At 42.3% G+C, this 144,179-nt stretch overlaps 1 protein-coding gene across 1 annotated transcript; it reads right to left on the reverse strand.

Moving 5' to 3' along the window:
* Positions 1-18,771: 18,771 nt before the first annotated feature.
* On the reverse strand, positions 18,772-120,405 carry LOC124719750 (ankyrin-3-like). Its single transcript, XM_047244950.1, has 6 exons — positions 120,308-120,405; positions 79,682-79,851; positions 79,511-79,558; positions 42,971-43,547; positions 34,822-34,971; positions 18,772-19,207 (listed from the first exon to the last, which is right to left on the reverse strand). The coding sequence occupies exons 2-6, from the start codon at positions 79,767-79,769 to the stop codon at positions 18,772-18,774; spliced, it is 1,299 nt and encodes a 432-aa protein (XP_047100906.1). The 5' UTR covers positions 79,770-79,851; positions 120,308-120,405.
* Positions 120,406-144,179: the final 23,774 nt, after the last annotated feature.

The raw sequence follows: 144,179 nt of genomic DNA on the forward strand, positions 1-144,179 counted from the left end.
GGTTCCATCTCTTACCAATTTATGAGGTATGAATCTCTCAATTGCTGTTGCTACCATATCTTTGAATTTGAGCTACATCTCGTTTACATTTGCATAGTTCGGAAGGAATGGTGATTGTCTCTTAGGAAGGCATCTAGTAACACTTTATCCGCTTTTTTAAATAAAATTATTTTGCGTTTGTTTCTGGTTGATTTGGAAGAAACGGTATTGAGCCTAGCTACAACGACCTTGTGATCACTAATCCCTGTATCAGTCATGATGCTCTCTATTACCTCTGGATTGTTTGTGGATAAGAGGTCAAGTGTGTTTTCGCAACCATTTACAATTCGCGTGGGTTCGTGGGCTAACTACTCGAAATAATTTTCGGAGAAAGCATTTAGGACAATCTCGGAACATGTTTTCTGCCTACCACCAGTTTTGAACAAGTATTTTCACCAACATATCGAGGGAAGGTTGAAGTCCCCACCAACTATAACCGTATGAGTGCGGTATTTGTTTATTACGAGACTCAAATTTTCTCTGAACTGTTCAGAAACTATATCATCGTAGTCTGGGGGTCGGTAGAAGGAGCCAATTATTAACTTAGTTCGGCTGTTAAGTATAACCTCCACCCATACCAATTCGCACGGAGTATCTACTTCGACTTCACTGCAAGATAAACCACTACCGACAGACACAAACACTCCACCACCAATTCTGCCTAACCTATCTTTCCTGAACACAGTCTGAGACTTCGTAAAAATTTCTGCAGAACTTTTCAGACTTTAGCCAGCTTTCTGCACCTATAATGATTTCAGCTTCATGCTTTCTATTAGCCCTTGAAGCTCAGGGACTTTCCCAGCACAACTACAACAATTTACAACTACAATTCCGACTGTTCCTTGATCAAAGCACGTCCTGTATTTGCCATGCGCCCTTTGAGAATGCAGCCCACCCCGTACTTTCCCGAGGCCTTCTAACCTAAAAAACCGCCCAGTCCACGCCACACAGCCTCCGCTACCCGTGTAGCCGCCAGCTGAGTGTAGTGAACCTATTCAGTGGAACCCGAAACCCCTCCACCCTATGGCGCAAGTCAAGGAATCTGCAGCCAACACGCTCGCAAAACTGTCTGAGCCTCTGATTTAGACCCTCCACCCAGCTCTGCACCAAAGGTCCGCAGTCGGTTCTGTCAACGATGCTGCAGATGGTAAGCTCTGCCTTCATCTCGTAAGCAAGATCGGCAGCCTTCACCAAATCAGAGAGCCGCTGGAATCCAGAGAGAATTTCCTCAGATCCACAGCGACACACGTCATTAGTGCCGACATGTGCCACCACCTGCAGCTGGCTGCATCCTGCACTCTTCATGGCATGAAGGACCCTTTCCACATCAGGAATGACTCCACCCGGTATGCACACGGAGTGCACACTGGATTTCTTCCCCTCCTTAGCCGCCATATCCCTAAGGGGTCTCATTACGCGCCTAATATTGGAACTCCCAAGTACCATTAAGCCCACCCTCTGTGATTGCCCGGACCTTGAAGACTGAGAATCATCCTCTGAAACAGGGCAGGCAGATGCATCTGGCTCATCCAGAGACAGTACCTGAAACCTGTTTGTCAGACGGGGAGGCTTTCTGATCTGCCTCCGGGGACGTCTTTCGCTGCCTGCCACGCCTTGGAACGACCTCCCAATCAACCACAGGCAAGGGCTCGGCCCCACTGCGGGCAGCAACCGGGGCAACCACAGCGGCAGACCGATCTGGGGACAGACGGGACGAGGTTGACATCCCCGTGATACCCAAGTCCGGCTCCCCACCTGGTGCCCATTGGCAACAGCCTCAAGCTGCGCGACCGAAGTCAGCGCCGCTTGCAGCTGTCAGTGAAGGGATGCCAACTCAGCCGTCATCCGAACACAGCAATCACAGTCCCTGTCCATTCTAATCGATGTTGAACAACAATTACTGAAACACGAGTCTGTGCCTAGATAACGCAAGGGAAACACGTAAAGAATGTATGAACTAACCTGTATAAATGTCTAACGACTGCGCTACAATCTGCCTGAATTTACGATTACAGAACTAAAACTCAAAATTACACCTCCTACACGAAACTCACACGCAATTTAAGTAAGAATCTACGAAGTAAACACTAAAGCGCGATGCTACAACCCTCAAATACTATAATACGTTCGGAATTTATGAATTAAACAATGCAAGTACCAAAAACACTCAAAGAAATTAAGACTTAAACTATGTAACAAATAAGTAAGCTAGAAGTATACGACTTGCTGCTGGCAGCTGCTTATCCAACGGCGACGGAGAGCACACTCCCTCATATGGAACTGCATTGTAGCAACAGAAGAGAAATGTGAGTGTGGCTCATTTGAGAACTTTTCTAAGTCGCCTCAGATGTTGTGCTACTTTGAAAGACGCTTATGTCTGTACCGTAAATGCACAAAACTAAAACTGAATATCGAGCAGACGGAAAGTATATAAAGGTTATTTATTATATATTACTGACAATTTGTGAACAGTGACCAAAAGATTCACGGAAATGGATGCACCACAACACATCACAATGAGACTGCCATGCCAGAAGAAAAAAGTGAGTGACCGTTACACAACATTTTCGTGCAAACATCACTCCAGCTTCCAAAGTGTCATCTCTTCTTACTAAGTTTTCTCTTCATCCACAGGATGACCGCAGCGTTTACGAAAAGACTATGTAATATCAGTATGATCTTATTGTAAAGTTGTTTTTGTATTGCCATTTAGCCTAAATATGAGGTTTAACCCTCGAAACATGTCGCTAAATAAATAAGTAATACAATAGTTGAGCCGGCCGAAGTGGCCGTGCGGTTCTAGGCGCTGCAGTCTGGAACCGCGAGACCGCTACGGTCGCAGGTTCGAATCCTGCCTCGGGCATGGATGTGTGTGATGTCCTTAGGTTAGTTAGGTTTAACTAAAGTTCTAGGGGACTAATGACCTCAGAAGTTGAGTCCCATAGTGCTCAGAGCCATTTGAACCATTTTTTTACAATAGTTGACAATGTTTGTGACTGGAAGCGGTAATTTAAAAAAAGCTTTTACATATTTCTTGAGACAGTCACGGTCGAAAAATATTCAAGAAGGAAAGTAACTGGTGTGGCAATCTCAACATGATGCCTGAAATGGTTCAAATGGCTCTATGCACTATGGGACTTAACATGTGAGGTCATCAGTCCCCTAGACCTAGAACTACTGAAACCTAACTAAGGACATCACACACATCCATTCTCGAGGCAGGATTCTAACCTGCGACCGCAGCAGCAGTGTAGTTCCGGACTGAGGCGTCTAGAACCGCTCGGTTACAGCGGCCGGCATGATGGCTGAAATCGGACAGTTTTATGATTAGTATTCTGAAACTATCAATTCATGTAAATAACTGCTCTTGTCGTAAATCCTGTGAAGACAGCATTTCAAAGTTAAATTGTTAGAGGAAACACCACTGCGATGTATTAATCGATTCCTTTTCAAAGGGCACTAGCATGAGTTTTTGCTTGCACTCATCTTCAAATTTTGATGTAATACAGCATCATGTCAGGCATGGCATCTTTCAAAGTTGTGTTGTCCATCCCTGAGAGTGTTGCTGTCACAAAATGGCATACACCCATAGCTGAGGATCCAGTATGGCTCTTCTGAATGTTCAACAAACGATCTCAAACATCACCCAACCGACAATATCGCCGATGACACAGTGATGTGAAGAGACAAGTATTTCCATCCCCAGAGGAGATGGTCTGCTGCTTTGCCTACATCGTAATGAAAGTACAACTGATGCACTCATCGTAAAACTGAAGAAAAACGAAATAAAGTATACAATTGATATTGTCCGTCTTAATGTTCTAATAACCAATAAGAACTCATTATCACAACAATATCTCGTTATGACACCCAAAGATCTAACCTTGGTGAGATGTACCATTTCGCCCGAGGTTTTTGACTTTTGATTTTTCCTTAAAACTGGCCTAAATGGGGAGCACATTTCCAGTAAATCCAGGGAATAAGTGAAATCCAACCTTGAACCCCGCGATTGTCACTAGTAGAATATCGTAAATGTTAAAAGTATATATCCAGTCCAGTTTAAGTTTGTAGTGTCACACGTATCTTAATAATGACAAAGACATATTTTTATAGCCTTCAGCCAAATTATTCCTGACGCTGAGTGGCAGCAGGCACATTGAATTTAAGACTTCTTAAGATTTCTGGTGCCATACAGTATATTATAAATATTGTTAAATGCTTGATGCATTCCAGAGTATAGTTACTGAATTGGGGCACAGTATTAAGCACTCGCTGCCCATGGTTATCACCGACCCTGCTCAATTGTCCGGGATCACAACTACAAACGAGTATTGTACGAATACTTTGATCTAAAATCTGAATCTTGTAGGTCATGATATAAGGTTGTGTATTCGAATTAGAAGCATGAGTTACACCATTTCGACAATGTGTAATTCACAACTGTCTCGCTGATTACAACAAGAGATTAATAAATGGTCGTCATACTACATAGTGACCTAACCCAAAATTAATCTTTATTGTTCATCTGACTTGATAACTAACGCTTATCTTGAATCATTTTATGTAAATATTTGTGTGACAGTTCGTGGTGTAAACTAATAGAGCCTCTAGAATGTTCAGCCATGATGTTTCATTTATTAATAAATACTAATTACTTGAATGACAGTTACTACAGCCACCAACCAATCAATGTGAGATAGCACTGCAAGATGCTGAGCTCTGTCCCAACCACTAAATGTAATAATCCTTTACACTAAAAGAAGACCATTTATTTCAGATAAGTTACACAGTTTACCACGATACAATTTTAGATTTTTCTGTAGAATCACATGGTACAATGAAAATTTTTAACCTAAAAATTAATCAAAATACTATGTAGCAAAATGAGGAATGCATAACTTTCTGTAGAAAATAAAACCATGTGTTTTAACACAAGTATCTGAAAACCACAATATATTGCAGAGGAAACACTTATAACCCTGCTTTTACTCATTCAAAACCACCTCCAGCGTTGTGACACCTCACACAGATGTATTCAGCATTGCCAAAACATGGTCCACAAACATACTTGTCACACATTATACATAAATGCTTGCTTCTATTGTTGCCTCTGCACCCTCCAATTTGACCAGTCCTCTGAATGCTGCGATGTTGTGATGCTATATGAAGAAGAGTATTTTGTACCCTTGAGTTCTTACATGCTGAAACCAACCGTTCTGCCAATTTGTATATAAACTAACGTCTGCTTAATTTTTCTCCTGTTACTTCCTTCCAGAGTACCCAAGCAATTATAGCTGTTAAGCCCAAGGCATTGAACAAAACGTGAATGGGCCATCTGCGGCATCCATGCTTCACCGTGCAAAGCCGAGCCATTTGATCGTTTACGTCAACGCCATACTTTGTGCTACTGCAATAGGCCACTGACTCTGCTAGCTGTTTAAGATGTCGTTCATCGTTAGTTACTGTGTCATGCACTGAACTCAAAATAAGCACATCTTTGTTCTTTTTCCCCTGATAGCATGTTAGAGTCATGTCACCTGACTTACAAAGAATAGTTGTGTGCAAAGGTGCCACAGTAGATTTTGCTGGTCGAGGTAATTCCCTTCCAGATTTCTTCACTGTACCTACAATGCTTGTACTCTTACGTTTCTAAATTTCTGCACGGCATTTCGTTGCGAAAAACTTGTCACAGATTATGTTTCTTCCTGCGGAAATAGAGGGCTGCATAAGACACGTTACAACATGCCTTGCAAGGGGAACACCTGTGGGACGCTTCTCATCTTTGCCTAGGTGAGGAAACCCTTTCACCAGATACTTAGAATTCGTATCAACTGCTAGCCGAAATCATATTCCTAATGTGTCGGGTTTATTGCTCATGTATTGAATGAATGCATGGAAACAGTTGCTCATCCACAGTGATATTTTCACTTTTCACATTTATATTGGATTATAACACAAAAAGGAATTGGCAATGAAAGGATTCCACACAGGGATAGCAGATGCAAAACGATCTGTCTTTAGTCTATGTGACGTGTGCTCTTTTCGTCAAATCGCACAAATCAAAATATTTCGGTGAACTTATTTCTGATCTTTGTGTTCCGAAAAAAATGCTGGCCTCCATGTATTCGACAACAACAGCTTCAGAAAGTTTTTTTCTATATATACGCCCTGTAAATACATAACTGATATTGCGTCTTCTATTGAGTCGACGCTAATGTCTGATCATCATCATGTAGCTCTTGGCGTGCTCTGTGTTCTGTACATTTCTTTATATTTTGTAGCATTCTGTCACCAATTAGCAGTCTCCATGCACTACAATATACACTTTTCCTGACAATCTTCTTCGCATAGCCTGTAGGTCCCGGTGCTACCTTGAAGTTGTTCTACTGTGGACGTCTTCCAGGAACAGCTTTCGTATGTGTAAGAGTCCATGTTGTTCCGTCATGAGCTGTATCACTACTCCCAATGGAAGGATTTCCTTCCATCTGAATTTTTCCTTTCACTCTGCCACGGACGCGTCTAGTGCCGTTAGCTGGAGGTAAGCGCACAGTGTTAGTTAAAGTACCTAAATATACAGTATATAATAGAATAATTCTGTCACTACAAAAACGATAAATTTCAAATTGTAATACAGAAAAATAGAACCCATATATTACGCTTGCTGAAATATCAGTTGCGATAGAATATAAAATTATAGTACAATGGCTATATAAAAGTACCTGCTGTAGGTAAAGCAACACTGGTTTGCAACTGCTTGGCTTGCTCTTGTCCAGTAGTTGCAACATGGCTTATTTCATTGATGGGAGGAATATATTCCTCATCATCAACAGCGCTTGCAGCGTCGTCTTCTCGTAATTCTCCAGCCTCACAAACATCATGAGGATCTTCTCCTTCGTATTCCCATCTGACATTGAGTTCAAATATTTTAAAATTTGTTCATCAGACAAACCGTCTCTTTTAACCACCATTAAGAAACAACTGAAATGTCGGCCACAAAAACTGCGCCACTTGAGCAACAAAGCTTCGTTGCTCCTCGACAATGAATCTGCAGAACACAATAATCAAATTAGGGAGATAAAAACCAATAGTTTGGGACATGTCCGAAAGCTATTGTTTGGGACACTTTTCAGAATGGTCCCATTGGGTAAATTCTTTGCAGACGTGTACCTAAGAAATATTTATGAAAAGTCACAGAAAATGGGACCAGTAAAGAATCCATTTAGGAAAAATAAGTCTATACATGTAGAATAGCCGACAAAATGGCTGTGTTAGTAATCCTTAAAACTGTTCCAGACATATAAACAATTACTGTAGTACTATTACAGTGTCTAGATTGGGTAACTAGTGAGATGTACTAAATTGGATCCGGATCAAGAATCATCACTTTGGTAATGGAGGAAAGTTGTGATGGTCTGGGAGATGTGATGGACACTGCAGTGGGAGACCAGGGCTTGGATACAGGAAACAGGCTCGAATCGATGTAGGTTTCAGAGTTATGCAGAAATGGAGGGACCTACTGAGGGTAGAGTAGTGTGGAGGACAGCATCAGACTAGAGCTGGGACTGAAGCCCACAGCAGCATCAGGGAGTGGTCCACAGCCAGAGGCCGTCTGGTGAGGGGAGAGCAGCGGGCTGCTGCCCACCCAGTCCAGCACTGTAATGGCCTGACAGCTGGACCTGCTAGAGCGTGAAGTTTGCCTGGACTGATGTTCGCTGCCAGTGCAGCCAAAATTACTTTTGGTGTTGATGATGATGTTTGGTTTCAAGGCGCTCAAGTGCATGGTCATCAGCGCCCATGCAAAATCCCAATTTTTACACAGTACGATCTTTTTTTGGCAGTCCAATCTAGCCACTGTCATGAATGATGATTATGAAGTGATGAGGACATCACAAACACCCAGTCCCTGTGCAGAGCAAGTCCTCAACTGGGCTGGGAATCGAACCTGGGACCCCATGATCCAGAGGCAGCAATGCTAGCCACTAGACCACCAGCTGCGGACATTACTTTTGTGTCGTTGAGGAGAGTGAGGAAATATGCCTCCTACTTTAGTAGCAAGATTGAGCTTATTGTCTCTGAGAGAATTTGTTGTGCAGAACGGGCTTCAAATGTCAGAGTAAATGTCAGTACCAGCTTTGTGCTCCTAAATATCTGCGCTTCCTATTCCAAGTGTGAGCATGTAAGATATAAAAGTCTGTTTCCATTGAAGAACCAAAACTTTAGTAACGGCCAGTTTTGAGAAGCCTTATCGAAAAAAACTCTGGGAGATTCTTACCTTGAACTAACTTATTTCAATTTGCCTTAAAATCGACGTCTTCTGCCTGTTTGCCATTTTACCATACGGAAAGCTAAAAAGGCTTTCTTTCATATCTGTCACCACTATAGCCTTAATAGTTTACAAGCAGGTGAAATTAAAATACAGCGAGAAAGAACAGCAGCAGACGAGAGATCGGCAGAGCAGGGAGTCCCAGCAGCGGCTTTAGAAATGGGTGCCCATTGTTCAGTAATAACTTGGTGACAGTATTTGTTACTATATTTAAAGCTTACACATAGCTATTTTTGAAGCCTTTTACTTAAATTAGCTAGCAAATCTGGGTCGTTAGTGTCTGATAAACGTTACTCCAGTCTACCATTTACCATACATTGCTGTGCTGGGAAGCTCAACATTTTACATCAACACCGGTGAGTATTGGAACAACAGTGGTACTGGGACAAACTACCGTTATCCGAGATGGGGGCAATCACGTGATCCAAATGGTGGCGATGACGTCGTCCAAGAAGGCGGATTTTGGTGGGAGTTTGAATTTTACAAGAATGTGCCACAACCCCCTTCCCCAGAAAAATGGTGGGAAGTTCAAATTCCAACATGATAATGTGTCACATCTAGGAAAATGGCGGGAAAAATGGACTTGTCTTTATAATCTAACCAATTTCAAGTATGTGTGTTCGCCACTAGGTCTGGACTCCAACTGACTTAGTTCATATCGTCGCCACCAGAGAACACCACTGTGATGTCAGATCATGATGCAAGTAGCGTTATTCAAGATGACTGCACCCAGTGTATCCACCACTTGGCTTGGTACACAGAGGACGCTGTCTTGATGTCAGCTGATGACGCGAGTACTGTTATCCAAGATGGCGACAATTTTTTTTTTCTCCACTCAGATGACTCGAATTGATGGTGCACATTCAGTCTTTTCTGAGCTGTCGTTGTCAAACCATTGTCCTGTGTTCGATGACCGATATAATGTGAATGATAGAGCACCTTTCAATAGCTGCATTCCATGCAAACATTCAAGGGAGGCCTGTAACCTCAGTTCACTACATCACGTATGGAAGAGTATGATAATGGAGGAGTACAGGAGGAATAAGTACAAGAATTCTCTTCAACAGATTTCTGCAATGCAGAGGGATGGAGCCAGGATGCATATCGTACCCATCACATGCTCATGTGCATGCACAAACTGCCGAAATATTCATATAGGCAAGAAAAAGGTTTCAATATGCTTTCAACTACTTTTCAAGGTCATCCTACCACTCACTTCCACATCCGAAATACTGGCACATAGATCGATGTACGTAGGAAATGTGATATGAATTTTTGGTAGGTTAGCGAGTAAGACAAAATTTTTATTAACTTTTGTATATACATGTACACACAGAAAACATCTCTTTCATTATTTTTGTTAGGTGTAGCTACAATAATGTCCAATTTAATTTTTAACTTATAGCTTGAATCCACATCTGAATCATCTATTTCTTTCTCCAACCACTAACTTGACAAATACAGAGAAGATGTGTTCTCGAATTCTAATACATATCTAATTTTCTTCCTATAAAATACATGTTTTACGGATTTAACTACTAGTTCTGTTCCTTCCTGCAGTTCTTCTAGGCGAGATCATTCGAGGATTTTAATTTTCCTCGTATATCCTCCATGACGCAGCTGTTCAATCGTTCCACATCCTCTTGTGTGTATGTCGGCAACTCTTCTGCTCCACATTCTTGCGGGATTTCTGTATAGAACTATAAGTTTACTATTTTTGCAAACGAGTGGCCATTAACTGCAGTTATTCCATCAGTTTTAAACTTGGCAAATGGCTGTTCTGTTGCTTGGTGGACAACATCCAGCTCGCCACACTTAGAATATAACCACCCTTTTTAAGCAGATCCCAATGGGAATAGAGATTAATAACCACATTTTTCGTGTATCTCTTAATATAGTAAACGTTCTAGATTCCACCGATTTCGGCCAGTACTCCAACACTTCACCAGATTCTATGGCTGTTTACTACAAATGCCAATATTTTGTATTCCCTTTTGCAGTCAGATTTTTCCATACAGAATGTTTAAATCCATACATAAACCTGGCCTGCACATCGGCAATAACTTCTTCCTTTTCCAATTGCAGCTTATACTCTTGCTTTATAGCAGTTGTCTTATATTGTCTTTGTTGGAGTCAAAGTTAAGTATCTCCACGTAGTTTACAGGTAGATAATTAAAACTGTATGCAGACAGAGCATAATTTATAAGTTTTTCTCGGTCTTGAGGGTCCGGCAGACTAACTTGCACACCTGTCAATTTTCAGGTGATCTTTTTACCCCAGTAGACAAATTGTAGAACGTTGTAAAACATCACACAGCAACTGTTCTGTAAATTATTAGTTAGCTGACACCACATGGATGCAATTGGCATAGAATAAAGTGGGGCACATCATAAATACTGCTTGTTGGTGTCCAATACATTTAAACAACTTAGCACTGGGTCGAACACACGATCCATTCTGTAGTTGTATATTGTGGCCTCCAGCCTGGTAATGCCATGCTCCTTAGCCAAAGAAGACGTACAATTTTCCTGTCGTCGTGTGTCTGGACACTTTAACATCTATAAGATGGTCACTTATAACTTTTTTTACTCCTGGATTTGTGATTTGACATATAAATTTGTTATATACTTTTACCCTACAATTGGACCTCATCCACGTTGAACAGTCTCTTCCAGCTGTTATATCGTTGTCAACAATCACATTGCTGCTTCCCTGATGGTCTCCTTCCATGAAGAAGTCGTGGGTTGATATTAGGTATTCGCACATCTCCATTTCATTAAAAATTCCGACAAAGTCTAGCGTTATGTCTAAATCCAAAAGGTAATATTCTGGACAACTCCTCCATTAGAACATCCAATTTAACGTTCGCTAATTCCACTTTATATGGTATAGCCCCAAGATTTTTATATTTGTTCGAAATCGTCTCCAGTGCTTCCTTGCCGATTTTGTCAAAAATTCCTCTAGCTATCACACTGTCGCTTCCATGTAGGAGAAATGGTAGCTTCGCCTTGACACCATGTCTTGCAGTGACGAACTTGGAGAATTTACTACGTAGATAATAGTTAAATGAGCCACACATCTCCTATTTTAACATTACAGATCGTCCCCTCTCTAACTGCTCCTGACAGTCCTCTTGATCACAGATTTTAAGTACCACAATGTTATCGCAAAAGGGTTCTGTAATAGGAGTAAGCACATTTAAGTTCGTCTTGCTAAGGAGCGTACCATTTTCGGTGTAGCGTATGTTACCAATGTCAGAAACCAGATTGTCGAGGTTCCCCAGTAGTAACCATAAACTAAAGCGTTCGTCAGTTGGTCTCGTCCTCCTCCCTAATAGTTGAAGCATGTTAAGCACTTTGGAGGAATCCATGTTGACACTTTCAACTACCACAGAGGACTGATTAGATGCGGATGTCATGCATCCTTTTATACTCTACAAATCCGAGATGATTGCACTTCCAGTCATACGATTTACGGTCATACACTCTGCTTAGACTCTAGCCCAATTGCGCTATTTTGTCGCAAGGTGTCCGTAGGAGGGAAGGCGACTACTCCATGTTGGAATTTGAACTTCCCGCCATTTTTCTGGGAGAGGAGGGGGAGGTTGGCACTTTCGCGCCAAAATTCAAACTTCACGCCAAAATACGCCATCTTGGATGACGTCATCGCCACCATCTCGGATGATGTAATCGCCCCTATCTTGGATAACTGTACTTGTGAGGAAACGGTAAGTTGGAATTTGTATGATCAATGTTCTCAAGGTTTGTACAGATTGGCATGGATGAGGGCAGATGTTTGGAGATACTCAGTCGATTAGTACATTAAACCAAGATAAATCTATATTAGCAGTCCTAGTGACATTCCAACAGCACATAATATATACCAAACCTGTATTAGTGCATCTGGTCACTCCTTCAGCTTTCTTTACTCTAAACCAAATTGATCTGTTGTTCATATTTTATTGAATATAACGTGGTTTCCGATAGTCTCAAAGAGTATTATTTTACATGGCCATTGTATCGGAGCTTCATAGATATTACCTGGCAGTCACTGGCAGTCCTCTGTTTGAGAACTGAGTCTGTTGACTGTAATCTTCTACTGTCTGTTTTGGCAGAAGGTAAACAAATACCGCTTTATCTTTGCAGCCATTTTTTAAATATTATGAGCGGTTTCGGGTTTTACCCCTTGAGAGTGGAGTGGCATTCATGCACTATCTGACATGTTAAATTTTCTGACAGAATTCCCTATACCAATTCCTCATCCAGTTGTACACTTCCCGCAAGCAGTAGTTGGACAGACTGATGCCTGAGGCAATGGAGACGCTGTCGGCAGGGGCGGCTGTGTGGCCAGGGCTGCTGTGCAGCTGGTAGCAGGGCAGCACCTGCAGACGCGTTGTAGACGTAATGCCTGACAGAGGAAAATGCACTGAAGATGGGCAGAAGCAAAGTGTGGGAAAAAAAGAAAAATTTCTGTAACTTTGTGTAATGTGATAGTGCAGGTCAATATTACGTGATACATGGTAATACGTCTTGTAAGAGGAGTGTCACAGCTGTGTGTTGTATTTGTGATTATATGTCATTCTACAATTCTTTCATCTTTAAGATAAACTGCTAACTTTTCAAATGATTAGCACATAACTTCGTCTGATTATTGCTATAGATGGCACACTGCAGTTATACAGATTAATCACTGAGTTACGCACATACATGAGTCAATTAGTTCCAGCGTAAAGTCAAGTGCTGCTTCGCCAGTGTTGAACGTGAGAGTAGAGAGGGCTGTGAAGAAGACGTCTGCAAATAGCACGCTGACTGACACCTCTCTAAGACTACAACGCGACAGCAGCGGCATCTGGGCGAAGAGAACACAAGGGTAGGTCCCGACGGGACGCGGCCACAGCGTCAAGATTAGGCACTTCAAGACCACCGACTTAGGAATTGTATATACTGAAGAGATTTTTTTGTTTGCGTGTCGCCCTTTCCTTGCAATACTTCTGTGTTATTGTCAAAGTTAAGTATTGCCATTGGTTCATTTAGTAATAAAACACTTTAATACTATTTGCTTGAATTGCTGTCTAGCGATCCGAGAAGGAGGTTCCCCAGGCACAATATATTGGGCATCTAGGCATGATACAACATTGGCGATGAGTATTAAGAGGAACTCAGTCCCTGACGACCAAGGATTTCGTTTTCTATTTTACTGGCGCTTTAATTCTGCGTTGGCTTTTCTTTGCAAGGGTGTGTTTACTTGCTTTAACCCCATGGCGCATAGCGTCCACTACAGTGGACAGCTGTTAATGGTCGCTTCTCTGGCATTTTCAATCAGTCTTGAGGCTGCTAATGCACACGGTTCAGTGAAGTCGGCAGTCCCTACTGGTGTTGTGTCCTGCATGCATTTGCAACCGCATGACTGATTGAAAATTCCAGAAAATTGACCATTATAAGATGTCCACTGCAGTCAAATTCACGCACCAAAGGGTTAATAGTTTCTCTCATATTGTTTTCGCTAATCAGTGTTTCCAGGTGGGCGTTGCGGAGATTTTCTTTGCTTCTGTACTTATTTTTATTGCCTTCCTTGTCTGTTTATTGCAGTTCTCTCTTCCAAATCGAACAACCCACTTCTCCCACCCCTTGGTCCAGCGGCACAGCTGCTAGCGATATATGAAACGCAGCTGACACAGATGTTTCAGTTTGAGAGTCAGCAAATCGCAATTCTACTGAGTACAGTACAGCAGCTACTCACCGCTCAAGCCACTAATGAAACGCAAAATACCACACCTCTAACTCCGAGTGCCATACTGCCTTTTTGCCAGTTTAATTAACAACAAGACGAATGGCTAGATGGGTTGCAACAGTTTGAAGCCCACATAATTGGTCACAACATACCAGGTACTGTGGAACTTCATTATTTCTTATCAACAGTAGGAAGCGCTGTGTTTTGTCTCATTCAGAGATTATTCCCTACCGCAACTCGTGAGTGAACTTTCCTATGATAAGGTTGTAGATTCACTAATTAACTATTAAGACCAACAAGTAAATGTAGTAGCAGCTAGATATCAATTCTTTCGTTGCAAGGAACGGTCAGAACAAACTTACCGTGAGTGGGTAACAATTTGCATGGTGTGACAAGGAAATGCTAATTCAAAAGTGCTTGTGGTGCTTTATATTCAGATGTTATGTCACGTGATGCGATCGGGTACAATGTAACTGATGTCTCACTTAGAGGACAGACTTTGAAACTGTCTGATCCATCATTTCAGCAAGTAGTGCAAGTACTAGATCAGCACAATTTGGGTGCCATGTCGGCTGATAAATGTAAGCAGCCACCAATCTGTCAGGTTGACTCCCTTGCTCCCGACAGGCACATTAGGCAGCATCCACTTGCGAGCGCCACGCCATGTAAACAGTTCTCTATGCAGCCTAACCAGCTCTCTACACAGGCAACAGAGTTTAGTCATGCCCTTGGTGCTACTCACAAACGCCAAGACTGCCTGTCTAGACAAGCACAGTGTTATGCTTGGGAAAGAAAGGTCATGTACAATCCGTATGTATGCAACAGAACAAACATAAACGAAATTGTAGTCACAAGGCCCATGTAATCAATGCAGTCTAGTCAAAGCGTGCTGGAGGCATTAGCATAACTAGCAAGCGAACAGTTTCTTCAGTGCAGTTTCTTCAGTGGGCACAAAAAGTTTGTGGGAAAACTTATTGATCATTTGCACATTAGTGGAAAAAATGTGAAATTTCAGTTGTACACAAGTGTCTCAGTAACATCGCTGAATCGTAACTTTTAGGTTCCCCACGCCTTTATAAACCTAGCATGTACCTGATGGCTTATAACAGACAAGACATTCCTGTTCTCAGAAAATGTACTTTGCCTGCCACGTATCGCTCACATTCGTGAACTTTAACTTTCAGTGTGCTACAATCATGCGATTGTGAGAACTTATTTGGCCTTGATTCATTTGATCTGTTTGGCTTTCAGATTCAGTACAATGTGTTGGCAGTCAATGCATTCAATGCTAAAGACAGCGTATCTAGTTTGCCAAAAGAATTCCCTTAACTCTTTTCTGAACGGTTAGGCAAGGCTAACAGTTCTGTTCCACATATTGGTCTACTATGAATTTCTATGGTCAACGTAAATTTTACCAGGCTAGAACCGTTCCTATTGCATTACTGGACGAAATAGCCGCTGGAAATAAAGAATTGCAAGCTAGCGGAGCTATTGTTCCCATTGGTTTTTCATCCAAACTTTCAGGTCGCATTCGCCTCTGCTTCGACTTCAAGTGCACGGTCAACCCACAAACTGTGATTCATACTTACTCCTTACCTCGCTCAGAGGATCTCTTTGATAGATTAGGCGCTGGTCGCTACTCTTCAAAAATTGATTTGTGTGATGCGCGTCTTCAAATAACGCTCAATGAAGAATCTCGAAAAATGTGTATAGTGAATACTCATTTGTGCTTGTTTAAATATTTGCGTTTGCCTAATAGCAGTGCTTCCACACATGATGTTTCCCAATGTTATTAGGAACAGCTGACTGCTAAAGTGCCAAACTGTTCAAACTATTTAGACGATATTGTTGTAGCAGGTCGTACACCTGAAGAACACACCGCAAATTTGCGTGCTTTGTGTGTTACCTGATGCTGGACTAAAGTGTAGACTGAACTAGTGTGATTCTTTTTTAAACATGAGTTACAGTATGTTGGTCATGTCATAAACAGTCAAGGTTTACATCTTCTTCAGTCGCATTTGTTAGTCATACGAGACCTGCCAGTTCCTCGCAATGTCACAGAATTGCAGTCAGTTTTAGGGAAAATGAACTATTATTCTCGGTTAATACCGAATGCTGCAGAAATTGGAGCTCTATTCGGCCGCTTGCGTCGCAAGAATGTCCCCTTTGTTTGAACGGATAAGTGCCAAGTAGCTTTTCGAGAACTTTAAGATGCGTTGCTCTGTGATCGATGCTTAGTTGACTTTGATCCTGACAAATCATCTGTATTGCCAGTTGACGCTTCCTCTTATGGACTCGGTGCAGTTCTTTCACATTGATTTTGTGATAAAGACAGGCCTGTTGCATTCGCATCGAAAGTGTTTTCCAAGGCTCAGTGTAATCATTCACGATTAGAGAGAGGGGCACCGGCTATTGTGCATGGTGTCACCAAATTCCACCACTATTTGTATGGCATGAAATTCTACTTAGTAACGTATCACAAGCCTTTGCAGTCATTGTACCTACTGGCCAAAAATTGCAATGATGGGCTTTGTTGTTGTCTCAATATCAGTACGAGATTGTAAATCTTAAGACAGATCAACATGGTAATGCGGACGTACTTTCACGTCTTACGATTGACCCTGATACAGACTTCGACGCTTCTGCAGCATTTTGTTGTCACATCGATGGTCAGGATACTGATTTGCTTCAACCTTTGCCTCTGAACAACAGGAACATTGCACAGGCCACGGAAGCTGATTCAGATTTCGAGATTCTGCTAAACTACATTTTGCCTCGCTCATAGTATAGCATTAAGAACTCCGTAGCGCGCCAATACTTTGCACGTCGGCATAGCCTCGCTATAAAGCGAGGGGTAATTCTTGTTCAAAATGATAGTGGACTGACACTGGGGTATAATTGCGAAACAGCGCGTCGAGACTGTACTTGGGAGGGTATGGACAGCCAAATAGAACAGCGTCACGCATGTAGGGAAATTCGGTCCGCTCCACCATAAAAATTCTCTTCTTGGCCTAAGTCGCAATCACCATGGCAACGTGTGCACATAGATTTTGTGGGATCTTTTTGGTTGCTTGTGGTATACGCTTATAGCAACGGTTTCTCACCTCCTATCGTTCGCATCCACAAGATGGACCATCGCTGGCGGACACTGCTCCACCTGCTCCACCATCCTCGATATCCGGCGTCGAAGTATGGACGCAGACGGTGGGCGCGAGGCGAGATCGTTCGTCGACTTGGTACTTGCGTGTATCTCATTTCAGGCCCTGACGGATTGCAGTGCCGACATCAGGATCAAATTCGCCACTGTATTGTGCACAGTGATACTTGTATATCTCTTCGCCCAGATTCACAGATCCTGGGGATGGTGTGGCCACAACAGCTGTCAAAGAGTGTCGTCACGACACCACAGGACGACCCCGTGGAGACGGAGGCGTCGCCTCCTCCTCTCGTCCTACCCATGGAGCTGGAACTGCCAACGCCGCAGCAGCTTGCTGCTTCTCCATCTGGTTATGGGTCTCAGGAGTTGGATGCATGCCCTTCTGTGCGTTTTCGAGGGGACGTTTGCACCTGAGCGCAGGCCAGATGGCGGGCTACAACTGGAAGCCTGACGTCCGCTGCAACCACAGTTTCCAGTCCACCGCTCCTGCCTTTCCTCCCGTTGTCGCGCTCCTTATACGACGACGGTCCGTCGTTTTGGGGGGAGGAATGTTATGGCGTAAAGTCGAGCACCGGCACGTTGATCGGGAATGATAGAGCAGACAGGGCTGTGAAGACGACGTCACCCAATAGCACGCTGAACGACCTCTGTCTAGGACCACAACGTGACAGCTGCGGCCTTCAGGGGAAGAAAACATGAGCGCCACTCCCTACTTGTTGCGGCCACTTCTACAGCAGAGATTAGTCACATCAACACCAGTGACTTAGGAATTGTTTATACTGAAGAGATTTCTTTCTTGCATGTCGCCCTTTGTTTGCAGCACTTCTGTGTTAATGTCAGAGTTAAGTATTGTCATTGATTCATTTCGTAATAAAACTCTCTAATACGAATTGCTTGAACTGTTGTCTAGCGATCCGAGAAGGAGATTTCCTAGGCACCCCATACTCAACAACTAGACAGAATACAAAAAAATTCAGTCTGGAATCGGAACTAATGTGTTGTAAGTACTGGTAATAACACCAATTTTTACTGCAGACACAAGTTGCTGGACTGCCAGCTTATTAGGTACAGAAGTAAATTCAGTGAAAGATCTCAAATGAAGATGTATTTTAAGTACAGCAATCTGGATACAAGGAAATACATAAAAGTTTTATACAAGTTCCACATAGCACCAAACATGCACCTAAAAAGTATTTTTCAGTAAAAAAATATTGTAGAAAACTGGTGTTCGTTAGTAATCGAGTATTATTCAGTTTATTTTGAATTTTCAGTAAAAGGAGAGTCCCTCTTTGAACTTATAGTAGTCTATGAGCACTCTTGGTGTAATGGTACTTGAGTTGTTGTATGTACTATGTAAATATGGGTGCAAACCAAGGCTGCGGGATAAGCTTTTCTGTATTATTTATTTTATAAGTAACAAAGGTCACATAGAAGGCTTTTTTTATTTTACTCCAGAGTCGTTTGCACTATATTTAGCTTGATCCTAGGATGTCTATGAGCTGCTGGTGGTTGTTCCGCTTGGCTAGGTCCAGCGGCGTGTCCCATTGTCATTTCTGACTTCTCTGTCGGCCCCTACCTCCAGTAGTGCAGTCGCCGCGTCTGGGTGGCCACGCCGTGCCGCATCGTGCAGTGGCGTGTTCCCAGTGTGATCCCTGGCGTTGCGGTCGGCAGAGGATGCTGCCAGCAGCCGCACCACGGGTGCGTGGCCTTTCCATGCAGCCTGATGCAGAGGTGTGTTCTGCCAGCGGTCCCTGGCGTTGACATCTGCTCCATCCTCCAGCAGACGCCTCGCCACCTCCACGTGTCCCCTGGCTGCTGCCCAGTGCAGTGCGTTCTGCTGGTTCTCATCCTTCGCCTTCAGGTCCGCCCCCACTGTGAGCAACGTTCGCACCTTGCTCACTGACCCCTCCTTAGCTGCCGCAATCAGCATCTTGCCCTTCTCTTCTCCAGAAAGATCCCTGCAACAAAAGGAGAATACTTACAAATTTCTCCACAGACACACGCCCGAGGACGAAACACTATGGCAGAAGCAGAACTGTGATGAGTCCCTAAAAGTCAAGAGGGTTACCGCAATGCACTGCTGTCCAAAATTAAAGCTTCTAACTGCGATTTTCCGTCCTGTGTCCAATTTACGATGTAATCATGCAAACTGTCAACAGATGTCTGCACAACCGTGTTCTACACGCAAGTTAGCATTCCAGTCAACGAACAAACACGCCCACGACGAAGTCAGCGCAGCTAGCATTGGGGTAGTGTTTGCTGGGTACTCCCACATCCACAATCGCTGTAGACACAGTCACAGATGGTGCAGTATGGTACAGAGAAGACGCATACCAGGCTCTCCGCAGTGGAGGGTCATAGGAAGAATGGGAGGAGGACAGTCACAACCTGATGTGGCCCGATGGCTTAATGTGAATCGCACTGTTGTTTCTCAGATGTGGCGACTGTTCGTAGAGATGGAAACTGTATCTCGAAGTTGAGGGCAGACCACGTGTGATGCGAGAAAGGGAGGACCGTTATTTCGTTGAAAGGGCATCACGGTACTGCCTTACTACTGCATGGCAACTGGCACCTCACCTTGCAGGATGCAGTGGATGTGTTGTATCTAGGCAAACGTTATACAGAAGATCTCACCAGAGTGCCACTTATTGTCAGGGACCCGTGGTTTATGTACCTCTGACACTTCACAGAAAGAAATGTGTAGAGTGAAGTCGTCAACATCCCACCGAATGGCCGAACAGTGGGCCAATGTTATCTTCACACGTGAGTCCCAAAATGGTCTGGAGAGTGATTCTCGACGGATTTTCATATGGAGGGAACGTGGAACAGGATTTCGTGACCCAAATATCGCGCAAAAGAGACTGATATCAGGGACGTTCTTTAATGGTGTCCTCAGCGATTACGTGGACTACCTGAACACTTCTTCATGACATTGCATGGGTGAATTGGCAAGGCCTAACTCCGGTCAGGTATCGTGACGAGATCTTGGAACCTCATATGCCGTCGGTGCGAGGTGCTGTGGCCTACCACTTCGTATTGATGGACGATAAAGGTATGCTCCATAGAGATCAGCTGATTGAAGTTTTCTTGGAAGTGGAAGATATTGCACACCTGGGATGCTCAGCTCGATCTCCCAATTTGAATCCCATAGAGCATATTGCGGATACACACCTCTACCAGAAAATTTCAGTGAGTATGTTAAAACTTTAAAATACTGTGCACGGCAGAGTACATGAGAGGATGTAGAAAATCGTACATTCAAGGCTACAGCGAAGAGACAAAAGAGAAATACGAAATGTATTGTGGTCTTTATGATGCCAACCCATTTTCTCCATAAACAATGGAGGCGGGTGAACAAGTAATAACAACAATGTTTGAAAATAGAAGACAGAAGTGGTAACACACTGTAGAAAGCATTAACATGACTCACAGTAGTTGGAAAGCGTATAGAGTGCTCAAAAATTAGATGGTATACCTGCAGGTACACCAGGCTTTGCTGGTGGTACAGCAAACCAAGTAGCCTCCAAACAGCTGAAAAAAGGTAAAGCGAAACACAGACTGAAGAAAGCGCATACGAGTAGACTAAATGCTGTCCAAGAAGAAATTAATGATACACTCGATCATACATTTACAATATCAGAACTGAAAGAAGCAATCAAAAGTTTAAAGACTGGTAAGGCCGCAGGCCTAGACGATATTTAAAATGAACAGATGATATGTCTTGGTGTTCGCTCTAAATTGTGGCTGTTGGAGTTTATGAACTGCTGTTGGGCAACTGTAAGAATTCCTGAAATCTAGAGACAGGCAAAAATAACTGCAATTCTTAAGCCTGGTAAGGACCCAGAAGATCCTAAGAGTTATCGGCCAATCTCTCTGTTGTGCACAACACACAAACTGTTTGATACTAAGCAGATTCAAAGAGCTTACTGAGGGCACCCTAATAAAAGAGCAAGCAGGACTTCAGCCTGGAAAAATCTTGTACCAGTCAAGCTCTCAGCCTAACCCACTATATTGGAGATGGGTTTGAGAAAAGACTTACTACGGGGATGGTGTTTATAGATTTTATGGAAGCATATGATACCATCAACCTCAGAAATCTCACTGTAAAAGGGCAAAAAACAACAAAAAGCCCTCAATTGACTGCTGTACTCAAATCAGTTCTATTTAGCAGAAGGTATTTTGTTGAGTTCCAAGGTAACAAGAGCAGATGCAGACTACAAAAGGATGGGCTTCCCCAGGGCATTGTTCGTGCCCCCATGTTATTCAATATTTATACAAATGACCAGCCTATTAGTCCCTGGTCAAGATCTTTCATTTATGCTGATGATAGGGGAATAGCAGCTGAGGCATAAAACTACAAGAATATTGAGGAAATACTAGCTGAGAACCTGAAAAATCTCACCAACTATTACAATGAAAATCAGTTGAAACCCAATCCAAGTAGGACCCAGACTTGCCTATTCCATCTTAACAGCAGAGAGCTGAATGTTTGGTGGAATGGCACAAGATTAACACACTGCCCTCTCCCAGTGTACTTGGGAGTTACTCTTGATAGGACACTGTCATTCAAGTGGCACATTGAGAAGAGCAGGGCAGAAATCCAATCACAGAATAACTTAATTGGCAAGCTAACAACAACAAAATGTCGACCTTATCCAAAAGTTTTACAAACCACCACAATGGCACTCTGTTACTCTGCTGCTGAGTTTGCAAGCTGGACACTGTCCTGAACCAGATGTGTAGACATATTATTGGATGTCTTAAGCCAACAAGAGTAGAATACCTATACTGCTTGTCAGGAATTGCTCTGCCAAATGTCCGATGTTCAATACAGAGCAAAATTGAACGAACAAAACAGGTTCAAAATCAACGTCATCTGCTCCATGGGTACCATATGGTTTCAAAACGCCTTATGTCAAGAAGTAGTTTTCTCCACTCAACTGAACCGCTCACATGTTCACCAAAAACTTCTAGAAAAAGACTGTGGCAGGAACAACAAGAATATGTACACGATTCTGAGGAAGTGCTGCCATCAGGTGCGGAACTTGTGTGGGAGAGATGGAAAACCCTGAACAGGCTATGTTCAGGAATGGACAGATGTTACAGAAATCTGCACAAGTGGGGAATTAGTGAAAGTGCTTTGTGTCCGTGTGGGAACATCCAGATGATGAACCACCTTCTTTAATGTCCGTTAGTAAACCATCCAAGAGCGTGCATGGCCCAAGACTTGATGGCGTGCAGCAAAGTAGTGAAGGCATATGTGGACTTCTGGAAGAATGACATGTGAAACAAAGACTGTAAAACATTTTATTATACTGTATATAGTTTTCCGTGAATTTTATTTTATAAATTAGGATTGTAATATTGTAAATTTCATAGAGGACAAATTATTCTATAATGTGTGGATTATTGTAAATTGTTTGTAGTATGCATACGAAATATATATAGTAGTGAGATGGGTTGCATCACACAAGCATCCACCAACAATTCCATAAGACTTGAAAGTAGCTCTGCAGGAGGAATGGTGTTATTGCCTCCACATGAGATTGATGACATCATTCACAGTTTCCCCTGTCGATGTCAGGGTTGTATGAGCCAGAGGTGGTCACGGCCCATGCTGAGCACATTATCCAGTTGTTGGATTGTGTTGCAAATCTGTTAAGTTGGAAAAAACGAAGAACATTTTTTTCTAACTTTATGCATATTGTAGTTGTTTATGTTATTTGTTCTTAACATTGTTTCTACTTCACTATCACCTGTTTGTAGTATTTTATGGCAAAATAAACGCAACCTCGAAAAATTTCAGTTTGTTGCTTTAATTTTGGACACCAGTGTACATCGAATTTCATGCGCTTTTCATACCATTCAAATTACTAGGCACTCTGGATCTTGGCTGCGTGAACACACTAAAGACCTGACAGCAGTTACATACACTGTTGAGGTTCTTGCGGTCTTCAGTCCAGAGACTGGTTTGATGCAGCTCTCCATGCTACTCTATCCTTTGCAAGCTTCTTCATGTCCCAGTATCAACTGCAACCTACATCCTTCTGAATCTGTTTTGTGTATTCATTTCTTGGTCTCTGATTACGATTTTTAGCCTCCACACTGCCCTCCAGTACTAAATTTGTTATCCCTTGGTGCCTCAGAACATGTCCTAACAACCGATCCCAGCTTAAAGTTGTGTCACAAATTCCTCTTCTCCCCAATTCTGTTCGGTACTTTCTCATCAGTTATATTATATACCCACCTAATCCTCTGCATTCTTCTGTAGCACCACATTTAGAAAGCTTCTATTCCCTTCTGTTCACTTCCATTCATGGCTACACTGCATACAAATACTTTCAGAAACGACTTCCTGACAAATCTATACTCGCCGTTACCAGATTTCTCTTCTTCAGAAACTCTTTCCTTGCGATTGCCCGTCTACAGTTTATATCATATCAGTTTCAACCATCATTAGTAATTTTGCTTCCCATATAGCAAAACTCATTTACTACTTTAAGCGTTTCATTTTGTAATCTAATTCCCTCAGCATCACTTAATTTAACTTGACTATATTCCATTATCCTCGTTTTGCTTTCGTTGATGTTCATCTTATATCCTCTTTTCAAGACACTATCCATTCTGTTCAACTGCTCTTGTAGGTCCGTTTCCGTCCCTGACAGAATTACAATGTCATCAGCAAACGTAAATATTTTTATTTCTTTTAATTCCTACTCCAAATATTTCTTTTGTTTCCTCTACCGGTTGCTCAATATACAGACTGAATAACTTTGGGGACAAGCTACACAATAGGATCAAAACTATCTAAACACCTCTATCTAATGTGTGACTGACCAACAAATGTAATGAAAGGACGATCCGCCAGTATAAAAGGAGGCAGAGACACATGTGTTGCCAGCAGGGAACCAGAAATAGCATAATTGGTCCATCAGGGAGGTTCAGAAATTTCGAATGTGGACCTGAGTAACAAATGTACCAGTAATATTTCGACCCTTACACAGTAGCCCTTGTGAAGTGGAAATGCAATGGAACAACCATAGCAAAAGGTAGAAGAGGTGGATCCATGTACCGACCAATAGGGACCATGGAGCTTTATGGAGGGTCGTTGTAAAATATCGCATGAAGCACTGGAGCCAGCACAACGACTGTGCACAGGGAGGTAAAAAGAAGGAGGTAAAATGGTCGAGTAGCCCCCCCCCCACACACACACACAATGAGCCACACATATCTGCAGTCAGTGCTAAGCAACACTTACGTTGGTGTAAAGCGTGACGCCTCTGGACGATGGATGAGTGGAAATGAATGGTCCAGACAGATGAACCACCTGTGGCAGTCTGATGGAAGGTTATGTTTTTGGTTGATGACTGTTACCTGCCATTTTGTGTAATGCCAAAAGTGAAGGAGGGAGAAGATGGCGTTACATTATGGGGTATATCCATGGTTATGTTATTATTCCCCTATTGAGCTTAAGAGAACACTAAATTCGACAGTATATGAATCACGTTTTCCAGCTTTATGTACTGCATACAATACAGTATCATTGTTTGTATTAGCAAGACAGTGCTCCTTGTAATAAATCATTATCTGTCACGTGAGAGTTTGTGGGCAACAACATTCCATGAATGTAGTATTCTGCCATGAGTTCCAAGTTGAATCCAATGTAACTGCTTTGGGATGAGTTAGAAGCTGACTTCGATGCAGATTGAAGAGTCCAACGTTGAGGAAGGATGGGTTCTCATTTTTCCACTGAAGTTCAGACCCATTACTGAAAGTTTCCTCAGCAGAGTGAAAGCCTTCATAGATATGAAACTTTGACACATCCCTTATTGTCCGCAGCTCGTGGTCGTGCGGTAGCGTTCTCGCTTCCCACGCCTGGGTTCCCGGGTTCGATTCCCGGCGGGGTCAGGGTTTTTCTCTGCCTCGTGATGACTGGGTGTTGTGTGATGTCCTTAGGTTAGTTAGGTTTAAGTAGTTCTAAGTTCTAGCGGACTGATGACCGTAGATGTTAAGTCCCATAGTGCTCAGAGCCATTTGAACTAGCCATCCCTTATTAATGTTCACTAATGAGTGTCTAGAAACTGTCGATGTAACTGAATGTCTACTGCGAAATGGGCCATGTTATTTGCTTGTGACAGCAACACCTACATTTTGATGTTATAAACTGTGTGTAGCAGCCTCAGGAATAACATGTAAAACTTTCTTTGTGAACTAAAGACAATTAAGTACAAATAAATTCTATTAATCTGTCAAATGAAATTGTTTTAGCTAGTAGTTATCTAATCCGTTTGATGTGGCCTGCCACGAATTCCTCTCTTGCACCAACCTTCATCTCAAAATAGCAATTACACACTACATGCTCAATTATCTCCTGGATGTAGGCCAATCTTTCTCTTCAGTTTCTGCATTCCCTTCGTCTTGTCAGTCTTTCCCCATGTCACTAATTCTGCAGAGTACCCCCGCTCATTCCATATGCAACATGTCCACCTAACTTTCGACACTTTCCTCTAGCACCACATCTCAGACGGTCGTAGTCTCCTCAGTCACGGTGTTTTGCCACTGTCTACGATTCAGTATCATACAAAGTAGTTCACTAAACATAGATTCTCATAAATTTCTTCCTCAAATTATGAACTTTGTTTCATAGTAGTAGAATTATGTTGGCTAGTTGTACCAATTTTGCCTTTGCTAGTATGCTTTTTATGTCCTTTTGTTTTGTATATCATGGGTTATTTTGCTTCCAGAATTCCTTAATATCGTCTACTTCATGACCACCAATTTAAATGTAAAAATTCCAATATCTGCTACTTCTCATTAGACACTTATTTCCGTGGTTCATTCTCAATTAATATTCCTTACTCATCAGACTCTCCATTCAATTCAACAGATCCCGTAATTCTTCACTTTCTCTGAGAACAGCAGTGTCATCAACAAATTTTTTCTTTGGCATCCCTTCACTGATAATCTGAATACCACACTTGAGCCTTTATTATATTTCCATCATAGCTTCTTCGATGAATAGATTGAATAGTAGGGGAAACGACTGCACCCTGTCTTACACACTTTTAATCTGAGCACTTTGTTCTTTATTTTCTCGTATTCTTCCCTCTTGGTTCTTGTACATATTGTAACCTACCTGTCTTTCCCTGTAACTTACTTATATTTATGTAAGACTTTCGAAGATCCTGCAGAATTTTATATTGTCGAACGCTTTTTCTAGGTAAAAATACTTTTGACTGTATTTTGACTTGTCGTCAGACTTGCTTCCATTATGAAGTACAACTTTCGAACTGCCTCTCTGGCGCCTTTACCTCTCCTAAAGCCAAACTGACCGTCATCTGACATTTTCTCAATTTTCTGTTCCATTCTTATTTATATTATTCTCATCAGCAGCTCGGATGTATGAGTTCCAAAGACGATTGTGCTGTTGTTTTCACAATTATCTGCCCTTGTTACCTCTGGAAAAATGTGGATGATTTTTTTTCTGAAAGTGTGACGGTACATTGCCAGTCTCATTGATTCTACACTCTAACTTGGATAGTCGTTGGGTGCCACTTTCCCTTATGAACTCAGTAGACATGATTAAATTTTATGTATACTTTTAGCTTTATTTGTTATCAAATCGACCAGAGTTCTTTTAAATATTGCCTCTAACAGTATATCCTCTATATCGTCCACGCCAACACAGATTGATTCCTCTTCCATGTCATCAGAAAAGTTCCTCCTTCATAGAGGCTGTCAATGTAATCTTTCTATTTATCTGCTCTCTCTTCTGACGTTGGGAATGGAATTCCCATGGTAATTATTGTTTTGACTTTTCTATATTCTGTGTCAGTCCTTCCTACGACTGTTTGTTTAAAGTTTTGTCTTAAGTTTTCTGCAGTTATTTAGCCTTGGATACCTAGAACATGGTACTTATGTTATTCCTAAATGACTTACATCGAGGTGACAAGTTGTGCAAAAGTGATGTGCACATACGAAGATAGCGGTAGTATCGTGTACACAAGATATGAAAGGGCAGTGCATTGGCGGAGCTATCGTATGTAATCAGGTGATTCATGTGAAAAGTTTCCGACGTGATTGTGGCCATATGCCCACACAGCGAGAATTAACAGGTTTTTCACACCGAAAGGTAGTTGAAGCTAGACGCGAGACATTACATTTCGGAATCGTTAGGGAACACAGTATTCCAAGATCCACAGTGTCAAGAGTGTGTCGAGAATACAAAATTTCAGGCATTACCTGCCACCACGGTTAATGCTGTGGCTGAGAGCCTTCAGATAACGACCTAAAGCAGTGGCTTGTACATAGGTTGGTCAATGCCAGAGACTAGCAACACTGCGTCAAATAACCGCAGAAATCAATGTAGAATGTACTACCAGCGTATCTGTTCGGAAGTGCGGCTAAATTTGGCGTCAGTGGGCTGCGGCAAAAGATGACCAATGCAATTGCATTTACTAACAATATGTTGTCACCTGCAGCTCCTGGTCTCATGACCATATTGGTTGAATCCTACACGAGTGAAAAAGCGTGGCTTGGTGAGGTAAGTCTCGGATTGAGTTGGTGAGAGCTGATGGCAGTGTTAGAGTGTGGCGTTGACCGCATGAAGCTACAGACCCAAGTTGCCAACAAGGCACTGTGGAAAATGGTGTTGGCTCCATAACGGCGTGGGCTTTGTTAACATGGAATGGGCAGGGTCCTCTGGTACAACTGAGCCTATCATTGAATGCAGACGGTTATGTTTAGCTACTTGGAGACCATTTTCAGCCATTTGTGGACTTCATGCTCTCAAATAACGACATCATGTAAGTGGGCCAAACCTGTTCACCACTCGCCTGGGTAAGATTGTGGACCACTCAAGTAAATGATTTGGCCACCTGGATCGTTCAATATGAATTTCATCGATCATTTATGGGACATAATCGACAGGTCAGTTCCTGTACAAAATCCTGGACCAGCAACACTTTAGCAGTTGTGGGTGGCTACAGGGGCAGCATGGCATATTATTTGTACAGGGTACTTCCAACAACTTCTTGGTTCGCCGCCACGTCGAGTTGTTGCAGTAGGCTGGGCACAAGGAGGTCTGACATGATATTAGGAGGTGTCCCACGACTGTTGCCACCTTAGTGAATGTAGCTGTCTTCCTGTCTTTCTCCGAATATTTTTATACTTTCTTCTTTCATCGATCAGTTGTATTTTATTTTCTTACTGAAGATTTCTTCGAAGTTAGCTGCCCTTTACCTGTGTTCGTCTGTCCACCGTCTGTGATTTTACTTTCTAGAGATGTCCTCTCCTCTTCAACTGAACAGCCCACTGTGATATTCCTTATCGCAATATCCACATCGTTGGTAAACTTTAAGTTTCATTTCTCAGTACTGCAGTATGCTACATCCTTCTACACTGATTCTTCTGGTCGGCTCTCTTAAACCTCACTCTGCTCTTCATAATTATTAAATCTATGTTTACATCTGAGAACGCCTTACATTCCAATATCTGATTTCGGAATCTCTGTCTGACTATGATGTAATCCAGCTGGAATCTTCCAGTGTCTCTGGGTCTTTTCCAAGTTTCTTTTTTCCTCACATGATTGCTGAACAGAGTATTCGTTATTACCATCTCAATTTGATTGCAGAAATCAATTAGACTTTCACCCGTCTCATCCCTATGCCAAGCCTGTATACCCCATGACCCTTCCTTCCTTTCTTTCCCCTAAAATTGCATTTCAATTCCACACTTCTTCTCCTTTTGCTTGTGTCGTTGCCATATGTATCTGAACTATCGTTGTCGGCGTTCGTTTGATTTCGAATCTGGTGAGAAAAACTCTGTCATAGAGCTGTTCACAGTAGCCCACTCTCTCTCTCCTACTTCTTATACATAACGATTCCTACTCCCATTACACCATTTTCGGTCGCTGTTGATATTACCCCAATGTGTCTTATGACAAATTCTTAGCCTTCTTCTGTTTCACATCAATGACCCCCACCGTATCTAGACTGGGGCCTTTGCACCTCCGTATTTAGATTCCTTAGCTTTCCAATTACGATCAAACTTCTGAATTCAAAGCTCCAAGTCGTAGAAGGTTATCCCTTTGTAAATTATTACGTCTCGTTTTCATGGTCACTTCGACCTTGGTAGCCCACTCCCAGAGATCCAAAAGGGTAACTTGTCTGGAATCTTTTCTCAATGCAGATGGATTCAAGACAGTTTCCCTGTTAACGACGTATGTCCTATGGATACACGTTATGTGGTTTTAATTTATTCGATTTCATTGCCTTCTGCATCCTCGCGTCATTGATCATTACTGACTCTTCTCCCTTTTAAGGTCAGTTTCCCACCCCAAGGGCAAGGGAATGCTCTGAAGCTCTGTCGTTCCTCCACCCTATTTGACAAAGCCTTTGTCAGGAAAATGGCGACTTCTTATGCTGGACGTCTTCTGCTGACACTGCTGCTAATTTTTGTTCAGAGGTTAAGCAGTGCCTGTGTTGAAAACTGGGACACTAAAAATCTTGATCACTAGTCAATGACGCACTCCTAAGCCATTGGTATATAAAAGCAAACACTGTCCCAACGTTTAATAGAGTATCGTATAAATATGTGAAGTAAGTCGTTCGAGAACTTTTTGATCATTTTGGTATCATTGTTAACAACGTCTTTTACTTTCGAAATAGTACATACAATGAAGGATTGCAGCACCAAGAAGAAGCAGTGCGACATAAACGAAAGTTGGTAGGCGTGTTTCTACATCTGAATGATGATGACTTTTCGCGGCAGTCACGTCGCTTAAGAGTGGCGCTAGTAGCACCACTGTGAGGAAGCAAATGAAGCTTACTTTAAATATACGCTGTAACGGGCTCGAGCGTTACTTACATTTTGAGATTGGACGCAGTGAGTTGATGTAGGGCAAAAAGGTCTTTGAGAGGACAAAGACACATTTATCAACATCTCATAGGGATTAAACGAAGTCTGTAATGGGGCTACGAGATGCTGGTTGTTCCTTCCGTGATGCAGAAATAATTCACAGTAATGTAGCTACAATACATGCCTGCTGGCAGCGGTGATTACAAGAATATTCGGTTGCAAGAAGTCTGGGTTCCATACGGCCACGTGGAACTACTGAGAGGGAATACCATCGTGTTCTGCGTATTACTCTGGCGCATTGCAATACATCTCCAGCAGCAGTTTGAGCAACGGGTGTCACCAAGTAACTCAATGAAGTATTACAAATCGGTTACTTTAAAGACAGCTCCGAACCAGATGCTCTGTATCATGCGTTTCACTGATCCCAAACCACCAGCCTCGCTGCCGGTATTGGTCATGTTTTGATTAGGCCAGTTGGGGGCCTACAACCAGCCTTTCTGTGTGTTAACACACTGGACCTACACCTGGAGTTATGGTCTGTGGTGCGATTTCGTATGACAGCAGGAAGATTCTCATGGTTATCCCACACACCTTGTCTGTTTCAATCTGGTGATTCGACCCATTCTGCTGCCATTAACGAACAGCATTCCAGGGGGAGTTTTTCAACAGGATAACGCTCTCTCTCTTACCGCTCTTGTAACCCAACATGCTCTATAGAGTATTGACAAGTCTCTTGGCATTCTCAATCATCAGGTCTGTTTCCAGTCGAGCGGATATGGGACATCATCATACAGTACCTCCAGCATCATTCACCAACAGCATTAACCGTCCCTGTACTGACCAACCACCTGCATCAGGCATCGAACTCCATTTCAAATACTGATATCTGATACTTGAGCAACACAATCCATACATGTTTGCATGCCAGCATTCGACATTTTGGCAGTGCACCAGCATTTCACGTTTCCAGTGGCTTATCTCGCACTTACATTAACTTGCGATCCTGCAATGTTAATCAGTTAAATATGTTACCGTGGCAAATGTATTCCCGACGTTTCACTGTTCTATTTTAACAAGTTTTTGGTTTTGTGATTCTTTTAAATTCGTGTGTTATGACTGTAAACTATTTTTGTTTAAAGCTGTTCTCGCCTTTAGTCTTCCAAAGCCTATATTTATGTAGGACCTCTTACTAGTCACCACAGCCGTCTGATGCCGAAGAAAAAAGGAAGCCTTGGCTCTCTTTGCCCTGTACATTGCTATTCACATTACTACCATGTTACGCACGATCTGCTCTCCAGGCTGGTTTTCTCAACTCCATTATCGAGTATTGTCTTAATATGTTTCATTTCCTGCTCTTAATAGTTTATTTCCTCATGCTGATGTTTCTCTGTCGCTTTTTAGCCAGCTTTTTCCTCTTTTTATATTAGTCTTTTTATGCAGAAACATTTTTCAATTTCCATGTTTTGTCTCTTATTCAACAACAATAATTTATTTTCAAATTTTTTTTCAGCTCCTTTTCTACTGAGATTCTGCTAATTTTATATCTATTACGTGTAACATAATTTACAGACTTTGCCTGGGATCACATACATTAACTATTTTTGATTATGCTGCATCATCTTACATTTATGAGTTTCTGTTTTATCTACAAAGTATTCTTCGTTGTGCTCTCTATCTTTAGTCTTTCCTATTAGACTTACTTCTCGTTGGTTGTCTTCTTATGTCAAATGGCTGATGCTATCTGTATATGACAAATTGGGTAAATACTTGTCAGGCTCTCTTACTTATAAAATTTCAGCGTACATTCTCTGTATCTTTCTATACTATCAGACCCATGGATGAACTTTTGTTGACTGCCTGTGTACATAAAGCTTTTAGATTTTGAAAAGTATTCTGAGAAGTATTTGCTCAATTTGTGGACCACTCGGGTAAATGATTTGGCCACCTGGATCATCAGACATCATACATCTGTGGCTGACCATAATAGGTAATTAAAGCCCAAAATCCTTGAATCACTGGGAGAGAATAAGTTTTCATAAGTCCACTGAAACATTACTGATCCCATTGTCATTGTTAAAATACCTGGTAGGGTTCCTTGTTTTCTCTTGAATAGGTACAGACTCCTCTATTAGCCAATAACTTGTTGGATTCTGGTCTGATTAATTGTAAAGGCACATTGAATACTCTGAATTGCCACTTTTGGTCCTGTTGAATTCAGGCATCAACTGAACTGTGTCTTGCAACAATATCAGTTCACTATCAGATAGGGTTATTATTTCACAAAGCGACAATAAAACGTCGGTGACTACCACTATAGATCAATGATTTCAAAGAAGAAAAGTGAAGTGCTGACGAATTTACGCTGAAACTGGTCTGCGAGGAATAAAAAGAAAAACTTTTGTCACTTCGCCTGTAAAACTCCCTGAGCTACAGAAGATTTTACAGCTGTCGATATATGGCTACTGTGTCCATCTCCACTCAACCATGCCCACACACCAGGATTGACCTCATATTTATTGATCCAAAATGGCCGCCTTTATCACTTGGACACCGACAGGTCCGACTTCCACTTTCGTAGAAGCTCATGTTGCCACGAATGATTTCCAAAAACTGCCAATAGACGTTGTCACATACGTCTCTCGTAGTAGGATAAGCCACGGCTCTCAGCTCATTTCACTCCCTCAGCTACGGTGTTACCACACACCCTGTGAGAGAATTTCTCATCATACCGTTCGGAGAATAATCGTGGAAATGCAAGTGAAGGGTTCTTCCCTACATAGGTAATTCGTAAGATAGGGAATCATCTACGTCTACGTCTACGTCTACGTGATTACTCTGCTATTCACAATAAAGCGCCTGGTGGAGGGTTCAACGAACCACCATCAAGCTGTGTCTCTACCGTTCCGCTATTAAATGGCGCGCGGGAACAATGAGCACTTTTCTGTGCGAGTCTTATTTTATCGTGATGATCGTTTCTCCCTATGTAGGTGGGTGCCAACAGAATGTTTTCGCAATCGGAGGAAGGAAACTGGTAGTTGAATTTAATGATAAGATCCCGTCGCAATGAAAAACGCGTTTGTTTTAATGATTGCCAATCAAATTCAAGTATCATGTCCGTGGTACTATCTCCACTACTTCGCGGTAATAAAAAATGAGCGGCGCATCCTTAAACTTTTTCGATGTCATCCGTCAGTCCCACGTGATACGGATCCCATATTGCACAGCAATACTCCAGAATAGGATGGACAAGAGTGATGTAAGCAGCCTCTTTAGCAGACATGCTCCACCTTTTAAGTGTTCTGCCAATGATTCGCAGTCTTTCGTTTGCTCTACCCACAACAATATCTACGTGATCGGTCCAGTGTAGGTCATTTGTAATTGTAATCCCTAAGTATTTAATTGAATTTACAGCCTTCAGGTTTGTGACACTTATCGCGTAATCGAAATTTTGTGGATTTCTTTTAGTACTCGTGTGAATAACTTCATACTTTTCTTTGTTCAGGGTCAATTGCCACTAATATAGACCAGGAACGAGAGAGAGCCTGTAACAACTCCTTGGGGAACGCCGGATATTACATCTGTTTTACTCGATGTCTTTCTGACAGCAAATCACGAATCCAGTCGCGCAACTGAGGGAATATTCAATAGGCACGCAGTTTGGCTAGGAGGCGCTTTTGAGGAAATGTGTCGAAAGCCTTCTGTAAATCTAAAAACATGGAATCATTTTGACATCCCCTGTCGATAACACTCATTACTTCACAAGTATAAAGACCTACTTATGTTCCACAGGAACGATATTTTTTAAGCCCTTGATGATAATGTGTCAATAAATCGTTTTCTTCGAGGTAATTAATAATGTTCAGACATAGCATATGTTCCAAAACCCTACTGTAAATCGACGTTAGTGATATGAGCCAGTAATTCAGCGGATTACTCGTATTTCCCTTTTTGGGTATTGGTGTGACAAGAACAATTTTCCAGTCTTTAGGTGCGGATCTTTCTGTGAGCGAGCTGATGTATGTAATTGCTAAATATGGAACTTTTGTGACAGCATATTCCGATAGAAACCTGACAGATATACAATCTGGATCGGAGGCCCTGCCTTTATTAAGTGATTTAAGCTACTATGCTACGAGGATATCTGCTTCTATGTTTCTCACTTAGAAGTTATTCTTGATAGGAATTCAGGAATATTTATTTCTTCTTATTTGGTCAAGGCGTTTCGGAAAACTATGTATAATAACTCTGCTTTAGTGGCACAGTCACCAGTGGCTTCACCATCGTTATGACACAGTGAAGGTTATTCACTGTTTCTTTCCACTAGTGTGCTTAATGTATTACCAGAATATCTTAGGGCTTTCTGCGAGATTACTAGATAGAGTTTTCGCTGAAAACTGAAATTGCTCCCAACACACCAGCACAGTCGTTATTTTTGGGGAAATATTTAGTGTTATCTTACACAAGTCAGCTGTGTTAGGAGCTGAAAACGAGTCATGCAACAAGCCTGTAGAAGGGTGTATAGATCGCCTTATATCCTTGCCTCGTCGAACGTCACAATTAATGAAAGAAAAAACTTTATACGTGAACTACAACTTCTGCTTCGTCAAAAACGTAAAATAGCGACATTCGATTTCTTAACTTTATCACTTGGCTAACTGCCCAACATGTCGCGCTGTGATTGTGGACAGTCTACACGTTAAGTGGCTGAACTCACCGCAGGAGAGAGATGGCGACGTCATCAGGCTGGGGAGTCGTCTGGGGAGAGGTGAGGGGCGCAGCTGTGGCTGACCTCCGGCCGTCGTCGCTGTGGCCACTGTGCGGCTGCGAGGAGGGGCCGGTCCTGCTCTCTCCAGCGCTTGGCGTGCTGCACAGGAAGAACACTGCTTGCAAAAGGGTTTTCACATCGAGTCCAGTGGGCAGATTACCACTGACGGTACAGCTGAGGTACTGTCCACACACAGATAATAGAACACACACTGCCAACGACAGTAGTGGCCCACGTAAGACGAATGACAGCATTCAGGTAATCATACATCTTCCTTCTCCTCATTTTCTCATATCTGTAGCCTAGCATATTACAATATGTTTGGTACAAAATAAAGTATAAATATAAGATTTGTACAAAGCTCAACAATTGTGCTTACAACAACCATTGATTAACATAGTTTCAATAGACAACAGCATAATCACAGAGAAATTTGAAAGACATTACCCCATCAATGCACTTGTGGTACTGCCGTCATGAGATGGTGTTTGTAGCTCGTGTGTTAAGGGGGGTTGGACGTAAAACAGGCCGATTTGGAGCAGAAGAGGCACCACAAGATACTAAATTCTACTGTCTATATTTTTACAAATAAATTCATAGGATTTTTGTCAGCATGACCAGGATTGACAATCATAGCAGTGGAAGTTCAAAAACATAACGAAATAAATTTTTTTTACATGGGAAAATTTATAATTTTTTTCAATTACTATTGGCTGCATTTTTTGGTATAGGTACATTTTTCTTCGTAAGTAAGAGAGATTCTTCGATGAATTTTGCACAGCATACAATCCATACATAAAGGTGTATGAAATTCTAGAATTTATTTAATTTTCAAGAAAATGAATGACCTGTTACATTTTAAACTTCATGTTTAGAAAAAACTCAAATTTTATAGTTAATTATCTCAAACTTTACCACAGTTATTAGTAGAGATGGAAAATTCTAGAGTTTTGCATTAAGGAGTTTGTGTTTAATAAGGATACCACGTTGGAAAAGGAATGGCATATTTATTTAGGGTGTTACATGTACCTGAGAACAGAAATTTGTGTTTTGCAGAAAATGGCCATTAAAGTTTCTGGCTGCATTTGGCATCTTTTAGAACTGTCCAGCACCGTAAATAGGTTTTTTTTCCATTTTGTAAATCAGTTTTCGTCTTTTCCACATTCCTATGATTCACTCTTTCCGAATTTATCAATTCCAAAAATGATTTATGTGCTTTCACTACACGCTCTCTGTTTATTGCATATAAAGCTTTGATGCAGTTCACTTTGCCCTTGATTCCCATTTTCTCTAAAATACATATCCGGCTTTGCACACTATCATTAAAACATGTAACTGCATCATAAACACCAACAGCAAGTACATCTCTTCCACGCAAAAATTGGTTTTTGGCAATCTTTTCCATGCACATTTATTAAAGATTTCATTGGGGTTTGAGTGCCGTAATCAAGACATTTCTTCTGTGTCAGTAGTCCCTTATTACACGTATGACCATCCCTGGCGCAAATATAAACATTCGAATTCTACACAGCGAAATACACGTACGTATGACAGCAGACGTCTGTGGTAAGGGGTGTAGTGCTTAATCTTGGTAGACGCAGGACCAAATAGCGTGCCTTATAATCACTGAAATATATATGTTTTATACATCAAACTTTTCAGAAAGATGTACTCTACAAAACAGACATATTTTGGAAAAGTCAATTTTTTTTTAATTTTTGACTTCCTACCCGCTTAGAAGACAGGAATCCGACTATAGGGGGAAGAAATTGGAGACAGGTATCTAAAAATCTCTTTGGGTTCTTTCGTTACTGTTGTCTGTCAGAATGATGCGAAAATAATCCCAGAACACGAAGAAATGGGTTATAAATCAAGAAGGAGATGAATTATGCCAGTGATATGATGTTGTGCAAGGTTTTAGTCTGTGGGATCTCGCTTCCGAACATTATTGATGGCCAAAAACAACACAAGGACCGCAACGCTCGCATGACGTGAGATGACACGGTGAATGGCGCCAGTTCTGCCCTGGGGCCAGGCTGACGACAGCCTAAGTCGCCAGCCGCACCAGGCGTCGCGTCGCCCCCTGGGTGAACGGCAGACAGCCCGGCGGCTGCGTCGTGGGTCACCACTGGGTGAGGCGAATGCTGCGCCGAAAACTGGAATCGACCTATATGTCTGTGTACAGCGAGAGAAACACGAAAGCGCAGAACTGCTCCTTTGCCAAGCAGACTACCGTCACAAGGGACGTCATTTCCGTCACGCCGCTCGCTACTCGCCATCAAAGACAACTGAGGCGTAAGGTATTTATGGTATAATGAAAAAGTTGATCTATGAGTACTAGAAGTAGACATATAACATGTAGGGATTAATTCTTATCACTTACTGTTCCATCAAGTCGTTAGACTTCCTCGAGTCTTAGACAGAATGCTCGTACGCCGTTACCGAGTAATAGCTACACTGCGAGTTTTTTTTCTGTATTTTGGTATTTTAATGCCTCACAAAGAGGTGACAAAATAGCCAAATACAGTATGTCTACAAGGTACAATGTCGTTGATAAAAGTTGCATAATATGAAACGAATGAGGTACGATAGAAGACAGTTACCGAATTTTCAGATGTTTAAGTGAATTTTGCCCACTCACGGTCAATAGAAAGAAACGCTTGTTACTTACTTTCATGTTCCATGCATCAAATTACACGGTAGTTTGTCATGAGGTGGAATGAATCATTTTAGATTCAAATTGCCAGTTAATTTATACGTCTATTTGTACTCTAAACATCACCAAAATGGTAACAAGAAATACAGATTGAGTTATCGATTCCCATCCATTACCTTTTACACATTACAAACATAGAAAGTCTTCTACAGAGTAGGAGTTCTCAAGCAGAAACTTTTTCAATTTATTTCCAAATTTTACCACAGTCTGTTAGACATTCTGTATCACAGGGTAAGTGGTCAAAATTTTTTGTTCAAACATTAATGGCAACCTAAAGAAAACATTAATGTTCAGTAATGAATGTAATTTTTTCTTCTATTATTGTAATCATGTATCTCATGGTTCTTTTTGAACTGTAGTAGATGGTTTACAACAAGCTTCATGAGGGAATAAATGTACTATGAAGCGGTAGGCAATCAGGACCTTCTTTCTTAAAGATGAATTACCCCAGAACATTATTCCATATGGCATTGCTGAATGAAAAGAAGCAAAATATGTCAACTTACTGATTTATCTCTTTTCTAAATTTGCTATGATTCTAAGTTGAAATGTAGCTAAACTAATTTTTTTAGGAGTTCCCGAATTTATGTTTTTCCAATTAAAATTCCCATCAAGATGGACACCTAAGAATTTTAAAAATTTCCACCCTATGTATTACTTCACCACCATGTGTTACACTTATCACTGATGCTGCAGTAAACCCCCCCCCCCCCCCCCCCGAGCTGCAGAACTGTATATAATGTGTCTTTGTGAAATTCAGGGTGGGACAATTTACAGAAAACCAAACAATGATACTTTTGAGAACTTTGTTTACCATTTCTTCCAGTTCTGTATTAATACTGAGAGTGATAACAATACTGTTGTCATCTGCAAAAAGAACTAATTCTGCTTGCTGTACATTAGACGGTAGATCATTAACATATATGAGAAACAGTAGTGGACCTAAGATAGAGCCTTCGGGAACCCCATATGTGATTTCCACCCAGTCAGAATTATGTACCTGAATTCTGTTAGTTGAGTTACTACTAAATACAGCTTTTTGCAACCTTTTGGTTATATATGATAAGATCCATTGGTTGACTACACCATCAACCCTACAAAACTTATCTAGCAGTATATTATGATTTACACCATCAAATGCCTTGGATAGGTCACAGAAAATACCGACCTGCGCTGTTTTGTTATTTAATACTTGTACTATTTGGTGTGTGAACATTTAAATGGCATTCTCAGTAGAGGGCCCTTCTGAAAGGCAAACTGTGATTTGATGACAATATTATTGTTGCCAAGGTGAGATAATCTTCTACAATATATCACCTTCTCAAAAATGTAGGTAAATGATAGAAGCAGTGAAACAGGTCGGTAGTTTCTGATGTCTCTCTTATCTGTGAAATAAAAGGTGTTACATTCAAATTCAAAACCGAACGCTATTCAGTCTGTGAATCCAAAGAAGAGTGAAGACACCGTTTGAAACAAGTGTACTGTTACAAGTTACTGTTTCAGAATATATAATTCGATGTGTGACAGAGAAATTGAAGCATACCAAAAAAGCGGTGAAATGTCATTCTGGCTTCTTACACAAACACACCACCAGATGCAGTGTAACTGATCAAGGTTTCAAATCTCCATGACTGGTAGACTGGACACCACAACACGTTTTTATAATGCATGTGAACAGTGTCAGATGTTGTGCGATACTTGTGAAGGGCACAGAGACACTTTCTACGCATGCGTTATCTGCAGCTGACATAATTTGGAAGCTGCTCGACTCTTGAGCATTTTCTCAATACCCTCTCGGGTGGAACAGCGATCATTGCAATTTATAAATAACCGACTCATTAGCCAGAACATTATGATCACCTGCCTATCATCGATTAAACGTACACTGGCAATAGCAGCGTCACTTCACGAGGAATGACTACTAGTCAGGCGCATGCACAGTCGATGTAGGATCAGCAAATGTGCTGTCCATCTGTAGATGAGGAAGGTATGCTATATGTCTCAGTTTGAAGGAGGGAATTTCATGATGACCTGAACGCTCATCACGAGCATTTCGGAATGCACTACTTGTTGAGTGTTCGAGGAGCGCTATGGTGAGTGCCTTCGACATGTGGCGAAACTAAGGTGAAACTATGTCCAGACGTCATGGGGTTGGGTGGCCATCCCTCATTACATATCGTGAATGTTGAAGGCCAGGCAGACTGGTAGAACGCGACAGACCGTGCAGGCTACAAGTGTGTCTCAACACACAGTGCCCTCAAGACTCCTAACAGTGTGCCCCTGCAGCTGACAACCCATACATTTGCCAATGTTAACACCATGACATCAGCAACTATGATTGAAATGGGCACTTGACCATTAGCAGCTCCTGGGCACCTATGCTGTGGGACAGAGACAAACTGGTGCTAGTTCCATTGTGCTCTAGGGAAATTCACCTTGACATTCATAGGTCCAGTAGAGATTGTTCAAGGCACCATGATGGCCAACAAGTAATATACACATACTCCTCTTCATAAGGATCATGTTTCACGATGGCAGTGGCCTTTTTCAGCCAGGTAATGCACCATATCACAAGGAATGGAAGTGATAGAGTATTTTGAGGAACAGAGTGGCGAGTTTCAATTAATGTGCTGGTCCCACAACTCACCAGATGGGAATGCGATCGAACACATCTGGGATGTGCCTCGACGTGGCATAAGAGCTCATTCCCCCGGTGAGGAATTACTGGGAATTAGGTGCTTTGTGTGGGCAGTATGGTGCCAATTCCCTTCCAGACCATGATGTGTCACTGCTGCTATCCATTGCAAAGGTGGACATATCAGGTATTACATAGGTGATTATAATGTTCTGGCTGATGAGTGTTTGTGTTTTGGTCCTTAGTAGGAGTTTTCATTTAGCCTACTGGTTACTGGTTTTGGTACACAATACCACCTCAGGACATCCTCTGCCATGCTCTCGGGAAACTACTATGTACCTCAAATATGTCAAGCTTGTTTTTCTCTTATTTCTTTCTTATTTTGAACATTATAATATGTTATGTCTAAAATATAAGATTTTCACTGTCCTTATTTCTGTCTACTAGTATGCCCCAACATTTATATGGATATCGATGTGGTGCTCTACATAGTGGCATTCGTTATTTCAAATCATCTTGCCTAACTTTCCTATTTCATTTTACATATTGCTATTAACACTACAATGAGAACTGATACTGTAATTGCAGTAATAAACAATATAACTCTTACAGCTATTGAAAGCCTCTATTAATACTACATCACCATGAATTTTCTCTAGAAGCTACAACTACTACTGTTACTACTATGTTACTACTGACAGTTGTTACTAATATTAACACTAATACAAATACTTGTACTGCAGTTATTACATTATATATTACATTATATTTTCTGACTCAGAGAGAAAGGTTACTATCTTACTGCCTTGTATAGCTTTGCTCTTTCCATATACAGTAGTCTAAGGTGGACGCACATACACACGCAATTTATTAGAAGGTGGGATCAAATAAAAGCAGCCAGAGATTAGAGCTCTATAGTACAAAGCAATACAACAGAGGAAAGCAAATGCAGCACTAAGATGACTATAGCAGCTGTTGAAAATGAGCACCATTCATCTCTTGATGCTTTTGGGCCCTGGTCGGTAGGTTGCTGAAGGCGGATCGAAGGTTGGATGCTTGAATTGCTGCAGTCTCATCTGGAGTGTTCTGATGCAGTTCTTGATGACTGTGAGGGTTGTTGTGATTGTCTCTGCTCTTGAGGGCTCTCGTGCAGTGTAATAACACACTGACAGATCAGGTGACAAAGATGGCCAGGTAGGGCCCCAACCAGGCTGACCTAGGCTAACAACTGTGAATCATGAAATTGTTTGCGGCATTCAACTTGCTTAGTTGCGAAGTACAATGTCTTTATGTTTGCTTACTTCGAGCATGCGTATTCCCTGAGAGCATTTAGACAAGCTATTCAGTTAGTGTGTGACAATCCAATCCAGACAACGCCGGTATTTGTATGACATACATTATGTGACCAAAGGTATCTGGACACCCCTAGAAACATTCGTCTTTCATATTAGGTGCATTGTGCTGATACCTACTGCCAGGTATTCCATATTTCCGCCTCATTGGACATTACACACCGTGAGACAGCAGAATGGGGTACTCCACAGAACTGACGGACTTCAAATGTGGGTCAGGTGATTGATGTCTCACTTGTCATACGTCTGTACGCGAGATTTACACACTCCTAAACATGCGTAGGTCCGATATGATAGCGAAGTGGAAACGTGAAGGGACACATACAGCACAAAAGCGTACAGGCCGACCTCATCTGTTGAATGACAGAGACTGCTGACAGTTGAAGAGGGTCGTAATCTGTAAAAGGTACACATCTATCCAGAACATCACACGGTAAATCGGAACTGCGTCGGTATCTACTGCAAGTACAATGACATTTAGACAGGAGGTGACAAAACCAGGATTTCATGGTCGAGCGGCTACTCTTAAGCCACAGATCGCAGTGGTAAGAAGCGTAAGCATTGGACGATTGAACAGTGGAAAAACGTTGTGTGGTGTGACTAATCATGGTACACAATGTGCCAATCGGATGGAAAGGTGTGGGTATGGCGAATGCCCTGTGAACGCTCTCTGCCGGCATGTGTAGTGGCAACCGTAAAATTCGGAGGCGGTGGTTTCATGATATGGCCGTATTTGTCATGGAAGGTGCTTGCACCTCTTGTTGTTTTGCGTGGCACTATCACAGCACAGTCCTACATTCATGTTTTAAGCGCCTTCTTGTTTCCAACTGTTCAAGAGCAGTTCGGGGATGGCGATTACACCTTTCAACATGAAAGAGCATCTTTTCATAATGCATGGGCTGTGGCCGAGTGGTTGCATGACAGGACCGTCTTTGTGAAGGACTGGCCCGCACAGAGTCCTGACCTGAACGCTACAGAACACATCTGGGGTATATTGGAACGCCATCTTCGTGCCAGGTCTCACTGACCAACATCGATACCTCTCTTCAGTGCAACACTCCTTGTAGAATGAGCTGCCATTCCCCAACAAATCATCCAGCACCTGATTGAACTTGTGGCTGCGAGAGTGGAAGCTGAGGTCAAGGCTAAGGGTGGACCAGCACCACACTGAATTCCAGCATTACCGATGGAGGGCTTCATTGAATTTCTAAGTCATATTCAGCCAGGTGTCTGGATACATTTGATCACATAGTGTATACAAGAAAATGGATATCAGTAGTAGTGTATTTTACTGCACATGCACATCTAATTAAACTTTGTGGTGGACATTGAAGGCTTGTCAGTACGCACACTTAGAGCTGTGTAACATAGTTGAGCAGCTTGTCTCATGCTTACCTGGTGTCTGTCGGTGTCTCTGCAATCAGGTGAGTCAACTCCACAACAGCTTGTGGGTCGTTGACTACAGCCTCAGCCCAGCCCTGCGTCGCCATCACACGGAGCAAGTGGGCCTTTATGAAGGCGACGGCGGCCTGCTTCAGCCTGTTGGCAGAATGCCTAATCGCGATAACACCTGCGGCTGCCGCAGTCTCGACAGACAGCTGGGCGACCACCTGTTGCTCACAGTGCGCTTTCAGTACCGACAGGCCGTATACGTCGGCGGCGACCAGCAGCTGTGGGGCCATGCTGGGCAGCTGGGGCACCTGCAGGGTGTAGAGGTATGCCAGCACCTGGCGCAGCACAGGACCCTCTGTGTCCGAGAGTACGAGCTGGCTGCTGCTGCCCTCTACAGTGACGCGACGGAACATGTCCGCAAACACGGGACTCCTGGCGGCCAAGACAGCCCTGTGAGCCACAAGCCGCGTGTCTCCGGCCAGCAGAGTCACCACAGCGCCGTCCCTGGCGTCCAACAGGGCACCCAGGTCCACGGCCGTGGCCTCCTCAGCCTCCTGAACTCGTCCCACTGTGAGGGATTCTGGAACACAGTTTCCCAAGGGAAAGGTGGGATTAGCTGCCAGTGCAGAGTTAATCATTTTATCAATTTAAAGGCATTTATAAAGCTGCCATCAGGATAAAATTCACACACAACATAGATTAAAGTGTGTAGATGAAGGAAATAATACTTTTGAAAATCTATTACCTCTTAAAACTTCCCCATTTGCTTGTAAAAAATGCCACGGAAGGAATACAGGCTGCCTATCATTTGTCTCCTTGTACAATTACTTGCTCAAAGTATCAAAATGGAGATCTAGCACAAAACTAAGAGCATATTTTATTCAACACACTGTCCCAATTTCTGCACTTATTTAAGAAAACAATGATATTTTATGTCTGAAATCTGTATCCCTCTGCCCTTAACCGCTAGCCCAGCATGTTTCTCTCCAGGGACTGATACAGGGGATCAACTAACTGCTGTCACAGTCTGGAATGACTTTCTAGAAAAATGATATAGAGGTGGCGGGCATAGCTTGATGGCAACTTCTCACATATTCCAACATTACAACACCCAATATTTTGTAGGGTAGTGGCATAACGGCCCCGTCCCCGCCCCCTTCCCCCTCCCCCAGTGGATAAAATTAAATTTTATGTGGGGTACAAACAACTGTGTCCAACTGTGTTTCGCTCACAATACTAAATTATTTCTAAAGGATCATGTTTATCATTAGTATTTCACAACAATGTAATAGTTATTACATAAGTTAACATTAATTAATTTTTATTTTTAAATTGTAGAAGTAATGAATGACACAAGTGGTGCATGCTACAGCTTGTCAAACGAATATATGAACTTCATCTTCCACACATAATCCTCCTGCTGCACACAATATTTTTCACTTTGTACCATGATGGAGAAATCGAGACATATAGATCACATATATTTCGATATCTCATAAAAATTTGTAGCAAATGACCAGAAATTTCGTCATCACTCACTTCATAATAATAAATGAAAAAATATTAATCTTCAACTCAACACTTACTATGTAGTGGCTGCTATTGTAGTGCAAGATGTCTACCGTACTTTATTTTTATTATTGTTTGTGGCACCTAGTCAGACTCAAAGCGTTGGCAAGTTAAAATCGTTCGATTTCTGACACTGCAGAAGTAAGGAGTCCAGCAATCAAGTGATACAGAAACAGTAAGTAGAGTGCACGAATTTTCGCTTGACTGATTTTAAGTAAAGGTGCAGGGTGAGGGTGACACAAGTGTCAATAGAGAGAGAAGTGGTCTAGAGGAAACAAGTTTTGTAACAACTGCATAACTTCACTGTAGACAGTTAGCTAACTTCCATTTTTGAGTAGTGTTAGACGCAATGGGAACGGCTACATCATTACAAATAAGAAGTACCAGTTATATAATTGACACATTAGTCTGAGGTTTAATAAAACGTCTACAGATGCTAAGTATCATTTACCTTTCATCACCTTCAAAATAAAATTTTCAAAGAAAATATTCTTCTTAGTGGAGTTTAGTTAATTGCTAAAGACGATGACTTAGTGTGTGTGTTTGGGAGGGTAGGGAGGTGGGGTAGGGGAGGTGGAGCTCTAGCTAGTGTCTGTTTGCACTCTGGGATAATGGTCTCAGAAAGGTTGGGAGCCATTACTGTAGGGGGATATGTCAGGGCCAGTCGTAGAGAATATGTCATATTTTCAACACACATTTTTTCCGTCATTTCATAATTGATGACACCCTACCAAATTGTTGCAGATGGTACTGATAACTGACCTTTGCTGGTGTGAGTTCTTCATTACAAGCTGTTATTAGCGTTGAAAATTGTCACAGTTCCTGTTACTACGTTAGATGATCAGGTTGATCCTTTAATTGACATTTTAAATTACTATTATTAATTGCACTTATTTTCTATCAGCTAGCTCTAAAAATCCGAGAAACAAGAAATCCCTTGGAAAGACAACATTCTAGCTGAATTTGTCGAACGTGGAAGAATTGGAATTAGAAATCTGTTAAATACTCCCTATCGTAACATATAGAAACAGGGGAATTTGCCCTCATATTCTAGAAAAACATTATACGATATTTGTCCTTAAAGGAGGAATGTCTTAAAATACGAAAATTACCGAAGTCTTAGCTTAGTTGTGAATGCCTTATCAAATAAAAGCTTCCACTGTCTTCGAACAGTTGACACACGATTATCAGAAAGTCAGTTTGGATTTGGAAAAAAACGAAGAATCCAAGAAGGAGTAATATCATTAAACTTAATTTGAAATTGTAAATACATAGCTTTGGTAGGTATACAGGAAATGTCTCATGATGTAAAATGGCCAAATAGAGTTTGAGATACAGGAGAGAGTATGAATATGCATAGAGAGTGATATGTTATGTGGAAGCTGTATAATAAAAGAGAAGACTTCCATTCGAGTGCACTCTACACAGGTTCTACGCATCTTCACAAATGAGTCCGGCAGGGTGGTGTACTATAAACAATTATCTTTAATCTATTCAACGAACAGGTACTTAGGAAGGGGGAGAAGTGTTACATGTAGTAATACAGGAGAATAGAGCAGGTATGCATGGCATAGCTGTTTTATCTGAAAGTGAATACAATCTAGGCCCATGCTAGTGGCCTCTGTGTGCATCAGAACCAGAATGGTCCCAAAAGTGCACCTCCATGGTGAATTTGGATAATCCATGAGTGGACATTGCACACCACACAGTCTCCCATTGAATGTGAAGTGACATCTCGATCGCCAAATACTGACTCTCAGCCCCCAACCGTGCCAATTTCACTTACTAACGAATACATACAAATAAAAGTGACCGACAACAACATGGGGTGTTTGATGGGCATTCTAATTCCCATCGTGTCCCGCAGCTGGGGCATTGGACTGGATGAAGAAGACCCATTGAGTTCCCTCCACGGTCGCCAGATCTAACACCTACGGACTTTTACTTGTGGAGAACTGTGAAAGATAACGTCTATCGACGTACGCCACGCACGCTGGAGGAACTTCGCCAGGAGATTACAGCGACGTGAGCAGCGATCTACACTGTAACAGTGACTGACATAGTTGCGACGAGCCGGAAGCTGTGGCCGAGCGGTTCTAGGCGCTTCAGTCTGGAATCGCGCTTATGCTACAGTCTCAGGTTCGAATCCTGCCTCGGCCTAGATGTGTGGGATGTCCTTAGGTTAGTTAGGTTTAAGTAGTTCTAAGTCTAAGGGAGTAACGCCATGAGATGTTAAGTACCATAGTGCTTAGAGACTTTTAACGACCGCTCGTCATTCTGCTATGTGTATAGCCGCCGACTGTAAACATTTTAACACTTAAAGTAACCGTATGCTAAGCTGAAAGTTGTACAACATATGTGATGAATTATTAATTGTAAAATAAACACATAAGTAATAGTTTTCGTTCCTTATGGTGTGCATACATTTTTCTGGCTGACTGTATATAAAGAAGAATAAAAAAATGTTAATTAGTTACAAAGTTCGGCGTGTTACAATTTATTCAAAATGTAAACGTTACTACATATATTCGGATTAAGGTTATGACATCTTCGATGTGCCTGCCGTCATTGGCGATGAGGTGGCGCAGATGAATAGCGAAATTCTGCGTGACCTGCTGAAGTGTCGGAAAATCGATGCTGGCGATGACCCTCTGAGTGTCTGTTTTCAGCTCAGCAATAGTCTCTGGGTTATTGCTGTACGTCTTGACCTTAATATAGCCCCACCGAAATAAGTCGATGTATTCAGATCCAGAGAATATGGAGGCCAATCGAGGCCCGTGCCTCCTTGGTACACCAGAGCCAGAATGCGGTCCCCAGAATGCTCCTCCAGGACATCAAATACTTCCCTGCTTCGAAGGGGTCTAGCACTATGAATAACATCTTATCGAAATGAGGGTAACTTTGGATAATCGTGATGATATCATCTTCCAAAACCTTTATGTACCGTTCGGTAGTCACCAAAAGAATATTGCACTGATTATTCCGTGACTGGAGACTGCACACCACACAGTCACCCGTTGAGGGTGAAGAGACTTCTCGATCACCGAATGCGCAGTCTCAGTCCACTACATGCGCCAATTTCGGTTATTGACGAACCCATCCAAATAAATGTGGGATTAGGGGTGAAACGAAACCATATTCACATCAAAGTCCTGTTCTTCAATTCTGGAGACAAGAGTGTAGGCGAAACAAAACTGCTGTTCCATGGCCCTCTGGCTTAATGGCTGAGGAGTTTGAATTTTGTATGGGAAAAGACGCATGTCTTCAACAACTATACGTCGCAGTGCCTCCCAGTTTATTCCCAGCTGTTGTGCAGCTCGTCTGATAGATTTCCTGGGGCTGGTTTGAAACACAGCGCTTGTCGTCTTGATGTTTTCAGGCGTTTCCACCCGTTTTGGTCCACCGACACTGCGAATACTGTCAGCACGAAAGCTACCCGTTCTCTCAAAATTGCGAATCATATTGATTATTAGCACACGCGGACCGGTTGTCTTCATCTTGATCTCTGTCGCACCACTTCCTTTGAGCCGCATTTGGGCTGTTATTGCTCGTGTAGTAGGCCTTCACAAGTGGTATATGTTCAGGTACGCTGTACCGTGACGTTTTCTCGTGCACATAGCCGACAACAACAAGGCGCACGTGCATACGCAAACTAATTCCCATCATCCCCCGCAGCCAACGGTGCAATTGGAACGTCATAAAGCAAACAGTTCAGAAGCTATGACGATTTCATTTCATGTAGGTCAATAATTGTCACCCCCAAACTTCCTGGCAGATTAAAACTGTGTGCCGGATCGAGACTCGAACTCAGGACCTTTGCCTTTTGCGGGCAACTGCTCTGTCGACTGGGCTACCCAACCACGACTCACGTCCCGTCCTCTAGGCTACAGTTCTGCCAGTACCTCGTCTCCTACCCTCCAAACTTCACTAGCACTTCTGCCAGGAAGTTTCATATCAGCGTACACTCCGCTGCAGAGTGAAAATTTCAGTCTGCAAACATTCCCCCAGGCTGTGCCTAAGCTATGTCACCGCAATATCCTTTCTTTTATGGAGTGCTAGTCTTGCAAGATTCGCAGAAGAGCTTATGTGAAGTTTGGAAGGTAGGAGACGAGGTACTGGTAGAACTGAAGCCCAGAGGAGGGGACGTGAGTCCTACTTGGGTACCTCAGATAGTTGAGCACTTGCCCACAAAAGGCAAAGGTCTTTAGTTCTTGTCTCGGTCCGGCACACCCTTTTAATATGCCAGGAAGTTTCATATCAGCGCACACTCTGCTGCAGTGTGAAAATTTCAATCTCGAATTGTCACCCTGTATGAATAATTTTCCTTCCTGATTTCTATTGTAAAAATGTTGTTGTTGTTGTTGTGGTCTTCAGTCAGAGACTGGTTTGATGCTGCTCTATCCTATGTAAGCGCCTTCATCTCAAAGTACCTACGGCTATCTACTTAATGTATTCATATCTTGGCCTCCCTCCACGCTGCTCTCCAATACTGAACTGGTGATAACCTCGATGCCTCAAACAAAGGCAGACGAACAAATCCCTTCTTCTAATCAATTTGTGCCACAAATTTCTCTTCTCCCAATTCTGTTCAGTACCTCCAGATTAGTTACGTGGCATATCCATTTAATCTCCAGCATCCTTCTGTAGCACCACATTTCGAAAGATTCTGTTCTCTTCTTGTATAAACTATTTATCGTCCATGTTTCACATACATACACAGCTACACTCCATAAAAATTCTGTCAGGAATGACTTCCTGACATTTAAAACTGTGGTCTCACCGCCAGACACCACACTTGCTAGGTGGTAGCCTTTAAATCGGCCGCGGTCCGTTAGTATACGTCGGACCCGCGTGTCGCCACTGTCAGTAATTGCAGACCGAGCGCCACCACACGGCAGGTCTAGAGAGACGTCCTGGCACTCGCCCCAGTTGTACAGCAGACGGTCATAGGAATGGTTCACTGACAATCACGCTCTCATTTGCCGAGACGATAGTTAGCATAGCCTTCAGCTACGTCATTTGCTACGACCTAGCAAGCGCCATCATCCTTTGTTATATTGCTATTATACTTCTGTATCATCAAGAGCGATGTTCTACAGTTATGAATTAAAGTTAAGTATTCCAGAAGCTACGTACTTTTCTTTATAGCATTCATTATGTATCCCATTTCAGACCTCACGCCAGTCAGCGTGTAATTAAACGCGTTCATTTCCGCCTCCTCTAGAAAAACAGTGTTGGCTCTTCGGCCTTCAAAAACTATACTCGATGTTAACAAATTTCTCTTCTTTTGAAACGCTTTCCTTGTCATTGCCAGTCTACATTTTACATCCTCTCTACTTCCACCATCTTCAGTTAATTTGCTCCCCAAATAGCAAAAGTCATCTACTACTTTAAGTGCCTCGTTTACTAATCTAATCCCCTAAGCCTCACCTGATTTAATTCGACTAGTTCCCATTATCATCGTTTCGCTTTTGTTTAAGTTCATCTTTTATCCGCCATTGAAGACACTGTCCGTTCCATTCGACTGCTCTTCCAGGTCCTATGCTCTCTCTGAGGGAATTCCAATGTCATTGGCAAACCACAAAGCTTTTATTTCTTCTTCGGATTTAAATTCCTAGTCTGAACTTTTCTTTTGTTTTCTTTACTGCTTTCTCAGTACATAGACTGAATGACGTTGGGGATGGGCTACAACCATGTCTCACTATATTCTCAACCACTGTTTTCCTTTCATGCCACTCGGCTGTTATAACTGCCATCTGGTTTCTGCACAAATTGTAAATAGCCATTCAATCGCTGTGTTTCACCCCTGTCACCTTCAGAATGTGAAAGAGAGTATTCGAGTCAACATTGTCAGAAGCTTTCACTAAGTCTACAAATGCTAGAAACGTAGGCTTGCCTTTCCTTAATAAACCAAATAATCGTAAACATATGCCAGTATATTGCTCTTACGTCTTTCACCTTAGACAAATACATTTTTTTCAGCTTTGGAAGACAAGAGTCAATTATGAATGAAAAACGAGCGCAGTACTGTTATGTCGTCCATCAGTCCCTCCCGATGGGGATCCCACGCCGCACAGCAGTACTCCAGAACAGGACGGACAAGCCTGGTGTAAGCTGTTGCAGCTTTTAAGCGTTCTGCCATTGAACTGCAGTCTTTGGTTTGCTCTAAGCAAAAAATTATCTATGTGATCGTTCCAATGTAGGTTATTTGTAATTGTAATCCCCAAGTATTTAGTTGGATTTACAGCCTTAATATTAAGTGTGACTTATCGCATAGTCAAAATTTCTTTGGATTTCTTTTAGCACTCATGTGAATAACTTCACTCTTTTCTTTATTCAGCTTCAATTGCCACTTTTTGCACCATACAGATATCTTATCTAAATGATTTTGCTGTTCGTTTTGGTCATCTGATGACTTAACAAGACGGTAAATAACAGCATCATTTGCAAACAATCTGAGAGGGCTACTCAGATTGTCTCCTATGTCGTTAATATTGTTCAGGAACAACAGAGGGAAAAATTTGGAAATTTGTGGTAAGGTCTTATGGGACCATACTGCTGAGATCATCCGTCCCTAAGCTTACACGCTATTTAATCTAACATAAACTAACTTACGCTAAGGACGACACACAGACCCATGCCCGATGGAGGACTCGAACCCCCGACGGGGGTAGTCACACGGAGCGTGACAAGACGCCCCAGACCGCGCGGCTACCCCGCTCGGCAACAACAGGTGGCCTATAACACTTCCTTGGGGAACGCAGGATATTGCTTCTGTTTTACTCTATGACCTTCCGTCTATTACTACGGACTGTGATCTTACTGAGAGGAAATCACGAAGCCAGTCGCACAACTGAGGCGATTTTCCATATTCATGCGGTTTGGTTAGAAGACGCATGTGAGGAACGGTGTCGAAAGTCTTCTGGAAATCTAAAAATATGGAATCAGTTTGACATCCCCTGTCGAGAGCACTCATTACTTCATGAGTATAAAGAGGTAGTTGTGTTTCACAACAACGATGTGTTTTGCATCCGTGATGTCTATGTGTCAATAAATCGTTTTCTTCGAGGTGATTCATAATGTTCGAACACAGTATATGTTCCAAAACCCTACTGTAAATCGACGTTAGTGCTGTGGGCCTGCAATTCAGTGGATTACTCCTACTTTCCTTCTTGGGTATTGGTGAGACTTGAGCAACCTTCCAGTCTTTAGGTACGGAACTTTCTGTGAGCAGGCGGTTGTACATAATTCCTAAATATGGAGCTATAGCATCAGCATAATCGGAAGGGAACCTCAGCGGGACTCAATCTGGACCGGAGGTCTTGCCTTTGCTAAGTGATTTAACCTGCTTTGCTACACCGTGGATGTCTACTTCTATGTTTCTCATCTAGGCAGTTGTTCTTTATCGGAATTCCGAAATATTTTTTTCGTCTTCTTTGGTGAATTAGTTTCGGAAAATCTGTTTAATAACTCTGCTTTAGTGGCACTGTCATCAATGACTTCGCCGTTGTTATCCCGCGGTGAAGGTATTGATTGCGTCTCGCCACTGGCGTGCTTTAAGTATGACCTGTCGCTGTCCTTGATCACTGTCAAATGTCCTCAGTGCCAGTGATTGGCCGCAGACACGCACTGCCGCTGGAGGAACACCTGTTTCTGGAGCTGAGCCGTGCGCCAGGTCTAAGACCATGGAAAGGGGTTGCTTGGACAAAAAAGTCTCCCTCGTCTGCCTCTCGCTAAAGGGTTAATAGAGGTGACGTTTGGGTATTTAAGCTGCTGATTCACACCAGCTTACGCCACGGCACTTGTGGGGTGAACACGTATACAGAATCACTGCATACCCACACATATGGAACTTTTGTGCATTGTGTGTTGGTTTTTTCTTTCACACATTTACAACCACACGGACAACGTTTATATATTCTCTTTGGCAAGTATTTCGATGGTTGTGTCTCTTTGTACTTTATCGATTATAACATCTAAACTAAAATATGTCATAAAGTAATTGCATTTCATAAATTTTAGCTCGTAATATTAAATATCACACATGAAATTATATGAAAGTTTTCAGAAAGGCAGCTGAGATAATATTGACCTGTCCAAGATTCGGAAAATAATTCTGGTATCGACAAGTACTTTTATGGAAAAGTAGTGCTAGAGGAGGATGTCCCGTCACATGTCCTCTTACTTAAGTTCAGCCTCCAGTTCCGAACTGTGCGAACTGTGTGGGATAGAGGAGAGAAGCCATATCGTTAGTTGGCTTAGTTCACCTCAGTCTACAGTACCTGTATCTAAATATCCCATGTTAAGACTAAATTTTTGCTAAATAATTAATAAGATCGAGTTTTCCTATTTCTATATCTTGTCAGATGGAAAATTAGATAGCAGATAATCGCTTTGGTGACAAGGAGAATAATTTCATCCTTAGTGCTTCCCACTTTCTGGGTTCCCAACTAAATACTTCGGATAGAACTGAAAACGCTCAGCCCATTGTGTCAAAAAGACTGCATGTAAGAAAATCGTAGAAATATGCAGTCGGATTTGTTGTTAAAGGTCTGAGTCATAGTTCGTCTCGCATAGCTATGACGCGCCGATGTCTGCTCGCGTCCTGCCCGTCGTGGAGTGCACGAGCTCGATTTCTTTGTTTACTCCTCACCGCGGCTCCGAGTACTGCTCCCTGTTACGAGCGAGCCGTGGTGCACACTGAACACCGGATAGCGGTCAGGATCACTTTTCAAATTGAATATGAACGGCTACGGCCTTTTGAAATTGAGTTGTACGGGATGATCTTCGCGTGGACCCACAGGATGTAACTGGTATTCAAATGTCCATTACTGGTAACGTTGAAGGTGTCAATATGCGCACCGAAGAATTGTGTACCTACATTGAGATCCACCACCTGCCAAACCTCAAGTTTAAGGACCCTAACGGCCACGGAGGGGCCTCCATTCGATTAGGGTCTTTCAGCTCCCGACTGAGGTCCCACCAGACATCATCATGTCGTCTTCCAAGCCATATGGCAATGTACGCAGCCCGACAGATGGAAAACCTTGATACCTATCCTGTTCTCAACAGTGTCCGTCAACTGAAATATTGAATTAGGGGAGCATGTGCCATTATACCTGTTTATAGGTGCATGCAGGACCATCACCACATATGACATGCAGCCCCGTACCTGTAGTTGCAGCAACTAGGAAGGACATTCCGCCAAAACCGCCCCTGGAGCTGGCTTGGAGAGACACCACTCAACGACGCTGCCCCCATTGTGACGTCCATTGTCCATTCTGTCACCTATGCTATGCCCACTGCACAAATGCTGGTCTTCAGCACTACTCACGTGATCCATTACAGACGATGACTGCCATCGCAGAGACTGATATGGCACTTATCACATCACTGGAACTAGAGCTGTTAACTGGAGGAGACACTCTCCTGCCTAGCACCGATGACAACAACACAGAAATGGCTACTACTGTTGTACAAACTTCTGCCTTCCTTCTGCCAGCCATTGAAGCAATGGGCAATTGCTACCACAGCTATGAAAAGCGTGTTTACAAACAAAAGCCTCAATGGAAGCGCCAGAAATGGCACTGTGACCATTGGATGACTACCATAACAAATGGTGCCTGATGATGACCAAATGTCTGATGACGCCAAGTCCTCTGACACTTTGTCTCATGATTGCTTAATGTCATAGTGACAGTCGTGCCAACCCTTTTTGCGTGCATCCCAGGTGGCATAACTCTTTTGGTACCGACTCCACTTGTGTGCACAGCAGACGACACAACATCTATAGTAATGAGCTTCTGGGAATATGAGGTAGAGGATGACACCGCACTAGCGGGGCAGAGCAATAACACAGTGATTGACAATGCTACAGATGCCACAGTTGGTATACCATGGAGAGCCACTGACAGAGGGCACGTAACTTTCCAGGTGTGCATGGGAACTGAATCATACTGACAGGCCATGCTCAATGTCAATAACATCAATGCGCACCATAAACTGACGATGTTAGAAGGCTTACAGAATACAGCAGGTGCAGGCATAGCCCTCCTCCAGGAGATGTGATGTATTTCGTCAGCTCTTTCAGATACACCACTCATGTTTTCCACCCATCATGACGTCCTTCTCTGTGAAGGTTTGATTGCCTCACAGAAGCAGCACGGCGCTCACTCTCCATCGCATCAGAACTGTAAATATCTACACCATCTGCCAACTACACACCATATGAAGCCCTCTCCACGATTCATTCAAATATAAATGTCGTGTGACCAGCGCCTCCCGCAGGTAGACCATTCACCGGGTGCAAGTCTTTAGATTTGACGCCACTTCGCGACTTGGGGGTCGATGGGGATGAAATGATGATAATGAGGACAACAGTCCCTGAGAGGAGAAAATTTCTGACCCAGCCGGCAATCGAATCCAGGCAGTTAGGATTGGCATTCTGTCGCACTGACCACTTAGCTACCGGGGGCGGACTTTCGACTTGTTGACACGTGGGAATAAGTACATGGCGATAGGGAGGGTTTCACACACCATATCAGCAATTCTCATCCACATACACGGCATCTCTCAAGCCTGAATGCCAACAGCTCATGGAGGCAATATGGAAATCCGGCACCGTAATGGCTTCCTTGAAGAGTGGAAGCATCAGTGTCTATTGATCCGTTTTGCTCCAGAACTCTGACATGAAGATCTTCACTTGACTTTCTACACCACAGCTGAGAAGGGTTCCCTGCTTTATGGTCTCCCACAATCAGGCGTCTTTAGGAGGCAGTCACACCATCTGCACTGCCTTATGTCGGTACTGTAACATTACTGTGCTTATGCAGACACTGTGACACTGTGTCTGATGGGAGTCTTGGCCTCCCTTGATTTCAGCTACACATTCGAAAGGGTTCATCACTCTTATATGGCAGTAGTGATGCAGAATATGGGATTCCCAGACAGCTCTGCTGCGCGACATCTTGGATCCTATATGATCGTCGACTTATGCCATCCATGCTGGTACAAGGATTGGTGTGGCAGATGCTCTTCCAAGGTCCTGTACTTTCTCGCCATGGAACTGTTACTTTGCGGCCTCCGCCAGCTCCTCATTGAGTCTGTGGGCGACCTGGTCCTTGTCCTGCGCAACAGAAACGATGTTCAAGCAACACTGAAGTGGGTGGGGCACTAGGGAATTGCTTTAGACAGTGTCATTAACATTTTCAAATCTCGCTCATTGCCTATAAGACGTGGACCGCCTGCTGAATGCGTTACTCTGCTGCAGGTCCGTGACATGATAACATGTCTACGCATTAATTTTTACAGTCAACTTGGTGTGTTTTGTCGCCCTTAACAATAGGCGCTTATTATGCTGGATCCAGGCAGAGCTCCTTTACCACTGAATCTGAACCCTGCACATCTACAATGGACACAGTATGCAAACATTTATGTTGCATCGCAAATCCTGCGCATGGCCCAGACTTTTCCCATCCTGCCGTCAATGGATAGACACAAGTTATCCACACTGGCATGTGGTTTAAGGTGAGCTATGAGTCCCCCACCCTTGTGAAGGGCAAAGGAGGCCTCAGTCTTTGTCATCTCCAACATCAAGCAATTGTCTTTAAATTCTTGGATGTCAAGATGTGGCAACGTATTTTGACTTGTCTGATCAGCTTATTGACCAGTCCCAACGTCCATTCCCTGCTGGAGCTATTTCTTTCATGAATACAACTACATCTGGACCCCGCTTCTTCCTCCACATCTACCGATGGCCAAGATTATGCCTCACTTGCAATCGTAGCTTCTGCTGAATGGGATTGAGGAGAAACAACCCCTTGTTGCGTGGAATGCTGTATTGTGTCAGATGTCCAGTACACCTGATACATGATGGTTATTGGGAAGCAGGTATTGGAGTCGCTTCTATCCAGGATACACCTCGTAGCATCGCCATTATATACCACATGTGGCCTACAACGATGGCTGTGAAGGCCAGGCGAGTAATGTTTAGCCTTTGGTCCAGCAGATGTCGGCATTTATTTCACACGACTCCTGACATTATCACAGCCCAAAAGCTTCTCTTCCAAGCTATGAACTGTTTCCTGTGGACTAAGACTCAATCAGAAGCTCGGATTAGCGGACATGCTGGCTAGTACCTGTTTGGTGGTGGTCGATTTGTGGCAGTACCTTAATGACTGTCATTGTGCAGTTGTCAAGAACTCTAAGAACCAATAATATTTATCGGACATTCTCAAGGGTGCTTTCTGTAACCACCTTCACAGCTGGATCATACATGCTAGGAACAGCGACATACCTTCCTTTCCTCCATTTTACAGAATCTATCTCCTGAACAGTTATTCATACACACTTGTGAAAAGCTATGCGTCAGTGATTTGCTAACGCATCTTTACCACCCAGATTTTCTCTCAATGATGCTGAAGGCTATCGTCAGTCCACATGGGGAAGTGCTGGTGCAGCGGAGATGGCTTAAAAACACAATTAAAAAAGAACTTCGCTGTATCCTCCTTCCCCTCTGATAAACGTTAATGGTGTCATATTAACTGGGGCTACACATGAAGTTGAGGAGATTTTTTTGTCAGGGGGGGGGCTTCTTATTAAGTTTAGGATAAGAGTGGCGATGGTACTAACTTCTTCTTTTCTTTGTATGCCTATTTATAGTCAAGAATGTGAGAAATATGGTAAAAAAATGGTCAATGAGGCATAGCTGACATTTTCTCCACCCAGGGACTGGGTATTGTGTTGACTTCAACATCATTTCATCCCAATCGACACGTAGGCGCTGAATTGACTTCACCTGAAAAGCCTTGCAACAAGTTGTTGGACACACACAGGTGAGGCTCCTGGCGTACCCACAAGCATCATCATTGTATTCAGTTTTGTAGGCAACGAAATTATTAAATATGACTTTCTAATTATTGCCGTGCGGAGTGGCTGCGCGGTTTAGGCGCCATGCCACGGACTGCACAGACCCTACCGCCGGAGATTCCAGTTCTCACTCGGGCATGGGTGTGTGTGTTGTTCATAGCATAAGTTAGTTTAAGTTGTGTATAAGTCTTAGAGACCGATGACCTTAGTTTGGTCCCTTAGGCATTCACACACATCTGAACACAGTTTTCTAATTATTAGTTTGTGGGTTTTTATTACTGCTCTTGTTTTTTGCTGATTTCGACTGGTTCATCCAACTAATTCAATAAGAAGAAATATCTCTAAAGGAATAGTTGGGTACAAAGAACTGGATCGCCCATCTCACAATTTTTGTAATTCTGTGGGATATTTTGAAAAATTTGAGCATAACTTTGTATCTGATTGCTGTGGCTTTGCGGAAGTTCGTTGCCAATGTGATGCATTGTGTTGATTCATCGGTTGTCACTCTTCCATTCCAAATATAGAACATCTGTGCTACATTACGCAAATGCATCATGTAGCTGTTTCTCATTGATATTCGTCTTCAAAGTCAGTTCTGCACATATTTCTATAATACCGATAATTTGAGAAGTGCTTTCACTTCATCAGTGGCTTCTGGATGAGGTACAACTGATAGAGCTTTGTCCAGAAGCAGCAGACAAGAAGACAAATGCGCCACCAAAGTGGCTCAACTCTGAGAGTACGACGAAGTCTTTTATGCTCTGTAGTGCATTCGTCCCTCATAATGAGCTGACGTGATTAGAGTTCTGTACCCATTACGGTAGTTTTGTGGGTACTGGATGGAGATATCGCACTGATTGAAAAGTCGACAGTAATTTTGTTGCTGAAAGCGATGTTTGGCCACTATCGAAAACAGTTGCTGCAGTTCCAGATGACGCAGCTGCAAGGGTACTACTTTATTCCCACCATATGTTTTTCAAAATAAATGAAACGGACAACGCTCTGATTTTGCCTCCTGGGGCATGTAGGATATACTATCAACGACATTGACTTGTAATTGTACGCATGGTTGTGTCATAGCCTATATGTTGTTCTGGAACCAATCCCAGAAGATTCGTTTGAACAGATGTGCCCAATTAGTCAACGTTATAGAGTGTTTGCCGCTGCTTATTGTGAACGAAAACGTTGTTTGAGGCAGATTCGGGGCAGTCATTCCCAATAGTTTGTTAGGGACTGATAAGCATATGTCGTCCATCGAAACCATTACCTCGTTATAGAGGTCTGGCGTGAATCGAATGTTCGGATTTTGATTATTGGAATGCATCGATGTTAACCCTTAACTGGAAGCGATATTTTAACGAACGTAACTAAAATCGCGGGTCCAAATGGACCCTTGAATAAAAATTCAACACAATCCCAATAAAAGATATAATTCATATGTAAATGCCTAATGATTGTGTTAAAATAAATTTTATTTCAAATATAAATAAACTTTTATTGAGGAAAAATTTTATATCGTGTTATTTGTTTAACTTTAAGTCCTATGTTTTATATTTAATAAGAATTTTTAGCATGTTACTTTGGAATGCTATATGAGTGCTTACATAAAAAAACCTAGATATACGGTGGGGTTTCTCATAACCTCCGCTTAACATAAATAACGACTCTACATGCCATCAGTCAGAAACAAAAATAATGAAAACGAAACATGGAGGTGTCCAAATGTTATCTGTATCAGTACCTGAACGAAGAGCGGCACTTGGTACACAACACTGCTTTTACTGCATGCCGTTTACAGATGAATTTAAAACAAGTGTCCCATTTTTGTGATTGTTTGCGGTCAGTTTTAGGACCACATAAATAAACTTTTCCTCTTTTTCGTGATCCACATTGGTTACAAGGCGAATTTTCTGGTCATTGGTCATTTTGTGGTTTATCAGCTGCCCCTAGAAAATTATCTATCCTACTCTCAAATCTACTGAACATGAAGAATCTTTCTTTCAGTGATAAAGGGCCTTATCAAATTTAGTCCAATTTCTTTTCTGTAATTATTACGTTTCATACGTTTTCCATCATTTGATGCCTCCCATAATACAAATCCATTTGCACTCGTAACATTGAATGTTCTTGTAAAGACTGAATAATTGGCGAATTTCTGATGGAATGTATCAACACCACCTTTCGTTCTGTTGTAAAATTCAATTATCTCATGTTTTCCACTACTTTCATTGACTGAATTGTCATGGTGCATTGATGAGATCACAACTGCGCTTGGATCCTTCTTAGGGACACAAGATGCCAATGATTTATCCTGCATGAAACCAACTAACGTAGATCCTACTACCCCTTGTTTATTGGCTAAAAATTCTGGTGGTATTTCCCTTTTAATTTTGTTCATCGTTCCAATGAAGGTCCGACCATTTTAAATCAGTCTGTCAACGAGCTCCACAGGAGAAAACCCATTATCGGCAGTTATATTTCTATTTGTTCCAAATAAAGGTTCTGCAAGCTGCAGTACATTCTGTGTTGGAACTGAAAGATGGCTTATTTTATTAGTAATTGCTTTACCTGTGTAGATAAAAGCATTGTATAAACAGTGTGTTTTAGCGTCGCAAAGTCACTTAATCTTGATGCCATATTTAGCAGACTTCGAGTGCATATGAACCCTGAAAAAACATTTCCCTCTAAAAGGGCAAAGCAGTTCATCAACTGTCAAATATTCTGAGCAGCTATTTTTCTTTTTTTTTTTTTTTTTGACAGTTCAGAATGAAATTTCCAAATATTTCTGAGTGAGAGTAGCGCGTCCATTAGTTCTTCTTCCTTCCCTAGAATTCATATATTGAAATCTGAAAGCAGATAACAGGAACATAAATCGCTTCACTGACATCGTTATTCTGAATCGTAAACAAAAGCATTCTGCATTGTTTGGGTGACCAGTATGCAAGCGGCCTAACCCGTCGGACGACTACAAACTAGGACGACCTGGAACTGCTCTACGTTGTTGGCGGCATTGCAACTTGTTCGCCGATGTTTCCTGCTCCAGCGTAAAGTCAAGCGCCGGTATACCAGTCGTGAACGATAGAGAGGAGATGGCTGTGAGACTCGCACGCTGGCCGACGCTTCTCCAGGATAACAACGTGAGAGCGGCGGCCCCTACGCCAAGACGACTTAGCGCCGCGCCCGAGTGGTCGCGGTCCAACTGAGTGGTAGCTTCAAGGTCGGCGAGTTCCACAGCAACTTCGAGATTAGGCACTAGTATATCAGCGACTTAGGATTGTTTATACTGAAAAAAAATGGTTCAGATGGCTCTGAGAACTATGGGACTTAACATCTCAGGTCAGTCCCTCGACTTAGAACTACTTAAACCTAACTAACCTAAGGACATCGCACACATCCATGCCCGAGGCAGGATTCGAACCTACGACCGTAGCAGCAGCGCGGTTCCGGACTGAGGCGCCTAGAACCACTCGGCCACAGCGGCCGGCGTTTATACTGAAGATCACTGCGTATTTTTCATGTCGCCCTTTGCTTGCGACACATCTGTCTAATTGACAAACTTTTTTCCTTTCGTAATAAAACTCACTAATACGATTTGTCTGAGTGTTGCCTAGCGATCCGAGACTAGGCTGGATTTAACATTTTCCCAAATTGCCAAATTCCACTACTCGCTGTTGGTGTGAGACTTGCACGTTTTCGAGGACGACGGTGAATGTGGTATATCGTAATGATTAACTACTTCAGTATCATCGTTACATAGTTTTAAAGTGATCGATTTTTCGGTATCTTCAGTCAATGGTCGACTACAAAACTGGTATCATTGCCAGGTGTAGTCTCGCCGACAGTCATCTTTTCTTACTTTTCCGGCATTTCCCGACAGGCATGCAGGGATAATCGCTGTTGCAGAAGTCATATGGACTATAAATCATGTTTTTGTTGAAGACTTCCATTAAGTATGGGTCAATTCGACTTCGGGTATGTGTGATTCTGTTGATCAGTGTGAAGTTGCCTGGATTTTGTGGTCAATAAAATAGAAATGTATGCCTGTGACACTCTTCTACTTTGCCGTTCAACGGAATACATTCAAAAGCGTGTCTCTCCAAAACCATGATGATCGGCGATGAAAATTATTCAGAACTTCTGTGTTTGGTTAATGTCAGGCGCAGAAAATATTATGACATTCAGGTGATGACCCACCAGTGAACCTAAGTTCCTTTACTTCATCCTATGAATGTCTGCGTGTGAATACAGGGTGTTTCAAAAATGACCGGTATATTTGAAACGACAATAAACACTAAACAAGCAGCAATAGAAATACACCGTTTGTTGCAATATGCTTGGGACAACAGTACATTTTCAGGCGGACAAACTTTCGAAATTACAGTAGTTACAATTTTCAACAACAGATGGCGCTGCAAGTGATGTGAAAGATATAGAAGACAATGCAGTCTGTGGGTGCGCCATTCTGTACGTCGTCTTTCTGCTGTAAGCGTGTGCTGTTCACAACATGCAAGTGTGCTGTGGACAACATGGTTTATTCCTTAGAACAGAGGATTTTTCTGGTGTTGGAATTCCACCGCCTAGAACACAGTGTTGTTGCAACAAGATGAAGTTTTCAACGTAGGTTTAATGTACCCAAAGGACCGAAAAGCGATACAATAAAGGATCTGTTTGAAAAATTTCAACGGACTGGGAACGTGATGGATGAATGTGCTGCAAAGGTAGGGCGACCGCGTACGGCAACCACAGAGGGCAACGCGCAGCTAGTGCAGCAGGTGATCCAACAGCGGCCTCGGGTTTCCGTTCGCCATGTTGCAGCTGCGGTCCAAATGACGCCAACGTCCACGTATCGTCTCATGCGCCAGAGTTTACACCTCTATCCATACAAAATTCAAATGCGGCAACCCCTCAGCGCCGCTACCATTGCTGCACGAGAGACATTCGCTAACGATACAGTGCACAGGATTGATGACGGCGATATGCATGTGGGCAGCATTTGGTTTACTGACGAAGCTTATTTTTACCTGGACGGCTTCGTCAATAAACAGAACTGGCGCATATGGGGAACCGAAAAGCCCCATGTTGCAGTCCCATCGTCCCTGCATCCTCAAAAAGTACTGGTCTGGGCCGCCATTTCTTCCAAAGGAATCATTGGCCCATTTTTCAGATCCGAAACGATTACTGCATCTCGCTATCTGGACATTCTTCGTGAATTTGTGGCGGTACAAATTGCCTTAGACGACACTGCGAACACCTCGTGGTTTATGCAAGATGGTGCCTGGCCACATCGCACGGCCGACGTCTTTAATTTCCTGAATGAATATTTCGATGATCGTGTGATTACTTTGGGCTATCCGAAACATACAGGAGGCGGCGTGGATTGGCCTCCCTATTCGCCAGACATGAACCCCTGTGACTTCTTTCTGTGGGGACACGTGAAAGACCAGGTGTACCGCCAGAATCCAGAAACAATTGAACAGCTGAAGCAGTACATCTCATCTGCATGTGAAGCCATTCCGCCAGACACGTTGTCAAAGGTTTCGGGTAATTTCATTCAGAGACTAAGCCATATTATTGCTACGCATGGTGGATATGTGGAAAATATCGTACTATAGAGTTTCCCAGACCGCAGCGCCATCTGTTGTTGACAATTGTAACTACTGTAATTTCGAAAGTTTGTCTGCCTGAAAATGTACTGTTGTCCCAAGCATATTGCAACAAACGGTGTATTTCTATCGCTGTTCGTTTAGTTTGTATTGCCGTTTCAAATATACCGGTCATTTTTGAAACACCCTGTATGTTAAAATAACCTGAGTGGTCATTTGTGCAAACAAATGTTCGATAGGGTTATGTCACCTGTCACTAACAATGGTAATGTTGAGGGTGATGAATGTAATTTCGTCTGTTTCTCTTATCCACCTGCTCAGAGCATTGCTGGTGTTTCATTTTAGATGGCACTACAAGTTACAATTATCAGTTTTTACGATAACCCCACCTGTGTGATGCCTCAAATCATAATTAGCACCACAGTCTAATGCACCAAGATATAGATCGGTATGCAGTGTTCGTCTGAATCGAAAAGCGCGTAGTCGATTGCTTTCCATTCTTACTTCACGTTGCTCGTTTGTTTCTGCGGTTCGTGATGCCTTTTTCTTCCGTGCTAGAGGTCTACATTGACCAATAGCTCTTTGTAAAAATCTGATGTGAAGGGAGGAAGGGAGGAAATTGGGGCTCAATGTCCCGTCGAGATCTAGGTCATTAGAGGCGGAGCACACAGTCGGAATGTTTCAACGACGGGGAACGAATCCGGCAGTTCCCTTTCAAAGAAACCACTCCAGTATTTGCCAGGAGCGACTTAAGGTAATCACGAAAACCTAAATCTGGATGCTCAGACACACATTCGACACCTTCGTCTTCCCTAATAAGGAACCAATTTGGTAACGACTGCACCATCCGGTTCGCTTGATAGTGAAAGTATTGCTTCGCGGAAACTATTACAATTAGTTTGTAAAAAGAAGAGAAAATGGAGTCAGTTGTGTTATGCCGAGCTGCAGTTTGAAGTTTATAATTAATACCACTTGTTACGTCTGACACGAACTGAAAAATCTATGTTTAACTCATTTCACATACGTCATACATACGGGAATGCAAGAACTGCCGCTGAACAATGTGACACACACAAATATGTTGAAAGGACAGCGCACCACACATTCGAAAATAAAATATGAGTAGACGTCTATGGTAACGCCTCAATGTTGGCGCACCTGCACAGACGGATAGCGTTTTCGCCTGCCGCCACTTGCATTCAGTTGAAAGCTGGCAACTTCCGAGATGCCTCTCAGTTACATTTGCATTGTGTGTTACTGCTGCTAAAATGTTTGCTTCACTTTTATCAATAATTGCTCTTGTTTCTTCTTGGCGTGTTCTATTCTCGACACTTACAGTTTCTAGATTTTCCTTAAACAACTTTAATACAGTTCAAAAGTCTCTGTTTGTTGACACACAACAGATCAGCAAAGTTTAATTGCAAATAATCGAATGGTATAGAATCGAAGGAGGGACAAATAAAGAAACGTTCATATGTAGAGGTAGGGGTGCAAATGTGGAAGCGTGTGGGTAATGTGGGAACGTCTAGTACCTGGCGTGCAGAGTGTTGTACTCTAGTAGGGCAGCCAGAAATTGTGGCAATAGTTCCTGTTTGTCATGGTAGAGGGTTAGCAGTCAGCTGAGCAGCAGGCGCTGTGACAGTGATGCAATTTACGTTCGTGCATTTTCTAAACCTTTTTCGAGGGAAGCTGTGGTATTATATTTATCTACATACTTTGTAGTTATATTTCTTTACCGATAGCTTAAAAAGGGAGGTGCATAGAAGGTTTTAGCAGTCCTTTGTCAACCTTAAATGGATAGTTGCTTAATGTAATCTACCGAAATTGAAAATGGCCATTGTGTAGGTAATGTGGAAGCATACATAGGATGGCTTTGTGGAAACGTTTCCTCAATACCAACATCAAATACATTACTTCTAATACGTTTTGCGTCTGTTTCTAGATGCCACGAAAGCTAACTGATGGGAAAGCAAGAGTTATTGTGAAGAAGTGGGATGCTGAAAACATGATTAAGACTATAATAGCCTTAAGGGTAATTGGTAAATGCCATCCTTCAGGGTGGATTCAAACTGAGCTCTTCTGAGAGTGGTTTGACAACTTCATTTCTAAGGCACAAAAAAAAACAAATGGTTGAAATGGCTCTGAGCACTTTGGGACTTAACATCTGTGGTCATCAGTCCCCTAGAACTTAGAACTACTTAAACCTAACTAACCTAAGGACATCACACAGACACATCCAAGCCCGAGGCAGGATTCGAACCTGCGACCGTAGCGGTCACGTGGTTCCAGACTGAAGCGCCTAGAACCGCACGGCCACACCGGCCGGCTCTAAGGCACATCCCTCAAAAGAATCTTCTGTGTTGTTAATTCTTGATGGGCATAACAGTCATGCCAGAAACCTTCAAATTACAGAACGTGCAAGGGAGAACCATGTTACAATCGTAAGCATCCCGCCTCACACCTCTCATAAAATTCAGCCGCTTGATAAGACCTTTATGGGCACTCTAAAAACGTATTACGCTTTGTTCGTCAATGGTTGCAGCACAGTAGCCAGCCCTTAGGACCATATGACATATCTGTGTTGTTTGGGAAAGCCTACATAAAGTGCCAGACTGGCTCAACTGCTGCAAAATGATTTTTGGAGACTGGAATTTTCCCATGTGACAGGACTGTTTTTGCGTAAATCGACTTTATAGCTGTAACGTCGGCTTTAGATGAGGCCAGAAGTGTGAGATGACCTGATGAGAATCCAGCATCTCCAGGTGGAAGTAATGACCTCAGACAAGAAAACACTCAAAACGCATTCAGATCTGTGACAACTGACAGCCCAAGTGAAGGTGGCCAAAGAGAAAGCAGAAGGTCAACATTGTCGTCAAATATCTCACCAAACACGGGTGTGTCTGCACAAGACATCACGCCAATCCCTCCTCTAAAGAGGAAGGTTTACAACAGAGCTGTTTTGACATCTTCGCCTTATAAAACACGTCCTGAAGACCCCTTAATGAAGGGTAAGCAGAAGCTTCCTAAGGCACCTGCCAAAAGCAAGAAAAAACGTGAAGCTACTCCTAGAAAACCATGCAGAAAACGGCTTAAGTTATCTGATGATTCAGTTGAAGAGCCCAATGCACCAAATGTCTCTTCTGGCGAGTCAGATTTGGATCTCCCATTTGGGGAAAAAAACCTACTGAAGAGGATGCCATTTGTGTTTTTCGTGGAGGCGCATTTTTCAAAGACGTTCGGGGAGAACTGTAGATTAAATGTGTAGTGTGTGAGGAGTGGAGTCACTCTTTGCGTGCCGAAAATGAAGGAGATATTAACATATGCCAATTTTGCAAGTGAACTTCGCATATGAAGCATTTTTCTATTACTGTTTCGTTTAAAAATGTTTTTGTCTAATTTAAATTCAATATAAAATAAATTAGTTTCTAATATTTTCAATAGTTTTCGTTTGAAGTAGTCAGTTTCCCACAATTTTAAGGCGTTTGCACATTACCCACACGTCTTGAAAACTTAATGAGTTGTTGTGCAAGCAGAAAATGTTTTTTGATTTTTAACGTATTTAGTTTTTGTGTTTCAGAATATTACATTCATTGTTAAAACACTATGAGCTTTGGCTAATTTTTAGAGCTGAAAGAGAAGTATACATTTTTTTATACAGCAAAAACAAACTGTGTTTTCACATTTACACAGTCCTTATGTGGCGTTTTCTTGTTTTTGTAAAATGTTCCACCGACACAGTTGACGAAAATGTGCATTAGTCAGGTTGCATAAGGCTGAACCGCCGTTTTCGGGTATGGAACGCTACTTGGATGAATAGCCACACATGCGCACCACCTATAATCTCGTCTCTCCAATTGATTTTCAATTGCCATTCTATCAGATTTATGAATGCATCCGCTGCTCATTTTTAAGTTGTTTTCGAGTGATTTCAATGCTGGGTCGTTGTTACATTAAAGAGCATGGCATACAGAAGCCGTATTAAGTAGAAACGAGCAAAGAAGTTACATAAGACGCAAGACAAATACAGACAATATCTGTAACAGTGATACAGGTTCGACAGAATGGTCGGTCCCCAAGACAGCAACATGTGAGGGTAGTTTGTGATCGAAAAATTACCACGCAGACTGGAAGCAGCACATTTAATTCCGGATTTAAATGAGGTTTGTTGACTTAGCATTTGGTGCTTGCGATATGGTACAGGCTCTGCATTTCGTCGCCTATCTGCTCGTCTGTCGAATTAACACCAACATGGCGAATAATGCGCTATGTATGAAGCAGGAAGGTGGCGATACATACAGCGAACTTTGAGAACGGAGGACTCTACTGGCAGCCACTGCGGACTTCAGCCTTATATTAACTCTGTTTCTCCCTGTCAGGCTAATGTTGATAATGTCATGCCTTAAATGAGAGCTACAGGCATGCAACAGCTTGGCCAGTAACACCAGATAGAGTTTAACAATGTTAAATATAACTGTAGTCTTCCGCAGCCATTGTCACAGCCAGTAAAATTTTTCTGGGTTTGTGACTGCATTGTAAAACCACCGATGTTTCTGTCACTGTTGCAAGTGACCTTCTGCAGTGTGTTATTGTTTAATGTTTTGTAAGCAAAAACACCCTGAAGAAGGACATATGCGACAGTGACCGAAACGTCAGCAGTTTTATATACCTACAATGCAGTCACAAAACCAGAAAAATGTTATTGAGTTTACCATTCTTCTTATCTAAGTTCTCTACGAGGAGGAAGTATGGGCATGCATCAGATCGAATGTACCGTTTGTACAGGGAGAGTCACTAACTGATGCCACCTAAAGTAACTCCGGAAGTATGACAATAGCTAAATAGTTTGTGGGACAAATGTTGCATGGGACAATAGGGGCTACAATATGACGTTGGTTTTTTGTTGCTGGATAGGGTCGTGTCAGAGATATGAAGGTCAACTTTGTTTTTTCTTTTAAATGGGATGCTATCGTTTGGTATTTGTTTTCAGATAACGACTATCGAGACGAATGCAATGATGTGTAACAGTAAGGTCTTTGAAGGTCAATGAATGTCCAAAGGTGGCATGAACGTCCATTTACAGAAGGTGTTCCACGTGATGACCATCGGTATCAATGCATTACTGCAATCTTCTTATCATGGATTGATTGGTATTCCTTACCACATCACCACTTAGAGAAGCACATACTCTGACAACTCTCTCTCGTATATCGTGCAAATAGTAAATATTCGCCGAATATAGTATATCCATCTAACGTGCCTGTCACATGTAAACACCATACGACGGTTTCGCAATACAGCACTAATATTGTCGAATCAAGCGAATGTGTATGATGTATTCCTTCGAAGAACAAGTCGATATGCTTCTCATTTACGGGGAGTGCCAACGAAATTCAGTGAGAGGTAAAGACTTATATGCTGAAAGATATCCTCAACGGACTCACCCTATATGACGTACATTTAAATATGTGTATGATAAATAGAGAACAACTGGATATTGAACGTATCGGAAGCATATCAGGTGAAGGAAAGTTACTAACGAGGAAACGGAACTTGGTACTCTTTCCACTGTGGTTCGAGATTCATGTGTTAGTTCACGTCAAATCACAAGGGAATCTGGCCAGGGTTTGAAGCTGCCCCAGTACACCTCACATAATACCCGGTACAGAGAGTTGGTGAAAACGCGGAATTGACAGCAGTGAGACACTCATAAAACTTTCAACCTGTATCGAAAATATACACTGAGATAGTGTGGCATTTGCATTGTGGCATTTGCATTGTACCAACCAAAACAGAAACATAAATTGCGTGTGAGGCTTTCTGGGAAAGACTCGATATCATGGTGGGCATTAATTTGGAATCAGGCCCCTCCGTCAACTTCTAGACATACTCCAGATGCAACCAAAAATTATGCAGAAGGCCAAAGCACTGTTATATAAGTTTCCAAGTCACTCTCTCATTGTTGAAATAGATGTTAATTGGGCAACAATCTACTGGTTAAATGACAGTTCAGTAAGAGGTGGGGGTCTGGTGAAACATTTCTAAATGAGTTGTCTGATGATTACCTAAAACAGTCTGTTTGGGAGCCCACACATGATGTTGCACCTGATAGTTTCAAAATGACCATACCTCTTTGAGGAAGCTCACACAGAAACTAGTATCAATGACCATGATTCACAACATGCAAATGGCCACTAAAACAAGTAGCAGAATACATATATGTTCAGCAAACAAGATAAAGAAGCAATTGTGGCCTATTTGAATACAAAACTAGAAATACACTGCTGGAAATTGAAATAATAACACCGTGAATTCATTGTCCCAGGAAGGGGAAACTTTATTGACACATTCCTGGGGTCAGATACATCACATGATCACACTGACAGAACCACAGGCACATAGACACAGGCAACAGAGCATGCACAATGTCGGCACTAGTACAGTGTATATCCACCTTTCGCAGCAATGCAGGCTGCTGTTCTCCCATGGAGACGATCGTAGAGATGCTGGATGTAGTCCTGTGGAACGGCTTGCCATGCCATTTCCACCTGGCCCCTCAGTTGGACCAGCGTTCGTGCTGGACGTGCAGACCGCGTGAGACGACGCTTCATCCAGTCCCAAACATGCTCAATGGGGGACAGATCCGGAGATCTTGCTGGCCAGGGTAGTTGACTTACGCCTCCTAGAGCACGTTGGGTGGCACGGGATACATGCGGACGTGCATTGTCCTGTTGGAACAGCAAGTTCCCTTGCCGGTCTAGGAATGGTAGAACGATGGGTTCGATGACGGTTTGGATGTACCGTGCACTATTCAGTGTCCCCTCGACGATCAACAGTGGTGTACGGCCAGTGTAGGAGATCGCTCCCCACACCATGATGCCGGGTGTTGGCCCTGTGTGCCTCGGTCGTATGCAGTCCTGATTGTGGCGCTCACCTGCACGGCGCCAAACACGCATACGACCATCATTGGCACCAAGGCAGAAGCGACTCTCATCGCTGAAGAAGACACGTCTCCATTCGTCCCTCCATTCACGCCTGTCGCGACACCACTGGAGGCGGGCTGCACGATGTTGGGGCGTGAGCGGAAGACGGCCTAACGGTGTGCGGGACCGTAGCCCAGCTTCATGGAGACGGTTGCGAATGGTCCTCGCCGATACCCCAGGAGCAACAGTGTCCCTAATTTGCTGGGAAGTGGCGGTGCGGTTCCCTACGGCACTGCGAAGGATCCTACGGTCTTGGCGTGCATCCGTGCGTCGCTGCGGTCCGGTCCCAGGTCGACGGGCACGTGCACCTTCCGCCGACCACTGGCGACAACATCGATGTACTGTGGAGACCTCACGCCCCACGTGTTGAGCAATTCGGCGGTACGTCCACCCGGCCTCCCGCATCCCCACTATACGCCCTCGCTCAAAGTCCGTCAACTGCACATACGGTTCACGTCCACGCTGTCGCGGCATGCTACCAGTGTTAAAGACTGCGATGGAGCTCCGTATGCCACGGCAAACTGGCTGACACTGACGGCGGCGGTGCACAAATGCTGCGCAGCTAGCGCCATTCGACGGCCAACACCGCGGTTCCTGGTGTGTCCGCTGTGCCGTGCGTGTGATCATTGCTTGTACAGCCCTGTCGCAGTGTCCGGAGCAAGTATGGTGGGTCTGACACACCGGTGTCAATGTGTTCTTTTTTCCATTTTCAGGAGTGTATTTAGCTCTTGAGAACAACATGTAGAAAAATTGTGGCTGAGGTTTACAAGAACAGTCAGCTGTGCACTTGGTACGTATCGACATAAATCTCATCCTTACCATAGCCGTTCAAATGGCTCTGAGCACTATGGGACTTAACTTCTAAGATCATCAGTCTCCATAACCGCCTCCACCAAGAATTAACTGCTACCAATTGTATGCGTCGCATTGAATTCTGCCGACGGGCTCAACTTCCTTTTTAGAGGGATGACAGATATATTAATTTGATTTTATTTACTGACGCGGCTACGTTCATGGACATGTTAATCTGAATAACATTCATAATTGAGCAACTGAAAATCCATGTTGGCAGTGGCAACTTGCACACCAAAAACCGTGGTTGGTGAATCTATAGTGTGGGATGCTGGAGGACAGAATTATAGGCCCCTACTCATCCAAGGAAATCTTAATGGTAGGAAGTACACCACCTTCCTGCAAGGAACATTAGATGTGTTATTGGAAGAAATACCTTTAGGAACGAGGAACAGAATGTGGTATCAACACGATGGGTGTCCAGCACCTTTTTGATGATGGCTAAAAATGAGCTGCAGGGACAATTCCCCAATTGTTGGATTGGATGCGTAGGGGTTCATTTGCCAGACCTGACACCTTTGGATTTTTTCCGTGTGTGGATTCGTAAAAGACATTATTTATAAAGACGTTCCTACTACACCTAAGATATTCAAGAGAGAAATGTCAGAGCTGGTGCTTTGCTGATGTGATGACAATTCCACTCAGTCCATGATAAGAAGGTTGGAGCCATTCGAACACCTTCTGTAAATTGACGTTCATGCTACCTTTGTGACCCTGTTGACCTTCAAAGAACTTACACATCATTGGGTTCACCTCGATAGCCGCTTTCATAAAATAAGTACCAAACTGTAGCATGTTATTTAAAGAAACAAAATTGACCTTCATATCTCTGACACGACTCCACCAAGCAACAAAAAACCAACGGCATGTTATCACCCCCATCGTCCCATGCACCCTTTGTCCGACAAACGTTTCAGGCTCTATCACACTATTCAAGTGGTGGAAATGGTTAGTGACTCACACTGTAGACACTCGACCGAGCAAATATGTGGTGGGGTGGTGGGGAAAGGGGGGGTCGAAGGATGACCCCGAGAGTGTTCTCTGTATTTCAGCACTGTGCCAACAGCAGAAGGGGATCTGAACCCGGTACCTCACAGTCTGGGATAGTATTAGAGAGTCGGCACAGAGCATTTTAGTAATATGGCCTGCTCTTCTGCTGCTAATGGCCTGCTGCACTGGTGTCAAGAATGAACCTGTTAGTGTGTTGGTATGACCAGGACAGTGTCAGAAGGATCGGCGATCTGTGAGGTTAACTGACGATGACTACCATCGTGAAGGTGTGGCTAGGTTGAGGTGTATAACTCTGGCGGATCTCACACTATAAGCTCTTCCTCTACGATAACGACGCTACAAGTACCAAAAGACTTATAAGAACGTGTAGAGTGCGAATCGTCAAACTCGCAACACAGCCAACGCACGGGGGCACATCAAAAAGTGATCGCTACGAGAGCTCGCTTGAAACTGTCGTCTGGGGTTCTCAAGTATGCGTGACAGCAAATTTTCTCGTAATCCAGAATAATGGGATCCACAATGGACTGAAAAATCGGCCATTGATTAAAGGAGACATTAGAAACTAATAGTTCTTAATTTCAATCCACTCTCCACTGAATTTAGACCATTTCTCAAACACAAATCTTACATTTCTGTTCGATAACCCCATCAACTCTGTTCATCTACGTATACATCTGTTTCCATACTCCGAAAACCACTTTAAGTGCATGGCAGAGGGTACCTCCTAATGTAATTCAGCTAATTTCATCCTCACGACACCTGTGGGTTTGCTAGATTCGAGGCGTAAAGTAGCTTCTTGAAACTTTTAGAGTGGGCTTTATTTGAATAGTTTCTGTCTATCTTCAAAGTGTGCCAGTTCAGTTTCTTCATGGATCAAAGAAGCATTGAATGTTCGTGTTGCTCTTCTCTACGTCTTTACAATACCTGCTGCCAGTCCTATTTGATACGGTTCCTACACACTAGAGCAATATTCTCGGTATCGTCACATGAGACAATTGTAAACAATCATCTCTGTGGACTGATCCCATCACCCTAGTATTCTACCAATGAACCGAAGCCTTCCACCTATCTTCAACTGAGAGCACATGATCGTTCCGGTTGATGTCCTAAATTGTAACACCCACAGATATGTATGAATTAACTGGTACAAGCTGTACTCTTTCATTGGTGACTATATTTTTTTTATCAAGATCCTACTCAATATTTGTGCAGAATTCTTCAGATAGTACATCATTATAGATAACTGCATCACCCACGAAATTCTAAAACTATTAAATTGCTGCAAGACGATTAATATATAACAGAACCTGCGAGTCCCAATACACTTACATTGTCCACACCAATTTCTCTGCATTGAAGGTATGCTGAAAGATATCCTCAACGGACTCACCCTATACGACGTACATTTAAATATGTGTATGATAAATTGAGTCCTCCTTACCACATAAATCCTCAGTTAAGCCACAAATTTCGCATCATACGCCATATGATCTGGCTTTTGGTAATAAGTGTGGTTATGGTAGTGAGTCAAATGATTTTATCGAAAATCCGAAATTACTTCATTTATCTTACTGTCTTGATTATGGCTTTAAGAATGTCATGAAAGAAATGTCACTATTTTCGAAATCCATACTGATTGGCAATGAGGTCCTTCTATTCAAGGAACCTCATTACGTTTGAGCTCAGAATATGTTCAAGAATCCTATAACAAATGGATGGCAAAGATATTATGCGGTAGTTTTGTGAATGACTCCCGCTGCCCCTCTTCTTGATGGGTGTCTCCTCGGACTTCTCCCAACTACTGGCCACTGTTATTTGTGATAGAGAGTCACAATTTATTGTTGTGTTATTTGTACGAGGATTTTGGTTAAGAGGGGCGCTAACTTAGTTGCAAATTCGGTGTAGGATCTGATAGAGGGTCCATCAGGCTCTGGAGCCTTGTTAAATTTCTGCTGTTTCTCAACACTAGTGACACTAATTCTACATCTGTATCTGTCATCGTCACAAATTGGAGCAATACCCCACAGTACCATCTCTAAACAAACATTTCGGAAAACTAATTCAGAGTTTCTGATTTTGTTTTGCTATTCTTAATTGCTGTCATTACCCAGTCTACGAGTGTCTGAACACTAACTTTGGTACCAGCTTTACATAGTACCGGAATTTCCTTTGTTTTTGAGAGATCCTTCCTATTCTATTACAATAGTCTTAGTAGGAATCAAATTATGAAAAATCCAGGATGGAATGTGACAATATTACGAAAAGGAAACTTGCAACTCACCATAGAGCTGAAATGCTGAGTTGCAGATAAGCACAACAACAAACTCTCAGAATTAAAGCTTTTGGCCAATAAGGCCATTGTCAACAATAGACGACAGACATGCGTACACGTACACTCCCCTCCCACACACACACACACACGCACACACACACACACACACACACACACACACACACACACACACACACACAAGAACGCACGCACGCAACTCACACACACGACTGCAGTCTCAGGCAACTCAAACCACATTGTGATCAGCAGCACGAGTGCATGGTGGGAGTGGCGACTGGGTGTGGGGAGAGGAGGAGCGGCAGGGTGGTGGGGTGGTGGACAGTGAAGTGCTACAGGCTAGACAGAGGGCAGCAGAAGGGTGTGGAGGTAGGGGAAGTAGCAGAAAAGTAGAGAAATAAAAAGACTGGGCTGATGGTGGCATGATGGCTGGGTAGTGTTGGAATGGGAACAGGGCACCCTGCTGGTTGGGTGACGGCAGTGACTAACAAAGGAGGACACCAGGCAGGTTGTGGGAACCTTTGTTAGTCACTGTCTTCACTCATCCATCCCTTTCCCCATTCCCATTCCAGCACTACATAACCGTCATTCCACCACAAAAGACAGTGTTTCTTTAATTATGAGAGTCTTTTTGTTGTGCCTATCTGTGACTCAGTAGGCTTAGTAGGTTGGCCGGAATTTTCTCTCATCAGCCAAATACATTTAGCATCTTCCTACATGTAGGGCTACGTTTTGCCTAGCATTCATTGACCAGTTGTCTCTTTTTCTTTAGATGTTTCTTTCAAATGAATGCAGACCGTGGAATGTCCCTCTTATCATGAACTGCTTTACATATGTACCAAGTGCACAGCTGACTGTTCTTGTAAACCTCAACCACAATTTTTCTACATGTTGTTCTCAAGAGCTAAATATTTCGAGTTTTGTATTCAAATAGGCCACAATTGCTTCTTTATCTTGTTTGCTGAACATATATGTATTCTGCTAGTTGTTTTAGTGGCCATTTGCATGTTGTAAATCATGGTCATTGATACTGGTTTCTGTGTGAGCTTCCTCAAAGAGGTATGGTCATTTTGAAACTATCAGGTGCAACATCATGAGGGGGCTCCCAAACAGACTGTTTTAGGTAACCTTCAGACAACTCAGTTAGAAATGTTTCACCAGATGTCTTGTCTCCCCCACCCATTACTGAACTGTCATTTAACCAGTAGATTGTTGCCCAATTAACATCTATTTCAACAATGAGAGAGTGACTTGGAAACTTATATAACAGTGCTTTAGCCTTCTGCATAATTTTTGGTTGCATCTGGAGTAGGTCTAGAAGTTGACGGAGGGACCTGATTCCAAATTAATGCCCACCATGATACTGAGTCTTTCCCAGAAAGCCTCACACGCAATTTATGTTTCTGTTTTGGTTGGTACAATTTGTTTGTGACCTGCGGCAAATGCCACACTATCTCAGTGTATGTTGTCGATACAGGTTGAAAGTTTTATCAGTGTCTCACTGCTGTCAATTCCGCGTTTACACCAGCTTTCTGTACTGGGTATTATGTGAGCTGGACTGGGGCAGCTTAAAACCCTGGCACGTTGATATCAGTGTTTTGGAAGTTAATCACTTGAACTGTAATACTCTCGCAAGTATGTGACACTTTTTTGAAACTATTACTGACACTTTCAGGCCCCTATCGTTATCTGGAATGGACGAAGAGTAGTCTAATCTAAAAGCCGTTGTGTACACTCCGCACCCAAACAGCTACCTGAGCAGCAGCCTCTGATGTGTACCACACACCTGATCCATTTAGGGTGTAAATAGAGCACTCAACCCCTTGATGCAAGTCCAAGAATTTTCAGGCTGCTTTGTCACAGAACCTTCGAACTCTGAGTCAGTCGTTCCATTTGATTCAGAACGTGGGATGCACGACCAGTCTTACACTGCAGCAAATTGTGAGTCTCACTGAAATTAGATGAGGCCAGCTTTCACAACCTTCACTGCCATTTGAATGATCCAAGTGTGGCCACAGAGCACAGTCAGCAGCTGTTAGCGCCCTGCCCTTTCAGCGGCTGACTGAAGTGCCTCTGTAGCATGCTGAATAAGGCTCCCAGCCATACACTTAGTGTTCCCTCACATCGCTTTTTGCATTTCCCTAAGGGATACATTAACTTGCCGTACATTTGAACTTCCTACAGGAAATAGATCCTGTCCTTTTATGTTTGCCCCTTCTTGACACAGCACATACCATGTTACTCAACAGCTGAAGTCAGTCTCACTGACTCAGTTTCGATTTCAGTGGAAGCCTGCACCTCATACTTGTTGGTTATGGTGATGAGTACCACATGCTGACTCCTCCCCGGTCCCTGCCTCCACCGTTCATGCAGCCTAGTACTACCACTAGCAGACCGCTAACAGCCAAGTGCATGAGCGGTGACAGATCATGTACCTCGTGTAGAAGTGGCAGCAAGATATGATAGTGTGGGGTACCTGTGGTATATCGGATACATGACTGTTGGTAACTCTCCCGAAACACCCACTCACAGCAGCTTGCAGGCGGCTGATCATAGCTTATGAACGTCCGCTTATCTTCCCACGTTCGAGGAGAGTGTTCATAGTAGGGCTGCAGTGTGGCTGGTTTAATGTCTTGCAGAATAGTAAACAAGTGTCATTAAATTAAGCCAAGAGATTCATTTTTATACTCTGGACCAGTTAAGCTCGAAGTATGACTAGTTACCGTTAATATCTGAAGCAGTCCGTACTCAAATCGATATTTCCTTTACAGCCTCATCATCACCTTCTATAAACGCTACTAATCTCCTGAATTTTTTAGAGGCTGTAGTCGAAAACAAAATCAAGATAATAATTACTTTGCGGTGAATGCAGAGAGTGGAACACGACATGCAACTTAGAACAAGCGCTACAAAAACACTGATTTTCTACGAGACACGTAATTCTCATCACTGGTAACTTATTAAATTTCTCAAAAATTTATATTTATTCACGTTGATATACAATGAATGATGGGATAAACGTATCACTGAATGAGATTGCTACTCCGGAATTTTTATAGAGGATAAATGCTGCTCGTAACGGATGCTATAGCACAAAATTCGTTTCTCATGGCACACAGCGTCCGAAAATACGGAATATAGTGCGACACAAACACGGATTTTGATACAGTTAACTCGAATAACTTGTTTAAAATTGATATGAAGTGTTAGGACGTGACTTTTAGATCCGAATTTATCTGACACATCTGGTTTTACTCGGACACGAAGGAAATAGCGGAAGTTGGCTTGCATACGAAATTATGAGTAAGTAGCCAAGGGAACTGCCGGATTCTCCATTTTGTTGGTTTCGTGTCACATTTGGCACTTGCGTGTCAAAGATGAACTCTGCAACATCAGTACATCTCTAAAAAAAAAAAAAAAAGACGTACAGTGTGCAGCATAATGCAACTAAAGGCGCGTTAGTAACCATCTTTGAACATTTTACTATTACGTTCCGTAGACAGATTGCTTTTATCACTGTAAGGATCTATGGAAGATACTAGGTGATTTTTTTCTACGATGTACAAACACTAGGGGTTGATCAGTGGGATGATAAGGAACAAAAATGTTGTAATGATATCGAGAAACGCATGGTTCCCATGACAGAGACCATTTATTCAATCATACTTTGTTACAGAAGCTGCAGTGCAACACCACGCAGCCATACTTATAGAATGCATTTTTTCCTCCTAGAGGGTCGTACTCTTTCTCGCACGTCATTACCTAACATGCAGGAAATTATGAAGGACGCACCCGAAATGAAGAGACACTAGACATGGAAAAAAATGTGATTAAAACTGTCAGTAACAGGCAATGGACCGGCCTGCACGGGGTAAGCCAGACGACCGTGTAGAACATTCTCCATGACGATTGTTACTACCCTTAGCAGTTAGAGCGTGTGAAGGGGTTACTAGCGACAGACATTCCACATCGGCAGCAGTTTTTTCGTCGGTTGCTTCACCAGGCAACCATGATTGCAGGAATTGTGTCATCCATCCTATTCACCGATGAGGGCAGCCTTACGTGGAGTGGCATCTTCAGCTTTCATAACAGTCATCTGTGGGATAGTATGCAGAAGCCCTGTGGTACGATGACAGCGAATCATCAGCATCGGTGTAGCCGGAATGGATGGGCTGGGATAATTTGCGACCGTATTTTGGGACCAGTCTTCCTTCCACATCACCTAACAGAGGGGAACTATCGGCGTTTCTTATGGGCGGGAACTATCGGCGTTTCTTATGGGCGTTTTGCTGTAAGAAGTGCCATTAATGATTCTAATGGTTATGTCATGACGGTGCTCCAGCCCACTTCGCCATTAACGCACGGACGCATATCAAACGTGTCTTCCCAGGTTGAAGGATCGGACGAGAGGCTCCAGTTGCATGGCCTGCTCGTTCACTGCATCTCAACCCGTGCGATTTCTGGTTATGGGGCCTCCTCAGAAGCATCGTGTACGCAGAGGACACTCCAGATGTGGAGACACTGGAGCAGCGTATTCATCCTGCCTATGACGCTGTTCGTATGCAGCCTGGCCGATTTGAACGTGAGGGACGGAGCACGCTTCTGCGCGTATACACGCATACGTTGAGGCACACGGAAACCATTTTCATTACGTACTGTAACTGTCGTTGCAAGTACAGCGAGTTTTAGGCCGCAGTCTTTGTAACAGTGTATGAATAATTTGTGTCTGGTGTGGAAACCATGCGTTTCCAAACATAAATTCATTAGACCTTTTTGTTCCGTATCCTCTCATCGATCAATCCATAGAGTCTGTATAGGGTGGTAAAAATCATCCTGTATACGCTACGTGATGACTAAATGGCATTCGAACTGGAGCTTTCTAGAACACCAAAAGCGATGACACACTGATACCCAATGATGTTGCGAAGTTCGCTCGCAGTATCCTTATGTCTGCAACGTGACCCAAAGCAGATACCCGAACAAGTTCACTCCGGCGTATACCACGGGTGTTATGCTACTGGCAAAGCAGTAGCGTGGGACGTACGTATTGCCTGTCATCCAGGAGCAATGAACAGTACTGAATACAAGTTCGTGTGACCCTTGGACGAGACAGCATTCTGAACAAAGGAGATATCACATTATTAAGATTAAATTAGTGCAGAATTATTTTACATCATCTATCGCTGTTTCAAAAATAAAAGCTGGATATATTCAAGTAGCAATCTACTGTATTTGAATATGACCGCCGCCCCACGGCGCCGGCGTGGACGTCTCAGACCACCAGATAAGACTGCCGTGATTAAATAAAATAGCACCAAATGAACCCCGTGGACCATGAGGTGGTTTTAGTAGTAACGGATGAAACACTTACCTGAGTTGTCGGTTGTTGAAGTATGCAAGGTGACTCCGGTATAGGATTCTGAAAAAGAAATTCGCAAATATCTCCATAAAAAAATTAAACTTATTGTTCATTATTTCACAATAAATTGTTATCCATTATCATACTCAGACTCTTATGAATCGAACAAAGTAAAATTTTTACCTGTAACGGGAACTGGGTGACTGTAGCCAGTAAATATGACCACCGCCACAAAAATGCGGGTGAACCAACTGAAGCCTCTGCAGAACATGATGGAAGGTCGCAGGTGTCGGGCCAAGTAAGGAACTTTTCTCTCAAAATAACCTCGCCAAACTTGCAGTCTGCTGATCAACCTGAAATTTTTCGAACAAGTGTGAGCACAAAACACATTTTTTTTGCCACTACCTGTCTAGTAAATAAAGTAGAGTAAATTAATTTGGATCACACCATTTTACAAGGTGGATGCCACTCCGTTGTTTCGAAATACAGTGTGATTCACGAAGAGATGCAAATATTTTAATATGTTATTCTACAAGTAAAACTAAAGAAAAAAATTCAAGTACACATAGATCCGCAAATGCTTGGTTACCAAGTTACGGCTAATAAACAATTTTGCCTGAACTTTAACAACTTAGCTAATATGAAGCTATCGCAAAACTGAACGAGGCTACAGTAAAGCACGATCTCCATTTACTTTATGGTTATTGGTCTGGTGAAGCGAATAAAACATGCCCCACATGTGTATCTGCAGTAGTTTTCCAGAACATCCATAGAAGCAAATAAGTAGTTCCGTAAAATTTTTAATTTATTACTTGCCCCAATTTTGTTCTTTTTTAAATTCCAGACAACTGCCCAAAGTTTTCAACAGAAGTTGCAGAGAAATTAATTTTGGAAAAAATGATGGTAATAACGTTAACTGAATCTGTATGAACGTGTCAGATTATCTGCTTTTTTTAGTGTCATAGCACACGTGAATTCATCTTAAACCAGAAAAACCAAAGCTCAGTGTTAAGGGAATTGTACAGTGTACACACAGTTTCACAATACATTCACAATAAATGTTCAAAAATCTCTCCACTGAATTCAATGCATTTAGCTGCACTTGTATGAACAGATTTCGTTGCTCGTTTCAGTTTCACAGGGTTGTTCTTAATTTCGTCTGTTGCACTCACAACGCGAGCAAGCAATGCGTCACGTCTATTGACTCTGTCCTCATAAATTATGTCTTCACTCATCCCCATACACAAAAATGCATTGGTGTTAAATCGGTCGATCTGAGTGGCTACAGACGTGTAGCACTTAGACCAATCTATATCTGCTTTTAAATGTATAGTGACGGGTTGGTGGAATGTGGAGGCGCGCGGTCATGTTGGGAATGCATTTGCAGTCGCGTAGCAAGTGGAAGATCTTCGAGCAACCGGGGCATTTCTCCTTGAAGGAATTGTAAATACGTCTCGGTAGTTAGACGTGCTGGGAAAATATTTTATTAGATTCACCACATCAATAACAACAAAATGAATCGAAACAGTGCTTTATTTTAAACTTGTACAGTTTCGCAATGGCTTCATACTAGCTAAGGAGCTAAATTTCAGGCAAAATCTTTTGTTACCGTAACTAAACTTTTGCGTATCTCTGTTTATATCAACTTTTTATTTAGTTTTACTTGTACAATAACATATTAAAATACTTGCAGATCCTAGTAAATCAACCTGTATACTGGATGATCAGCTGAACTGTTTACGTCAAAAACAATTGAAAGCATTTAAGAGATCGTTATGATGTTTGCACCTGATTAAATGAGAGAGACTGCTGTATGAGCCACGTATAGTCCGTTGTCATACTCATATTCTTTGCAGGAGACGGGAATTAACTTCTCTTTTTCAAACGAAACTATAGTACACTACTGGCCATTAAAATTGCTACACCAAGAAGAAATGCAAATGATAAACGGGTATTCCTTGGACAGATGTATTACACAAGAACTGACATGTGATTACATTTTCACGCAATATTGGTGCATAGATCCTGAGAAATCAGTACCCAGAACAACCACCTCCAGCTGTAATAACGCCCTTGATACGCCTGGGCATTGAGTCAAACAGAGCTCGGATGGCGTTCACAGGAACAGCTGCCCATGCAGCTTCAACACGATACCACAGTTCATCAAGAGTAGTGACTGGCGTATTGTGACGAGCCAGTTGCTCGGCCACCATTGACCAGACGTTTCCAGTTGGTGAGAGATCTGGAGAATGTGCTGGCCAGGGTAGCAGTCGAACATTTTCTGTATCCAGAAAGGCCCGTACATTACCTCCAACATGCGGTCGTTCATTATCCTGCTGAAATGTGGTGTTTCACAGGGATCGAATGAAGGGTAGAGTCACGGGTCGTAACACACCTGAAATGTAACGTCCACTGTTCAAAGTGCCGTCAGTGCGAACAAGAGGTGACCAAGACGTGTAACCAATGGCACCCCATACCATCACGCCAGGTGATACGGCAGTATGGCGATGACGAATACACTTTCCCAATGTGCGTTCACCGCGATGCCGCCAAACACGGATGAGGCCATCATGATGCTGTAAACAGACCTGGATTCGTCAGAAAAAATGACTTTTTGCCATTCGTGCACCCAGGTTCGTCGTTGACTACACCATCGCAGGCGCTCCTGTCTGTGACGCAGCGCCAAGGGTAACCGCAGCCATGGTATCCGAGCTAAGAGCCCATGCTGCTGCTGCAAACGTCGTCGAACTGTTCGTGCAGATAGTTGTTGTCTTGCAAAAGTACCCATCTGTTGACTCAGGGGTCGAGACGTGGCTGCACGATCCGTTACAGCCATGCGGATAAGATGCTTCTCATCTCGACTGCTAGTGATACGAGGCCGTTGGGATCCAGCACGGCGTTCCGTATTACCCTCCTGAACCCACCGATTCGATATTCTGCTAGCTGTCATTGGATTTCGACCAACGCAAGCAGCAATGTCGCGATACGATAAACCTCAATCGCGATAGGTTACAATCCGGTCTTTATCAGTCGGAAACGTGATGGTACGCATCTCTCCTCCTTACACGAGGCATCGCAACGACGTTTCACCAGGCAACGCCGGTCAACTGCTGTTTGTGTATGAGAAATCGGTTGGAAACTTTCATGATGTCAGCACGTTGTAGGTGTCGCCACCGGCGCCAACTTTGTGTGAATGCTCTGAAAAGCTAATGATTTGCAGATCACAGCATCCTCCTTCTGTCGGATAAATTTCGCGTCAGTAGCACGTCATCTTCGTTGTGTAGCAACTTTAATGGGCAGTAGTGTATATGTCAATACGTGGTGATCTACTGTGCAGAGGGGGAGGAAGATGGGGGGATTGGGGGGTTGTTGTGAGGGATTAAGGAAGGAGGGGGAAGGAAGTCGGCCGTGGCCTTTCAAAATGGCCATCCCGGCATTTGCCTGGAGTGATTTAGGAAAATCACGGAAAACCTAAATCAGGATGGCCGGATGCCGGGTTGAAGTGTCGTCCTGAATGCGACTCCAGTGTGCTGAACACTGCGCCACCTCGCTCGGTCGAGGATGTGGGCGTGTCTCGCCTACAGCAGTGGCGTTAGCCGGCTAGACGAGTCTTGGGCGGGTAAGGCCTCTCCAGCGGGTACTTCCGAGTGTGGTGCTTGGTGAAACTGCTCTCTAACAAACGAATTCTGTATGAAAAAGTATAATCCCATTTCAAAAACATCATAACTATTTTGCTATTTAAGATATGTGCGTGAACAACATACTGAAGGAAAGAGCAAACTCTCGAGCTTTACACGGCTCACGCTTGCTTGCAGGAGTGAGCGCCCACCTCAGTTGTAGTAAAAATTGTGTCGGGACAACCGAAAGCGTTTCGTGTTTTACGTTTTGCGCAGTGCGGTTCAGTAATAACCGTTGAACGTGACTTTCGTACTAGGTATTGTGTGGATCCTCCTACAGCACAAAGCATTAGACGGTGGCACGAACAATCCGTAGACACAGGTTGTCTGTGTAAAGGCAAATCGCCGGGCCGTCCCCGAGTGTCTGACACAGACATCGAACGCATTCGCCATAGTTTCGCAAGAAGTCGTCAGAAATCCGTTCGCCGTGCAGCTCGACAGCTCAGCATGCCCCCGATGTCCATCTGGCGTGTGTTGCTTCGACGTTTACACACGAAACAATACAAAATTCATCTAATACAAACTTTTAGTAAAGGTGACAAACATAAACGTTTGGAGTTCTGTAATTTCGTTCTTGGCAAGTAGGAGGATGTCAGTTTTCTTCCACGCTTAGTGTTTAGTGACTAGGCAAGATTCCATTTCAGAGGAAAGATGAGCCGCCATAATGAGAGAATATGGAATACGGGAACACCACATGAAGTTACACAAAATGAGAGGGACTCTCCAAAATTGGATGTGTTTTGTGCACTTTCACGGTAAAAGGTGTACGGCCCATTTTTTCCTTTTTCCTTTTTCCTTTTTTTTTTTTTTTTTTGCCGAGATCACTGTTACCGGAAGTACATATCTCGATATGCTTGAGAACGTTCCCATCCCACAATTGGAGACTGATTCGAACGACTCCATTTACCAACAGGCTGGGGCATCGCCACACTGGCATCTGGAAGTGCGGGAATTTTTAAATCAAAGGATTACTGAACGATGGATCGTTCACATTGTACCAAATGTTTCAGCCTTGCATAACCAGACCTGACTCTATGTGATTATTTCTTGCGAGGGTCTATGAAAGACTCTGTTAATGTGCCTCCATTACCAGCAACAGTGAATGAACTGAGAAATTTCATAACAGCAGCTGCGGAAGCTGTAACTCGAGACATGCTCGCTGTAGTATGGGAACAATCTGAATACGGCATTGACATTTGCCGTACGTCTCAAGGCCGGCATATTGAAGAACTATGAGAAGGTATGAAATAAAACTTTGAATTTTCCGTTCATAAAAAAACAAAATCAATTGTATTTGTTTACTAGTTTCAGAAGTATCGGTGTGCCGTATAGGATGATTATTTTTGATGCTGCCTGTATAGTGTCGGCAACTGAAGGTGGCTCGAAACGCGACACTCTCCTAACCATATCATGAAACCGAGGATACGAGAGAGAGATTCGTGAAGAAATGACCTCACCCCCACAATTTTGCGATATTTATTACAGCATTTAGGAATGCTTTTGATTACGAATATTGTGATAGGCCTTTCATAATTAATAACTAGCTCGCTCTTCGAGGTGTCGTAGCATATAGGGTGTCAAATCAAAGCTAAAGACGGTCATAAACACTAAAAAAATCTGATTTCATTTATGTAACTTGCTCTGTCTTCTAGCAGCACGATTCTGTAAATGTGACAATATTCTGAATTAGCTACAGTTGAACGAAGTAACATGGTAGTTTAAGTTACTCAGTTGCATAGGTAATCGTAATCGATGACGAATACTATAGCTAATGTTGAATACCATTTCATACTACGTTTACTCATAAATGGAAATCGGCGTTAGTAAAAAGTGCACTTCAAGTAATGTTTTAAAGAGGAAATGAACAGATGGCAGATTAACACTCCTTTTAAATTAGTGACACATTTATGGTATATATTAAAGTAGCACAATTCTTGAGAGTACTAAACAATGTACCTAAATATGATTTACATTTTTCTTAATATGTTAGGTAATACCACACAGCTGATGTTTTGTGTGGCCACAAAATGATTGTGATAACTTTGAGATTATTTTGAATTTAATGTAAAGTACGTATGAGGGACAGCCTTAAATATGAATATTACTCAGTGTTAAACGTCGAGTCAGTGTTGGGCGACGCCACAGAGAATGTGGAAGGGCGTGGATCACTGCGCGTGTTCTCTTTGCGTCTTTCGGTTCATTCGGTATTTGGTGTTTCGTGATTCGAGTTTCGGCAGCTTTCTGTCTCGGAGTGTCGTTCCGGTGATCTCACGAGAGGTAGATCTGAATAGTGATCTGGTCGGCGAGTCAACGCGAACTGTTTGTGCGTGCAGAGCGCTGGACTTAATTTACTGAGCTCTGCCCTACACTTTTACTTCGTGCAGGATTTGGAATACTCTAAATAAAGTTTCGATTATTTATTTTGGAGAACTTGTTGGAACTTTAGCTTCGTACTAGTGAGAATCAAGGCAGAAATGAAATTACAGGGTGAATACTATTGAAGTGAATGAAATAAAATCGCCATAACGTGTCAATGGATTGCGTTAGGACGTTAAAACTCCGCGGTTAGCCATGGGGCATGATGGGAATTAATATCCGCATGCGTTTGGTTTGCTTTAGTGACAAAGCCCGGATTAATTTGCATGGGTTCGTCGATAAGCTAAACAAGCGCATTTGCGGGACTGAGAATCCGTACTCCGCGATCGAGAAATCTCTCCATCCTCAACGGGTCACGTAGTAATCGGTGCGATATTCTTTGATGGCATGGTGACTACCGAAAGCTGCGTGAAGGTTTTCGAAAATGATGTCGTCCCCATTATCCAAAATCACCCAGATATCAATAAGATGTGGTTCAAGCGAGACGGAGCTCGACACCATCGAAGCAGGAGAGTGTCTGATGTCCTGAAGAAGCACTTTGGGGACCGCATTCTGGATCTTGGGTACCCAGAGGCCCCCGGCCTCATCCTTGATTGACTGCCATAGTCTCCGGATATGAATACATATGACTCCTCATTGTGCGGCTATATTAAATATAAGGTGTACAGCAACAACCCCAAGACCACTGCTTAACTGAAAACAACCATTCAGGAGGTCATCGACAGCATCGAAGTTCCGACACTTCAGCGGGCCGTGCAGAATTTCGCTGTTCGTGGGCACCACATCATCGCCAATGATGGCAGACATAACGAACGTCTCATAACCTAAAGTCGAATATCTGTAGTGACATTTACGTGTTAAGTAAAGGGAGTGCACGCCCGGCAGTTTGTGACTAATTTGCGATTTTCCTCATACAGTTGAATAATTGTCACAGTGTAGATTACTTTGCTATAGCTGATGTTATTGGTGGCATGTGAGTAGTGAACCATGTTTTGCATCGTGTTTAGTAAAGAATCAAAATTTCTTGAAATGTTTGCACATAGTTTTGATAATTACTGCTTTGAGAAAAAGGAAATCTGCAAGCATATGTTCTGCGTTTACACTGTACTTCTTCTCTTTATTTATGATTGTTTGTTAATGACTTTGCTTTGAACCCACACTGAAGTGAGATCACCATTCACCGATATTTCAGTAATATCAATAAATTTTTATGAATGTTGAACTATAATCCGATTGTGTTGGTCAACTTCATTAGCCCTACGGTTTTGATTGTTCAGTCCATTTCTCAATACTCCGCTAAATAGCCTATAAATTGCTTGAGAAATGAATCATTTCGTACCTGCGTACCGGCGCATTAAAACGCTGATGTGCGACCAACCTCTGTGACACGTAAAGGCGAGCCAGCCCGTCTGATATTCTGGGCTTGCGACGTCCAGACACCGCTGCCAGAAGATATGGAGGAGACTCATTTGCAAATAAAACTTACAGTTTAGGATTTATGTCTTTTGAACATCGAACCGAAGCTTTGTTGTATTTAAATTCGCGAATTCTTTTGGAAGTGAGTAAATACGAAGTTTTCTACTCTCAGTACAGAACTTAATAACTGGAAAAGTAAATTAATCTATTCTACTTCTTTCCAAATAGCGTGGACAAAAGACAATAAGCTGTATGACTCAACAAATCTGAAAGTTAATTCAGTGGAAGTTTTGAAGCCATATGTCCTGACACTATGTGACGCAATGGTGCCGAAAAGGGGTTGACAGACAGTGGACATACTAAACTTCGTCTCCAAAATTGTTTCGCTGAGGAAGATCTTACTATGGTGCCTTATTTAATTCATGAAGGGAACGTCTGAACAACAGATATCGAAATAAATATTCATTGGAAAGAAAAACAAGTGAAATTATTCTGCAAAGGAATAGGCACTGGATCTGACACAATATCAATCTGTTTCTATTTGCAGCTTGCGAAAGAATTTTCTCCTCCTCCAGCAGCAATTCTCTCTTTACAATTTCTTATTGTATTAGAAATAAAAAAGGTAATGGAACGTTATCTACAACTTGTACAGAAGTAGGACTGAAATTATAAGGACATGAGAAGGTATCTTCGAAGCATATTGCGTATGTAATTGAATGTACACATTGATCGTCTTGTGAAGAAACCAAGGGCAAATTGAGAAACGAAATAAAAAACTAACGGAGAAGAAATGTAAAATTTAAGGTTATCTGACGAAACTGTAATTGTGTCACAGACTGCAAATGATTTGAAAGATCAGTTGAACATAATGAATACAGTCTTGAAAATAGGGTGTAAAATGAGCATCAATAAAAGTGTGACAATAGTTCTGAAATTTCGTCGAATTAGATGGTGTTGACTGAAGAATTAGGTTAGTAAATGAGTCACTAAAAGCAGTTGCAAAACTTTGTTCTACGGACTGGAAAATAGCTGTTGATTCCCAATATAGATGGGATATAAAATTCAGACTGGAACACCGTGAAAGGAATTACTGAAAAGAAGGAATCTATTAAGTTCTGATAGCAATTTCAGTGCCAGTTAGTGGCAGCCGTAATTGGAAGTGAGATGTGGAGGGTGAATAGTTCAGACAAGGAGATAATGGTACATTTTGAAATGTGGTGCAACAGGAGGACGTTGAAGATTAGATAGGTAGATTGAATAAGAAATAAACATGCAATAGACACAAAATAAAATACAGTAATTTTATCTTGAGTGTAATCGTTCAACTGTACAATATTTTCTGTCACTGACCATTTGTGTAGAGTCACAGATATAGAACATGCAGTATTTTCGTTGGATGAAAGGATAGACTCTTATTGTATGACTACTTCAAATGGCGGAGGGTCATGTATTTATTTCAGAAAATGATCACAGTTCGAAGCAAGACGTGACCTTAGCACGGTAAGTGCAGAAAAACTCTCTGTTGCATTGGCTATTTAATGGACAGGAACTCATAACGCCAAGAAATTAATCAATATGTATGTGTTTGTCTCGATCTCCTGGTGATAATTTGGACATTTTTCTCAATAAATTAACAGAAGTACTAGCTAAAACCTCAAGTACAATAGTCTACATATTGTTGTGTGAAGACATAAACATGAAGACATCATAAAAGAAACTAGTAGCATCCCCACAAATATCCTTCAGAGTTTTGGGATATCCCAGTTGGTCAATAGTACAACAATGGTTACTACAACAACGGCATCAGTGATTGATAATCTCGCCAAAAGTATGGACAGAGAAAAGTGTGAAATAGCTGTACAAGATCTTGGCTTATCAGTGCGTTTCTGTTAAATAACAGTAAAATTGGGTATGGAAAATTCCCAAAAACTGCAAGCTTATGAAACATATTTATCAGAAATCAAAATACAAGATTTTCCAAAAGAACCAGCGTACCAAAACCTGGGATGAATTGTAATGAGGAACGAATGTAAATCGTAAATCGTCTATACCCTCAACATTATTTAAATTGAATTTTTAAAAGAGCTTTTGAAAAGCACCCAAATCACTAAAAATGTTTCACAAAAACAAATGGATAACCGCAGTTGTTAAGAAGTCTTTCCAAATCCTTCTGTGCCTCAGTTACATTAAAAACAGTCATAATGAGCGAGAATTATTAAATCTTTATCGCAGGTGCCGAAAGATTTACAAAAAGTTGCAAACTGCTGCAAAAAGTTGCTACAACAACAGAGCAAGGACGTAGTAAAACTATGCAAAACTAAAGTATTAAAGGTGAAAAGGATTAGACGAAGTAATAATGTGTGTACTGAAACACTGCATAGAGAGTATACAAGCTCCCTTAATACACACGAATTCTTGACATCAAGGAAATTTCCACAATGTTTAAAACAGGCAGGAGTTGTACACCTACCAAACCATAGGTAAGCAGGCAGTTAGAAGACTAGTGGCCCATTGCCCTGTTATGGACACTCTGGAAAATATAAAACACTTATGAAAGACATTTGAACTAAATAATTTTTTGGTTTTCGAAGAAGTAGGAGTATAGAATGAGCCATAGTATAACTCATAACTTGATGCTCTTGACAAAGATGAGTGAGTGACACACAGTTTTCAGATTATTTGAGTGCTTTTGATAGTGTAAACCATAACGTTCTACTAAATAAGTTAGAAACATTAGTGATAAGAGCAGTAGCTAATGACTGGTTCTGACCATATCTAGCACTGGGTAAAAATTGTACAGATAACACATACCTCAAATATGTCTAAGGTCTTAGTAAAGCATTTATCAAAGTTAATATATATTAATACAGGAGAGCCTGAGGGTAGCATTTTAGGAACAATACTCTTCCTGATATACGTCCATGGCTCTCCCACTATTGACAGTCATGGAGAAATAATATCTTTGCTGATGACAGCAATACTATAGTCTCTGAGAAAACTAGGGAACTCCATGTAGAGGGATAAAACAAGGCCCTTAAGGAGTTTTACAATCGGACAATAAGCCATAAAGTGACGTTGAAGATAAAGAGAACAAACGCCAGGAATTTCAGTTTGAAGATTGAAAGTGATCCTATTCAGTTAAATGTAGTTGGCACCTCTATAGACAATGTAACAAATGGAAAACATCTAGGGATGAATACTGATTCTCAGTTGAACAACCAAAGGCACTTGCGAGGTAACTTATTCAGCACGCTATGCCCTTAGAGACCCGCCATCATTATACACTGAAGCACCAAAGAAACTGATACAGGTCTGCGTATTCAAATACAGAGACACGTAAACAAGCAGAATACAGAGCTGTGGTCGTCAACGCCGACATAAGACAACAAGTGTTGAAACGTCCCCTTAGAACTATTTATACAAGACTGTGCTTAACCTGGCACACAATAATTTTAGCGCAACGCAATCTGACTATCAAAAATCCCTGCAAAAGAATGGCCCTGAGTAACATTAAACTATACCTTTCAGAAATCACTTACCTCACAAAAATCTTCGTTAATCGAACTACTGCAATACAGCGAGCGCCACTACTGCCAGCTAAATAAAAGATTCAAACTACTGAAGGCACTAACTACTGATAGGGATAGTTAGCAAATGAAAGATATTAATAGAGAACAAACAATGTATTTACCTTAATATTCATAATTGACATCCAGTATTACAAATTATCAAAACTCCGCCATCTCTCTCCCCACATCCACCACTGCTGGCGGCTCACCTCCAACTGAGCAACGCTACGCGCTGTTCACATCCAGCTGCCGCTGCCTAACACTACAATGGCAGACAACAATGCAAACTAGCCACAGGCTGCACACAGCACAGCCAGTGATTTTCATATAGAGCGCTACGTAACTTTGCCAATAAGAAAATATAAACAGCCTACTTACAGTGTCTGACGCAGTTGTTACATCGGTTACTAATGTTACAATGGCACTTCGTCAAGATTCAAGTGAGTTTGAACGTGGTGTTACAGTCGGCGCACGAGGGATGGGACTCAGAATCTCCGAGGTAGCGATGAAGTGGGGATTTTCCAGTACTACAATTTCACGAGCTTACCGTGAATACCGGGAGACCAGTAAAACATCAAATCTCCATCACTACAGCCGGAACAAGATCCTGGAGGAATGGGACCAATGACGACTGAACAGAATCGTTCATCTTGACAGAAGTGCAACCGTTCCCAAAATTGCTGCAGATTTCAATGCTAGGGCATCAACAAGTGTCAGTGAGCGAGCCATTCAACGAAACGTGTTTGATGTGGGCTTGGGAGCCGAAGGCCCGCTTGTGTACCCTTGATGACTGCACAACACAAATCTTTACGTCGCGCCTGGACCTCCCAACACCGAAATTGTACTACTGACGACTGGAAATTTCTAGCCTTGTCGGGTGAGTCTCGTTTCAAATCGTATCGAGAGGACGGACGGAGACAAGCTCCTGAATCCATGGACGCCGCATTCCAGGAGGGGACTGTTATAGCTCGTGGAGGCTCTGTAATAGCGTGGGGCACGTGCACTTGGAGTGATATGGGACCCCTCATATGCCTACATCCGACTGTAACAGGTGACATGTGCGTAAAAGTCCTGTCTGCTCACCTCCACCGATTCATGTCCGTTGTGCATTGCTATGGGCTTGGCCAATTCCAGCAGGACAATTCCAGATATGAACATTATTGGGCATATCTGGGATGCCTTGCAACGTGCTGTTCAGAAGAGATCACCACCCTCTAGTACTCTTACGGATTTAAGGAAAGCCCTCCAGGATTCGTGGTGTCAATCCTCTCCAGCACTACTTCAGACATTAGTCGAGTCTATGGCACGTCGTGCTGCGGCACTTCTGCGCACTCGAGGGAGCCCTGCACGTTACCAGGTACGTGTACCAGTTTCTTCGACTCTTCAGTGTATAACAGCCAGCATCTTTTAGTTACATACTGTTCAAATGTACACTGAATTCTTAATTATGATATTCTCTTCTGGGAATCAAATGTACAAAATACGAATACAATTTTCAAACTGCAGGTAAGTGGCATCACATCAATAACCAAGCGTTGTACTCGAGGTAATTGCAAAGACCTGTCCAAAACACTGGGGTTTTAAGTGCACTGTGTGTGTACATTTAGAAACCAGATGTACACATCAAAGATGACGTTCGCTTTTACTGCACGAAGAGCTGGAACAGGATAAAGACGGAACTTGCCTTTAGGAAGAAAAAAAGAATAAAACAGCACACTAGGTTTCCAAAGGAGACCACGGAAATTGCTAATACAAACCTATTTAAACAGAAAACTGAAATGTACCTGTTAATCCAAACATTCTAGACAGTGAAGGATTACTTACATAACGCAGAGAATGGCTTGATAAGAAAATGCAATACAAAAAGTAACGATAGTAAAAAACCTAAAATTCGATGTAACTTTTTCAGTCTACATTTCCCTTCCCCACTTTTTTGCCTTCCTTTTTCTGGAGGGATTACTCCTGCCAATGTTGTGCACCGTATAACAGTGAGACGCTGTCCTCTACCTGAGCTAAGCACCCCACTCGTTATAGAGGGATGCAGGCTCTGCTTTTCCGGTTAGCAGGTGCGAAGCTGCGGTGCACTAAATGCTCCTCACGTCAGCTGATAGTGCGCACGTGTGTTGTGCTATGAAACAATCTGTGTACAGCGTGTTTAGAGTGAGAAGTGACTGTGTGTGAGAAATGAAAGGACAGTGTAGCATTAGCGTTTGATCACTGTGAAGTAACCCGTTTGTGAGACAGTATTGCGCAGCGCACGCAAGTTTCCTAACAAGGCGCCGGCTTATCCGTCAACAGAGCGCCGTTTCCTGGTTCTAGGCCAGTCGGTGTGACCAAGCGGTTCTAGGCGCTACAGTCTGGAAACGCGCGACCGCTACGGTCGCACGTTCGAATCCTGCCTCAGGCATGGATGTGTGTGACGTCCTTAGGTTAGTTAGGTTTAAGTAGCTCTAAATTCTAGGGGACTGATGACCTCAGAAGTTAAGTCCCATAGTGCTCAGAGCCATTTGAACCATTTTGAACATGATTCTACCCTCGGCACTTCCCGCGTTAAGAAGGCCGCGAGCTGCCGAAAACGAGGCTGTAGAGGCCCGGGCAGCGTGAGCCGGGTTAAGCCGTGTTTACACCTGGAGACAGTGAGGTATCACGTGGAGCGGAACCGAAGCTGTGTCCAGTACAATCAAGTACGGTCATAAGAATACGTTTTATGCTACGTTTACCTCCGCTTAGACTACGTGATAATGCAGAGCAACAGGAATAGCCGCAGCACTGGCCAGCCATCTGGTCCAAGTAAACTGCAATGATGTGAGCAGTTGGAGTTCAGACGTAAAAAAAGACGAGCAGATAAACAATGTAGCTTCAAATGTCAGTAATCTTTAAAGAGAATGAAATAACATTCGGCACTACCTCACGCTTCTTAGCTGTCCAGAACGAAGCCATAAAATGCTCTCGTTCTCGCCTGACATAGTGTACGTAGGCTGTCTACATCTGCATCCATATTCTGCAAGCCACCTGACGGTGTGTGGCGGAGGGTACTTTGAGTACCTATATCGGTTCTCCCCTCTATTCCAGTCTCGTGTTGTTCGTGTTATGCCTCTGTGTGGGCTCTAATCTCTCTGATTTTATCCTCATGGTCTATTCGCGAGATAAACGTAGGAGGGAGCAATATATTGCTTGACTCCTCGGTGAAGGTATGTTCTCGAAACTACAACAAAAGCCGGTACCAAGCTACTGAGCGTCTCTCTTGCAGAGTCTTCCACTGGAGTTTATCTATCATTTCCGTCACGCTTTCGCGATTACTAAATGATCCTGTAACGAAGCGCGCTGCTCTCCGTTGGATCTTCTCTATCTCTTCTATCAACCCTATCTGGTACGGATCCCACATCGGTGAGCAGTATTCAAGCAGTGGGCGAACAAGTGTACTATACTATAACCTACTTCCTTTGTTTTCGGATTTCATTTCCTTGGGATTCTTCCAATAAATCTCAGTCTGGCATCTGCTTTACCGACGATTAATTTTGTATGGTCATTCCATTATAAATCACTCCTAATGCCTACTTCCAGATAATTTTAGGAATTAACTGCTTCCAGTTGCTCACCTGCGATATTATATCTAAATGATAAAGGATCTTTCTTTTTGTGTATTCGCATCACCTTACACTTTTCTACATTGCGATTCAGTTGCCATTCCCTGTACCATGAGTCAATTCGTTGCAGATCCTTGTGCATTTCAGTACAATTTTCCATTGTTACGACCTCTCGATTCAAATGGCTCTGAGGACTATGGGACGTAACATCGGAGGTCATCAGCCAAGCCTCAGTGAACTTCTGATGTTATCCACAAGGTCATTTATATATACTGCAAATAGCAACGGTCCTATGACAATCCCCTGCTGCACACCTGCAATCACGCTTACTTCGGAAGACTTCTCTCCATTGAGAATGACATGCTGCGTCCTGTTATCTGGGAATTCTTCAATCCAATCACACAATTCGTCTGATAGTCCATATGCTCTTACTTTGTTCATTAAACGACTGTGGGTAACTGTATCAAACGCCTTGCGGAAGAAATACGGCATCTACCTCGGATCCCGTGTCTATGGCCCTCTCAGTCTCGTGGACGAATAGCGCGAGCTGGGTTTCACACGATCTTTTTCGAAACACATGCTGATTCCTACAGAGTAGATTTCTAATCACCAGAAAAGTCATTACACTCGAACATAACACGTGTTCCAAAATTCTACAGCTGATCGACGTTAGAGATATAGGTCTAGAGTTCTGCACATATGTTCGACGTCCCTTCTTGAAAACGGGGATGACCTGTGCCCTTTTCAAATCCTTTGGAACGCTACGCTCTTCTAGAGACCTACGGTACACCGCTGCAAGAAGGGGGGCAAGTTCCTTCGCTTACTCTGTGTAAAATCGAAATGGTATACCATCAGGTCCAGCGGCATTTCCTCTTTTGAGCGATTTTAATTGTTTCTCTATCCCTCTGTCGTCTATTTCGTTGTCATCTGTGCGACAATCTAGAGAAGGAACTACAGTGCAGTCTTACTCTGTGAAACAGATTTGGAAAAAGACATTTAGTATTTCGGCCTTTAGTCTGTCATCCTCTGTTTCAGTACCATTTTGGTCACAGAGTGTCTGGACATTTTGTTTTGATCCACCTACCGCTTTGACATAAGACCAAAATTTCTTAGGATTTTATGCCAAGTCAGTACATAGAACTTTACTTTCGAATTTATTCAACGCCTCTCGCATAGTCCTCCTCACACTACATTTCACTTCCTGTAATTTTTGTTTGTCTGCAAGGCTTTGGCTATGTTTATGTTTGCTGTGAAGTTCCCTTTGTTTCCGTAGCAGTTTTCTAACTCGGTTGTTGTACCACGGTGGCTCTTTTCCATCTCTTACGATCTTGCTTGGCACTTACTCATCTAATGCATGTTGTACGATGGTTTTGAACTTTGTCCACTGATCAACAACAGTATCTGTACTTGAGACAAAAGTTTTGTGTTGAGCAGTCAGGTACTCTGAAATCTTCTTTTGTCACTTTTGCTAAACAGAAAAATCTTCCAACCTTTTTCAATATTTCTATTTACGGCTGAAATCATAGATCCAGTAACCGCTTTATGGTCGCTGATTCCCTGTTCTGCGTTACCTCTTTCAAATAGTTCGGGTCTGTTTGTCAGCAAAAGGACTAATATGTTACCGCCACAAGTCGGTTCTCTGTTTAACTGCTCGAGGTAGTATTCAGATAATGCACTTAAAAAACTTTCACTGGATTCATTGTCCCTGCCACCCATACTAAACGTATGAGTCTCCCCGTCTATATCGGTCACTTTTGTTAAACAGAAAAATCTTCCTACCTTTTTCTAATATTCCTATTTACGGCTCAAGTCATCGATGGAGTAACCGCTTTATGACCTCTGATTCCCTTTTCTGCATTACTGTTTCTAATAATTCGGGTCTCTTTAGGTTTTTATGTTGGTAACGCTACGTACTGCTCTGTATGAAAATCGCTGACTGTGCTGTGTGCAGTCTGTGGCTGGTTGGACTGATAGTTGAAATATTCGCATGTGTAGTGTTGGGCAGTTGGATGTGAACAGCAGGTAGCGTTGAGCAGTTGGAGGTGAGCCGCCAGCAGTGGTGGATGTGGGGAGAGAGATTCCAGAGTTTTGAGAGGTTACTATGAGCGGACGATCTGGACGTGTGTCCGTCAGAAAAAGGAAATTTGTAAAAAAAAATTGGCTTTCAGCACTATGGGACTTAACTTCTATGGTCGTCAGTCCCCTAGAACTTAGAACTACTTAAACCTAACTAACCTAAGGACATCATACACATCCATGCCCGAGGCAGGATTCGAACCTGCGATCGTAGCGGTCGCGCGGTTCCAGATTGTAGCGCCTAGAACCGCTCGGCCACTCCGGCCGGCGGAAATTTGTAAGACTGGATGTCATGAATATGACTTTTGCCTCTATTAAGGTAATCACATTGTTTGTTCTCTATCAAAATCTTTCATTTTCTCACTATGCCTATCAGTAGTTAGTGCCTTTAGTAGTTACAATCTTTTATTTAGCTGACAGTATTGGCGCTCGCTGTATTGCAGTAGTTCGAGTAACGAAGATATTTGTGAGATAAGTGACTCATGAAAGGCATCAGTTATTGTTAGTCGGGGCTATCTTTTTGTAGGGATCATTGAATGTCAGACTGCGTTACGCTAAAATATTATATGTCAGTTTAGTGATTATCAGAATAAGTAAAGAGAAAACTGTCTGAGTACGTTGAGTTTTGCTTAACTGTTTGAAAGTCAAATAACGTAAGAGTTTTTCCAGCACTGTCATTCTTTACATACAAAGGGGAAATGTCGTATGTCGACCCTTAGCCGAGGATATCTCATTGGAACCTTCTGATTTTTTCTTGTAGTTTGTGTAATTAGTGTAGTTATTGTTTATTGCTAGCGCTCAGTTGTAGAGGGAATCTCCTTTGTAGTTGTTGTGTTCCATTTTTGTACATTAAAACAGTTGTGAAAAGCATGTAGATTTGCATCAAGTATTTCGCAGCCGCCGTTGCAAGTAATTGGATATTATTTTCAGTGCAATTTTAATGTGTTTTCTTATTTTGCTGTCCAAATTGGCCTTCTCTGGGTTATCGTGTGAAATATTTTGCCAATTATGGCATGTGAAAAACGTAACTCTAGGCTGCAAAGTAAATTGAGAAATGACAGTGAAGACGAGAGTAGTGTGTTAGCGCCACCGTGTAATGAATTAACAAATATTCTGAATAGTAATTTGGTAATTGTGCATAGGGAAGCGGAGCAGGTAATAAATAAGGGTGTAGACAGTGAAACAGCTAGTGAACAGGGTAGTATTGTCGATCGACCGGTCGGCAACAGCTCGCCCCAGGAATCCGAAATTACAGGACATCTACAAAATCTACATACCGTAGATTTTGCGTCCTCACCGTTATCTCAGTTAAGTCAAGACAGATTTTCTGCTTTTCAAAATGCGAATGTTTCCGATGCAAATGCACTGCCGAAAAGCATATAGGAACAGGTTCCAGACACTAATACATTGTTATTGTAATTAATGCACTAAATGGAACAAAATCAAAAACAATCACAGCAACAAATGGAACAAAATCAGACACCAACACAGGAATAGCTTCAATAGTTAGACACAACGCTTGAACAAACATGCGAAGATTTAACTGCTGAGTTACTTAACATCGTAACTAAATGTCAAAAAGTCTGTGATAACGTAAAAACACAAATTTGTTAGAATTTTCAAACTATTTTTTCGCGGCATGAAAATGCATTACAGAATCACGAAGCAGCTATAAAACAACTGCAAACTATTGTTCATGAAAATCACGACACCTTTCGGCCTAAAATTCACTCAGTTGCATCTACCGATTCGGTTACGCAACTTGCAAAAACTCAGGAAAACTTAAAGAACACATTAGATACTCTAAAACTAAGTTAAGAAAAACACAGGGAAGAAATTAATTAATTATCGGAGAAAGTAGCCGAACTTTCGGATCAGTTCACTAACTTATCTACAAAGATACATGATAATCTGAATGACACAATACCGGTAGCCTTCACTGACACAGAAGGGTATGAACAAATTAAGAAATTTAAACAAAATCAGACTCAAATCAACACACAGTACGAAAGAGAAATCCGGGAGGTACAAGACCAGTTGACACAGTTAATACATGAATTACACGTTTCAGAGGAGACTCGCGCTCCAACACAGGAAGAGGGACTTGGAAATACGAAGAGCCACAAAATAATAGCACAGGGCATTTAGAAAATTGTGAAACTTTCGGATCAGTTCACTAACTTATCTACAAAGATAGATGATAATCTGAATGACACAATACCGGTAGCCTTCACTGACACAGAAGGGTGTGAACCAATTAAGAAATTTAAACAAAATCAGAATCAAATCAATACACAGTATAAAAGAGAAATCCGGGAGGAAGAGGGACCTGGAAATACGAAGAGCCACAAAATAATAGCACAGGGCATTTTGGAAATTATGAAAGTAAGTGGCAAGGTGCATCAAAATTTGCGATGGAACCGCCGACACGACGTAACAATGCCAGATATGCGACTCGCCATCATAATGATTTTGACTATAAGCTGTTCATTACTACACGTAAACTCAAAACATTTAAGAATTCCGGCAATGACATTCATCTAGCGCGGCTTCATCAATTCTCTCATTGTTTTCCTCCCAGCTGGTCATTAGAGCACAGATTGGAATTTATGTGCGGCTATTTGGAAAATGAACCTGCTGTAAGAATGCGTTTGGTCATTCGCGATTGTCACAGTGAAGGAGAATTCTATCATGCCTCCCTCTCAACATATAGGTCTCAAGATACTCAAGACCGAGTAAAACATAGCATCATAATGATGAAAGACTTTCAACAATCTGAATTCTCCAGTCTTGTCAAATATTTTGAAGACAAATCCATACAGCCGCTCAGAACTCATCCGCATACGCTTAATCAAATTGCCTGAACATTTAAGACATATAATTTTGGCAGGACGTTGCTAAGACAATATCGAAGCTTTTCAATTATACAAGAGGTGGAAATTGGCAATGACAATCGCGGGACGCAAAATCAGGAAAACAACAATTACTGGTCACATATGTCACAATTTCGTGACGACAGAAATATTAACTGGACTAGACAAGGGTATTCTTACAAGGCAGATCGTGAGCAAAACAGATACCACCTGTATGACAACCGTTGGCAGAGAAATAATAACTACAGGGAAAGATCACTTCTCTGCAATAATGACTATGACAGAGATAATCATAGAAACAGACAATGTGGGAACCAAAATAATTATTATAAAGGGAGACAGAATAACTTCAGATGCAACAGCCCACCGCGCAGTTACAATTCAGGGAGAAATTCTCCATCACGTGACAGACGAGAAAGAAATTATAGAAATTACCCACATCATGACAGACGATATAGTCTTAACAACAGACCAGAATTTAACAAAAACTGGAGTGATTGAAACAGGGCTGGGCCCTCTCGACAAGTTGAAATTGTAGCGGTTAGATCTCCAAATTCCAATAGCGACGCACGACCACAAAGAAACAGTAGACAATGACTCACACCGCTGGCAGCCACGAAAAGTACTTATGGAGCTGACGAAGTAGCTTCCGTGGCTATTAATTACGTAAAAATGAAACACTTTAGGGACTTCTTACTCCAGGAACACGACGTAAAACAACATTGCATATCCCGTAATTCACATTATAGTAAATGACGTAAAATTTATAGCAGTGCTTGTCTCTGGCAGTCCCATTTCAGTAGTTAGTGAAACAGCATTTAGCAAATGCAACAAATCGAACGATTGCCCTACACTTCCTTTACGTCAGATTAAATTACAAGGCGAAATTTTTGGAAAAGGTGTAGATGAATGCCAACAAACCAACTTAGAATTCTTTTGTCACAGTCACAGATTCACCATGAACTTTCTTATCGTTCCATTATTGCCAACAGAAATTATATTGGGAGTAGACTTTTTGAATGAATACGAAGCAATCTTAAACTTTCACGATGCTGAAATAAGTTTAGAGAAAGAATGTAAGTCAATAGCATTGAAATTTGAAGATTGGCTCTCAAACTATGACAACGAAATTAAGCGGTATTACCTCTTGATAGACAACAGTTCGGAAGTTTCCACGGAACTTGACACTAACAATCACTCTGCAAGTATTGACGGGGATTATATCGACGACCCATTCGAGACTAATGACTTAATTCAAAACAAAATTAAAACAATTGAGATATGTAGTGACACTGATAGGTAGGACCTTCTTCACATTTTACAAGCACATTCCACAGCTTTTACTCACAAAACAGGAACCATCAAAGGATTTCAATATCAGTTTCATGTTCGTGAGCATACTAAATTTTGTATTAGACCATATGCAATTTCGGCACATTATAGGGACTGTGTTAGAACAGAAATACATTGTATGCTTGACGAGGGCATTATTGAGCCTGCAGTAAGCTCATACAACAATCCATTACATGTTGTTGAGAAGAAAAGTAGATCGATCAGGCTTGTCTTATATTGGAGACAAATCAATACTATCATCATTCCTGAAACAGACAGAGCACTTATGTTGGAAGAACTTTTTCAAAATTTTAATGGTGTAAAAGTATTGTCCTGTATTGATCTCAGATCCAGCGTTTATCAGATCGAACTTCATCCAGAAAGTAGAAAATACACACATTTTCTTTGTTTCGGCGTTTGTTATCAATTTCGGAAATTTCCTTTTGGTTTGAACATTTCTTCGGCAGCATTTATTCGTGGGCTAAATTCCATATTACCTGAGTTCTGAAAACGTCACATCACCTTATATGTCGACGATGTTCTAACAGCAAATGCGTCATGGGAACAACATAATCGCATCCTCAACAGTGTATCACGTATTTTATAAGAATTTGTAATTACAGTTAACTTGGAAAAGTCTGAATTCGATAGGACAAAGGTGAATTTTTGGGGACACATTATTTTCTGAAGGCATTAAGCCGGATCTTGAAGAGTTAGAACCAATCAGAGCCATTCCAGTTCCATTCACAAAAAAACATGTCCATATTTTACCAGGTCTCGTGAACTTTTACCGTCGTTTTCTGAATATGCAAATTCTAGTAACACCAAAACTTTGTTCTCTCACTGGAAAAATTACTACTGGGAACCGGGACGAACAGGCACACTTGGAATTCAATTCTTTGAAAGAAGCGCTACTTAACGCCCCAATACTAGCTCATCCAGATCTGTCACAAGATTTCTGCCTTAGCACAGATTCTTCTAAAGTCAGTCTTGGTGCTCATTTATTTCAAGAAGCCATACGAAATTACACTACTATTCAGAAAACCATTGCTTTTGCTAGCCACGTGCTAACAAAAGCGGAAAATAATTACTGCGTTACTGAATTAGAAGCTTTACCTATCGTTTGGCATTCAACAAATTCCGTTTCTTACTTTCTAGTAAACACGTAAAAGTATACAGTGATCATCGTGCATTACTATTTCTTACGTATTCAAAATTAAATTTTGACAAGTTAAAACGTTGGGCATTGTTTCTGCAAGAACTCTACTTCACAATAGTCTACATTCCTGGCAAGGAGAACATTGTTGCGGACGCACTATCACGTGCACCGACTGGGCTTGAGAAAAGTAACAAAGAAGGCAACATTGAGAAAAATTTCAGTATTCTTTACATTCAGAAAGTCGCCTTTGAGAACTTCATCATCACATCTTTAAAGGACATAGCTCATTAACAAGATAAAGATTCGATTTGGAAAGGCATCAAAAATAAATGACACGAAAAGACACACACACAGATTCGGTATTATTATCTGGTTAGAAACAACATACTCTTCAAACGTTGCACTGTTGATGACTAGATATGCGTACTTTGCATTCCTGGCGATTTTGTCAATAAGGTCGTTTGGTACATTCATTTCACGTACGCACATTTTGGCCCACGACAATGTTATCATATTCTTCGGACGACTTGTTATTTTAAAATATGGAAAAGAAAATTCGAAGAGTCTTGTCTATTTCTAAACTTCGTCGAAGAGCTAAACCATATACCACCTCACATCGTGCTCTGTTGTTTCCTATCATTCCTTCTAAATTAAAAAGAATTTGCTGCTGTTGATCTCTTGGGACCCCTTGTCAGAACATCAAATGGATTTTTGTACGTTTTAGCCAGTGTTGAACTTACTTCAAAATTTATTTCTTTCATATGGTTACGTAAAGGCACTGGATGGTCTGTATCCAATGCCTTTGATAGAAATTTCTTACTTGAAGTTCGACACGTTGCTAAAGTCATTTCAGATAACGGACCGCAATTCAGATCTGCGGTTTGGTAACGCATGCTTCAGAATCATAAAATCAAACCCGGTTTTATTTCATTGTACTCACCACATTGTAACCCTTCTGAACGGATCATGAAACACATCAGTGAGCTTTGCAGACTTTATTGTCACAGAAAGCATCAGCATTGGGACAGATATTTATACTTATTTCAAAACGTGCTGAATGAAATGCCTCATGACTCCCCTGCTTTACCCCCTATTCTTGTGCTGAAGAATGATGAACCACCGAACAGAATCCGAGAGCTTGTACCTTTTCTGAATACACGTTAACTTCGACAGAAAGACATAATTGATTTGGCTATTAAAAATATAAATTCTGCTGCAGACAAAAGGAGAAAACTAAACGGTAAAGCAAATGCAAAGAAACTCTATATTGGTCAGAAAGTTCTCATGAAAGCTCATTCATTGTCATATATGAAGAAACACTTGAACCAAAATTCTTTCTGATTTACAATGGACCTTACAGGATCTGACATATACCACATGGTAATTGCATTGAAGTTCAAACTCTGCGTATTAGGAAAGGTAAAGGACTACATCACAGCCGGCCGGAGTGGCCGAGCGGTTCTTGGCGCTGCAGTCTGGAACCGCGCGACCACTACGGTCGCAGGTTCGAATCCTGCCTCGGGCATGGCTGTGTGTGTTGTCCTTAGGTTAGTTAGGTTTAAGTAGTTCTAAGTTCTACAGGACTGATGACCTCAGAAGTTAAGTTCCATAGTGCTCAGAGCCATTTGAACTACATTTCACAAGTAAAACCATTTATTGATAGATAATTTGCTTTCTGAATGAGTCATTGCTATAAGATTTCTACTTCATGTTACTAGTATGCTTTGTCACACTTAGAAAGTCTTAACATGTAACAATGTTTTGAAGTCAGTTATCCAGTCAAGAACCTATGTAACATATTTAGACAGTAATTACAAATGCATTTTTGTAGTGAACAGGCGACACAGTGTTATTGTGTGTACATTCTTGCTTGCTCGTTGCACGATTATGTAACAACTATAAGGCTTACACAATTAGAGCATATACTGCTAATGAGATTTTAATGCAACATTTTGATTTACTTGAAAAGACATTCGAAATTTAAAGTACTTTCTGAGAGATAAGCGATGACACAGTTGTTAGTTTATTTGACAGCTACATGATTATATGACGTGGCTATTAATGAGTAATACAATTTACATTATTGCTTCTGCGCCATTTCTGTTTTATATCAGCACAGTTTTTCTACATTCTTCTGGAAAGTAAAATGTGTTCTAGTAGTAACCTTTGTGGTATAGCTAAAAGGAGACAGCCTTTTCCATAGCACAACAAATCGTTACAGTACAATACTTTCTTGGTCACGGTAATGTATGAAATAACTATGACATTATATGCATAGCATTTCACTTTTGTTTATAACGAGAGAAGTATATTTACTTTTGTAGCACTTTTTTTATGGACGACGATAACTAAGTCACATGGGACATTTTTTACCGTTAGGTAATGACACAAATTATCTTACAGCAAGACACACAGCTTAGAGCTATAGGACATGCATGTGAGTGATTGATTTTTGTACTTAAATAATTTTTGTTCAAAGTTTCTCGAATTACAAAGATACAAGGTGTGGTGTCACCGCCAGACACGACACTTGCTAGGTGGTAGCTTTAAATCGGCCGTGGTCCATTAGTACATGTCGGACCCGCGTGTCGCCACTGTCAGTACTTGCAGACCTAGCGCCACCACATGGCAGGTCTAGAAAGACGGACTAGCACTCGCCCCAGTTGTATGACGACTTTGCTAGCGACTACACTGACGAAGCCTTTCTCTCATTTGCCGAGAGACAGTTAGAGTAGCCTTCAGCTCAGTCCATGACTACTACCTAGCAAGGCGCCATTAACCGTATCTGAAGATAGTCTCACTTGTATCGTCAATAGCGATGTACCACAAGGATGCATTAAAGTTAAGTAAACAGACGATACGTTCTTTTCTTATAGCATTAATTAAGTATCCTGTTCCAGACTTCATGCCAGCCGGCGTGTGTGTACGCGTGCCTTTCGGTAACCTCACCCTGTGTCTAGACTGTCTTGTCTAGACACAACACAAGGAAGGTTGTTGGTGATACATTTCATTCCATTGCTGTAACCTGTAACACCTGAGGTTATAATTACACTAACGCTCAGGGGGTACACGTTTACTTCGTGTACTAAGGGTGTGGCAAGCGCTTAGAGCCCTAGCTAATATGGCATTTGCTTATTCAGTTTTACACATTAGTACCACATTTCTCTAACACAGAATTACACAGCTATCTGATCATTTAACTGAGAGAGACAAAGATTCTTTTTACTACATCAGCGACTCATGTTTATGTAATTACACAGATAACTTCACACTTATGAAATTGGATTTTGCCTACATTTTTGTGAACTGTTCATATTTGCTTTAGAAACCACTGTGATACTATGACAGCATGTTTTTAGACATTTTGAAATTATTTAAGAAAGCTGCGATGTTTTTGAGATTTGACTGAGGTGTTATGATATTATTATCGCGACGACAATATGTATGGTGATGTCGAGGTGTGGTTGTGGTCATTATGAAGGGTGCATGACTGTGACTACCACTATACTGACTGAATGTTTTGGACACTGCTATATTTATGGAATTTTGTTTCTACACATTAGTAATGTTAATTTTCAACATGTGAAATTTTTTATACAAGACTGCCACTGTAGTGGAAACCACTATTGCAAGTGTTTCAGTAAGAGAGTAAGTGACCTTGACGTAATGTGCTGTGGGTGCCCAGCTGCATGACAGTTGCCTGGAAAAAAATCATTAGTGTGTGCCTTTCAGAGGCACAGGTGTAGGAAAAAGAGGCCACTAACCTCACTATTGGCATTTCTTTGTAGAAAGCATTGCAAGTATGACTTGACAACATATGATTACAGTGTGGAGCTCGTACTTTCTGATATTTACTATAATGCCTAATGAAGTGATGAGAAATATTTTATATCTATATGCCTGATTATGACTACTGTCTTTTTAGTTGAGAGTTTTTTACTGACTTATCACTAGTGAATGAGACCAGTATGCTTTGCCTTATATATATTTGCTCATTTTGTTTAGTAACTGGTTTCTAGCTGTGCTGCAGCATTGGTTAAAATGGAATTTAATAGCTGTACTAATGTAAATATGTTCTGTCTACAGATGTATTAAATAATAATTTTATGATCTACATTCTTGAAAAAAGGAGCACTAGTAAACAAAAGAAGCATATGGAGAAGTGATTGACAAAAAGAACTGTATACATAATTTCCTTTTCAAGGACTTGGTAATTTTTTTGTAGAATAGGTTGTTGTGGTGCACCACTTTAGTGTTAAGATGTGACACAGGCATTAACATGTAAATAGACATTTTCATACCTGCATTGCTATCTTTATGTAATATTTTTTCTGCTTGAGCTTTGTCAAGTTTAGGTATTGTTTACTGCTTTTGCTGGTGCTGTTTGTCAGGCATTGTCCTACTGAATTTTACTTTGTACTACTCTTATAAGCCAGTTTTACCATTGATTTATTTTTCTTGTTTGCTGCATATTGCCTTCTATTAGTTGTAATGTTGCATTTGCTTTGGTAATTTAGATATATTGCTGCTTACTTTGCAAATGCGTTTTTTTTGTCATTTCTGTTTGTGTTAATGCTTGTGCTGCTGCATTGCCTCGTCCCTTTGTTTATGTATCTGAGCTCAGTAGGCTTAAGTTAGCTTAAGAGGGGGGATACTATATAAGAAACTAAGAATAGGGAAAGAATGCATTGAGAAGCTATATGAAAAAGGTTTGGCCAAAAAAAGTAGTGCACAATGAAGAATAATTATTTTGAAAGAGGATATAAGCAAAAAAGTAGGGTTTAGGGACAACAGATTTAGGTAGGATTTTCTTGAAAATGAATGATGTAGTAAGATAGCGAAAAATAAATGACAAGCTAAGGTAATGGAAAATACAGAAAGCATGCTTAGATAAGACCTTTTTGCGAAAAAGTGTTGAAATAAGAGGAAAGATCTACTGAATGAAGTTTTGGGTTGGACTGCAGTACTAAATGTTATACTGAAAACAAACCCTGTCCTTTCCTTTTGTGTTATTCTGCTATGTGTTTACATGTACCCTTGGGTGTCTATGTTCTTCCTGTCTTTATGTGTTTATCTGTTAAGAGTTTTGTTGTAGAATTTTCTGATACTAAGCTGCATTTACTATGATGAGGAGTACTGTTGTCCTCAAATACTCTGGAACAATGTTTAGATATTATTTATTCTGTTGTGTTTTCCTTTAATGATCGTATGTCAAATTAATGTTAGAATATACTCTTTTCTCATCTATTTACTTATGTCACAATTCCTATAATACTCATGTATGTGTTTATTTCTATTCTTTTGTTTAACTTGTATTACTACAAATGTTGTTTGTATTATTATGTTCTTTAATTATGTTTTCTATACCTTTATAATTGTATTCTTATGCCATAAATTTGTAATTGTGCAGACACCAGTTCTTCAAATTAAGTGAATAGTAGGGATTCATTTTACTGCACACATTTCTGTTGGTCATACTGTATGTGTCAAATCTCAGATCGTAAATGACTGTCTTAGTGTTTGGACATGTGTTGATAATTCACCAAGAGACTGGTTAACTACATTGCTGGTTCTAAGGACATTCCAAAAAGTTTGTGACTGCACAAGCAGTGGTTCATGGATTTACTATATTATCTACAAGACTCTTTGATGGTGACTGTGCATCCACACTGTCACAACAGATGATTGCTTGCTATATGTACAAGGACTACACTGGGTCGGCACCTTGATGGCCCACCAATACCATTATCTCCACCAGGACTAACGTGGGTCTGCATCGGTGCTGGGCCTCTATTACCGTCACCTCTACAGGAAATACTGTGGGTCTGCTCTGATCACCTACCCACCAAAATTCTGCAAACCTTCGATTGTGGGTTTGCTCTGTTGTGGCCCATTACCTGTCTGCATGTCAAGAGTTAGCACTGTCTTTCTGTTGGAAGGTCAACACAACTTCTTCAAGACTGCATGGAAATCCACTACTTCCATGAGCACTTTCTTTCACTGCTCTGGCTTGGGCATAAAACTATAATTCTTACTGTGATGAAGGATCAGGCCTGCCTCTGTGGACTGTGAGGACAATTTTTGCTTTTCACCAACATTGTATGAATAAATGCGTGCATTTGATATCTTTGTTATTGTAATTACCGAAAATTTTATCAAATCAGTATTGTCCACTGCCCAAAACAAATTGTAAAATTTTTTGCTGGCCCCTTGGGGGCTATGTAAGTAGGCTGTTTAGGTTTTTATGTTGGTAACGCCACGCAGCACTCTGTATGAAAATCGCTGACTGCGTTGTGTGCAGTCTGTGGCTGGTTGATTTATGGTTGGAATATTCGATTGTGTAGCGTTGGGCAGTTAGATGAGAACAGCCCATAGCGTTGGGCTGTTGGAGGCGAGCTGCCAGCAGTGTTGGATGTGGGGAGAGAGATGGCGGAGTTTTGAGAGGTTACTATGAGCGGACGATCTGGACGTGTGACAGTCAGAAAAAGGAAATTTATAAGACTGGATGTCTATTACGACTTTTGGATACTATTCAGGTGAATACATTGTTTGTTCTCTTTAAAAATCTTTCATTTACTAACCATGCCTGTCAGCAGTTACTGCCTTCAGTAGTCAGAATCTTTTATTTAGCTGGCAGCACTGGTGCTCGCTGTATTGCAGTAGTTCTTCTGTAGGATTATTGAAAGTCACATTGCGTTGCGCTAAAATGTTATCTGTCAGTTTAGTGATGATCAGAATAAGTAAAGAGAAAACTGTCTGAGTACGTTGAATTTTACTGAGCTGTTTGAAAATCAAATAACATAAGATTTTTTCCAGCGCTGTCATTCTTTACATACAAAGGGGAATTTTCAGTAGTATTCTAACTACAAACAAGAGTGATTAGAATTCCTAACTTAAACTCAAAGTCAATATTCTGAGCGAGCTATGTGAGATACAAAAGCATACTGCATGTATTTCACCATACTGTGGAATACTGAAGCTACTGAAAGCATTAATTACAGTCAGTCGTCTGGTAATCTCTCAGCTCCTTCTTTATCTGAATGCGAGAAACACATTTCAGTTTTGGAACTATGATCTGCTACATTGATAATGAGGCGATCAACAACAGAATCCACGAAGTCACCCAGGTGTCGTATTTTCTCGTCTTGTTTTATGAGGCGCCGTTCTATGTCCCACCGGCGTTCGGAAGTGGTACGTGAAAAAGCTGTGTGCGTTAGTTCCAATACGTCTGTTTGGCAGATTAGCAGTCTTGTTATTTCTCAAGCAAATTCCCTTAGCTTGGCTCCAGGTCAGTGCTGTTGGATTCATACTGTAATGGGACAGTAAGAACTATAAGAATGCTACATTTTTATGGCGTGCTCGATGTTGTGAAAATGATTGTTTCACATGTTTCAGCGACACTCATCACTCTCGTTCGTGTGACACTACATCTATAGTATACAACAATGTACACAGTGCAAATAAAGAGTGTTTGTTTATTTTTATTTTACGCCTAAAAATTAAATTGTTATGTGTTCTTAATCTAAGCAACCTTTATTAACAATCTTTCATAAAACTCGATGATTAAGAATTTATATTTCTAATCAAAACAGGAATTTCGCGCAGAATATGTAATTTGATGCAAGAAGAGGAGCATTACTCATAAAAATGATGAATTTTGCAATAACTAGATGCAGGTATTTGAAACTGACCGAAACAAATGACGAAGGCGAGACTCGAACGAACGATCCATGAACTGTACCAGATTTTCACTCTACCACACTAGCGATTCAAGAAGAATATAATAATTCCAATCCCAAAGAAAGCAGGTGTTGACAGATGTGAAAATTACCTAACTATCAGCTTCATAAGTCACTGTTGCAAAATATTAACGCGAATTCTTTACAGAAGAACGGAAAACCTGGTGGAAACCGACCTCGGAGAAGATCAGTTTGGATTCCATAGAAATGACGGAACACGTGATGCAATACTGACCTTACGACTTATCTTAGAAGAAAGATTAAGGAAAGGCAAACCTACGTTTCTAACATTTGTAGACTTATAGAAAGCTTTGACAATCTTGACTAGAATACTCTCTTTCAAATTCTGAAGATGGCAGGGGTAAAATACAGGGAGCAAAAGGCTATTTACAATTTGTACAGAAACCAGATGGCAGTTATAAGAGTCGAGGGACATGAAATGGAAGCAGTGGTTGGGAAGGGAGTGAGACAAGATTGTAGCCTATCTCCGATGTTATTCAATCTATATATTGAGCAAGCAGTAAAGGAAACAAAAGAAAAGTTCGGAGTAAGTATTAAAATCCATGGAGAAGAAAAAAATCTTTTAGGTTCGCTGATGACTTTGTAATTCTGTCAGAGGACTTGGAAAAGCAGTTGAATGGAATGGACAGTGTCTTGAAAGGAGGATATAAGATGAACAAAAGCAAAACTAGGATAATGGAATGTAGTCGAATTAAGTCGGGTGATGCTGAGGGAATTAGATTAGGAGATGAGACACTTAAAGTAGTAAAGGAGTTTTGCTATTTGGAGAGCAAAATATCTGATGATGGTCGAAGTAGAGGGGATATAAAATGTAGACTGGAAACGGTAAGGAAAGCGTTTTTGAAGAAGAGAAATTTGTTAACATCGAGTATTGATTTAGGTGTCAGGAAGTCGTTTCTGAAAGTATTTGTATGGAGTGTAGCAATGTACGGAAGTGAAATATGGACGATAAATAGTTTAGACAAGAAGAGAATAGAAGCTTTAGAAATGTGGTGCTACAGAATAATGCTGAAGATTAGACAGGTAGATCGCATAACTAATGAGGAGGTATTGAATATAATTGGGGAGAAGAGGAGTTTGTGACACAACTTGACTAGAATAAGGGATCGGTTGGCAGGTCACATTCTGAGGCATCAAGGGATCACCAATTTAGTTCAAATGGTTCAAAAATCAAATGGCTCTGAGCACTATGGGACTTCTTAGGTCATCAGTCCCCTGGAGCTACTTAAACCTAACTAACCTATGGACATCACACACATCCATGCCCAAGGCAGGATTGGAACCTGCAACCGTAGCAGTCACGCGGTTCCAGACACCAGTTTAGTATTGGAGGGCAGCGTGGAGGCTAAGATTCGTAAAGGGAGACCAAGAGATGAATACAATAAGCAAATTCAGAAGGATGTAGGCTGCAGTAGGTACTGGGAGATGAAGAAGCTTGCACAGGATTGAGTAGCATGGAGAGCTGCATCAGACCAATCTTTGTACTGAAGACCACAAAAACAATATGTTTCAGTTATGACGAAGTTGTTTTAAACGAACGAAGGTAGCCCATTGCTTTGGGGCGGATGTGTGGTTACATAAGTTGCTGAATCCGAGAGAGCTTAAAAATCAGTTCCACAGCGTGCAGTTTTTCCCAGTGCGACAGACGAGGCCTGCAATAAGCTGAGTAGGACATATATATATATATATATATATATATATATATATATATATATATATATATATATATATATAACTTGGAAAAATAACACAAGTGCACCTTTAAATATTTGGCCTTTAAAGTGTTGCTAAATGGAGTGAATATACCCAAAACAACTTTCGGATGGTGGGCTGTGCTAACCTGTGGCTAAAAGCCGGACTTGCAAGATTCCACAGTCGCCAGGTAACGTAATGTTAGAAACAGCCTGCCACATAATAGGGCGTGAGCCGTTATTTTATCAGCGATCTAGGCTGGTATGATCACAAGACCTGCAAACATATGATTTAATTCTCTCTTTCGAGATTGTGAGATAGGATAGGCACCCTCATCACAGTGTCATACTTGCTAATTCCCTCTTCTATCTCAGAGAACAGTTTCTGGAATCAAGCCATGTCCATCCTCTCGAAGTTCCGAAATTCTTGTGGATCTCCGGGCCTCACTTCTTTCATTAGCAGTGAATATATTTGAATGCCTTCGTTCCTCCCTTTCAGCCACTGGCTTTTAAGAACTCTTGAGGAACGCATAAGCCCTGTCCCAGAGTCAAACCCAACAAAATCTGGCTTTTCGTTCACACCGTCGTTCTGCACTAATCCGAAGATTGACAGTCACTACCAGAGCAACAACTCCTAAGACAAGTGCGTCCTCCACGTGTAGAATGCTGTATAAATGTAAATTTAGATGTACCTTTGTAGCCAAGTGTCGTAATATAAAACTAACTGTTGGGTCTGTTATTCTTAACAGTAGTAACCTATATTAGAGAATAACAATTACTTAATAAATAATAATAAGAAAACAACTTCTTATTAGACAGGTACCCTGATCGAATGGCGTTACAATATATCACACTGTTCCACTTGTGTTTCTAGCGGTAGAACGGACGACTTTACAAGGGATCAGACAGTTCTTTTTGTGTTTCGCGCGTTACTACCATCTATTGCGCATGTGCGACAGGATCATTCCCTGGTGGGTAGTGTAATAGGTCGACGTGGACCAGTCTGTAGTTACAGATATGCACACTTGGGGCGCTGGTGCATAGGCATACGGTTTATGCGCATCGTGTAACTGGGACTTTACGATCCAGTCCTTACGGTGAGCATCCCAGCGTCTGTTCAGTAAGCGGGTTTTGATGTATGTGTCGCCGAGGCACTCGTGCTGAGTTGTGATCGTTTGGCTGTGAGCTGGGCTGAATGCATTAAGGCAGTTTGCCGTACCAGTTAAATTACCGCAGGCCCACTGAACTTTCATAAAGTGCGATCCGAATTAAAGTGTCAGTCGGTCGTGCGTCTCGTAATCCTATCCGATGAGAGCTCTGATTTTTATTTTGTAAATTCCTGTCAAGTGGACAGAGAATTTGACGCTTCAAATTGTCATTAGTGTGTGGGCTGTCAGTTGGGGTTCACTCAGAAGTCTTCTCACCTTGTGTATTCGGATTTGTATATCTTACTTCTGAAGTTTAATGTTGTGTCTATTTCTGTTGTAAGCAGACTGTGTGCCGTTTATGATTTCTCTATTATACTGTGTAATGGCATGTGGGATATGACACTGAATCTGAATACCTTACTATGTCTGTTAGTTAAAGATTGTGGTATGTATCATGATCAAACAAGGTAACAGGTTAAGGACTTCTCAAGTTGCTGCACTCGAGAAAAAGAATTTGGTGTTACACATTTGGGTACTAAATTGTTCCTTTACCGTTTACAAATGTCTACCTTTGTATTTTGGATTGCTCGGTTACTACTGTGTTGTCTGTTTCAGGGCAGGGACTACTCAGGAGGACATCGTTATCAAGAGAAACAAAACTGGTGCTTTACAGACCAGAGTGTGGAATGTCAGATCCCTTAATCAGGCATTTTGGTTAGAAAATTTAAAAAGGAAAATGGATAGATTAAAGTTAGATATAGTGGGAATTAGTGAAGTTCGGTGGCAGGAGGAACAAGACTTATGGTAGTGTAAATACAGGGTTATAAATACAAAATCAAACAGGGGTAATGCAGGAGTAGGTTTAGTAATGAATAAAAAAATAGGAAGGCGGATAAGCTACTACAAACAGCATAGTGAACGCATTATTATGGCCAAGATAGATACGAAGCTTACAGTAGTACAAGTTTATATGCCAACTAGCTCCCCAGATGACGAAGAGATTGATGAAATCTATGATGAAATAAAATAATTTATTCAAAGAGTGAAGGCAGACGAAAATTCAATAGTCATGGGGGACTGGAATTCAACAGTAGAAAAAGGAAGACAAGGAAAAGTAGTAGGTGAACAAGGAATGAGGGTAAGGAATGAAGGAGTAAGCCACCTCGTAGAATTTTGCTCAGAGCATAACTTAATCATAGCTAACACTTGGTTTATGAACCGTGAAAGAAGATTATATACGTGGAAGAGGCCTGGAGACACTGAAAGGTTTCAGATAGATTATGTAATGGTAAGACAGAGGTTTAGGAACCAGGTTTTCAATAGTAAGGCACAATCTATTGAACTGTAGATTAAAACTGAAAAAACGGCAAAAAGGTGGGAATTTAAGGAGATGGGACCTGGTTAAATTGAAAGAACCAGAGGTGGTAGAGAGTTTCAGAGTATTAGGAAACAATTTATTAGAATGAGGGAGAGCACTCTAGTAGAAGAAGGATGGGTAGCATTCAGAGACGAAACAGTGAAGGCAGCAGAGGATCAAGGAGGTAAAAACACGAGGGCTAGTAGAAATCCTTGGGTAACAGAAGAGATATTGAATTTAGCTGATGAAAGGAGAAAATATAAAAATGCAGTAAATAAAGCAGGCAAAAAGAAATACAAACGTCTCAAAAATGGACGATATGACACTGTGTGAAGAATGTTACAGACCACTTAAAGACCTAAGTCGAAACGAGGCCCAGGGAGTAGACATATCATTAGAATTACTAATAGCCTTGAGAGAGCCAGCCCTGACAAAACTCTACAATCAGGTGTGCAAGATGTATGAGACAGGCGAAATACCCTCAGACTTCAAGAAGAATGTAATAATTGCAATCCCATAAAAGCAGGTGTTGAGAGGTGTGAAAATTACCCAACTATCAGTATAATAAGTCACAGCTGCAATATACTAACACGAATTCTTTACAAACGAATTGAAGTACTGGTAGAAGCCAGCCTCGGGGAAGATCAGTTTGGATTCCGTACAAATGTTGGAGCACAAGAGGCAATACTGACCCCACGACTTATCTTGCAAGATAGATTAAGGACAGGCAAACGTACGTTTCCAGCATTTGTAGACTTAGAGAAAGATTTTTACAATATTGACTGGAATATTCTCTTTTACATTCTGAAGGCGGCAGGGGTATAATAGCGAAAAGCTATTTACAATTTGTATAGAAATCAGGTGGCAGTTATAAGAGTGGAGGGGCATGAAAGGGAAGCAGTGGTTGGGAAGGAAGTGAGACAGGGTTGTAGGCTATCCCTAATGTTATTCAATGTGTACATTGAGCAAGCAGTAAGGGAAACAAAAGAAAAATTTGGAATAGGAATTAAAATCCATGGCGAAGATATAAAAACATTGGGTCTTGCGACTGCACTGTAATTCCATCAGACACAGCAAAGGACGTGGAAGAGCAGTTGAACTGAATGGGCAGGGTCTTGAAAGGAGGATATAATATGAACATCAACAAAAGAAAACCGAGGATAATGGAATGTAGTTGAATTAAATCAGGTGATGCTGAGGGAATTAGATTAGGAAATGAGAAACTTCATGAGTTTTGATATTTGGGGAATGAAGTAACTGATGATGGTTGAAGTAGAGAGGATATAAAAAGCAGACCGGCAGTGGCAAGGAAAGCGTTTCTGAAGAAGAGACATTTGTTAGCATCAAGTATAGATTTAAGTGCCAGAAAGTCTTTTCTGAAGGTATTTGTATGGAGTGTAGCCCTGTATGGAAGTGAAACTTGGACGATAAATGGTTTTACACAAGAAGAGAAGCTTTCGGAATGTGGTGCTACAGAAGAATGCCGAAGATTAGATGGATAGATCACGTAACTAATGAGTAGGTTCTGAATAGAGTTGGGGAGAAGAGGAATTTGTGGTACAACTTGACTAGAAGATGGGTCGGTTGGTAGAACGTGTTCTGAGGCATCAACAGATGTTGAATTTAGTACTGGAGGGCAGCGTGGAGGGTAAACATGTTAGAGGGAGACCAAGAGATGAATATACTAAGCAGATTCAGAGGGATGTAAGTTTCAGTAGGTAACCTGTAAAACGTTATCTACAAATAAACTACTGCTATTACTACTAATACCATTACTACAACAACAACACACAAATGATGAAGTACGCTTACATACCTGGTCAACACATGCATGGCAGTGTGATCATGTGTGTTCTGGACATAGTGTAAAATGCTCATGTGGACTTGTTACCTCATTCCTTCCTCAGTTTATCAACAATAAGAGGTACGGTTTTCAGTCCTTCCTTTCCTTCTTCAGATAATGGTCGACCTTTCGTAGTTGTGAAGTAGCATTCCACACAGGTATAACTGCTGTTCCCAAGAGTGTACCTAGTATCTGTGCAAAGGGTCAGTTCCTACTAATTTTGTGGATGGGTAATGTGTGGAGAAAACGAAGCACAATTTATTACGACGAGAAACTAAAAAATTATGAAAAACAGATTATCAGGGCCACATTTTCTCCCTCATAATCTGATTACCATATGGGGCCGACCCGCTACCGTGTCAGTTTCTGCCATAGCGACTCTGGTTACTTCTTCAAAAAATGGCTCTGAGCACTATGGGACTCAACTGCTGTGGTCATAAGTCCCCTAGAACTTAGAACGACTTAAACCTAACTAACCTAAGGACAGCACACAACACCCAGCCTTCACGAGGCAGAGAAAATCCCTGACCCCGCCGGGAATCGAACCCGGGAACCCGGGCTTGGGAAGCGAGAATGCTACCGCACGACCACGAGATGCGGGCGTTACTTCTTCAAAGTGGCAACAAACCCAGTACAGGCGCAATTGAATTATTTCTATTTTAATCTGGTTCGAAGTTGATAGGAATATTATTAAGTCTGCATGTGATCATTTAATGACTGGGGCCGTACTTCCTGACAGACTTTAATGACGCTTGGAAACAGAGATCTGTAAAAACGCAGATAAGCGAAATTAGTTCCAGACCTACTAGAGTACTTCAATTCTTTTCAAAAGTCTATGAGAGTGTAACTCGGATAGAATACTGACTCATGTGGCTGACCAGAACGTCTTAACAGCGCTCACTTTGACTTTTGCCAAGCGTTCTGTATAGAGAAAACAGGACCGAACCTCAGAAAATGAATGACTGCAGAGGTAAGCAAAATCAAATATTCCGCTGTATATTTTGTGCCAAAGTCCTTGACTGTGTAGGCCACAAAGTTCTACAGGGCAGCTGTGGCGTTAACGGAATCCTTTCTGCACTGGTGGAGACTGACCTTCATAACAGAGATCGAAGGGTGTCGCAGGAATGAAACTGACCTCGGAATGGGGGGAAATGGCGTGCGAGGCCCCATAAAGACATCGGTAAAAGGCACACTCTTGTTGTTAATCCTCATAAAACTATATCGCCTTCCAGCGACTTAAAAGTGAGATTTCAGACAAGCAATAATTACCTGTTGCCAACACAAGTAGGCATTACTGATCTTAAACTAAATTAATCGCAGTGAGTATAAAATTCCTAATGCTTTGTGAGTAAAAGAGAATACTTTAGCCCTGTATGAGAATTTTAATTTGTGCAAATTGATGGTACTGATCCCCCATGGTACACAAAACGGGTCAGATCGTTGTTGCAGAAGCAACGAAAAAAGCATTCCGGATTCAAAAGAACGCAAAATCCCGAAGACTGGCAAAGTTCTACAGAAGTTCGAAATATAGCGCGTACTTCAATGCGAGGTGCTTTTAATAATTTCCACAACGAAATTCTGTCTCGAAATCTGGCAGAAAACCCAAAGAAATTCTGGTCATATATAAAGCACACCAGTGGGAAAACGCAATCAGTACCTTCACTGCACGATAACAACGGTGCAGTCACTGATGACAGTACCACCAAAGCAGGGTTATTAAACACGGTTTTCCGAAACTCCTTCACCAAAGAAGACGAAGTATATATTATTGAATTCCAATCAAGAACAACGGCCAAGATGAGAAACGTAGAAGAAGATATCCTCAGAGTAACGAAGCAGCTTAAATCACTCAATAAAGGCAACGCCTCCGTTCCAGATTGTATACCAGTCAGGTTCCTTTCAGAGTATGCTGATAAAATAGCTCCATATTTAGCAATTATGTACAACCGCTCCCTCACAGAAACATCCGCACCTAAAGACTGGAAGATTGCTCAAGTCACACCAATACCCAAAAAGGGAAGTAGGAGTAATCATCTGAATTACAGGCCTATATCAATAACGTCGATTAGCAGTAGGGTTTTAGAACATATACTGTATTCGAAAATTATGAAGTACCTCGAAGAAAACGATTTATTGACATATAGTCATCACTGATTCAGAAAGTATCGTTCTAGTGAAACACAACTAGCTCCTTATACTCATGAAGTAATAAGTGCTATCGACAGGGGATGTCAAATTGATTCCATATTTTTAGATTTCCAGAAGGCTTTCGACACCGTTCCTCACAAGCGTCTTCTAACCAAACTGCATGCCTACGGAGTATCACCTCAGTTGTGCGACTGGATTCGTGATTTCCTGTCAGAAAGGTCACAGTTCGTAGTAATAGACGGAAAGTCATCGAGTAAAACAGAAGAAATATCCGGCGTTCCCCAAGGAAGTGTTATAGGCCCTCTGTTGTTCCTGACCTATATTGACGACATAGGAGACAACCTGAGTAGCCGTCTTAGATTGTTTGCAAATGATGCTGTCTTTATCGTCTTGTAACGTCATCAGATGACCAAAACGACTTGCAAAATGATGTATATATCTGTATGGTGCGAAAAGTGGCAATTGACCCTGAATAAAGAGAAGTGTGAAGTTATTCACATGAGTACTAAAAGAAATCAGCTAAATTTCGGTTATGCGATAAGTCACACAAATCTGAGGGCTGTAAATTCAACTAAATACTTAGGGATTACAATTACAAATAACCTAAATTGGATCGATCACATAGATAATATTGTGGGTAGAGCAAACTAAAGACTGCGATTCATTGGCAGAACACTTAGGTGCAACAGGTCTACCAAAGAGACTGCTTACTATACGCTTGTCCGCTCTATTCTGGATTATTGCTGTGCGGTGTGGGATCCGCATCAGGTGGGACTGATGGATGACACCGAAAAAGTACAAAGAAGGGCAGTTCGTTTTGTATTATCGCGAAATAGGGGAGGTAGTGTCACAGACATGATACGTGAACTGGAGTAGCAATCATTAAAACAAAGGCGTTTTTCGTTGCGACAGGATCTTCTCAAGAAATTTCTATCACCAGTTTTCTCTTCTGATTGCGAAAACATTCTGTTAGCACCCACCTACATGGGGAGAAATGATCATCACGATAAAATAAGAGAAACCAGGGCTCGCACAGGAAAATTTAGGTGCTCGTTTTACCCGCTCGCTGTTCGAGAGTGGAACGGTAGAGAGACAGCTTGAAGGTGGTTCATTGAACCCTCTGCCAGGCACTTTATTCTGAATAGCAGAGGAATCACATAGATGTAGATGCAGATGTAGAAATTTTGTTAAGACGAAAGCGAGTTAGCTGAACAAAGGATGTGGTTGTGTACAGGTGGGTCGGAGGGAAGTCTTGTTTTAATAGTAGGAAAAGTAATGATTTTACTGAAAAGAATATAGTAATAGTCGGACTGTGCTTTACGTGGAAACGAAATATAGCACGCCGGCAGTGGAAGTAGTCTGAGCACACAGGAACTAAGGAAAAGGTAAAGTAGCCAGCAAAGTAACACAACAGCGCTGTCAAATTAAAATACAAAAATGTGTGGAGAGACCACTATTCGTTTGGAAATTATCGACAGAGAAGTCAGAAGACAGAAGGAAAGAGAAAAGGTCAGCTGTGTATCGACGAAAACGATATAAGATTATTAAGAAGAAGTGTGGAGACAAGGGAAGTACGAGAAGGAACTAATAGTTATTGCAGAACACGGGTATACGTTACACTAAGAGCGATTGTGTGCGAAATAAAAGAGTTATTTCGTCTGAGAAATAGAGTGAACTACTGCAATGGTGCGGACTTTGATATAAAACTTGAGTGTGTACCGACTTGGTGCTTGATCGAATGGGAAGTAATAAACTGATTAAGTAATGCACAAATTATTTAATGTCAGGACCAAAACACCCGTTCTCAAAAGTGTGACATCAAATAAAGTGACGGCATCCAACGTGAGTGAGGGACTGTAAATTGTACGGCAACATGTGTTAACGAAACTGAACTTCTACAGACACCGTGTCATGTAGACGATGTTGTTGATATGAGAAGAGATAAAAAACATTAAGAGGCGTCCGATGAGGGGAACGCAGGAGACACGCAAATTGGTTTCCCCATTCTATCCAGTGACTGGGATATGTAGCATCGTGTATGTCACGTACTTGCACAGATAAGGCTGCACGCGTTCCAATTAGTCGTCGTTTCGAACACCTGCTGTTGTGCACAACGTTGTTGAGCAAACTTCTGGAATCAGCCTCTACATAAATTCAACATCCAACTTTCCTCCATGTTGTTACTTAGTTTAGTAAAAACATTTATGAACCCAGAGCATCTGAATTTCTTCCAGCTGGCAGATAGATGTTAGGTACATTACCACTCTGTAGAAGTCTTCCAGCAACTGTCGCCTGAAACGTTCCTGGCAGATCAGAACCGCGTGCCGGACCGAGACTCGAACTCGGGACATTTGACTTTCTCTGGAAAGTGCTCTGCCAGGAAGATTCATATTAGGCGCACTCTGGTGCGGAGGGAAAATTTTATTGCGGAAGCCTCGCCTGCTGCAGTTGTCATTTAGATCTGACAAGTATACATCAAAAGCAACATTCGTTCTGAAACCAGTATCGAAACCATGCAACTCGGGACAATAATAACTACTGCTAGTAGCACCATTATTTCCATTGTGCTGTAAGAATCAGTATTTACCAAAGATCATAGCTGACATGATACAACACAGGAGTTCATAATATGAGCTGTCACGCTACAGGCAGAGGAAAATAGATGGGAAAAGAGAAAAACGTCTCGGCCTTCCTTTAGTTTTCCCCCGTTTTCATAGCCACTGCTTTTAAGTGTGGATAACACTGAGAACAGGAGACTGCCAAATCGAGCGAAGTTATAGTCACAGCATACACCTACCGTACGTTGATGGAGGGAGTACGTGGAGACTCACCAGACACGTCGGGAGCCGCGGCAGCCAGTGCAGTGGTGGTCGGCAGCGAGGCTCGCCTCTTGAGCTGGACTGGGCTGCCGCCTCCCACCCACTCTGTCCGCAGTTTTCCTCGAGACCTCCTCCCTCCCTCAGTCCTCCTTCCTTCCCCCCTCCGCGCCCTCAACGATAACACTTGGATAGGTCTGACGTTCGAAATATTTCTGCCATGTGATCTTAGCCGAAACACTAAGAATTCTTGCTCTTACGCAAACCCAGTGAGTGAAATCATATCGCGTATTCTGTAGCCCAGTGGCCATTCTGGCACCGTAATGCAAAGTGATGCATTTGGTATTTCTAAACTGTTTCACTGCGAAATGCGGTCCCTCCTTTCAGTCATCGCACGAAGCCCGAAACTGCAGAGACTGAGATAAGCGATCGCGGAACAGAGTGGCTGGAACCTCTGACTAGCAGAAAGCCACGTGGGCCACGTCAGATGCTGTTCGTTCCCAGCCTCTGCCCACTCCATTGCCCGGCATCGACGTACTTGCCCACCACGAGATGTTCATTTCAGTGGCCTTTCCCTCTCCTTCTCCGAGATACGCACCCCGGACAGACCACTATTCGCCCTCTGGAGGCGCCTCCCACTTGCCGTCAGCACTACGTCCAGCCATGACAGTGGTCCCGGTCCAGCGATGCGCCCAACAACTGATGACCAGATTTGTAGAGCTACAAGATTGAGAAGATCTTCACTGCTACATTTCTCTCGCTGTTCCAAACAGTCCTTGGCCTTTTCTATATTCTTCCTGTTGGATGAGAAGGCGTTCGCGCCTGAAAGTGTATAAAGATGTCGATAATCTTGTGATTGAGGGGGGAAACCACATGAGGAAGCTGTTTGACGCCGAATTTTCGAGATTCTTTTGGGGCGGGAAGATTAAATCAGAATTTTAAGCAATTTTTATATCACTTAATTCATATTTCGAACAATTTTTGTGAATTTTTTTGAATAATTTCAGCCAAAATTAACAAAGTTAGGCTGTGATGTCCACTGAAGGTTGTGAGTATAGTTCTCCAATTGCGTGCAGTGCAGCCATTCCGATTTTCATCTGAAATCAAAAGGATTTTGATTTTACATTAATAGCTTATTTTCTAAGGATATGAAGTTCAGTGCAGGTGAAAATAATGAATATTAAAATGTCTTCAGGCGTTGCAACAATTTACTTCTATTTTCAGGATTGTTTTTCTCTAATTAAGCAAAGAAAAATACCCTTATAACCATGATATCATTTCACACGGTGGTTCAAATATTTCGAAATTTTATAAAGAATCATACTATCAAATTTCATAATGATCGGTTCTGTATTTTTTGAGTTAGATTGCACGCAAATGTCAGAAAATTCATTTCGAGATGAACGCCTTTGAAAAATAGATTCTCGGAAACTAGGAATTCAAGGAAGTTAACAATAATGTAAAATGCTTTCCGATCAATCTGCGATTCCAGCAGCAAATAGTAACCCTTCTTCTTCCTCATATGCTTCATTTTGCGCTTGCAGCAGTTCTTTCCGAGTTTTCTGACCTTCTTTCGATTCCAATCAACTAAGTGTAAAATTCGATGACCCGGTAAAAATGCAACTATTACGTTACTTGAGATTCGTGCGTGAATAATGTACTGATGGAAAGAGAAAACTCTCAAGCTTTACATGGTTCTCGCCAAGCAGCAGTAGTGTGCACCCACTTCAATTCTAGTAAAGACAACAGAGAGCGTTTTGTGTTCTACGTTTTGTGCAGTGCGGGACGGTAGTAACATTTCAGCGTGACTTTCGTGCTGGGTATGGTGTGGATCCTGCTACAGCACAGAGCACGAACAATTGCGAGATACAGGTTGTTTCCGCAAAGGCAAATCGCCGGGACATCTGCGAGTGTCTGACACAAACGTGGAACGCATCCGCCATAGTTTCACAAGGAGTCCGCACAAATCCGTTCGCCGTGCAGGCCGACAGCTCAACATGCCTCCGATGTTCGTCTGGCGTGTGTTGCGTAGACGTTTACACGTGAAACCGTACAAAATTCAGCCACTGCAAGCTCTTCGTGAATGTGACAAACAACAATGCGTGTTCTGTAATTTCGTTGTCAGCAAGATGGAGGGTGACAGTTTTCTTCCACCCTTAGTGTTAAGTGACGACGCAACATTCGATTTAAAGGAAAGATGGACCGTAATGCTGCGAGAGTATGGGGTACGGAACAACGACATGAAGTTGTTCAACATGAGAGGGATTCTCCAAATTTTAATGTGTTTTGTGCAATTAGACGGTAAAAGATGTACGGTCCATTTTGCTTTGCCGAGAATACTGTTACAGGAAGCACAAGCCTCGATATGCTTGTGAGCGATCCAATCCCACAGTTGGAGACTGGATTCGAACGACTTCATTTACCAACAGGATTGGGCACCACCACACTGGCATCTGGAGGTGCGGGAATTTTTAAATCAAAGGATTACTGAACGATGGATCGATCGCAATGGACCAAATGATTCACCCTTACATTATTGGCATCCAGGTCTACGGTCCTGGCTGTATGTGATTATTTTTTATAGGGGTTTATAAAAGACTGTGTTTATTGACCTCCATTACCAACAACAATGAGTGAACTGAGACATCGCATGACAGCAGCTGTGGAGGCTGTAACTCAGGACATGCTAGCTGCAGTGAGTAACAGTTTGAATACCGGATTGACATTTGCCATTCATGTCAAGGGAAGCATATTGAACACCTACGAAAAGGTATGAAAAAGAAACTTTTTCAGTTTCCCGTTAATGAAAAAAGAATATTCATTGTACGAGGGTCACTGAGTAAGTAATGTTCCACTTTTTTTTGGAAAATGCGTTAATGTACAAAGACAAATATCCTTGTTGATGCTTCACATTTTATGTTTGTTATGTGCCCGGTGAAGTTTCGAACTGTTATGGCAGATGGCAGAGCCGTAGTACAGCGTCAACATGGCGTCTACATACGACTAACGTTACAAGCAGCGTGCTGTTATTGAATTCTTGTGTGCGGAAAAACGAACTGGGGTGAACATCCATAAAATTTTGCGTACGGTCTATTGCGATGGTGCAGCTGATAGGAGTACAGTTGGTCGATGGGTAAAGAAAGTTACAGCCTCAGGAAATTCAGAAACGGAACTCCATGATTAGCCATGCTCGGTACGTCTTGTCACAGCCACTGCTCCAGACATGCTGAGTCGTGCGGAAGCCATTATTCGTGCCGACCGGCGCATCACAACTCAACAATTGCCTCGACAGTTGTCGGCCAGCATTGGAAATGCGTCTGCAATGATCGAGACTCACGGATATGCAAAGAGGTGCTTACGATTGGTTGCACGAATGCTCTCAGCGGACCACAAGATTCAAAGAAAAGCCATTTCATCTGAAGTTTTGAGACCGGCGGAGGGACCTTTCTGTCACGGATCGTTGCCAGTGACGAAAGCAGGGTTCGCCACTTTGCGCCGCAAACAAAAAGGATGTCAATGGAGTGGCATCATCCTCATTCACTACAAAATAAGAAATTCAAGACAACCGCCTCTGCTGGAAAAATCCTGATAGCAGTATTCTGGGATTGTGATGGCGTCATTCTGGTAAATGTGATGCCAAGGGAGTCAACCATCAATTCATTGACATACTTGAAGACTCTGAATAAAGAACCGTTTCCGACATGTCCGATCGGACAAGAATCCAGATCTTGGTCCTACACAATAATGCATGCCCGCACATAAGTATCCGGGAACACAACGCCAAACTGGGATGTACATCACTGCCGCATCCATCCTACCGTCCAGATCTGCAACCCCCCCACTTCCATCTCTTTGGGCCGCTTGAAGATTCTCTACGGGGAACACACTTCGTACATGACGAGAGTGTCAGTCATGCAGTGAAAACATGGCTGCGCCCTCAGGACAAGAGCTTTTACCAGCGGGGAGTACATGCTCTTCCACAACATAGGGGTACAGCCAAAGATCGTGATGGAGACTACGTAGAAAAATAGGACATGAACAAGACATGTTGAAGTATATTGTCACAAAATTCTGAGTGTTAACAATATATACGTTCTGAGGAAAAAATGTGGGGCATTACTTAATGAACCAACCTCCTATATCTTTGTTAGTTTCAAAAATGTAGGCGTGCCAAATCGGATGATTCTTTTTCCTACACCCTGTATAATGAAAACAGCGATATAATTTGACGTGAACTGTATATTAAACATATCATAAAATGTGCATACAGAGAGTGCCTTTACGTCTTTTTCCTCATGTGCAGCGCGCTTCTTCGCAGTTTGTTTGTTGCTCATCTGCACTGGTGAGTAATTACTTCTCAGAAAAGAAAAAGATAAACTTTGATAGCGACTGCTGGCGGTCGAGGGCAGTGGTTCACAAGCGATATGCGGCGCCTCGCCTTCGCTAAGTCGGCGGCTCCCTACGTCACACCGACAAAGCGCCGTGCACTGGAGAGGCTGTTTCAGTTCGCAGAGTTGCAACATGGCGAGCGAGGCAGGAACGTAGTGGAACCCATCCTCCCCCCACCACCTCGAGTGTTTCTGATATGACGTAAAAATTTTAAAAAGATTAGATTATTCAAACATATGTTCATTTTGTACTGCGCATCTTTCTCGAGGGTTTGATGTATAAAATATATATGTTCGAGGATTTGTAAGACAAGTTATTCGGTCTTAAGTATGCCAAACTGGAGTGCCACGCTTCTTCACACAGCATTCGTCTATCACATGTCACTGTATTTTGCTCTGTGGAATTCGATCGTGTATATTTTGCAGCGGAAGGCATCAAACGTATATTCAGGGCAGTGGAATTTAAATTGTCCTGTAGCGTCTTTCCTGCCCCTAGTCATTCGGTTTCACATCCTGCCTCCTCCTAAGGAAGAAAAAAAAAACAGTAAAAACAATACACATCTCTTTAATTCTTAGGTCCCAGAATTTTTTTGTCTCTAATCTTGCTACAGATTTCCATGGTGTGCCTTCCTTGCTGTGAAAGAATCTACTACCTCATCAAAGTCCGTCAAACGGTCTGCTATATGCAAAATCAAGACGTCGTCTTCTAATACTGTAAAAACTGTTAATACGCGTAGTACTCAAGACTTGTGTGGTTTTTCGACTTGATTATGTCTATTTTTCCACTGTCTGCTAGATAAAATGAACTGCCCTTCCTAATATTGCTGCAATTGTAACACACACCAAATAAGTGAGACTGTTTTCGCACAAATGATCATTTTTATTTACCTCGCTTACGTAAGTAACATGACAGCATAATTCACGAAGTATCAATATCAAATGCCTATTAGGCCTACTACAAGCAGAAAGTTTTATATTAAGAAATAGTATCACGTTTCGTTCACGAGATCGTAAAATAGTAGTACCAAATCTTTTATATAAATTTGCAGTCGTCATATTCTTCCACATAATTTGTGTGGTGTCGCCGTTTCCTCTCCTTCCTCGTTCTAACAAGAAAATTCTGTGAGTAATCCTTCCATTGTGAAAGCTTATTCTCTGGTTAATTTCGGTAACCCTGCCAGCACCACAGGTTCAATTATCGCGCGTTTATTCCCCGTTCAGGCGTCATTACGTATTCGTACGACTCGTTTTCCGCTCTCTACCGAGCGACTGCTAACCAGGGAGTGTACAACTGGTAATGTAGCGATCTGGCAAAAATTTTCTGTCAAAATTTCCTTTTATTGGATAAGCGCAGAAATATAATATGTAATCCGTCTTACCAGTTATTTCCACTCTGATACTCTGAATTTATGGACTTAACTAATAAAATAACGCTGATAATTTGCACTGCCAATCAACCACATAAACAAACTGCAAATAGCATTCACCCGTTCGGGTTTATTCGGCTCAGCTCGTATAGTACCGTCCTCTGTTTTTGTTTCTAGACGCGAGGGAATTCCCTGGTAGAGATATCACTTAGACTATGTATACATGCGAAAACAACTTATGATTCTTTCAGATACCAACTTAGAATGTGTTCAAAAATACCCAGAAAACAACTTAGATGCATTTCAAAATCATATGAATTATTGATAGACAACATGCACTGGATGCTCAGCCGACATGTGAAATTGCCACTCTGGGCAGGTACTCCTGTCTGCCCCCCCCCCCCCCCCCCCCCCCAAATCCGGGCCTGAACTATTCTCGTCGAGCCGTCCTCAGGTGCGTGCAGTGTATGTTGATATTTTTCACGTTAGGTTCAAATGGTTCAAATGGCTTTGAACACTATGGGACTTAACATCAGAGGTCATCAGTCCCCTAGAACTTAGAACTACTTAAACCTAACTAACCGAAGGACATCACACACATCCATGCCCGAGGCAGGATTCGAACCTGCGAACGTAGCGGTCGCGCGGCTCCAGACTGTAGCGCCTAGAACTGCTCGGCCACCCCGACCGGCTTTCACGTTAGGTCGTTCATAGTCATGTGAATTAACGTGTTTTATGAGGCTATTAGCCTTGATTTTTTTCAAACGGCGTTGTCATTGGTAGGGTGTGTGAAATTGTTCGATGGATCAGAGCTGGCAATCTGAAGGTTATGTCACCTCACGTTATCTTTTGAAGATAACACGGAGAAAACGAGTGTTCTTACTGTCAGTGGCGTGCTGTTGAAAATTCCAATGGCAGGAAGTTGAAGAACAGCGCTGAATCCTGAACAAGAAGGACCTGTTTATCGTAGGTCGCATGGAGCAACCAAGCGTAGCCAGCGACTGAAAGGAAGCGCAGGTCATTTTCATTTCGAAGAAGGTTCATAAGACCGAGGTAAATAATAATACGCCTCTATCGTTGACATCAACCAAGAATTACGGAATATGCACTACGCTCACGGAAGCCTACTGTATAAAAATCAACATGGATTCCATGTATAAAGATCTTGGGACACACAGCTCGCTGTGTTCTTCCATGAGGCCCACTACGGTGTATACACCGGTGGCCATGTTTGTGACGTTTTCCTTGACTTCAGGAAAGCATCCGACACAGCTTCACACTGCCGTTAGTGATAAAGCAAAATCGACGCTGTTATAGTGGGAGACCAAACACTTCCTATCTCAGACTGCACGAGCGTCTTTATAGCATCTGAAGTGAGCTGCTGAGCATTGTCATGAAGAGGGTCACTGCCCAATGGCAGGGTTCCTCTTCGCTTGTTCTGGACTGGCCCTTAAGGTCGATTTTCCCGAATCGCCTTATCCAACCAGTGAACAAGGACATCGGCTGTCATTCGCTTCCTTCCCTGACCGCCTGAATCGTGGACACCCTGCTTCAAAGATCTTGCATGACTGCCACTCCTTGCTATCACACGTGACGGCTGTGTTACATGGGCCGCATGAGATCAGGCGGAATCCCTCAGCATAAAGAAATCGAAGTGCAGCACACACTTCTCACCTGGGGCGTGTCTCTACTGCTCACGCCACCAGCAGCTCTGCTCACTTTGTGCTCAGAGCTGGACAGTGCGACGGGGCGCGACCACAGACACTGCACAGCACAGCAAAGTGGTCTGGAGTCTATTTGACAATGAAATCCAACAAATCACCAGCATTTCTCCGGAAATATGAGCAACCACCGGCTGTGATCTGAAACAGCAGAGAACGAAAAAAAGGGAAAATAAAACCAAGTGCAGAAAAATCGTCCAAAGAAATCTTAAAGCGATTTTGTACAAGCTTCAGTTATTACAGCTTACATTGATCAAAATTATGTTTGCTTCTAGATTTACGGCAGCATCAGGCCTAGGATGTATAGTTGCTGTTTCGTCCGTACATTGGCTGTGAAATGCACTCTCCAACATTTGGTTTTCAACACAGCTTGGAACGCACAAATTGGTGTTACACTTTTGCCAGTGTGATAAACTCGGCCTTACAATATATCAGGTACGGTTTTAGTGAGAGGGAAAATATCTGCGAAAGTATGTCGAATGAGGGAAACTAATATCTTGAATCGTGATTTCAAATCCATGAGCAGAATTACAGGCTTCATCGTTCTACTCATCTAGAGCTATATTGTCGTTGAAAAGTGAAGCCAACTGTCTGCGATATGAGGATTTCACCAAACGATATGCTGTACTGCACCACACGGCTCATGCTCAAGGCATTCGTTTGTTTAATTTCTCCTATAGAGCTCAAGTGAATTAGGTTCAGGTGGAATGGAAGGAACGAGACCATTTAAAGTGAGGAAACTATTACCGCATTTACCTCTGACAAGACTAGCAACAGCACTGAATTCAGATGATGAGCGAAACGGTGACCCACATTGCATAAGAAGACGTGTCCACACAAATGACCGACAATAACTGCAGCTCCGTCGTAGCTCTGAGAATGTTCATTACCTTTAAAAAAAATCTTTGTTCGACTTCAGCAACAGCTGTGACCTAGCGAAGTATTGGGAAGACATACAAGAAAAACTGAGGCAAAATTCGATTCACATATCCCTTTCTGTATTTTATGCGTGAGCGTCTCTGAAACAGAAGTATTCAGTTCATGCTGTGTTAGATTTAACACTCCTGCAAGCACACCAAAAAGCTTCCAAATTTTGCTTAAGCTGTTTATTTGTTGTATTCACAGAAAAGAAATTCAGCAGTCCAGCGCTAAACCAGCTTCTTTATAGTAGAACATCTTGAAAGCCTCTTGCGATGTATGATTCAGGTGTAGGTTACTCAGTGTTATATTCTTCTCCTGTTGCGATCGGCGGGCACAAAAACTGTGCCGCAAAATCCCCCGCGCATACTAGTGCAGCCCTGCTTGAGGTTCCAAGGTTTCACCGCCTAGTTGTGGTTGCGCTTGGTAGCCGCGCGTTCTAGGGCGCGTTTCTACGGTTCGGGCGGTTACCCCCATCGGAGGTTCGAGCCCTCTCAAGGGCGTGGGTGTGTTTTTCTTAGCGTTACTTACTTTAAGATAGGTTAAGTAGTGCGTAAGCGTAGGGACCATTGACCTCAGCAGTTTGGTCCCATAGGACCCTACCACAGCCGCCGCTTGCCTGTCCTCCCGTGGATCGGTGCTTAGTTACTATTTTTTCTAAGAATCAAAAAGAAAACAGCATTTATCGAAATCTATTGTATAAGATCGAATGTGATTTTACCGAATATTATGTCCGCTCCCTGCAGCTCAGTGATCAGCGCGAAAAAAGGGAAATCCGAAGGGCCCGGGTTCGATTCCCGGTGAGGTCGGAGATTTTTCTCCACTCGGGGACTGGGTTATGTGTTGTCCTAATCATCACCATTTCATCCCCATCTACTCGCAGGTCGCCGAAGTGGCGTCAGCCCGAAAGACCAGCATCCGGCGAACGGTCTACCCGACGGGAGGCCCTAGCCACTCGACATTTATATGGAATATTATGTTATTCAGTATGTATAGCGAGCAAGCAGTAAAGCAAACGAAAGAAAAATTCGGAGTATGAATTAAAATCCATGGAGAAGAAGTAAAGACATTGAGGTTCACCGATGACATTGTAGTTCTGTCAGAGACAGCATAGTAACAGGAAGAGCAGCTGAACGGAATGGACAGTGTCTTGAAAGGAGGATATAAGATGAGCATCAACAATAGCAAAACGAAAGTAATGGAATGTAGTCCAATTAAATCAGGTGATGCTGAGGGAATTAGATTAGGAAATGAGACACTTAAGGTAGTCCGCCGGCCGGTGTGGCCGTGCGGTTCTAGGCGCTTCAGTCTGGAATGACCGCTACGGTCGCAGGTTCGAATCTTCCCTCGGGCATGTATGTGTGTGATGTCCTTAGGTTAGTTAGGTTTAAGTAGTTCTACGTTCTAGGGGACTGATGACCTCAGAAGATAAGTCCTCTAGTGCTCAGAGCCATTTGAACCATTTAAAGTAGTCCATGAGTTTTTCTATTATGGATGCAAAATAACTGATGATGGTCCAAGCAAAGAGGATATAAAATCTAGACTTTCAATGGCAAGGAAAGCGTTTCTGAAGAAGAGAAATTTGTTAACATCGAGTATAGAATTAGTGTCGTGAAGTCTTTTCTGGAAGTAGTTGTATGGAGTGTAGCTATGTATGGAAGTGAAACATGGACGAAAAATAGTTTGGACAAGCAGAGAATAGAAGCTCTCAAAATATGGTGCTACAGAAGAATGCTGAAGATTAGATGGATAGATCACGTAACTAATGAGGAGATACTGAATAGAATTGGGGAGAAGAGTAATTTGTTCCATAAGTTGACTAGCAGAAGTGATCGGTTGGTAGGCCATGTTCTGAGCCATGAAGGGATCATGAATTTAGTATTTTAAGGCAGCGTGGAGGGTAAAAATCGTAGAGGGAGACCATGAGATAAATACACTTAGCTGATTCAGAAAGATGTGGGTTGCAGTAGGTACTGGGAGATGAAGAAGCTTGTACAAGACAGAGTAGCACGGAGAGCCACATCAACCGCCGGCTGTAGTGGCCGAGCGGTTCTAGGCGCTTCAGTCTACGGTCGCAGGTTCGAATCCTGCCTCGGGCATGGATGTGTGTGATGTCCTTAGGTTAGTTAGATTTAAGTAGTTCTAAGTTCTAGGGGACGGATGACCTCAGCAGTTAAGTCCCATAGTGCTCAGAACCATTTGAACCATTTTTGAACCACATCAACCCAGTCACTGGACTGAAGATCACAACAATAACAACAATACCGAATTTGTTAAACTATCTAAGGAGTGATATTAAATTCTAATTTTCGTTTTGGCTTCACCTTTGTTCAGAGTTTTAAGGTGATGGGGTCTTGGTAAGTTCCTTTGGGATCAAACTGTTGATGTCATCGGTCCCTGATTTTACACACTACTTAACCTAACTTAAACTAACTTACGCTATGGACAACACACCCACCCATGCCCGAGGGAGGACTCGAACCTCCGACGGGGGGGACCGTGACTAGACGCCTGAGACCGCGCTGTGTAGCAGCCTCTCCAAGGTCCATACCTTATGTCACTTACAGAGTTAATCATGTGTGTTCCTTGTCATATTGCATACCGTCAACAAATATTTTGTTAATTGCTGTTCTTCCTGGAGTAGCGATTTTAGAGGACGGCAGTCAATATACCGAAGCAGAAGTTGCCTTGCCATCTGGGCAAGCGAGAACATGGCTACTGTGCATCGAATATACTTTTCACCTAAAACAAGTTAGCGACAATAAGCATTGCCAAAACTGGGGTTTAATGTCTCTTGCTTCAGGGAGAGAGGGCCGTATCTAATTCAGTGGGCAGGCTGTAGAGCTGAACTTATCAACGACCTGCAATAAACCCTAGTGCCAACGGCCTCGCCGCAGTGGTAACACCGGTTCCCGTCAGATCACTGAAGTTGAGCACTGTCGGGCTGGGCTAGCACTTGGATAGGTGACCATACGATCGGCTGATTGCTGTTGCCAAGGGGGCTGCTCTCAGCCCTTGTGAGGCCAACTGAGGAGCTACTTGACTGAGAAGTAGCGGCTCCGGGCTCGTAAACTGACATACGGTCGGGAGAGCTGTGTGCTGACCACATGCCCCTCCGTATCCGTATTCAGTGACGCATGTAGGTTTACGGTGGCACGGCGGCCGGTCGTTACAGTTGGACCTTCATGGCCTGTTCGGACGGAGTACAGTTTTAGTTTATAACAATACCTATTGTGTGTCGAGGGAACATAGATGTGTGGAGAATACATACATACTTCATTAAATATTTTGCCGTCTTTTGACGCTGCAGGATCAGGAAGAAAAGCTCTTAAAAAAATATTACTAGTTGTCTTCACTTGTCCGAGCGCCTGCAGCTTTGTTGAAATGTGTGTGAATTCTTATGGGACTTAACTGCTAAAGTCATCAGTCCCTAAGGTTACACACTATGTAACCTAAATTATCCTAAGGACAAAGACACACACACACACACACACACACACACACACCCATGCCCGAGGGAGGACTCGAACCTCAACCGGGACCAGCCGCACAGTCCATGACTGCAACGCCTTAGACCGCTTGGCTAATCCCGCGCGGCGCCTGCAGCTTTGCTGTATAGTTAAATAATGAGGGCACACTGTCGGGTAAAATGTTATGGAGGTATGGTAGTCCTCAATGAGGATCTCTGGGTGGGAGAAACTCGGTAGGATGTCATCAACAGGGAAAAAAAACGAAACTGGCGTTCTAGAGGTAACAGAGGGGAATACGTTAGCCGTTTAGGTTGGTTAGAGAATTTAAAAGGAAAATTAACAGGTTTACTTTAGATGCAGTGGGAGTAGTGAAGTGTGGTAGGTCGAAGGACTGGACTTCTGGTGAAGTCAATACAGGTTCACCAATACGAGGTCAAATGGGGTAATGTAGATGCAGGTCTAACAATGAAGAAGAAAACAGAAACGTGGCTAACGCACTGTAAACAGCGCAGAGAATGCATTATCATGGCGAAGATAAACAGGAAGCTAAAACCAACCAAAGCAGTACCAGTTTTGTACGTCAATCAACTTCACAAATGATACATAAAATGAAACAATTTAGTATGAAATAAAAGAAATTATTCATAAGTTAACGGAGAGCAAAATTTAATTTTGGTAGGGGACTTGTATTCGAGTGTAGGAGAAGGAAGAGACTAAAAAATACAAAATGTGATCAAAAGTATCGTGACACCAGCAAAGACATACGTTTTTGGTATTAGGTGCATTGTGCTGCAACATACTACCAGGTCCTCCATACCAGCGACCACAGTAGTCATTAACCATCGTGAGAGAGCAGAATGGGGCGCTCTGCAGAACTCACAGACTACGAATGCGGTCAGGTGATTGGGGTGCCACTTGTGTCATACGTCTGTACGCCAGACTTCCCCATACCTAAACATCCCTAAGTCCACTGTTACAGATAGTAAAGTGGAAATGAGGAGGGAGGCGTACAGCACAAGAGCGTACAGGCCGACCTCGTCTGTTGACTGACAGAGAGCGCCAACAGTTGAAGAGGGCCTTAATGTGTAATAGGCAGACATTTATCCAGACCATCACACAGGAATTCCAAACTGCATCAAGATCGACTGAAAGTACTACGACAGGTATGTGAGAGGTGAGTGAAACTTGGATTTCGTGGTCAAGCGGCTGCTCTTAAGCCACACATCACGCCGGTAAATACCAAACGACGCCTCGCTTCCCGTAAGGAACGTAAGCACTCGACGATTGAACAATGGAAAAACGCTGTGTGGAGTGACGAATCACAGTACACAGTTTGGCAATCCGATGGCAGGGTGTGGTATGTCGAATGCGAAGTGAACGTCTTTTGCCAGCGTGTGTCGTGCCAACAGTAAAATTCAGAGGGCTAACAGTAAACTTCTACACATGTTAGTTGTAAATAAGCTGGAAAACTGTAACACTGGACAGAGCAGTGGACGAGTATACTCCCATATCTTGTTAAGCTGGTTTCTCAGAGCCCAGGTTCCATACCTCAAATTGCTCAGTGGAGCAATCTCTATGTCCTGTTGAATTTTTGTTCGGCCTTACGGAAACACCCTGTATGTAATGTTAACAGTGTCGGTCCTTTGACACGTCCTTCTGATACGAATGAAATCACCTTTCCACCTGACGATGTAGTTCCTTTAAGAGCAGCGTGCTGAATTGTGGCCGCAGGGAAGGCTTGCGGCTGGTCCCCTGACCGGCGACGTCTTGTTTCCTCAGCAAACGGAGAGCCGGCACTGTCCCAAGTGACTTCCTGAAGTCAGTAAACTAGGAGGAATCAAGCTGGCCGCCGATGTCTATCGCCCTGTGACAGGAGAGTACGTGATACGTGAGCATAAAACTTGTTCCATAACTCAACAGAAGCTTGACGTCAGCAATGATTGCTTCTAATTTCCTTCTTGGAAAATGTCATGACTTGTGCTTTTTTCATTTACTTTGTTGCTCCACTTGTTCTTGTTTTAACGCTGTTCTTTCGGTTCTTGCCATTCGAATTTTCATTAGAACGGCAACAAGTAATGAACTCTCCTTTACTTCGTGTTATCTCGTCGCAAAACGGCACGCTCTCGTGAAGGCGAGCCCCGAGTTATCGCTGGCGACTCCTACGCTGTTGACCCGCGACGCGTCCAGGGAGCGCCTGAGTATTTTCCTGGTGGACAGTCACTCAGCAGTACAGCTGGCCAGTGGTTTCAAGCAAGCTGCGAAACCACAACTAAATAATTCGACTGTCATTCCACGACGAAAGGAGTTCCACAAAACCTTCAAAAATAATTGTATCTTAATGTCTGATGATGTGTTCATTGCACTGGTATGATTTCACGTTGTTACATTTCATCTCTTTCTATTAATTCCATTCATTTCAGATAATTTATTTTACTCAAATATGATATATTATATTTATTTTTCTCATATTAATTGCAAATATATGTGGGTTTTTGGAAGATCAGCTATTAACATTACCATATCTACAGCATATATTGCAAACTTACAAAAAGTCTTAATTGCATCATATATACTGAAAGAAGATACTGATACTCCTGCCTATTTTCGTAAAGGGCCCCAGCGAACACGCAGAAGTGCCACAACTCGACGTGTCATGGACTCGACTATTGTCTGAAGCAGTGCTAGAGGGAACTGACCCCATGAATCCTGCAGAGCTGTCCATAAATCCGTAAGGGTACGAACGGGTGGAAAGTTTTTCTTAACAGCACACTGCAAGGAATCCCAACATATGCTCAGTAATGTTCATGTCTTGGGAGTTTTGTGGCTAGTGGAAGTGTTTAAACTCAGAAGAGTGTTCCTGCAGCCTCTCTGTAGCAATTCTGAACGTGTGGTGGTGTCGCATTGTCCTGCTAGAATTGTTCAAGTGCGTCGGAATGCACAATGGACAGAAATGAATGCAGGTGATCATTCAAGATGCTTACATACGTGTCACCTGTCAGAGTCGTATCTATACGTATCAGGAGTCCCATATCACTCCAAAAGCACACGCCCCACGCCATTATAGAGTCTCCATCAGCTTGAACAGACCTCTGCTGACATGCAGGGCCCATGGATTCATGGGGCGGCGTCAAGACGCCAGATACAATTTCAACGAGACTTGTCCGACCAGTCAACATGTTCCCAGTCATCAACAGTCAATATCAGTGTTGATGGGCCCAGGTGATATATCCTCAGACTACTGGAAGAATGTGAGAGTTCCTATTCCACATAATGCAGGTGCTGACAAGAGAAAATTCTACAAACCCACAAATTTAGTGAGGTAAAATCGCCATATGTTCAGACGAATTATTTATGGAAGAATGGAAAAAGTGACAAAAATCCATGTCAGAGGAGATAAGTATATGTTCCAAGGAAATGCAGTCATACACCAGGGTCTACTTCTCTAGAACAGAAAGGCAAACATATTGTTATAGAGTTTGTAGATTTAGGGAAATTTTTTGACGATGTTGATTGAAATACCTCTTCGAGTTGTCAAAGACACTGAGATGAAATATACACTCTGTGATCCAACATATCCGGACGTCCCCAAAAAAGCTCGTTTTTCATATTATGTATATTGTGCTGTCATCTACTGGCAGGTACTCCATATCTTCGACCTCAGTAGTCATCAGACATCGTGGGAGAACAGAATGGGGAGCACCACGGAACTAGCGAACTTCGAATGTGGTCAGGTGATTCCGTGTCACTTGTGTCACACGTCTGTACATTCCTAAGCATCCCTAGGTCCATTGTTTCCCATGTGATACTGAATGGAAAAGCGTACAGGTCGATCTCCTCTGTTGAGTGACAGAGACTGACGACAGTTGAAGAGGGTCGTAATGTGTAACAGGCAGACATCTATACAAACCATCACACAGGGATTCCAAACTGCATCAGGATCCACTACAAGTACTATGACAGTTATCCAGGAGAAAACTTGGATCTCACGGTCGAGCGGCGGCTCATAAGACACACATCACGCCGGTAAATGACAAACGACGCCTCGCTTGGTGTAAGGAGTGTAAACATTGAATAGTGGGAAAACGTTGTGTGGAGTGACGAATCACCGTACACAATGTGGAGATCCGATAGCAGGGTGTGGAAATGGCGAATTCCCAGTGAACGACATCTTCCAGCGTGTTAATACTGTGGTGTTACGGTGTGGTGGTGTTTTTCTTGGAGGGGGCTTGCACCCCTTGTTGTTTTGCGTGACACCATCACAGCACAGGACTACATTGATGTTTTAAGCACCGTCTTGCTTCCCACTGTTGATGGTGATTGCATCCTTCAACAAGATCGAGTACCCATTCATAATGGACGGCCTGTGGCGGAGTGGCTACGCGACAATAACCGGGATGAACTGGCTTGCACAAAGCTCTGACCTGAATCCTACAGAACACCGTCGAGATGTTTTGGAACGCTGACTTCGTACCAGGCCTCAGCGACCGACATCGACCCCTCTGCTCGGTGCAGCACTCTGTGAAGGATAAGCTGCTGTTCTCCAAGAAACCTTCCAGCACCTAACTGAAGGTATGCCCGCAAGAGTGTAAGCTGTCATCAAGGCTAAGGGTGGGCCAACACCACAATGAATTTCAGCTTTACCGATGGAGGGCGCCACGAACTTGTGCGTCATTTTCAGCCAGTGTGTCTGGACAGTTTTGATCAGATACTGTACGCAGTGAAAAATTATTCACATTAAGTACAGAAACAAGATGGTGGTTATAAGTGTCGAGAATGGAGAGAGACAGGATTGTAAACAGTCGCCGATTCTGTTGAGTCTGTACATGGAACAATCTTTGAAGAAAAATCAGGAGATATTCTGGAAGGTAATTAAAGATCAGGGTGAAATAATAAAAACTTTAAACTATGCTTACGACATCCTAATGTTATCAGCGTTGCGAAGGACTTGGAAGAGCACTTGGAATAAATGGATAGCGACTTCATAATATAAGGTGAACATCGAGATCAGTAAACAACGACAATTAAGTGTGACAGAATTACATGAGGCAGTGCCATGGTAATTAGATTAGGAAATGAGACACTACAAGCAGTGGATGTTGTTTACTATTTGGATAGAAAAATAACTGATGAAGATTGTAGTTCAGAGGAATAGAGTGTAGACTGACAATAGTAAGAAAAGTAATACTGAAAAAGAGGTGTTTGTTAAGGTGTAATATCAGTTCAAGTGTTAGGGATTTGAGATGAGGTTCCCTCGCACTATGGAAAAGCAGTAACCACTACGCCACCCTGGCACAATGGCTGTGCACAACTCCACAGACTATCCTAGAGCACCTCCCTCCCCAAACCAAATCCATATTCACACCTCAGGCCGCTTGGTAGAAACGGGAATTTGAAGTGAACAGGGTGGCATGCAAGGATAGTGCACACTGTTCTGCAAACCCACTGTGGCAGGGTGGCGTACTAACCGGCACATCCGCCTAATGTGAAGGACACACAGGCTCGAATTCTGGCCATGGTACGAATTTTCATTCATCGCTCCAGTCTACACACACACACACAGATGTTTCAGACTTGAAGAGACCTCTGGAACCATGTACTTCCATTTGATTAGGTGAGGAAGTACTTAACTGAATTGGGGGAAAGGAAATTTATGACGCAACTTGACTAAAGGAAGAAACTGGTTGATAGAAAACGTCTTGGTGCAATAATGAATTGTCAATTTCATTGTGGAAAGATACGTGGGCAATGGGGCTAAGAGTTGTGGAAGGAGCCCGAAGCTTGAATAGAGTAAGTACGTTGAAATGGGTATAGATTGCTGTAGTTATACGGAAATTAAAAGACTGACGACCTTATCAGACACAATCAAAGGAAGTCGCATAATGATTCGAAAGTAGGACTTCAACTTGAATAAAGTTGGCTGGTTTGAGTGTATACCAAAGCGGACTGCCCAAGGTCTCTTAAAGGCATGATGTACCACTCACCTCCTTGTAATGCGACGTGGAAACAGTGGTTGTAAAAAGAAAAACGGTTATCACACCTCATCAATGACATTAGGTGTCGGGACCAATGACCGTGGCAGTCTGGTCCCTTTAATCCCACAAACCAACCAACCAACATTAGGTGTCAAACCCATTATCAATTGCTGCTGTCAGTGGATGTATGGCCATTTGAACAAGTCTGGGAGTGAACTGTGCTAAGAGTACCGTATACAGAGAACATTTAGTGTTGGTACCTACCAGCACATGTCGTAGCGGCCCTTGTCAGTTAGAGGGCCCGCACAACTGACACGCCAGGCGAGCTTTCGACTTCCCTTCGAACGCCCATTTCAAAACATCGCCAGTGAATGCAAACATCAACAGACTTACCGCATAAACACTGCTCCACTTCGTGAAAAGCCATGGAAGCAATGTGAGTAAGTGTAGCACTCCACAGAATCGGTCTTACAGGCAGGTCAGCAGAGTCAGACCAGCAGTGTGTACCTACAACTAGGACAGCTCCGCCCAATACCTACACCGCACCTAGCCCAGCAGGCACTCTCCGTATTCTTCTGTAGAAATATGTAACTTTTTGGGCGTAACGCCACTTTGCAATTGTGTAGCGCAGTATTTTGGTTACTATTTCTTTTCATTGTCTTTTAACTTTTATCTGGCTTTTGCAACCACAAGAATTGTTGCGTTTCTTGTTGTTCTAGAGTTTGGAAATTAGTGCACTCGAAGAAGACGTTATAATTAAATAAAGTGTGTTCGAACTTGATCGTTAGTTTTTTCCTGCCGAGCGCAGGGCACTACGGCACGTGGGACTGAAGGTCTTCAGCTGTGCCAGAGAGTGCTGGGGCTGGGCAATAGCCGGCTGGAGGTGTGCCGTTTGGCCTGTCGTATGATATGTCTGCTCTCTCGTCAAATGATGCGAGGCCCTGAGTGCATCGAAGAACCAACGAGGCGTTCTGCCCGATACGTGTGGAGGTTGCAGGTCACGCTGGAAGCGGCTCAATGAGCTTTTGCGGTGTTTCGTGTACCGTACTCAGGGCCGTTCATGCAGGTTACCGTGAACATGAACCACCGTGTGTGCTTTCGTACATTCTCGGTGTCCAGATGTTGCCGTTACTGAGCCGTAATTTGCTGCCATGCTCTTGGCAGGATAGTTTATCTGTCGAAGTTAGCTCTTTGCGGAGTTCAGGTTGGCCAGCGCCCTCTAATTACGACGGCCGCGGCTAGCGAGAAGAGGCGCGAGTAGTGACAGGGGGAAGGAGGCAGCGTGCAGTCGGCGCTGCGTGTACTGCGGGGACGCACCGTGTTGACACTCCGGTGCCTGGGTCTAGCGGCGGAAGCAGTCACCGGCCAACACGGGCTCTGTTTGAGAGTCGGGTCTGACTGGAATCCTGAGGAGAGCGCCGGAGTTTACCCTGGCGTGCAAGTTAACGGCGATCTCCTGGACTAACTTTAAATGGTGAGCCGTTTGTCGTAGAACAAGTCATTGCTCCGTGTAGCCCCTTTGATTTTCGCTAGTCATTCCTTAAACCACTTGGATGTGGGGCCGGGATACTTGGTATTGCACGTCCATCTAACTTCACTGTCGCCTGGTTCTGTTGCTTTACAAGTGTGGCCGATATTCGGCGATTCCTTTTATTACTATTATTGTTAATACGTTAAGTGGTCAATTTTATGAGTCAAAGTTTATTCTCTGTATAAAACTTGAGCCGCCAATTCAAGTTGCAATTGACAACTTCCTTGTCGTTGGCAACTATAATAGTAACAACTTTGCACCGTCAAACGGTGCTTTGCTTTTTAAGGTTGTGTGCGGATTGTCTGATCATTATCGCGTTTAACTAGTTGCGGTTTATAAATTTATCAAGTGAAATTTGACGTCATTGGAGATTGTGTAATGAACTATTGCTTTAACAGTAACTGCGGTTGACACACTATAACGTTTAACATCTCGTCCTGCGTTTGGCGCTACCCAGTACTTGGCTGTTGGTTTTAGGATTTTAGTGAACTGTGTATCAACACTGGGTTTGTGTGATCTAGAAGCAGTTATTGGGGTGTGCAGGCCCTCCTGCGTGTTGTTCTCACTTTAGCTCTTGAGCACGGAATTCAGACGCGCGGCCGATGTGAGCGCCAAACATCGAAAGGGTGCTAATTGCTGTATAGATCTTTCAAGCTATCGTAACATCATATTGGCGAATGTTTTCCATAATAGTTTATTCACGTATTTATGAGACCTTGCTATTTGAGTATTTGTTTTGAAAACAAATAGCTTTTGCAAATTGTAATTTTTCATTTCACAAGTGATTAGTGAGCTCAGATCTCCAGTTATGATACGGTTATATTTGTGTAAAGTAATTGTTTACTAATTTAAAGTTGTGGCCATGAGGGTGTTTTTCTTTAAAATTATGTTTCGAATTATTCTCATTGCTTTTATACAATTGAATAACCGGTGTAGAGCACCGCAATTTGCAAATAGTAATTAATCATTGTGTTGCTACCAGTGATCTGTTTTAATTAACATGGTGAAAATAACTTTTTCTATCCTCAAATAGGGTCAGCATTCCACTCCAGAAGCCCATGTACCATGCTTACTGTTCTACCACCTCAACACTTACTTCTGCACTTCTTGATGAGCGTGCTGTAGACACTCCCATTTGGATAGACGACAACAGCCATATTCGCAAGACTGAATCGATACGTCCCCCTCTTGACAAACGCTCAGGAACCCGATCACATCTTAATAGCCCCACTAAACCAATCGATCTTACTCCCATAGAAATGCGAGTCTGCGAGTTCTTGGGACAGCGTGTGATCGCAGATCACCCCCGACAAGTAGCTCTACAGATGTAGTCATCATTTAGTGCAAAACCATACGAAATCGGTGAATTTTCTTCGTCGCCGAATGGAGGCCACTGTCAAGGGTACACGCAGTGTTGTCGGTATTTGCATCCTCATGGCGTGCTTGTCAGGGGATGGACTGGAACGGGCTCTGACGTGAGCACCCTGCAGTGAGCAGGTACCTGGCTAACACAGAGTCGTTTTGGAAGATGCCGCGAGGTCAGAATGAGCAGCAGGGCGTTTGCCAAGATCATCACGTGCCCTTGAGGTCAGTGCTGCGAGGCGTTGCGCAACAACACTTCCAATGTCGGACGCCGAGAATGTTTGACAAGGGATCGGTGGAAGGGAGGGGCAGGGGGTGAGAGGGGGAGGGGTTCTGGAGCAGAGGGCAGACTGCGGACAGAGTAGGTAGGAGGTGTCAGCCCAATCCAGCAGTGGCCTAGATATGAATGAAAGGCTGTCTTCGCCACAACCAACACTACAGTGGCTGCAGCGGCACAGAGCAGAACTCACACATGTTTCTTCCAGCACTGTGCGGTGTGCTGTCCGTATCATTTTCCTCAAGTTGACAGTCTCCTGTCCTCAATGGTACCCACCTTAAAATCGGTATCTGTGAAAACGAGAGTAGCTAGAGGTAGAACTGAGTTTTAATACAATTTTCTCAAATGTTTCTACAACCTCTAGCGCTACAGCTCTTAATGGGCATTCCGGTATCGGTTCACGTCATCTACGCATTTCAACAGCTACTGATTCCTACGGCACAGTCTACGTAATGGCGCCACTGGCCACACTAACTATTGTTACATGTTGTGTGCCGCAGAAACAGGTCCACGACCGCATGCTACTTTCTATGCAAACTTGTCAGATCCGACAGTAGAAGCAGCAGAGATCTGCTGGAATACTGCCGTACAGTCCTATTGTACAGGGTGATTCACGAAGATATGCAAATGTTTATTTACGGAGTTACGGATAGTAAAAATTTCGCCTGAAATTTAGCAACTTCGTTAACACGAGGCCGTCGCAAAACCGTATGACGTTAAAGTAAAGCACGATTTCCATTTATTTTGTTGTTATTGGTCTGATCAATATAATAAAACATGTCCCAGACGTGTGTCTGCAACAGTTTCCCAGAATATCCAGACAAGCAAAGGCGTAATTTTGTAAAATTTTAAATTTATTAACTACTTGCCCCAATTTGTTTTTTTTAATTCCTGACAATTGCAGAAAGTTTTCAACAGAAGTTGTGAAGAACTTGGAAAAATTATGGTAAAAGCGTTAACTGAAACTACTGTATATGAATGTGCCACATAATCTGTTTTTATTTATACCACAGCACACGTGAATTCCTGTTAAACCAGAAAAAAGCAAAGCTCACTGTTAAGAAACTTGTACAAAGTACATACAATTTTGCAATACAGTCACAATCAATGTTCAAAAACGTCTCCACCGAGATCAGTGCATTCAGCTGCACTTGAATGAACAGATTTTGTTGCTCGTTTCAGTTTCACAGGGTTGTTCTTAATTTCGTCTATTTCATTCATAATACGACCAAGTAATGCCTCACGTGTATTGACTTTGTCCTTATAGTCCATGTCTTGCACCCATCCCCATACACAAAAATCCATTGGTGTTAAATCGGGCAATCTGTGTGGCCACAGACGTGTAGCACCGCGACCAATCCTTTTCTGGGAGAAATGTTCATCTAAACGTGCAGTAACTGCGTTGGTGAAATGTGCAGGCACGCCGTCATGTTGGAAATACATTTGAAATCGCGTAGCAAGCGGAATATCTTCTGTCAAGTGGGGCATTTCTTCTTGAAGGAGTCGTAAGTACGATTCGCCAGCAAGACGTCCTTTGGAAATGAATGGTCCAATAAAGTGTGTGTTGATTGTACCAGACCACAAATTTATGCTAAATCGCTGCTGGAAATTGCGTTGAACTGTTGCTTGTGGGTTTGCTTCAGACCATATGTGCTCGTTGAAAAAATTGTTTATACCATCTCGAGTAAACTGTGCCTCATCAATAAATAAAACGTATTTGTGTAACTGTCGATTAGTTTTTAACCAGTTGCACAACTCCAAGCGAAGGGCAGGGTGTCCCGGATGTAAATGATGCACTTTTTGTTTATGGTAGAGACACACATTATTGTACTTCAGTGTACACCATACCTTACATTGTGAAATGCTTAATCGTTGAGAGATGCGTCGTGTACTGTACCCGGGCTACCTTGAACAGCATCCATAATATCCTCATCATCGCCTTCACGTATCGAACTCTCGTACTGATTATGAACGCTAGGTAGAGTACCTGTCTCCCGTAGTATTCTAAATACTCCACTAATGATTCGTCCATTCGGAATCCTCCGAGTTGGATAACGTACGCGATATTCGTTAATTTCAGCCGTAGCATTGCCATCACATTTTCCATAAATAAACACCATATCGGCGTATTCCTACGACGTAAATTTGAAAGGCATCCCTGTTTCAGAAATAATCTACAAACTACAACATTTACTACGTGGTTTTACTTCAATACACTGTTCTTATTGTGTTCTTTCTCTGAACAGTACAGAAAACTAACTCGTTTCAAGGTTATGGAACAACTCACAACAATGACTTAAAACAATGACTTAAAAGTTTCTACATTCTTAATAAAAAGTAAACAAATTTACTTCTATAACAACTTTTCCTTCTCTGGACGTTTCACTGCAGATACACGTCTGGGACATCTTTTATTAGATTCAACAGATCAGTAAGATAAATGAAAATCCTGCTTTAATTTAACCTCATACAGTTTTGCGATGTCTTCATATTAGCGAAGTTGCTAAAGTTCAGGCAAAACCTTTTATTACACTTAACTAAATATTTGCGGACCTATGTTTATATGAACTTTTCACTTTATTTTTACATGTAGAATAACATATTAAAATATTTACATATCTTCGTGAATCACCCTGTATGGAAGATGTATTTGCGACGTGGCCCAGCTTGAGACACTCAGGATTGATAACTGACTCAACTTGCAACCTCTTGAGTTTTGTTTTCGAACGTCGGACGTCATTAAAGCTTGACAGCGGTGGGGGAGCAGGGCTCATAACAAAGGCTACAGGGATGTGCCACCAGTTTCCAACGTTGGACCTCTCCTCGCGAGGATACCTGCTGCATGTG

Source organism: Schistocerca piceifrons, chromosome 11 (genome assembly GCF_021461385.2).
Source record: "Schistocerca piceifrons isolate TAMUIC-IGC-003096 chromosome 11, iqSchPice1.1, whole genome shotgun sequence".
Lineage (NCBI taxonomy): Eukaryota > Metazoa > Arthropoda > Insecta > Orthoptera > Acrididae > Schistocerca > Schistocerca piceifrons.

Coding starts and splice junctions, on each gene's coding strand:
- LOC124719750 (XM_047244950.1), bottom strand. CDS start 79,769: ATGTTCTGCAGAGGCTTCAGTTGGTTCACCCGCATTTTTGTGGCGGTG. Junction 79,559..79,681: donor TCACCCAGTTCCCGTTACAG/GTAAAAATTTTA, acceptor TTTCTTTTTCAG/AATCCTATACCGGAGTCACC. Junction 43,548..79,510: donor TTCAACAACCGACAACTCAG/GTAAGTGTTTCA, acceptor ACTGTGTTCCAG/AATCCCTCACAGTGGGACGA.